The sequence below is a fragment of the Schistocerca serialis genome, chromosome 1 (genome assembly GCF_023864345.2).
Source record: "Schistocerca serialis cubense isolate TAMUIC-IGC-003099 chromosome 1, iqSchSeri2.2, whole genome shotgun sequence".
Lineage (NCBI taxonomy): Eukaryota > Metazoa > Arthropoda > Insecta > Orthoptera > Acrididae > Schistocerca > Schistocerca serialis.
The window spans coordinates 500,009,848-500,154,026 of NC_064638.1; the positions used below are offsets into that span (position 1 = coordinate 500,009,848).

The 144,179-nt window shown below is 41.1% G+C and overlaps 2 protein-coding genes across 3 annotated transcripts; one reads left to right on the top strand and one right to left on the bottom strand.

The window, feature by feature from the left end:
• Positions 1 to 5,705: 5,705 nt before the first annotated feature.
• LOC126474101 (pleckstrin homology domain-containing family A member 3-like) lies at positions 5,706 to 32,535 on the bottom strand. Of its 2 annotated transcripts, none has more exons than XM_050101524.1 (7): positions 32,280 to 32,535; positions 32,092 to 32,208; positions 31,865 to 32,038; positions 28,828 to 28,952; positions 7,404 to 7,568; positions 6,204 to 6,250; positions 5,706 to 6,124 (listed from the first exon to the last, which is right to left on the bottom strand). In XM_050101524.1, exons 1-7 carry the CDS (start codon positions 32,317 to 32,319, stop codon positions 6,115 to 6,117), a joined length of 678 nt encoding a protein of 225 aa, XP_049957481.1. In that variant the 5' UTR covers positions 32,320 to 32,535; the 3' UTR covers positions 5,706 to 6,114. The 2 variants fall into 2 exon arrangements, with proteins under 2 accessions (XP_049957481.1, XP_049957489.1); XM_050101532.1 differs by having other exon boundaries at positions 31,865 to 32,017; positions 32,280 to 32,532.
• Positions 32,536 to 32,762: 227 nt separating this feature from the next.
• On the top strand, positions 32,763 to 62,857 carry LOC126474114 (uncharacterized). Its single transcript, XM_050101543.1, has 4 exons — positions 32,763 to 32,906; positions 41,975 to 42,094; positions 61,094 to 61,272; positions 61,361 to 62,857. The coding sequence occupies exons 1-4, from the start codon at positions 32,846 to 32,848 to the stop codon at positions 61,445 to 61,447; spliced, it is 447 nt and encodes a 148-aa protein (XP_049957500.1). The 5' UTR covers positions 32,763 to 32,845; the 3' UTR covers positions 61,448 to 62,857.
• The last annotated feature ends 81,322 nt before the right edge of the window (positions 62,858 to 144,179 follow it).

Sequence of the window (144,179 nt, forward strand, 5' to 3'; positions counted from 1 at the left end):
AGGACTATTGTGCTCAGGAAGAGAGTTTTATATTCTAGTGCAAATATCTTTGATTGTCAGTAGACATAAGGCAGACAGTTGGAAATTCTCATAAATTAAAAAGAAAAAGAATGACTTTATAGTCATTCCTTCAGTAATTTATCTGAATATCTGGACTGAAGGAGGTAAATTCACTTAACGATAACAGATTTGCCACAAGTTTCCCCAAGTGAAATTCACTGATTTACAGATAAGTTTTAGCATTTTTCCCTGACAAATTTTGAGATCTGAAGGGTGAGTAAAGAAGAGTATAAGGCGAGGAACAGTTGTGTAAACCAACAGTATAGGTGGTCGCCAATAAAATGTTGGTCCTACTATGTTCATTATCTTCATTTATTACATATTGTGTTATGTCTATTATTTTTGTGGTCTTGTGTATCCACCTACTTATCTGAGTGGTAACTTGTTTGCCTACCATGCAGCGGGCCTGATTCAGTTCCCGTCGGGTTGGAGATTTTCTCCTCTCATGGACTGGGTGTTGTTTTGTCCTCATCATTATTTCACGATCACCGACATGCAAGTTGCCAATGTGGTGTCACGTGAATGAAGACTTGCAAGCCGGTGGCCAAACTTCCCTGGATAGGGCATCCCGTCTATAAATGCCACACAATCATTTCACTTTACAGGCACTGTGAGATTTTTATTTCGAGAAATTTTTACAATGTACGTGCGGTAAGACAGTCGCAGTTCTTGAAATCTGTCACCCATGGCCTCTGGCCTGCCGAGGAACACCAGAGTACTGGGTATATGACAAAAATCTGCCATACACAAACAGACCCAGCCTCCAGGCAGATTGGTGCTACTAGATCTGATGGGCAGGGCCTGCAAATTAGTGGGAAATGAAAGACTTCAGATCGGTAGGCCCAATCCATCAGAGATACCCACAGAAATGGCCTGCGGTTTTGGCCCATTGTGGAAGTCCACTTATGTGGCCAGCTATTCACACATCACAGATACCATGTTGATGAAATGAGACTGCAATGATCAATCCAAGCAACAGATAACTTGCACAAATACTCTGAGAATCAATGCTAATGAGGATAGGTAGCAACTCACCATGAAGATGATCGATGAACCACAGAGAGGCACGTAGAAAAGAATATCACACCCTCACAACTAAATTTTCTGCTGTAGTCTTTGCCAGAAAACTAGACCGCACACACTTTCACATAATCACTCAGACACAACTCATGCACACATGATTGCCATTGCTGCCCACTTCGTCAATAGTCTCTGAGAATCAGATCCAAACAAACCACTCAAGAAGCAGTGACGGTGCTGACTACAAGCTGAGGGGAATGGTAGCAAGGGGAGAAGCAATAAGATTGAGGGAGCAGGGAAGCAGTACTCTGCTGTGCACAGTCAGTGACAATGCATGACATCTCAGTAAACAAACCATTTCATCTACTGACACAAAAGTGAGATTTTTCTAGCTTTCTTTTTTCCTTCAAATTTCACTGATGTTTCCCTGATTTACCTGACATGTTTCAAATATCCTGATTTTCAGCACTTGTGACAACCCTGGATAATGTTCATGTAAAAAAGATTTTTATTTTGCACTTTTAGAGGTAAAATCTGTTCCATGCTGCAGCAAAACATGCTAATACTGTACACTTTTAATGTGATATACAACAAAAAATGTACAGATTTTGGCTTCAGCGGCTGCAGTCCTGTGTGTGTGCAGAACATTTGTGTGTGTGTATGTCTGTGTATCTGTAATCTATTTTCGACAAAGGCCTTGTTGGCTGAAAGCTTATATTGTGACAGTTTTTTGTTATGCCTATCTGCGACTCAGCATCTCAGATATACAGAGTGCTCATAAAGTAAGTATCCATTTTCATTTTCCAGATGTGCTACAGCAAAATAAATATTATATTTAGAGAGAGGTGCTAATACTGTTCAACAAGTCCACCTTCATTGGCTACACACTGTTCCCATCACCCTGTGGTTGCGTGGAACACGCGCTGTAAACGTATGAGGTGTTATTAACAAGCATGCCTCTCATATTTGCCGTTTCAGTTCATTCAAATGTGGCACAGGATACCACCCTGTTGCAACTGTGGCTCCAAGAACAACTGCAGCAAGTCCAGGTAGGTTGCTCCAGCAATTGTCTTTTCAGTAAACATCGTTCATGAGACCAGGCCACACACTGACTTTGGGAGCCAAACACTGACTTTGGGAGAGTCCCTTTGCCACCCAGTGCATTCATGGGGTTCCTCCTCTGCCCCGATCCGGCAATTGTGTTTGTTGACAATGCAGCAGACACAAAATGTCACCTCATTGCTAAATATAACATGATTCATCAGGTCCTCCTTGGCTACAGCCTCCAACAGGCCACGACACATGGCTGCTCGTGCCGCATGGTCTTCATCCTCTAGCTGGTGAAGCACCTGGATATGATATGCCTCCTTCTTAAGGGTATAGTGAAGCACTTTCCACACTCGATTTTGGCATAGATAGTTCATGACTCAGCCGGTGGGTAGATGCCTTTGGACTTCTTTTGATAGCTTCCCTCACAAATTGTACAGATTGTGGGCTGACCGGTGGTCGCCCAGTGTGTGTATTCAGTTACAGATCCTGTACACCGGAATTTGTTGACAAGCTTCCGAATGGAAAGTCTTCTAGGGGCATCCTTCCGATACTTTCTCAGCATAAGTTTCGCCATGTAAACAATGTTGCAGAATTGTGATTCTTTCGGCAATTGTTAACACTGTGATGTCTCTTCACGGTACCTGTAACAGAAATAATCCATGTGTACATTTTCCACAAAATGGATACTTACTTCATGGGCACCCTGTATAGTGGGTAGCAACTTTCCTTTTCATAATATTGTTACACTCCATCCTGGATTTTCCATTGTTTGAAACAATGTACATGTGGTATTAATGTAAACAAATGCAGTTTACCAAAACATGCTCCAACAACTATTCCAAGGGATATAGTGATTAGTATGATTTTGACTCATTTCTCCTTACAAAAACTTATAGAGTTCTCTCCTGGATTCCACAACCTACATCAGGAAAACAGAAACACACACCATTCATACACACAAGCAAGCACATCTCATGCACACGACAGTCAACTCCAGCACCTCGGGTCGAGATGCTGAAGTTGGCGGCCGTGTGTGCACAAGATGTGCTTGCTTGTGTGTCATTTCCTACATTGTTGACATAATAAACTTTCTCTTGTGTGAAATGTCAGTAGTTACTGAGGAACAACTTGGCAGAGAGAGAACTTTTGCAATGTGTTCAAAACTGATTTTCAAAAATCATAAAGTATGCCTAAGAAAGTCAGTTATATCCCACAAATCAATCTTTCTGCCTTGTTCTTGTAGCATGTAAACCGAAAACAAAATATAATTAGAAACCATGTCATTACCATTTCTCAAATTTCTGAGTAGAAAACCTCTAAGTTTATCAAATGCCATCTATGCATTGTATGCAGGCAGTCATAAACTCTCCCCTTAAATAATACTAATAAAGAATTACAATTGACAATTTAAGCAACTAACACTTTAAAATTTTGTTTTTCAGTACCTCATAATTTTCATTCGAGGATAATTTTGTTAGTACACTTGGTGCAAGAACACAATGAACACCCTTATGCGATGTTACAACATTGACTAAATTGAATATGTTGAACAGTATGTTAGCTAGTGTGAACTGTGTGTACACAAGAATTGTCCTACTGAAGGAGCACATCTCCCTGACATAGTAGGCTCAATAGCAGAGTGGACTGAATGCATACAGTACTGTTCAACATACAACAGAATTAGGTTGTCATTATACTGGGTACAATGTTTGATCTAATTTGTGCTGTGGTTGCCAGCTAACCAACACCGACTACTTCTGCGATACTGCAGTACAGGCATGAATCTATATGCCACTGCTGCTCGCAACCAAAATACTGAACATATACATAATTCCTGAACTGCTGGTAATAACACATACCGGTAGTTGACACCCCACATCCAATGCAGCAATTCATAACACAACCTCATTATAATTCTGTTAGATGTATGAATCATAAACATTATTATGTCTAAAACTTTGTTTCCACCATTTTGCAATATATGGCAAGTGGTGATGCGGGTGGATGGTTGTTAGCATCTTACTAGAAACTTAAGCATCTGTAAACATAATACCATCAAAGTATTAGTCAATTTGTGATTGCATCATAAAGTTATTCTTGAATGAATATGTCAACTTACAAGCCCATTTCTCGTCATTTGTGGGAGTTTTAATTTTCCATTTTAATATGAAGAAATCTGCACCTGAGGCTCATAAAATTCTGTGTAAGACCAACAGTGAGGACAGAATGTGGAGAGAATAACTTCAGTGCTCCAAGAATGGTGATTTTGATGTCGAAGAACATTATGGTGGAGGAAGAGAAGATTTTTGAAGCTACTAAAACTGACGGAAACAGTCACAGGAGAAGCAGCCACAGTACAGCGATAGACAAGAAAAGATTATTTTGCAGCATGACAGTCATCAATCCATATCACAATACCCGTCAAAAGATAATTGGAAATGTTGAATTGGGAAGTTCTACCCCACCTGCCATCTTCGAGACATTGCTCTGTCTGACTACCACCTTTTTTGATCAATGGCACATGTCCTGGCTGACCAGCGCCTCCAGTCATATGAACAAGCGCTATAAGTGAAGTGATTCAGGGGTCTCTTCAAAATATGCTCAGTTCTTCAGCTGGAGGATTCATATGCTGCCCAAAAGACAATAGAAATTATTGGCCAGTGATGTAGAGTTTTTATATGTTTTTCACAATTAAGCTTTAAACTTAGAGAAAAACCGCGGAAGCAATGGTGTTATCTAATACTATAATTGTTCCTAGAACTGTTGGTGTACTTCTAACAATCATTTAGAGGCATTTATTTTTCATTTCACATTAGCACAAAACAATGGTATTTCTTTATGAATTGTGTAGGAATAAAGGAGACGACTCACTGAAAGGCAGAAGCATTGCATTGTCGATAGGCACAGAAACAAAAGGTATGGAGCTTGGCTAGCTTTCGGCTAGCTGTAGCAAAAATATGCACGCACCCTCACTCACATCCACAAGCCTGTCTCCCTACATTGTGCTCAGTCAAATGCCTGCTCTTTACTCTTTGAATAAAGACCTGGCAGTCGAATGAGCACAATGTAAGGAGACAAGCATGTGTGTGCATATTTTTCCTTTTTTTAAAAAAGAGTGCATTCCAAAACCTAGGCAAGCTCCATATCTCATGTTTGTGTGTCTATTGCCGAAGCAACGCTTCTGCATTTCAGTGAGTCGTCTCCTTTATCCTTAAATAAATTGTAATTTTCAACCAGAACTTTCCGTACATTTCTTTACAGTTCACTTTAATGTCCCACTGACACAGAAGTTAATGGAATTTCAAAGCATATTATGAAAACTGTATAAAAGGATTCTGCTAATACACAATTGCCAGAACTGTTAAACACTCCCCTTTACTTACCAAATACGTGAATAGTGATGCTTCCAATATAAGTGCCAGTTTAAAAGAAGAAAAGTACTGAATTATTACCAATTAATGATAAGTCTGTAGAAATTTATGGTTGTCAAATTTACTTTTTCTGGTTATGAATATACAAAGACACCAAAACTAAGGAGTATAAATAGGGTACATGAATCTAAACACACACACTAATCAAATTTAATGCCTTTATTGTAAAATTTCTTATTAAAAACATAAGTGCGATCCATTCAGTAAATAGATTCCAAAATGTAGACTACTTTGGCATCTCAGTTTGGAAAACACTTTCTTACAATGTGAAAATAAATTATTTTTTTATATATATTAAAATATGTAAACTGCATGAACTGAAGAAAACACAGGCTGCAGTAAACTATTTGTCAACATGAAAATATATTAATTGTTCCTTAACTAACTTATACATAACAACATAACTTTATTTACATCACTGAAAGACATTTCAGTTGCACATTTTCATATAAATTGATATTTAAATTTTTTCAAGTCCTGAGTAAATACATTCAAAAGATTAGGACGTCTTTTTCAAAGCCACAGTATTCTCTAAATATTGGTAGACAAACAGCTACACTTTTCTGCAACAAAAAAATATGTTAGTTTCTGCGTGAATGTAAATGGTTGAAACAATATATGATCAAAGCAATGGTGACTTACTTGTCACTGGAGTTTGATCGAATGACAGGCATGGCTGGTTTTATGATCTGGAACAGGTTAATGCTTCTGTATATTCCAAGAAAGACATTATACCATGAAAATAAGCTACTTTGCATGTACTTTTAAGTAAGTAACTCTTTCCTCAGCTTGCAGTTTCAAAACCCTACAGTAAAAAGCTGTCCAACAGAGCAAGGACATAATGGTGAATGGTCTACTGTGACATCCTCACCCTGCCAGAGAAACTGCATGTTGCAGCACTAGTTTTAGATCTGAAGATGATGTGTGCACAATATCAAAAACGAGTGTGTAACCTAGACATTCTTCGTTTCATTATACTAACAGTGGCCGTGGTTTCCCAAAGATGCAATGTCCTCAATTATACATTTCAAAACAGATTAACAATACTAATATTATGTATCTGGATTCATTCATTACTACCACGCCTAATTTCTTTGTGTTAAATTGATAGGATACCAAATGACACTGTCACTAACAGGTCACAATAAAGTTACATGGAACTTACTACATGAAAGGCAGTACCTTTCCAGAACTATTCCAATTATGCATTTAGTTTATTCTGAGTCCACTGGCCAGGTCTGCGATTAATGTTTTAATAAAAGCCAAACAATTTACTTTATTCAATAAATATAAGGTGATCCTCCATCTTCCGGGGGATTTGTAGATTACTGTGATTCAGATTTTTTCCTATGTGGTCAGTAACAGCCTTATATTTTCAAAAACAATTTCCATTGTTCGATTTCAACACTTTTGTTCTCCTACTTATGCACATACCTAAGGAACTGCATCATGGAGGAGGTTGGGAGATAGCTGACATAACATTTTTTTCTAATGACGACTCACCATCCAAGATAAGTTATTAGTGTCAATCTGTTGAGAATTCTTCAATGTAAATTCAGAGAGGGAGCGATTTGAGTTGATCTGATCACTTGCACCTATGACGTAAACTATGATATATTGATGGTGCTGTGGTTAACATGAAGGAAGCATCCTGAGTCTATGGAAGTTTCTGGAGAGAAGCTTTTCTTTTCTGATGCAGAACATACTTTATCTATAGACTACCAAAATCCTTGTCCACACACTGATAATATGCTGATCAATTTTGAATATAGTGGAGTTACCCAGTTTCAGAAATGGAAGAAAAAAACTATGCTCTAAAACACAGTAGTACAGCATACACACCTTGCTTTTTGTCTGGTTGGAGACAGGAGGAAGAGCAGTGTCAGTCAAATGCTGATGTGGAAGCTCATATGTAAAATTTGCATTCGAGAGTTTCATGCAGTCTTCTAGCGTTCTGATGAACGTATCACAAGTTGCTCCCAGTAAACTCGTTGCTTCATCTAATTTCTATAAGCAGTAAAGAAAAACAATAAATACGTAGAATACCACCCTGTACACAGAAATAAAGCAATACTATATGCACATAACCAGATAATTATTGTACACACAATAATGGTTTGCACTGGCATGTAGGATGAATTTTATTAGTTCTCAGTTCTTAAAAGTTAAGTATCTTTCACCTTGTTGAATATTGATTAACACACAAGCCAACATTACCAGAGTAATGTTTAGTCAGTCAATAATCACTTCAACTGATGAAGTTTCTGCAAAATCCATTTCTAAAAATGAACAACATGTGTTACATTACACCGGAAAATCACTATGAGGTGTGTGTCAGTAGGTATGTCCCATCACACTGCACTTACAGTTTCTTCCCGTTTCTTTTATGTGCAGGGAGTGGAAAGAATGACTGCTTAAATGCCTCTGTGCACAATAAGTCTGAGGCGGTGGCTTCCACTGAAGCTGAGTCAGTGAGTCTCACTTCATCTGCTGGGAAACATACATGTCCTGTGTCAATGGGAGGGAAACGGAAAAGGGTAGGGGTCTATTAATCATTGGCAGGTCAAACGAACAGTGAATAAATTTACCCCATGGTGAAATGGCAGCAAAGGATGGGGAGGAACTTCAGGTGCATACAGTGTGTATGGATAAATGTAAACTTTCATGGTCTGGAAATGTAACAATTAATAAAATACCCCGCACTATTATGTCATGGTTGAATGGGTTTCACATTAAAAACCCAAATTTCGTCGCCACCTGTGAAGAACATTTTCAGGGGATATCACAAGTTTGAGTGTCTGATTCACACCCTGGCGTGCTACTGACTGCAGCAAAATTCCGTACATGCATGTTCCCGTGCAGTGATATGAAATCACATGCTTTGAATACCCGAGTGCAAGTGGCTGTTGTTGGCTGCTATCATCTGCTGTTTCATTTTTTCAAGATTTTTTCGTATGCAGTCAGTAACATCCTTAGTGAAAGTCAGATTTTTTATCAAACATGTAACAGTTCTAAGAATTTTGTCAGCTGGGTCTCTACTCTGTTTCCTACATGTCTGCAGATCTAATAAGTTGTTAATATTACTATTATAATTGGTAAGATTCAAACCACTACTGCATTTCCCTAGTTAGTGGGGAGTACGACAATACCATCACCACCATACAGATGTTATATGACATTCCTCTTACTCATAGTTAAATTAATTTCTGGACGCTTTGCATGCAACAATACTCTTATAGCTTCTACATGGATTTCTTTAGCTGTAACTGTGTCCATACTACAAATGCCTGCTTCTTAAATTTGATAAGTTGCAACCCAATCTGATGAACTACCACTTAGCCACTTCCTGCATGGTTATCAAATTATTCAAACTTCACCATCTGATGGCAAGAGATTTGTGCTTGCCAGGGGTGGAAAAGTAACCAGTGTAGAAGCAGACATCTAGTGCGGACAGGGTTACAGCCGAAGAATCCTGTGTAGAAGCTGTAAGAGTATCAGCTTGAACAAAGCTGTAAGAGTATCAGCTTGAACAAAGCCTCCAAAAAGTTGTTTAACTGTTCATGAAAAGTTATTTAACTGTCGATGAGAGGAATGCCATAAAACACTTGAATGATGACAATATTACTATCATTCTTCCCGCTGACAAGGGAAATGCAATGGTAGTTCTGAATGCAACCGATTATCGTAGTAGATTAATGACTTACTAGATCTGCAGACACATAGGAAATGGAGTAAAGATCCCACCGACAAAGTTCTTAGAATTTTTATGCGAATGAATAAGTTCTTTCCTGAACAGAGCACTTAGTAAAATCTGTTCAGTTCAGCTGCACTTCTGTTCACAAATCAGCGCAGATTTAGAAAGCATCACTCATGTGAAATTCACCTTCCCCTTTTCTCACACAAAATCATGTGAGCCATGAATGAAGTGCAACAGACAGATTACATATTTATAGACTTGGGGGAACACAGTGCCCTGCTGCAGACTGTTAACAAAGGTGTGAGTGTACAGATTAGATTCCCAGGTATGAGTTGCTCGAAGACTTCTTATATAATGGAACCCAATGCTTTGCACTTGATAACAAGTGTTTATCTGAGACAAAGGAAGTGTGATAGGATCTTTCTTGTTCTCTACCTATTTAAATGATTTGACAAACACTGGGCAGCAATCTGCAGGGTTTTTCTCTTCTTTGTGGTGCATGGCAAGGTGTCATTGTTTAGTGAATGTAGGAGGATGCAGGATGACTTGGACAAAATTTCTATTTGGTGTGATGAATGACAGCTTAATCTAAATGTAGAAAACTGTTAATGAATGCAGATGAAAAGAAAAGCAATTCTATAATATACAAATACAGCGTTATTAGTTTGCTACTTGACACAGTCGCTTGGATCAAATATGTTGACATAACATTGCGAAGTGATATGAAAAGGAATGAGCACCTAAGGACAAAAGTAAGGAAGTCAAAAGCTTGACTTCAGTTTATTGTGAGTATTTTATGAAAGTTAATATCATTTACAAATGATACCACATACAGATCACTAGTGCAACCCATTCATGAGTACTGCTCAAATGTTTGGCATCCCCACCACGTTGGGTTAAAGAAAGACATCAAAGCATTCAGAGACATGCTGCTTAACTTGTTACCATTAAGTTTTATCAACTTGCAAATATTCTTCGTGAAATCACACGGGAATCCCTGGAGGGAAGGCAATATTTTTTCCTTGAAACACTACTGAGAAAATTTAGAGGACCAGCATTTGAAGCTGACTGCACAAAGATTCTGCTGGTGCAAACAGCTTTCATATAAGTACCGTGAAGATAAGACTGCAGAAAAAGTCTATTGCTGACAACATACTTTTTGCACAAGTCCCCGATAGGTGAGTGGTCAGCGTGGTAGTCTGTCACGCCAAGGGTCCCGGGTTCGATTCCCAGCTGGGTCGGAGATTTCTCCACCCACGGACTGGATGTTGTGTTGTTCTCATTATCATTTCATCATCAACGGAAGGCAACGGGAAACCACCACTGGAATCACTTCCCAAGACGCTCATGCAGTGGACCACTCTGATGAGGCTTCACCCATGACAAGACCTGCCGTACGGCAGAACACAAAATTTTTTAAGGTACTACGAAGATAAGAGAAGATAGTGCTTGTTCAGAGGCACTTAGGCAATCATTTTTCCCTCACTCCATTTGCGAGTGGAACAGGAAAGGAAATGACTATTAGTAGTACAAGATACTCTTTGCCATATACCATACCATGGCTTGTGGAGTACATATGTAGATGTAGATTAACACTGCCCCATTATGAGAATCCAAAGTGCATGGATTGTCTTCAAGGGCAAACACTTGTTCCAAGACCACAGTGATAGTGGCAGTAGTGACCTGGACATGCGAACCATAAGGAGGGAGTAAGGAAAGTAATAAATCATGACCAACCACATGGAGATCAAAACTGAGCCAGTGAAATCTAAGTGGATATGCTTGAATGGTTCTGCATCATCTCGCCAGGGAGAGTACTACTGGAGAGATGCAGTGTTGATGTACCTAACAGGCGGAACATTGGCGGCCCAGGTCATGATGTCAGAGCCAGTATTTGGCCAGAACACATTATGTCGTATCAAACTTATCATGCAGAACATGCTCTAATGGGGAACGTGCAGGAGGTGCAGCACTCGCTGCTGAAGCAATTGATTTAGGTATGGTTAATGCTGTTGTAGCCGATAGGGACAAAATTTGCACCCGGGAGGCGAGTCAGACCACCTGCTTTGTATAAAGTGAATAAGGGTCGTAACTTTTGAGTTATGAGTGGCAGCCACTACATGGTGTGATGTTAAGGGAAAGGTAGAAGTGTCCAAATACAGATCTAATTCTAGCTGGAAGCACACTGATTCATGTTGGTCGAAGGCCAGGTCAGAGTCCATGGGGAATCGGGACAGCAAGTCTGTGTTTGCATGTTATGTTGCTGCTCTACAATGGATGTAATAATAATAATAATGGTAATGGTAATAACAATAATAATAATAATAATAAACCCCGTGGAGGCCCGGGAAAAGAATAGGCCTCCGGTATGTTCTGCCAGTCGTAAAAGGCGACGAAAAGAACAAACCACTAATAGGGCTAACCCCCCTTTTAGTGTGATTACTTGGTTCAGGACAGAACTAAAGAAGCCTCGGACAAGCGCCGTCATGGTCGGGGACGATGCTTGAACCCTATGCCCACCCACAATGGTAACGACACTACTAGCCACACGGAAAATGATTTAAATCCAAATAGAGGTGTTTTGCAGGATATGCTTCCTGCAACCACCCTAGAAGGAAAACAAAGACAGAGGATGAGATGGTCAGATGAAGTCAATCGACACCTCATGTTCTGTTATTACCAAGCAACAAACCTAGGAACCAACACAACTGGATACAGATCACAAGTATACACAACATTTATTACCAGATACTCAGAATTAAAATTTTTAACAGAACAACGTCTAGCTGATCAGATTCGTGTAATAATAAAAAATAACAGGATACCCCAGTCAGAATTAGAAAACATCAAACAACAAGTACAACAAATACTGGAACAAAATAATGTGCAATTAGAAGAAGAAGAAAATACAGTAATGGACTCAAACATCCCAGAGCAAACAAACAAAGAACAACACGCATCAATTAAACAATCAGAGGAAAAAGAAATCTTAAGCCAGTCACCAACACAAGCACAAATAGAACATGAAGTGACACACATGTTAGATATAGAAGAAAAATTTCAGTTGACATATATAGAATACAAAGACACAAATACAGACATTAGACCATTCTTGCATAGACCACCAAATAGCCCACAAGTCGAAACAACAATAAAAACTATCAACACAATCATACACAACAAAATAAATGAATACACAACTATGGAAGAGTTACAATTACTGGTTTATGTAGGAGCACTCACTACACTAAATATACACACTAGACAGAGATCAGAACGAACCAACACACAGAAGAAACCCACAACACCAGCATGGCAACACAGGCTACAGATCAGAATAGAAAAACTGAGAAAAGACATCGGACAGCTAACACAATTTATAAGAAATGAAATATCAGACAAAAAAGGAAAAAGGTTAGGTAAAATCTCACAACAAGAAGCAATAGAGCAGTTGGACGAAAAGAAGCAGAAATTACAAGCTTGGGCCAAACGACTTAGAAGATACAAAAAAAGTGAAAATAGAAGGAAACAAAACCAAACATTCAACACCAACCAAAAGAAATTTTACCAAACAATAGATAACACACACATAAAAATAGACAATCCACCAAACATAACAGACATGGAACACTTCTGGAGCAGCATATGGTCAAACCCGGTACAACATAACAGGCATGCACGGTGGATACAAGCAGAAACAGACACATACAAGATGATACCACAAATGCCTGAAGTGATAATTTTGCAACATGAAGTCACCCAAGCAATTAATTCTACTCACAATTGGAAAGCCCCTGGAAAAGATAAAATAGCAAATTTCTGGCTAAAGAAGTTCACCTCAACACATTCACATCTAACTAAATTATTTAACAGTTACATTGCAGACCCATACACATTCCCTGATGCATTTACACATGGAATAACGTATCTGAAACCTAAAGATCAAGCAGACACAGCAAACCCAGCAAAATATCGCCCCATAACATGCCTACCAACAATATACAAAATATTAACTTCAGTCATTACACAGAAATTAATGACACATACAACACAGAACAAAATTATCAATGAAGAACAAAAAGGCTGTTGCAAAGGAGCACGAGGATGTAAAGAGCAACTGATAATAGATACAGAGGTGACATATCAAGCTAAAACTAAACAAAGGTCACTACACTACGCATACATTGATTACCAAAAAGCTTTTGATAGTGTACCCCACTCATGGTTACTACAAATATTGGAAATATACAAAGTAGATCCTAAATTGATACAGTTCCTAAACATAGTAATGAAAAATTGGAAAACCGCACTTAATATCCAAACAAATTCAAATAATATCACATCACAGCCAATACAGATTCAGCGTGGAATATACCAAGGAGACTCATTAAGTCCTATGTGGTTCTGCCTTGCCCTGAACCCACTATCCAACATGCTAAATAATACAAATTATGGATACAATATTCCTGGAACATACCCACACAAAATCACACATTTGCTATACATGGGTGATCTAAAACTACTGGCAGCAACAAATCAACAACTCAACCAATTACTAAAGATAACAGAAGGATTCAGCAATGATATAAATATGGCTTTTGGAACAGACAAATGTAAGAAAAATAGCATAGTCAAGGGAAAACACACTAAACAAGAAGATTACATATTGGATAACCACAGCGACTGAATAGAAGCGATGGAAAAAACAGATGCCTATAAATATCTAGGATACAGACAAAAAATAGGAATAGATGATAGAAATATTAAGGAAGAGCTAAAAGAAAAATATAGACAAAGACTAACAAAAATACTGAAAACAGAAGTGACAGCAAGAAACAAGACAAAAGCTATAAATACCTATGCTATACCAATATTGACCTACTCATTTGGAGTAGTGAAATGGAGTAACACAGACCTAGAAGCACTCAATACACTTACATGATCACAATGCCACAAATATAGAGTACATCACATACATTCAGCAACAGAAAGATTCACATTAAGCAGAAAGGAAGGAGGAAGGGGATTTATCGACATAAAAAACCTACATTATGGACAGGTAGACAATTTAAGAAAATTCTTTCTAGAACGAGCAGAAACTAGCAAAATACACAAAGCAATCACCCACATAAATACATCGGTTACACCACTACAATTTCATAACCACCTCTACAACCCTTTAGATCACATAACATCAACAGATACAAAGAAAGTAAATTGGAAAAAGAAAACACTACATGGCAAGCACCCGTATCATCTAACACAGCCACACATCGATCAAGACGCATCCAACACATGGCTAAGAAGAGGCAATATATACAGTGAGACGGAAGGATTCATGATTGCAATACATGATCAAACAATAAACACCAGATATTACAGCAAGCATATTATTAAAGATCCCAATACCACAACAGATAAATGCAGACTTTGCAAACAACAAATAGAAACAGTAGATCACATCACAAGCGGATGTACAATACTAGCAAATACAGAATACCCCAGAAGACATGACAACGTCGCAAAAATAATACATCAACAGCTTGCCTTACAACATAAACTTTTAAAACAACACGTTCCTACATACAAGTATACACCACAAAATGTACTGGAGAATGATGAATACAAATTATACTGGAACAGAACCATTATAACAGATAAAACAACGCCACATAACAAACCTGACATCATACTCACCAATAAAAAGAAGAAATTAACACAACTAATTGAAATATCCATACCCAATACAGCAAATATACAGAAGAAAACAGGAGAAAAAATTGAAAAATACATCCAACTGGCTGAGGAAGTCAAGGACATGTGGCATCAGGATAAAGTTGACATTATACCAATTATACTTTCAACTACAGGAGTCATACCACGCAATATCCACCAGTACATCAATGCAATACAGCTACACCCAAACTTATATATACAACTTCAGAAATCCGTAATTATTGATACATGTTCAATTACCCGAAAGTTCCTAAACGCAATGTAAAATATACCGTACAGTTAAAAGGAAGTGACGCTTGATCAAGCTCCGCGTCACTTTCATTCCGAACCAGACCTAAGGTCTGAGAAAGGAAAGAATAATAATAATAATAATAATAATAATAATCTCACCCCATAACATGCCTACCAACAATATACAAAATATTAACTTCAGTCATTACACAGAAATTAATGACACATACAATACAGAACAAAATTATAAATGAAGAACAAAAAGGCTGTCGCAAAGGAGCACGAGGATGTAAAGAGCAACTGATAATAGATGCAGAGGTGACATATCAAGCTAAAACCAAACAAAGGTTGCTACACTACGCATACAATGATTACCAAAAAACTTTTGATAGTGTACCCCACTCATGGTTACTACAAATATTGGAAATATACAAAGTAGATCCTAAATTGATACAGTTCCTAAACATAGTAATGGAAAATTGGAAATAATATCCAAACAAATTCAAATAATATCACATCACAGCCAGTACAGATTAAGCATGGAATATACCAAGGAGACTCATTAAGTCCTTTCTGGTTCTGCCTTGCTCTGAACCCCCTATCCAACATGCTAAATAATACAAATTATGGATACAATATTACTGGAACATACCAACACAAAATCACACATTTGCTATATATGGATGATCTAAAACTACTGGCAGCAACAAATCAACAACTCAACCAATTACTAAAGATAACAGAAGTATTCAGCAATGATATAAATATGGCTTTTGGAACAGACAAATGTAAGAAAAATAGCATAATCAAGGGAAAACACACTAAACAAGAAGATTACATATTGGATAACTACAGCAACTACATAGAAGCGATGTGAAAAACAGATGCCTATAAATATCTAGGATACAGACAAAAAATAGGAATAGATAATACAAATATTAAAGAAGAACTAAAAGAAAAATATGGAGAAAGACTAACAAAAATACTGAAAACAGAAGTGACAGCAAGAAACAAGACAAAAGCTATAAATACTTATGCTATACCAATATTGACCTACTCATTTGGAGTAGTGAAATGGAGTAACACAGACCTAGAAGCACTCAATACACTTACACGATCACAATGCCACAAATATAGAATACATCACATACATTCAGCAACAGAAAGATTCACATTAAGCAGAAAGTAAGGAGGAAGGGGATTTATCGACATAAAAAAACCTACATTATGGACAGGTAGACAATTTAAGAAAATTCTTTATAGAACGAGCAAAAACTAGCAAAATACACAAAGCAATCACTCATATAAATACACTGGCTACACCATTGCAATTTCATAACCACTTCTGCAACCCTTTAGATCACATAACATCAACAGATATGAAGAAAGTAAATTGGAGAAAGAAAACATTACATGGCAAGTACCCGTATCATCTAACACGGCCACACATCGATCAAGACGCATCCAACACATGGCTAAGAAAGGGCAATATATACAGTGAGACGGAAGGATTCATGACTGCAATACAGGATCAAACAATAGACACCAGATATTACAGGAAGCATATTATTAAAGATCCCAATACCACAACAGATAAATGTAGACTTTGCAAACAACAAATAGAAACAGTAGACCACATCAAAAGCGGATGTACAATACTAGCAAATACAGAATACACCAGAAGACATGACGATGTAGCAAAAATAATACATCAACAACTTGCCATACAACATAAACTAATAAAACAACATGTTCCCACATACAAGTATGCAGCACAAAATGTACTGGAGAATGATGAATACAAATTATATTGGAACAGAACCATTATAACAGATAAAACACCACTACATAACAAACCTGACATCATACTCACCAACAAAAAGAAGAAATTAACACAACTAATCGAAATATCCATACCCAATACAACAAATATACAGAAGAAAACAGGAGAAAAAGTTGAAAAATACATCCAACTGGCTGAGGAAGTCAAGGACATGTGGCATCAGGATAAAGCTGGCATTATACCAATTATACTATCAACTACAGGAGACATACCACACAATATCCACTAGTACATCAACGCAATACAGCTACATCCAAACTTATATATACAACTACAGAAATCTGTAATTATTGATACATGTTCAATTACCCGAAAGTTCCTAAATGCAATGTAACATATACTGTACAGTTAAAATGAAGTCACGCTTGATCAAGGTCCGTGTCACTTTCCATTTTTAACCAGACATAACGTCTGAGAAAGGAAAGAAATAATAATAATAATAATAATAATAATAATAATGGGATAGTACTGCACTAGCATCAGGGGTGGATACTTCGGTTGCTACTACCAGAGGCAAACCAGGAGTATACGTAATTAAACATGGTGCCCACTTAAGGCAGTCTTTTAAACCAGGTGTATACATAATTAAACATGGTGCCCACTTAAGGCAATCTTTTAAAGCCTTGAAAGCATGTTGACATCCAAGTGACCATTCAAAATGTGCACCTAGGTGCTGCAACTGGTTCAGAGAGTAAGAAAGTTCTGTTAGGTTTGACCTTACCCAGAAACATTTGTATGTCATTCGCATTCGTGGTGTGGGGGATGGGCTATATTTTATTGAGCACCTCATCATAATCCTTGAATAAAAAAAACGGAAAATCTGGGATGGAATGTAACAATATTATGAAAAGGAAAGTTGCTACTCACCATATAGCGGAGATGCTGAGTCGCAGATAGGCACAGCAAAAGACTGTCACAAATAAAGCTTTTGGCCAGTAAGGCCTTTGTCAAAAAAAATAGATGGCGCACACACACACACCACTGTGTGTGTGTGTGTGTGTGTGTGTGTGTGTGTGTGTGTGTGTGTGTGTGTGTGCGTGCGAACGCGCGTGTGTGTGTGTTGGGGCTTATGGGCGCTCAACGTCGAGGTCATCAGTGCCCTGACACACATTAAAAGGAACGAATGTGGACAGACCTAATAAAACTGAAGCACACACGCAAAGAAAGCAGGAAAAGAAGGTAAATGCTACATAAGAAAGTAAAATGTAAGGAAAGGGAAAACATAGCAACAAGAATGCCACAGGAAATTGTCATTGGCTGGCCACTTACATAAAATATGGGCGGGCTTGTCACACAGCAAATTAAGATCCTCTCCCTAAAATCTTTGTAAAAACATTTGACGTGGCACAGAACTTGAAAACTTTAACCACATTCGTCTGAGTGTTGCCTAAAAGAGATGGCAGGTCCTCTGGCAAGTCAGCCGCGGCCCGCTGGTCAGAAAATAAAACACAATCCAATAAAACGTGGCACACAGTGACCTGAACGCCACAAGCACCACACATTGGAGGGTCCTCCCGCCGGAGCAGGAAGCCATGTGTCATAGGGCTGTGGTCTATCCGAAGCCGAGTGAGGAGAACCTCCCGTCGATGGAGCTGATAGGAAGTACACCACACACATGTTGTGGGCTTGACTATACGGAGCTTATTGTCAGTCACTTCCAGCCACTCATCCTCCCACTCACGCATGACTCGTGAGCTCAACAGCGAGGTAAGTGCGTGCAGGGGTATACTTGTGGATCGAGACACATCTCCATGGCTGCGAGATCTGCCCTTTCATTCCCAGCAATGCCGACATACCCCGGAACTCAGCATAAAGCTACCACCTTCCCCAATCACTGTAGTTGGAGGAGGGCATCCTGGATGGTCTGGACTATTTTATCTGCTGGATACAAACGTTGCAATGAGTGAAGGGCACTTAGTGAATCAGAACAGACAAGAAATTTAAGACAGGAAGAATGTCTCATCTGCTCCAGTGCCCGCAAGATCGCAGACAATTCTGCATCAAAGACAGTAAAAGTCTTAGGCAGTCGGACCTTGAGGACACGATCTGGAAAAACAACAGAGCAACCAACGGAATCCCCTTGTTTCGACCCATCCGTAAAAGTGGCTACATAGTCGTGGTGCTCAGATAAAATGGCAAAAAATGCTGCATTAAAAACGATGGCAGGAGTGCAATCTCTCTCGTACTGCAATAAATTTAAAATCACTCCGGGCCTCTTCAGTAACCAGGGTGGCAGGCGGTTAAAACCAAGGATTTGGGGTTGAACAGACTCCACACCAAAGGACTTTAGCACACGTCGCACTCGGATCCCAAACAGCAACGTAGCCTGGGAACGGTGGGAAAAAAGGCGGTCCAGAGGTGGATGAGCAACAAGATGGTGAGCAGGCGAGGTGGGAGCTGCAAGAAACTTACAAGCCTGGGGCACCAACAGGAGCTGCCGCCGGATGGTAAGTGGCGGTTCCCCAGCCTCAGCACAGAGGCTGGGTATGGGACTGGTCCGATAAGCACCCGTGGCCAGTCGAATCCCAGCATGATGGACAGTGTCAAGGATCTGCAAATAAGACGGCCTCGCTGACCCATACACTGTGCACCCATAGTCCAGTCGTGAACGCACAAAAGCTCGATAAAACTGAAGGAGACGCGCCCTGTCCACTCCCCAAGACCTGTGGCTGAGGCACTTGAGGATGTTCAGTGCCTTCAGGGTTCTGGCTTTCAAGTCGCGTAGGTGTGGCAGCCATGACAACCTGGAGTCAAAAATTAGGCCCAGAAACCGCACTGTGTCTCTAAAATGTAGGACAGTATCCCCCATATGCAAAGCAGGCAAAGTAAAAAGACGACGAGAACGATTAAAATGAACACAAACACACTTATCGGCAGAAAACCGAAAACCCGTCTTTGCAGCCCACTCCTACAACCGCCGCACTGTTAGCTGCAACTGACAGCTCACGGTTGCAACACTGGAGGAGGAACAGAAAACAGCAAAGTCGTCCACAAATAAGGAGCACTGTACTGGACTCCTCATTGTAGACGTTATGGTGTTGACGGCTATGGCAAAGAGGGTAACGCTTAAAACACTGCCCTGGGGGACACCGTTCTCTTGCTCAAAGCGATCAGACAGTGTGTTATCAACTCGGGTCCGAAAAAAACGCTGAGACAGTAAAGACCGAATGAAAATGGGGAGGCGGCCACGTAAGCCCCACTGATGCAGTTGTGCAAGAATACAGTGTCTCCAAGCTGTATCATATGCCTTACTGATATCAAAGAAGATACCGATACAGTGATGTTGACAGAGGAAAGCCTGCTGAATAGCCGCCTCTAGGAGGGTCAGGTTGTCGACCGTGGACCGAAATTTTCGGAATCCACACTGAGAGTGGCTAAGGAGTTGCCTGGTTTCTAACAGCCAGACCAGACGTTGGTTAACCATCCGTTCCAGGGTCTTTCTGACACAGCTCGTCAAGGCGATACCACGATAACTACTGGGACATGTGCGGTCCTTTCCTGGTTTGAGGAGAGGGATGAGGATTGCCTCCCTCCACGAGGTGGGGAACACTCCTGTCTGCCATATGAGATTAAAACATTCAAGGAGGATTTCCTTTGACGCCGCTGGCAGATGACAAAGCATGGAGTACCGGATGTGGTCGTGACCTGGTGCAGTATCAGAAGTCTCAGTAACAGCTGATTCAAGTTCCCACTGGGAGAAGGGGAATTGTAGGCCTCAGAACTGTTCGACCGAAAGTCCAAGTTTGCTCTCTCGACAGTCGCACGATAGCGACGAAACGCTGGATCCTGATTTGCAGTGGCAGTACTTTGTGCAAAATGCTCTGCCAGCATCTGAGCAATGGCTCTGGGTGTCGTTTGGAGGCATCCCTGGTTTAGGACTGCAGCTATTGGTAAACGACTGTGTTGACCGGAAATCCTCCGGATGGCTTCCCATACTTTTGTGGAACAAGTGGAATGGTTGATGGAGTCCAGGAACTCCTGCCATGACCTTTTCTTGCTCTCCTTAATGACCGTGCCCTGGCTCTCGCGATTCGAAACGCGGTAAGATTGACTGCTGTTGGGCGGCATTTAAATCGTCGAAGAGCCGCACGCCTGTCCCGGATGGCTGAATGGCACTCTTCTGTCCACCAAGGCACAAGGCGCCGCTTAAGAGGGCCAGAAGACTGTGGTATGGACAGGACAGCAGCATGATGGATCACAAGTGTGATGTGATCCACCCATTCCTGTATGCTGTTGAGGCGTTCAAAGACAGCCAACCGAGTGAACAGTGGCCAGTTAGCTCTGCCAATCATCCACGATAGCGGCCTCCGAACCAGCAATACACCATCCAGGAGATGAATGCGGATGGGGAAGTGATCGCTGGAATGAAGGTCGTCAATGGCCTCCCAGTGATCAGAGTCAGTGAGGGTTGGAGAGCAGAAAGATAGGTCAATGGCTGAGAATGACCCAGTAGCAGTAGAGAAATGAGTCGGAGTACCTGTGTTGAGGATGCACAACACTTGAGATGTTAGGAGGCTCTTCAAAATTCGACCTCGAGTGCAAAGAGAAGTGAAGCCCCACACGACATGATGGGCATTGAAGTCTCCCAGGAGGAGAAATGGGCAGGGGAGTTGGTCGATATGATCTGTGAGAGCGTCTAAGGACATGGCATCCAGAGTGGCTAAATAAAGGGAGCAAACGGTAAGCCTCCGACGTGAATGAATTTCAACTGCAACTGCTTGCAGGTCAGTATCCAGGGGGAGAGCAGAGGGGTGGTGGTCGTCATTATTGACAAACACGGCAACTCCGCCTTTGGCCCTTTCTCCAGTCAGGTCATCTTTGCGATATAACGTATAGCCCCTTAGTACAGGAGCATCAGATGGTTTGAAATGCATTTCCCGTAAACACAAGCATAGGGGGCGTTGCTGTGCTAGGAGGTTCAGTTCCTCCACATGTGCCCGGAATCCATTCATGTTCCACTGTATAATGGGAGCCATCTATCAGGGTGCGAGTACCTTCATTCTCACTTTCTGTTGGGGAGGAGAGCCCACAACAGGTGGAGGCTCAGTTTTGGGGCGAGAAGATTGCCTCAGTCTGACATCAACCTCCATCGCCTCTGAAGAGGAGTCGAGAGAGACGTCAGAGAGAATAAGATCGACATCAGCAGACTGTATAACTTCAGTCTCCTTCAGCGGGCGAGTCTTTACCTTTGGCTTTGGCTTAGGTTTTTTGGTCTGAGGTGGCACTGGAGCCAAAACCTCAGAAGCAGTAGAAGGTGTAGCAGCGCTGGGCAGTACACAAGACTGGACCCGGGAAGGAGCAGGAAGGTCCAAGATGTCAGCTACCATGGCCTGGTCAGAAGGCCGGGGAGGAGCAGCAAGCTTCACAGGAACTGCAGCAGCACACGTGCATTGACAAATGCAGGTGCTAGTGCTGACAGTAGCAACCTCCGTTTGTGTAGCGGCATCAGTTTTCAAGACTGGCTGTTTCAAAACGGATGAAAAGGAGGCAGCGAACGTGGGCGGCTGCATGGACTTTTAGATTTTCTTTGCCTCACCATATGGGATGCGTTTTGTGGTTTTAAGTTCCTGGATCTTCCGTTCCTCAAGGAAAACTCTGCATTCCCTACTCCACACAGGGTGATCCCCAGAGCAGTTGACACACTTGGGAGGAGAGGAGCAACCAACTCACTCATGGGCGGCTTTACCACAATTCCCACAAGTGGCTTCCCCTCTACAGCCGAGAGTAGTGTGTCCAAAGTGTTGGCATTTAAAACACCGCATGGGGTTGGGGTAATAAGGCCGCACACTGAGATGTAGGAAACCTGCCTTCACATGCTCTGGCAATTTGGTGCTGCTAAATGTAAGGATAAATGAGTCAGTCTTTATGAGAGTACCATCCACCCGTTTCATAACGTGTTGCATGTTGACAATTCCTTCCCGGGACCATTCAGCCTTCAATTCGTCTTGGGGAATGTCAACGAGATCTCTGCAAGTCACAACACCCTTGCTGTAGTTCAAGGTGTTGTGAAATTCAGTCTCTATCGCAAACTCCCCAAGAAATTGTGCTTTCTGAAGGTTCTGGACTTGCTGGAAACTAGAGGTTTCAACCAACAAGGTTCCATTTCGCAAGCGCTTGACAGATTTTAAGGTGCCAGCAATGCCTTCTAAGCCTTTCTGTATATAAAATGGTGAAACTTTATCAAAACTCCCCCCCCCCCCCCTTTGTTTTAATTATGAGAAACACATTCTGCGAAGCAGTTTGCATTCTGTTACTAGTAACTGAATCAGGAGGACTGGCTACATGAGCCCTCTTGTTGAATTGGGTGTTAGAACCCACCAGCGGTCCACCCTTTCCGCTGGCAGGAGAAGAATAAAAGTTCGAGGGTTCCATCTCGGTCCCACGAGCACCTAGGGAACTAGAAGTCCACCTACACAGAGCCCCGCGTGCCTAGGTAAGCCTTATACAACTGAGGTGCGGCAGGTTCCCCAGAGGTTGCCCGCTAACAACTGTTCCACCTCAACAGCCATGCATCTCATCAGCGCGCAGCACACCTTGAGATTGAGGGGTTGTTTATAGAGGTTTATTCCATCCTCGTAATCCAGGCGGTCAAGCCAAGATCCCCATTCCCTGAGACACACAACGTTCCACTGCCACGCCACACGGTGGTCGCTGAAGTATGCTCAGACCTTACGGTGACAAGGGACTGGCGGCGCTTACCAGTCCCCAGCTCAGGAACCCCGGGGTCGCCAAGCCCGTACCCAGCAAATGAATGCTGAGCCCCTGGGGGCACCACACTGAGTGACAGCACCAATGCATGATGGGAGTGGCAACTGGGTGGGGATAAGGAGGAGGCTGGGGCAGGGAGGGGAAGGAGTAGTAGCGTAGAGGTAGCGGACATTGACGTGCTGCAGGTTAGAGAAGGGAAGGGCAGGGGAGAGGTAGGGAGGGGGCATTGCGGAAAAGGAGAGAAGTAAAAAGAGTTGATACGATTGTGTAATGAGGGCTGTGTAGTGCCGAAATGGGAACAGGGAAGGGGCTGGATGGATGAGAACAGTGACTAACGAAGGTTGAGGCCAGGAGGGTTATGGGAACGTAGGATGTATTGCAGGGAAAGTTCCCACGTGCACAATTCAGAAAAGTTGGTGTTGGTGGGAAGGATCCTTATGGCACAGGTTGTGAAGCAATCATTGAAATGAAGGAGGTCATGTTTGGCAGCATGCTCAGCAACAAGGTGGTCCACTTGTTTCTTGGTCACAGTTTGCCGGTTGCCATTCATGCGGACATACAACTTGTGGGTTCGCACATCCACATAGAATGCAGCGCAGTGGTTGCAGGTTAGCTTTTAGATCACGTGACTGGTTTCACAGGTAGTCCTGCCGCTGATGGGATAGGTGATGTTTGTGACCAGACTGGAGTAGGTGGTGGTGGTGGTGGTGGTGGTGGTGGTGGTGGCGGGAGGATGCATGGGACAGGTCTTGTATCTAGGTCTATTACAGGGATATGAGCCAAGAGGTAAAGGGTTGGGAGCAGGGGATGTGTAGGTTCGGTGGATGGTAGAATGCCACTGTGGGAGGGGTGGGAAGGATAGTGGGCAGGACATTTCTCATTTCAGAGCATGACGAGAGGTTGTCGAAACCCTGACAGAAAATGTAATTCAGCTGTTCCTGTCCTGGGTGGTACTGAGTTATGAGGGGAACGCTCCACTGTGGCCGGACGGTGGGACTTTGGGAGATGGTGGGAGACTAGAAAGATAAGGTACTTCACTGTCCACCACCCTTACCCTACTATCTGTCCCCCTCCCTGCCCCTGCCTCCTCCTCACCCCCACCCAGTCATCATGCACTGGTGCTGCTGCTCACAGTGTGGTTTCAGCTGTCTGAGACTGCAGTCGTGTGTGTGAGTTTTGGGAACGTAAGGGATTGGTTCAAATAGTGGAATATCAAAAACCAGCCTATGCATACAAGATGAGAGTAGTGGAGTGCGTGCTACCAAGTGCTATCTTATTGGCTACAGTGCTGTTCTGGTGCACACACTTTCTGATATACAGGACTCTGACATGACTTGGACTGGACTGGACTTTGCTTGAAAATACAAACTTTTTTAAGTTAGCTTGTACCGTTTCTGACAAGGGAACCTCCCCGTCGCACCCCCCTCAGATTTAGTTATAAGTTGGCACAGGGACAGGCCTTGAAAAACTGAACACAGATCAATCGAGAAAACAGGAAGAAGTTGTGTAGAACTATGAAAAAAATAAGCAAAATATACAAACTGAGTAGTCTATGCGCAAGGTAAGCAACATCAAGGAAAGTGTGAGCTTACGAGCGCTGTGGTCCCGTGGTTAGCGTGAGAAGCTGCGGAACGAGAGGTCCTTGGTTCAAGTCTTCTCTCTAGTGAAAAGTTTAATTTTTTATCTTCAGACAATTATCAAAGTTCAGGCATTCACACATAATCAAATTCGCTCTCCAAAATTCCAGGCCATGTTCAGATTTGCTTGGACATATGCAGGATTTGACGGTCTACACACAGGACAAATTGTGAAACTGTTGCATTCATTTGTTGCAGTTTATCTGACAAACTCTTATGTTTTCATCACATTTTTGGGAGTCATTATCACATCCACAAGAAAACCTAAATTGGGCAAGGTAGAAGAATCTTTTTACCCATTCACCAAGTGTGCAAGTTAGGTGGGTCGACAACATATCCCCGTCATGTGACGCACATGCCGTCATCAGTGTCGTATAGAATATATCAGACGCGTTTTCCTGTGGAGGAATCGGTTGACCTATGACCTTGCGATCACATGTTTTCGGTTCCTATCGGAGAGGCACGTCCTTTCGTCTACTAATCGCACGGTTTTGCAGTGCGGTCGCAAAACACAGACACTAAACTTATTACAGTGAACAGAGACGTCAATGAATGAACTGACAGATCGTAACTTTGCGAAAATAAAGAAAGTAAAATTTTCAGTCGAGGGAAGACTCGAACCAAGGACTTCTCGTTCTGCAGCTGCTCACTCTAACCACGAGACCACGGTGCTCCTCAGCTCACATTGTCCTTGATATTGCCTATCTTGCACATGGACTACTCAGTTTGTATATTTTGCTTATTTTTTCATAGTTCCACACAACTTCTTCCTGTTTTCTCGATTGATCTGTGTTCAGTTTTTCAAGGCCTATCCACTGTGTCAATTTATAGCTAAATCTGAGGGGGGTACGATGGGGAGGTTCCCTTGTGAGGAGCGCTGCATGTGATGATAGAGAATGGCATTTCAGTAAGTAATACAACCCATTTTTTTTCTCGGCTAATTTAGGTTGAAAAATGCAGAATTTTTTCACACATATTGTGGAATATTCCCGCTTCAGGACCCTTTAGTTTCATGAAGTTCCTATATGTACCCTTCAAAATGGTGTTTGTAATGCAGATGCATTCTAAATAGAGAGCTGTCACTTAGTTTCTTCTGAAGGACAACCCAAGCATTGAGATTTTGGTAGGCACTTGCAGAACATCTAAGGAGACCTGCAGTAAATGAAACCATGATGTGTCGTTGGGTGAGGCATCCGTCATCATAGCAACAAGATCACGCAAACCTCTGATATCCTGTGTGCAATCTCAACAGATCACAGTCAAACACCTCATTGCACAACTGAACATCTCTGTTGGTAGTGCTGACACTAGTCCACCAGCTGGGGTACACAGAAGTGTGTGCCTGCTGGGTTCCTAGCTGATTCATAAAAGACTGAAAAATACGAGTCTGACAATTTTTTTGTCTAACATCATTACAGGTGATGACAAATGAGTTCATCACTTCGAACTGGAAACAAAACAGCATCTATAGAGTGGCGCCACACTACCTCTCCTCCGAAGTAGTAGTTCAATGCTACATCCTCAGCTGGTAAACTCGTGGTGGTGATCTTCTGGGACTCTTAAGGTATTATTCTGTTTGACGTTCTCCTTCATGGTGCAATGATCAACTCTGAAGTGTATTGTGCTACCTCAGAAATTTGAAGAAATGACCTCAGCACATTTGCCACAACAAAATGCAAATGAACACCTCCTTCCCCATGACAAGAGTCTGGACACCTGAGAGCAGTTTACAAAACTTCACTGGACTGTTTTCTCCCATCCAACCAACAGCTCAGATCTCTCACATTCCGACTTCCAAATGTTTGGTCCAATGAAGGATACACTTTGCAAGAAGCAGTATGTGGACGATGATGATGATGAGGAGGAGGTTATTGATGCAGCAAGACATGGTACCAATGGGCATACAGACCCTCTCAGTAAGGTGGTGTAATGCTGTCGCACTGAATGGAGACTATGTTGAAAAATTGGGCTTTGTAGCCAAAAGAGTGGAGAATAATATGGTGTACTGGAATCTTGAATAAAAACCAACCTGCTTTCATAAAAAAGTGTTACATTACATATTGAACACCCCTCGTATATATTGTTGCAAATTACCTCCACTGTTAGTGTGTATAGATCTCTTTCTTCAAAAGACACACATTTCATTTAGTATTTCCTCAGCTATGTTGGGTTTATTTCTATCCACAATTCTGTTAAAGTGTACTTTTTTATTCTGCGATTCAGACTGTTCCCACGAACGAAGTAGTTTAAAATGCTTTTAAAACTGCCTCCCTTCCTCAGCACTCAAGGGATGAGACCTGACAGTTCATAAAATTTCAGATTCCACATCCCGCTGGTGCCAGTATCAGGAAGGATGGTGGGCAGGTCTCCAGCCAAACCGAGGTCTGCCTCAATATCAGTACATAAGATGGACATATGCCAAGATATGCTGAACGAAAAGTGGTACATTACAAACTTGACAGGGTGGTGAATCCTCCCGCTGGAGGACGAAGCTATGTGTTAAAGATTATGTTCTATGTGCTGTCTCATTAGCAGGAAGTTCTTTCCATTGGTGAGGTTGGCAAGAAGTCCACCATGACTGTGTGGTCAATTTGAGTGACTGGAGTTTGTTTTCTCCCACCTCCAACCACTCAGTTTACCACTGACATGATGATTCATTTGTCAGATAATAAATGACGGTGTGCAAGAGGCTGCCAGATCAATGTAAAAACACCAATCCGACATGCTTCTTTGGCTGCTTTGTTGGCTATGTCCTTCTCCTGAATCCAACATGTTCAGGTACCAGCAAAAGTTCACCTCTGTACCCCAGTGGTGGAGCCTCTAAAGAGTCATGGATGAGCTGGATCAACGGATCTACCAAATACATTTGGTGGACCACTTATAGTGCACTGAGCAAGTCAGAACAGATGAGAAACCTTGTATTGTGATGCCTGTGAATCTATTCCAGTGCTGTAACAATGTCATAACTCCACATCATAATTTATAAATTGTTCTGGAAGGCGCACTTTGAAAGCCCCACATGAACAATAAAGAAATTTTGATAGCCAATGCATTTAAAATTGAAGAAAATAATGTACTTAAAATTGAAGAAAACAGGGTGGTAAGTACATAATCTGGGGTATACGTTTTCATGCACAGACAAGAACACGGCAAGTGCTATAACCCGGTTTCTCAGAAATTTTGTTCAGTGGACATGGAGTCAAACCAACAGAAACTGTAGCTACTATTCAGTTATCATTCATGAAGTTTGCAGGTAGTGTGCTGTACTGATGGGTGTTTAAATTATTGTCCAAGTAATGGCTGAGGCACATGTTAAAACTGACTACTTATTACCATATGGCTGCAAATTTTACCCTCATTAGAAGAGATGTTTCTTTTGAACAAACTACTGCAGTCAAAATATCTAGTACTTACTTCCACCTCTGGTCCACCCTCTTTCATGGCTGCTGTTTTAACCATATGGACTTGCTGCATCAACAGGTCACAGTACAATCTTAACTCAGACTTCTTTGTCTTAAGGGTATCAGGGTTAGAATCAGCTGAAATTTTAAAACTGTATAAAGCCAGTGGAATGAACAAAAAGGCCTTAACTGTTAATGAACAAGCTATGGAACAAGAAAGTATACATAATTTAATCAACCCACAGTGCTAATGAAATGAAAATATATAGTTCTACAGAAAAAATTTTCTTATAACATGCCATATGGTCTTCAGGCATTGATTGTTTATATGCTTTCCTGATTTTTTGCAAATTTAAGTAGTCAGAAATATCGACCAGAGTTGACCAAAAAAGATTCCTTGAATGGTGACAAGTTACCACACTCCACTGTTTATAGTGAAGCTACACAGTAAACGTATGAGTACTAAGAGAGTTTCATATAAAAACAGGAATGTCTCAAAACTGGGCCACTACAGAGCACAATAAGTGAAAGATAAATTTGGAAAGCAAACAAACAAGTCAGAGGCTATACGGCAATACTTCTAATTAAAATTCAGTAACAAGTGCACAAAATAACATCTGTGATAATTAAATAACATCAGAAACAACAATGACAAATCAAACAATTACAAAAAAGTTATGCTTCACCCACACACTGAGCTGCCGAAATACTAATTATTGAAAAGGCAGTCAAATTACTTTTGTCATTAAATACTTTAATATTACTTGCTAATTGCAAATTTTAATGTCTTGGATATTTAGCGGTAAAGTTTGAAGTACTAATGTTCATATGCTATTTTATAATTCAATGGTAACGAGTTGAACAGTGAAACATCCAAGTTCGGGGTGTCTGAGCATACTGATGCAAATGTGGAATAAGTGCAACAGGCTTGTATGTGGCAGTAGAAAGTTGTTACAAACTTTAATATGACTTGAACATATATGCTGGAAACTACAACTGTGCTAATGAAATTGTCAAATGAATGATAACTGCAGTGTGTTCCAAATGATCTTCACTTTTTGTTTATCAGCTTAGTTACTGACAAAAATGGCCACTACTCAAGAGAAGGCATGGGTTGTAGAATGGTTGACAGAGACCAAATTTGACATCCAGTTCTAGCAGCACTTCTGGATACATTAAAGAAGCACCCCACCTTCAAGTCTGCCCATCTGACAGTGGCACATGAGATTCAATGAATCAGGAAGTATCATGAACAGCACAAGTTCTGGGTGTCAGCATGACATGCAAATGCAGAATGGGTGCAACAGGCTTTTTTCCCGAGCCCAACCAATTCAATCCATCAAGAGTATTTACTGTTGTAGCTACTTCCAACCAGAGTGCGGTGGGTGCTACACAAGAGACTGAAGCTTTATACTACGAGCAGCAGCTACTGAATGTGCTTCAACCTGATGACAGGCCAAAGTGCAGATCATTTGCAAAGGAGTTTCTGAGTTACATCAACAATGACCCAGACTATACGAAATGATGATTTCACAGATGAAGCTTAGTTTCTTCTTTCTGGGAAAGTGAACCAAAACAATGTGAGGAGCAGATGCCCTGTGAACCCCAGTTTTAGCATGGAAACTGTGAGTGACAGTCCAAAGGTAAATGTGTCGAATGGTCTGCTACACGACTGAGGTTAGATGGTTTTTCTCTACAGAGGTGTCGACAACTTTTGAGTGTTTATCTGGACCTGTTGGAATAATCTGCATTTTCACAGTTTGAAGAACTGCAACTTGACATGCTACAACAGGATGGTACCCCTTCTCATTGGACATCTAACTGTATCAAGGCTTTGGACATCATTTTCAGGTCGCTGGATTGGCAGAGGAGGAACCATTTCCTGGCTTTGAAGGACTCCAGACATAACCCCACTAGATTTTTTGTTTGTTTGAGTGTTTGTGAAGAACACTTTCTACCATATCTCAGTGCAGGAACTGCAAGCTCACATCAGAGGAGCAATTGCTTGAGAACTTGCTTGGCCAGACATGGGAGGAACTCTAATACCCTGGATATCTTGTCTCCTACACGTTGTGCACACTCTGAGATCTGTTAAACAGCTACTAAAACTTTAGGTGTATGTGTGTGTTCATGTGTGAACATTATGCTGCAAACTATACCTTTCTCTAATCCCATTTCTGAGACATCCCTTGTCAACGTTGTAGGGATCATTTATGAACACCTGATACAATAAGGCTATAAATGTCAGACTGTAAATTAGAATATGGTTGACAGAAGGAAATGGCCCACAACACAAACATCTTCAAACATGACTGTCTAACACAAGTGTGTTTCAGCAAATACTATACACACCATCTACAAACAAGACCCAACTCAAAAATATTGGTTCACACAACTCAACACACCTATAACACATGTCAAACCAAATGGATGGAATAAGATGCTTCCCTTGACCCCAAATGATATAGCATCTAACAGCTTAATACATAGAAAATTAAATTCATTTAGGTGAAGGTAGGACAAGTGGTTGGCTGTAGTCTTGTTGAAGACACTAGTCTGGCATTTGCCTGGTGATCTTGCAGCAATAAGTGTTCAGCGTTTGTCTATCCTTGAAACAATATCCTTAAATAGCGATTATTTCATTTACCTGGTAACCTAATACAGAACAAGGAATACAGTTATAGTGGCAGAGGACACTCAAATAGCCATCTAATGTTTTTGAGAGCATCACTAGGTCAGAAAAGTGTAATTTACTGTATTGTTACATTTTTACAATACACTAAAAAATAAGTAAATAAATAAAAAATGCTTGACACACAGCATTTAAGAGCAAACATTACTACAAAGAACTGTTTTTATCGTGCACCAGAATTTTTAAACACGTAAAATTGTAACTTTTTCTTCAAATGCTCTAGATCAATCAATCAAATTCATAGTGTAAGAATGGTAGATGTATCTCCTTTTCTCTTGTGTTCAATTTAAATAAATAATGCAACGTAACAATTAAGCTGTCCTCTGGCAACAACGAGAGAGGGAGCTGTAACCAGTACCTGAATCCTTCCGGCTTCTAGTTGTGACACATGCCTTAGCGCTGCCTAATGCTACAAGCCACTGTTGACGTTCTTGAGATGATGGTGCTCTCAAGTAGATATGCTGTTCTCCTGGTATGACGAGATCCATGCGAGTGTTATCCACGGGGTTCACTACAACAATACCAGTAATCTCTAAACTTACATACATAATAATTCTGTCGTGTATGTTTACAGACTAAACTTACCTATTATTTCGCACGCTGACACCTTCATTGACCCCTTACATCCTTGATTAACTTCGTCTTGAGATTTATAGTATGCAAGCACGCCATCATCCAAGATAAACCACCGTGTCTGCCATCCTGTAACAATTAATATATCAAAGTTTCCTAATATTTCTGCTGTACAAAGCAATCTTTGAAAGCTAACATACCGCTCCAATAGTTTGTCCACTTCCAAAGAACTCCTTCCATATTAAATCCAGCAGGATGTCATAACTGACAATTTTCAGGTTTCAGTGTACGTCCTTTCATCAGACCATCAAACTGACTGTCTTGTTCTCCTACTGTCAAAATACCTTCCACACATCGATTATGTACTATCACGCACTACCACCGCTCGCGTCTTCCACAACGTCAACGTCAACAAACGAAGTATTTCTTTGACATTCACACGGCGGCATCACCAACAGCTCGGATCAAAGTATGTATGTTGTGACAACAGCAGCTGCAACTTGCTTTGTAGACCTCCTACATTATCTAGTGTCAACAATGAGTAAACATCTTGAGAAAGACTATTGTTGAAACTATTTTCAACCACTGACACGAATTACTTAAAACGTTTACGTTGTTCTCAACGAAACTCTCGACTTCTCATCAAAATTATCGGCATGCGGTATGGTGTGTCTGCGACGACGCGCAACATCTTTGACAAAGAATTAAAGTTTACAAATATTGTAGGGTGTGGTATGAGTTGTTGAAGTGAAAGTAAGGTATCAATATGTGGATTTTGGAAAGACTTCCCATAGGTCTTGGCATCATATTGTTATTTGTCGTTTACGGTGAGCATCATTCATTTCTGACAGTCGTAAGATGTTAATAGATATCGAAGTAACCATTTAATTAATATATGTTATTGAGACAGGTAGAAGAAATAAAAAGTGTAAGGTTTACCGATACCATTGTAAATCTGTTAGAGGCAGTAAAGGAGTTGGACGAGCAGTCGATTGGAATAGACAGGGCCTTGAAAAGAAATCAGAAAATAAGCCCCAACAAAATTAAAGGAAGGGTAGGGCCTAATGGAATGTTGAGAAATTCAATCAGGTGATGCGTGGAGAATTGGTTTAGGAAATGAGATAGTAAAAGTACTAGATGAGTTTTGCTATTTTGGCAGCAAAGTAACGGATCATGGCCGAAGTAGACAGAGTGTAAAACGCAGAGTGTTAATATCTAATATCAATTTAATTTTTATGAATTCATTTTTGAAGGTATTTGTGTGGAGTGCATCCTTGTCTGGAAGTGAAACGTCAGCAATAAGCAGTCCAGACAAGAAGAAAATAGGAGCTTTTGAAATGAGGAACTATAAAAGAATACCGAAAATTAGATGGGTATATTGAATAACACATAATGAGAAAAAATAAATTTGTTACACAACTTGACTAAAATAGGGGATTGGTTGGTAGTATACATCCAGAGGCACTAAGGAATTGTCAATTTAATAATGGAAGGAAGTATGGTGGGGACTTTAGAGGGAGGTATAAGGGAAAATGAGTTGAAATGGATGTGGGTTGCACCTAACCAATCTTTGGACTGAAGATCACAACAATGTTGCAGCACAGTGTATATAAACAAAACCAAAAGCATGTGTGTCTGAACTTGTAATAATACAGTTATGACTATATACTACTATATACTTTGTGTTCAGTACTTTTCGATACCATAAGTTACATTAATATGTATTGATGCTTTTAATGTCTGATATGACTCTTAAGGTCTTTGTAATATTACCTATTAATTCATTATGATGTGTAGAAAGTTCTTCTCTGTAATATTTTTGGAATCAATATAAAACCAAAGCACAGATGAGTATATATATTTTGAAAATGAATACATATATATTTTTGGAATAAACGAGTAAAATACATTCAAAAACAAAATGAAAGCATAACTCCTCGGGGATGTTATATTTTAATCAGTGAAAATCCCAGATGAATGATATACATGTACAATTTGTCTGAATTCAAGGATTGAGGAATCCAGTTAGTGATATATGATTTTAATTTCTTATTTATATGTACTTATCCACAAATAATCTCACATTGATAAAGGATTTGTAACTGTAATACAATGCAGATTAATGGCTCAAGATATGCAAGACACGGCATACATAACATGCTTTGAGAGTGTAGGACAGGTGGTCGGCCAATAATAATTGGCTGTGGCCATGTAGAATACTAAGCTAGCAACTGTATGCAAACAGCAGCTATTTAATATAACTGATGGAAGAGTAGCTTTTTCAGAGTTTTGCTATGTTCACAAATAATCTCACATTGATAAAGGATTTGTAACTGTAATACAATGCAAATTAATGGCTCAAGATATGCAAGACACGGCATACATAACATGCTTTGAGAGTGTAGGACAGGTGGTCGGCCAATAATAATTGGCTGTGGCCATGTAGAATACTAAGCTAGCAACTGTATGCAAACAGCAGCTGTTTAATATAACTGATGGAAGAGTAGCTTTTTCAGAGTTTTGCTATGTTAAATGTAACTTGAAGAAACCAAGCATGTAGCACACAAAGTGGCTGACTTCAAGCCTAGATTCCATTAATTTCTAGTGAATTTTTTCTCCACACTTATCATTTAAACTGTCATGGTGCAAGATTTCTCATATGGATCTGTTGTTTCTATTTTACACAGTTTTGTTCTTTGCTGGTGTGAAGATCACTGTGCACTGTGTGTAAAACTTTTCCTTATTGTTGAATCTTTGAGTCTGGAATGACTCAAGTTGGAATACATTAGGCTACTAGTGTTTTTTGTGTGACCACTGCCAACTTAAGCAGTCTGACGATGCTTTATTACTTATAGAGTAGCTTGTTTTTTAATTTTGTAATTTGTTTTGAAATGAGTAATTTGGTAATTCATTGTCATCGTGGGCACTACCTATGACTCCTCAGAGAAGGAAGGTTGAAATACATTGGGAAGCATGTCTGACTTTTATTTCTGTAGTTGGTTGATTTAAAATTCAAAGTACTTTTGTCATGGCAGCACAATGTGAGGGTGATGGAGTACTTAAATTGCTCCTCAACGTGCATCATCCAGTGTGCTACACAGACCTTTCGTCTTCTTGTTTATTCAAATCTTAATGTTTTTCCTGGTGTAGGACCCTCTGCACATTATCAGATGCTGGGAGTTTGTCATACCAATATATTTAATAATGTGCAGATGGTCCTTAAAGATTAGAATAAAGATTATCCCTTGATGATGGCAGAAAAGTGCTGAAACATCCTTGGCTTGAGATGAAAGAAATGGTCATTTGGATAATCGGTGGACCTTATTTTCAGTAATTTTATATGCAAACAGGGTCACTGCAAGAGCATTGAAACAAAAACGATGTATGTACCTCTTTTCATGGACACCTTTATGTAGCCTGGCTTCACCACTGTATTGTCATCTATACTAAGAACATGCTCAAGCCATTAAAGGTGGTTTTCTCACTCTTTTCCCCAAAATGGAGCAATACCAGGATGTTTCTTAACATCAAAATTTGAAACAAATCCAGCAGTCCATTAAAGCATCTTTCATTCTGTACTTCTCTGTACTACACCAGTGCTTGGTGTGGTAATACAGTGAACAAACAACCAATTACTTTGACAGTGATAAACTCTATTCTGATGCAGCCGACATTGCAGTCAGTCTCTCTCTCTCTCTCTCTCTCTCTCTCTCTCTCTCTCTTTCCACACACACACACACACACACACACACACACACACATTCACATTCAAAATAGTTACCACACTCATCTGATTATTATCTAAGATGGATGGAAAAATATTTAAACTAACAGATACGTCTTATCAGAATATAAAATATGCACTGTAAAAATATATGTCTGCTGAACTATTTATTTAATTTGGTATATCCTTTTATGCTTGTGTAATGCTGGGATGTGAAGTAAGTTAAAGAATATGTAAAATGTAAATTACACAGAACGTGTAACAGACAGAATCAAAGTGGAGAAAAAAGATAGGGCTGTCACACAAGGATTAACACATATTGCACAACAGTACGGTTCATAACGAGCACTAGAAATGTACACGTAAAATGTGAAAAACACTGTATGAAAAAATTCATCTAATAAATGAAAGGTTTTTCAGGCGTATACAGCTTTATTTTATTTTTAAATAATGTGCTGTTACTATATAGACATTTGATGCCTTTACGGTCGCTCTATTCGGCTGCCATGTCCAATGTCAAATTGATTTGTGTGAACAGTTAATATGTTAATACTGAAGTGCTGTGCACCTTTGTATACCTGAGTTAGATGTTTGAAATCACAATGGAGGTCAGTCCTTCTTCATGTGTTGTGATCCTTATGCATTCCATTGACTTCATAGTGCACATGATTGTCAGCAGTGAAGCTTGTTATGGAATAAATGCACTGTCTGCCAAAGAAAGAAAATATAGTGAAACACTCAGAAGGGGAGAGAGAAATGAAATGAAATTTCCCAGATTGAGAGGGAATGTGATATTGTTTCAGTGATTACAAATTTTAGTGAAATTTAGAAATAACTTGACAGTTTGAGCTAAGATGTTGCACCTTCTCTGACCTGGAAGCCCAAAATGATTCACTTAGGAAAGGTGTTGTAAAGCCATTGTATCCTCTTCTTTGGCAAGTTGGCCCACAACTGTTCTAACTCGTCCTTGGTATCCTAAAATCTGGCACTGGGGCACAGTTGACATCCAACCTGGTTTCACAAGCGTACTGTCAGGGACAGATCTGGGGATATTTTTGGCTATGGAGGCACCTCAACAACATGTCAATAGTTCATGGAGAGACATGCCGTTTTTGGACAACCATTATCCTGTTGAAAAATTGCATCACAATACTGTCACAAGAGAGAGAATACATGAGGATTCAGGAGGTTGAGGATGTGTTGTTGCGCCATCAGGATTCCCTCAGTCACTACGGGCAATGATGTAAAGTTCTACCTGATGGCTTTCCGGACTGTGACACCATGACTAACAACGCTGTGCCTTTCCAAAATAATGGAACCCTTCCCAAAGTCACCACTATACTTGTCCACAATGGTCATCCAGAATAATGCAGAATCAAATGTGATTCCATTCATCAGCAGCCCAAGCTTCACAGACACGGCACAACTCCAAATGTATGGTTGACAGTCTAGCAGTGTTATGGAAGCATATGCATAGGCTGGTAATTCCCTTGTCTGTATTCTGCTGGTCTCCAACCCATGGTGTGGGACAGCCCAGAATGTTGCAGGAAGTCTATTACTTATTCTCGAATGGTAGGTGCAGATGTGATGGGGTTACAATGTGCTTGGTGTGCAATACAATCGTCGTCCCTTGTGGCAGTCATATGTAGTTGGCCAGAACTTTCATGATGCATATACCTGCCCTCGCACACTCATGCAGTCCACCATCAGGCTACTGTTACATTTGAATGCTCATCAAATCTGGATATTGCAGGATTCAACCAGCCAGACTGTTCGAGACACACAATGAGGCCCCTTTTTAAGTACTTGTCAGGTGCTGATAATACTGTCTCACATGAGTAGGCATAACTGGAAATTAAAAGCTCTGTGGCAGCTATTAAACAACAGGAGGAATGGTAAGTCTAACTTTCAGATGTCAAGTGTCTACTGAAAGTACTGTGAAATGCCCCATGCTTGCTGTGTAGAATGGGATTTTAGATTGGAATTGATATGCACTTCAACTGACTCTCGTGACTGATGTTCCATCAGGTGATATACACACCTGCTGACACCTCCGGGCACTTGGTACTGTTGGGGTTCCGGGGCCTGTTTGGATGGAATTTAGTTTTTTTAGTACTTCTTTCTTACTTTTTCACCTTCCACAGAAATTTGTCTACAATAACTTGATGTGTATTGATTGACGTATGGGTATATAGGGTTGCAAAGATATTAAATGAGTGGTAAAATTTTCATTGTAAAGAATGTAGTGTTGATTGAAATTTGTTAGTTCTGTCTGTTGTATGGCACAGGCGTATTGAGCAGCTACGTAGTGAGCTGTAGTGCAGGCAATTTTCTACAAATCAAAATGTTGGCAAGAACACTGGATTGCTCATTTTATGTCAAGTACCAAGCATAGCTCATTCTGTTGGCACCCCAGTAAGGATCTCTGTGTAAGAAATGAGTTCTAGGAAGTGGTGTCAGCATGGAAAGGGTGTTAATGGTGTTTCAAAAACATGAAGGGCATTTTGCTGATAGACTTCCTGCTTGGAAGTGAAACATTAAACACTGGACTGTTTTTGTGAAATACTAAAATTTTGTCCAGTCAGAAAAAAAGGAGTGGGATGCTAAGTTAAATTTGTAGCATTGATACACGGCAGTACTTGTCCACATACAGCTCAGTACAAAACATGTTTTCTGCAAGAGTTTGGCTGAATGACGTTTGACCCGCTATTCTACAGTCCTGATTTTTTTCACAGCAGTTTCCTTCTCATCTTATACCTAAAGACTTTCTTGTTTGATTAACAGTTTAGTTGCGACTGAGATGTACAGACAAAAGTGACCTGTGGGTTATAATCACAAATGTCAGACTTTTATGACACTGATTCTTTATTGTTGCACATCTCTGAAAAAAAAAAGAGTTAATAATTGGTGAGCTAATAAATGATTTCCACATGAATTTTCTTTCTCTTTAACTCCTTAGAGAAGCTTACTATCTGGATAAATATTGTCTTAGGAGAGCATTCATCATCCTAAAATTCATTTATATGTAAGTAACCATGTTGTTTCAAAAGCCAAGAATGTGGCCGACGTTAACTTGTAAAGGTCATACTAATTTAGGAACTATGGGTAAGCAGCATGTATGTTAAGTGTGGCAGATGCAACCCCAGACATTTGCCTAAAATATTTGGACAAATATCCACTGTGGAAGAGAGACTTTTTGATTTGTTGAAAGTAGAAAAAGGTCCAGGGAATAAAGGTGATTAAATGTGTACTGTTTACTGAGACAAAAACAATGTTCAAATCCTTGTAGTTTCTGTTAATTACATTTTTCACTTTACCACTGAAAATGCTTACAACAAAAATGTCACAGTCAACAAAACTGAGTCTGCTGTTTCCTCTGTTTATAAATATGTACCCTTTGTGATGGGACTGTGCTTATCAGGGAGTGTGTTCTGGTAATTTAAAGAATGTTGTGGTCTCTTCTCCCATCCATCTTGCAGATTAAATACCACCAACATACATGCCACCAAGCTTTGTTGCCATCTTCTCACCAAAAGAACTTAGTACAGGGTGACAATGATTGAACTATTTGAATAAAATGTAAATTAGTTACAAACTACGGTATGTACACACTGTATTCAACATGTAAATGTCACTACAGATACTCAGATTTAGGTTATGACATGTTCGATATGCCTGCCATCTTTGGCAATGATGAGGCGCAGAGAAATAGTGAAATTCTGAAGTGTTGGAACATCAGTGCTGTTGATGACCTCCTGAATGGCTGTTTTCAGCTCAGCAATGGTTTTGGGGTTATCACTGTACACTTTGTCTTTAATGTAGCCCCACAAAAAGGAGTGACACGTGTTCAGATCTGGAGAGTATGGCAGCCAGTTGATGCCGATGCCAATGGCGGTCCTCAAAGTGCTCCTCCAGGACGTCACACATTCTCCTGCTTCGATGGGGTTGAGCTCTGTCTTGTATGAACCACATCTTGTCAAAATCAGGGTCACTTTGGATGATGAGGATGAAATCAATCTTTCAAAACCTTCACGTACCATTCGGTAGTCTCTGTGCCATCTAGAAATATCGCACCAGTTATTCCGTAACTGGACATTGCACTCCACACAGACACCTGTTGAGGGTGAAGAGACTTCTTGATCGCGAATCGCAGATTCTCAGTCCCCCAAATGTGACAATTTTTGTTATTGACAAACCCATCCAAATGAAAGTGGGCTTCGTCGTTAAACCAAACTTCAATGCGCATACTAATTCTTATCATGCCCCATGGTCAACCACGCTGTGTGAACGTCCTAACAAAAACTGTTCGGAAGTTATAACAATTTTATTTCACGTAGTTCAATAAGTGTCACCCTGTAAATGGGAGGGAAGGCTAATTGATTGAAAAATACGATAAAAAAAGGGAAACATTACTGTTGATTTCGGACCACAAGGATCAGAAATTAAGTTATTGTAACCTTAAAAAGACCTGCCTGTCCTCCCCCAGCTGTCGTGGAGTCCTTGCCAAGGTGGGAAGAAAGGGGAACACAAGAAGCTTACTGGTAATGACTGTATCACTGTAGTGTACAATAAATTAATTCAGATCTCACATTGAAAAACTAAAGCTTTTGGCACTACCTTGTCCTAAACCTTGTGGTTCACTGAAGGAAAGTAAGAAACCATGATAGTATGGGTCTTATGAGGAACATTTTGGAAAAATAAAATATGCTTGCTAGTTGCTGTATGAAACTGTGTGTCAGAGCTTCACAAAAATATTCTCGTACGTGGTGCACTATTCTACTAATATTGCATCTGTTAAATGTAGTTCCAGGTTTTTTCATGCTTGCAATAGTATATCGAAAGCAGAGGAATTAACATTAGTCTCATCAGCTTCTCCTCATGAGAACAGTATTTGTAGTAGCTCATCATGCTGGTCGGTGTCGAGATCTCATTCACAATATAATGCCATGGCATCTTAGCCCAGAACCTGAAGAAATTCTCCCTCCATTTGTAACAAAAATTCAGAATGTAAGACACCAGGATTTGATTGCTGTTGCTGCAAGAAGAGCTCAGCAAAGCATCGTAGTGTTGCTCTTCTATTGCATTCAGTGGATCTATACATGAGGTGTATATTGATCAACTCTTCCTAGTAAACCTATTCATACTGCAGTGAATAACTTTTAATGTGCAACTAACACTGCTGGGAAAATTAAACCAAGACAAGCAGGACTGAGCACTACTGAATGCAAAATTGCCGCGCGGGATTAGCCGAAGAGTCTCATGCGCTGCAGTCGTGGACTGTGCGGCTGGTCCCGATGGAGGTTCGAGTCCTCCCTCGGGCATGGGTGTGTGTGTCTGTCTTTAGCATAATTTAGGTTAAGTAGTGTGTAAGCTTAGGGACTCATGACCTTAGCAGTTAAGGCTCATAAGATTTCACACACATTTGAACATTTTTGAATGCAAAATTAAAGATGAAGAATAAAGCAGGAAGTACTATAGTCAGCAGCAATTACCATGAATGAAACAAAAATTTTTTTTCTTCCAAAACAAGACACACAGCTTATACTGTCAACATTTGCAGTGTTGTGCAGATATTTTTATGCAGCAGAGATGTAATGGTAAGTGGAAGTACAAAATCAAACTAAATGTGTTTACTCTGTAACGAGCCACAGAGACCATGGGTCCCTTACATTAAAGTACTCAGGAGATATCCTTGAACAACCTCCAAAATTGTTTTGGTGAGTTCAGGTTCAGCCTGTGTAATGATTGACTGAATGGGTTGATTGTTCATAAGATTTGTGTTTAGGTATGAGGAATGTGTTCATAACATTGGTGTAAATTATCTGTTCATTTTCAAGTGGGCTATGAAGTAAACATCATTTGATAAGTGATAATAAAGTTCTCTTATAAGTATTTACAGTTTATGCAATTTTATTTTCTGCAATGTATAGTTGTGAATACAAAGAAATTATTTAGAATAATGATCTTATAAATTTAATTCTTCATTCGTAACTTGTTATTTCTCTATTGGTGATGGTCTGCAACACTTATTAGAATAGGTTTTTCAGCTGATAATTATGATTTTTCTGTTTTAAATCAATCTTATCTTTAGTCGCATCATACTGATTGGATTAGGAAACTTTGTGACATATTTTAGTTATTTATTTTATTTGTTTGTTTATTCGCTCACAGGTGAAAGTCTTGAATGTTATGTGTGCACATCACAGGAGACAAATGGAGAGAAGTGCCTCAACACCATAAAGACTTGTGAACAAGGAGAGGATGTGTGTCTGACAGAGATAAAGTGGGGAAGTAAGTAACGGAAGCTTACATATTTTTGGATCTGTCCTGTTCAGATTGACATAAACCAATTTTAAAAAACTGTTTTCTCCATACTTTGTTTTTATGTAACTGATAATTTTGTTCTCAAATAAAATGTATTCACTTCTTGTGACCATACTTTTGCTTTTTGCGATTGCTCTTTCTGTGCACACAACTTGAGACAGGGCTTCCATGAACTGGCTGGTAGGTTCTTAATTACATTTTAGAAGGATTAAGTAGACTAATGTTGGGATATCCAAGTGTCCAAACCAGACATTCATGTTTTGCAACACTTGGTGTCCATAAGGCAACTTTCTTGATAGGGCAGTTTGTGGGGACACATAGTGTTGGGCTACTCTACATCCTACACTGTAGACAGCGTGGGGATTCAGTGTCTGCAGCACTCTAGGCATGACTTGGATATATTACGAATCAAGCAAAGACAGACTGACTGCTAAAGGACAGTATTTACTTGAGGACTGCTGCCATGCAAACTAGTAGTGGTAGCGATGGTGGTGATTCTAGGCTCAGAAATTGGACCTGGGACTGCCATGGCCCTATCTCTGCCGAGCTTTAGCACTGCTGATGTGTTATCAAAATCTTTGGACCCTTGCAGCCTTGAGTACTGTGGCTAACGAATTGGAAGCCATACTGACATTTACAAGTTTCAGGGATGATTGTGTACTGGTGCTGCTGAAAGAATGTTGGGAGTAGTGGACTGAGTAAACTTCAGCTTGACCAAATAATAAGGGTTATAGAAACTCAACTACTTTGGGGCAATATTTTCAGAGCCTTAGGATCTGACAGTAGAGTCATTCCACGTCAATTCAACCAATTTGAGAAAATGTTCCAGCTGACAGTCTCAGATTTGGCTGAAATTTAGCACACCCTTGTACAAAATTTTAAGTTCCCCTGCCAATTAGTTCCAGAATTATGGCTTGTGAAAGAAGGTGGCGTGACCCAGAAATTGCAACCCACATCTGGCAATCTATCTTCAGACCCAACTTCAGGTCTTAATAGCTTTGAAACTATTCCACACAGTCCAGTGAAATTTTTACAACCCAGTAACATCCACTTAGAGAACACACTCTATGAATCAAACACCAACAACATATTTCTGAGGGAAAATAAAAAATTCCAAAATGTGATTAAAAAATGTAATACGTTAAAAGGTACATATTGTAGGTGCGCTCTATGCCAAATATAATTCACTCAAAAAGGGTGTAAATTTTTTTGTGGTAAGCTTAATGTGGTCTAAACACACACATAACTCATCTTACCCATATCAGTCACACAAACAGAGTTACATGCACACTAAAATACAAAAATTTGAAAAATTACCTGAAAAACATGGATTTTCTAGGTGTGGTAGCACAAAAGGGACAAGTGATATCCTAGCCAAATTTCAAACATTGCATAATTAGACCATAATATAATATGTGGCAAAATTTCAACTTGTTATTGCAAGGCATTTGTGTACAATAAAAGTTGACAGAGATGTATTTGGTTACGTTTATTTTAACATGATTTAGGAAGTAATAGTGATGATGCAGACAGCTTGTTTCAGATAAAGCTGCAGCAATTGTTGGAAACCGTTAGGCAACAGAAAGTTAAACAATGGTAGTTTTCAGGCACAGAATGAGTCATTGTTAGGCAGGAACAACAAAGGAAACAAGCAACAATTACAGGTTACTCATGTTTTTAAGTTTCTAGTTCAAACTGGCCAATACTGTTGTGGAAAGTCAGTATGGAGGCAGAAGAGTGTACTAGTGGTGCTCTTGTTCAAACAAGTTGCAGTATTGGCTCTGAGCACTATGGGACTTAACTTCTGAGGACATCAGTCCCCTAGAACTTAGAACTACTTAAACCTAACTAACCTAAGGACATCACACACATCCATGCCCGAGGCAGGATTCGAACCTGCAACCGCAGTGGTCGCGCGGTTCCAGGCTGTAGCGACTAGAACCGCTCGGCCACGCTGGCGCAGTATTGGTAGAGCACAAATATCTGAATGTCATAAAACAACATATGGAACAAAATGTGGCATTCGCTTTGTACTGTATGATCTGGATGAATCGGACCAAGATTTGTTGCTATGGAGATCTGGGATACACAATGTGGGCACAAGAAGTACAGTTCCAGGAAACTTTAGTGTTTGTTATCATCATATGAAAGTGTTTCTGGATAAGTATTCTTTCCTACAAAGAAGTTGTTTTGATCCATTTCGGATTCATAAGAAGACAGTGAAGTGTACCCTCAGAGAAATTGATATAAAATCAGTATTGAAAGTGAATCAGTGCATGGGACTTAACATGAAACCAGGACAAAAGTTATGTTCCAGGTGTGTTACACTGCTAAAAAATGAAGAATATTCTGATAATTTACATGACAGTGACAAAGAGTATCAGCTACCTACAACCACAGCGGATGAGCAATTAAATACTTCAGTGACTGCTCTTGGTTTGTCTCCAATGAAGACACACAAAGTTGAGAAAAGAGACGGCCCAGCTATGGTAGAAGAAAACTACAAGAAGCTCAAATGGAATTAAAACACAAAATAGCTGACAAACTAATTGTGGAAGAGGAAGAACTATCTGCTCCAAAGGAACAGAAATCATGCCAGAAATGCTCTGATTTGGACAAAATTGTGCATGATTTGAAAGAAAAATGTGCCATATCCACATGCCAGAAAAAAGTAGCTATTCTTACCCTTGCAACTTCCAGCTGGTCTATTGACTAAACGGCAAAGGAATTCAATGTTTCTACATATATGGTAAAGCAGGCTAGGAAAATAAAAGCAACCCAAGGAGTGCTTCCACAACTTCAGCAGGCTCAGGGTAAGCAATTGAGTTCAGAAATAAAGGTGCTAGTGTCGGAGTTTTGTGAGAATAATGACTACAGCCGAATAATGCCTGAAAAAAAAAAAAAAAAAAAAAAGGCTACGTAACGGTGAAAATGCGAAAAAGACTGTTGCTATGCAACATATCAGAACTATATGTAGAATTCAAGGAAAAGTATCCCAATACCAAAGTAAGTTTATCATCTTTTTTCAATCTTCAGCCAAAATGGGTTGTGCCTGTAAGTGCAAGGAGCACACACAATGTTTGTGTATGTGAGACCCATTAAAATGCTAAGCTGATGTTTGCTGCTATAAAGGATTCTGGTCTGGATTACAAAGGTGCAATGAAGCTGCTTGAACTCTAATGGCATCATGAATTAAACAGTCACTAAAAACGCACAGGTTCATGACAGACACATCACATGATTCATCTCTATAGTAAATCGCAAATGCCTGGAGCGTTGCTTGACTGTTCCTACCAGTGCATGATACACAGGTGTGAAAAGTGTCCTGGCAAGGCAAATCTTGCAGAACACATGTATAACAGACTGTATGGTGAACTCCTTATGGATGATGAACTTGTTTTTTTATAAACAATGGACACACATGGATTGCACAAGTCTTGAAACAAAGCAAAGTACAGTGGAAGATTTTGTTGAAATGTGTTGTCAAAAAACGGACAAACTGACCACACACAGCTTCACAGCAACAGCACAATCGGCTTATCTCCAGTTTTTTTAAGGATAATTTGAAACAAGATGAAATTATAGTAATACTAAACTTTTCTGAGAATTATGTATTTATAGTTCAAGATGCCATCCAAGGATGTCATTGGGACAACAAATGGCTCTGAGCACTATGGGACTCAACTGCTGAGGTCATTAGTCCCCTGGAACTTAGAACTAGTTAAACCTAACTAACCTAAGGACATCACAAACATTCATGCCCGAAGCAGGATTCGAACCTGCGACCGTAGCGGTCTTGCGGTTCCAGACTGCAGCGCCTTTAACCGCACGGCCACTTCGGCTGGCATTGGGACAACAGTCAAGCAACTCTCCAGGCATTTGCGATTTACTATAGAGGTGAATCATGTGATGTGTCTGTCATGAACTTGTGCGTTTTTAGTGACTGTTTAATTCATGATGCCATTACAGTTCATGCCCACATTCTCACTGTCATGGCATATGTGAAAAACAAGCTGCCTCACATACGTTTTGCGAAACACTTCAGTGATGGGGCAGCTAGTCAGTACAAAAACTGTAAAAATCTCAAAAATTTATGCATGCATTACCATGATTTTCAGATTCATTCAGAATGGAATTTTTTCGCAACAAGTCATGGTAAAAATGTATGTGATGGTACTGTTGCTACCATTAAGCTCATGGCATCACAAGCTAGTCTGCAGCAACCTACAGAAGGTCACATTCTAACACCTCTTCAATTATTTACCTGGATACAGAAAAATATCTCTGGCGTACAGTCATTCTATGTTTCGAAAGATGAGGTGAAATCTGTCAAAGAGTTGCTAAAAAGCAGACTAGAACACGTTAAAACTGTTGCGGGCACAAGGAGCAATCATCACTTCTCTCCAGCGGACTCTGACAATGTGCAGATGAGCAGACTGTCTGGTTATAACTAATGGTTCATGCACAACACGTGTCTTCACAGTGTGTGTGACTCAGGATTCAGAAGCAAAAGCAGCAACATACAACCAGGTTGCTATGTTATTGCTGTTTATGATGACAAATGGTACTTAGGATGTCTTGCAGAGTGCTGTGAAGCAGAAGGTGATGTATTTGTGAACTTCATGGCACTGGCAGGACCAGCAAAATCATTTCATTGGCCACATTTGGCAGACAGGTGTTGGATTCCTTTTGAACATATTCTTATGACAGTTCCAGTGCCTACCACAGGGTCAGGAAGACAGTACAATTTGCCACTCAATGTAGAGAGTACAGTAGCTAAAGTGTGGGAGAACTTCTGTTCAAAGCACAATCAACTGGTTTTTAGCAGTTGTGAACTTCATGGCACTGGCAGGACCAGCAAGATCATTTCATTGGCCACATTTGGCAGACAGGTGTTGGATTCCTTATGAAGATATTCTTATGACAGTTCCAGTGCAGATTAAACATTAATGATAGGTTGTGTTAATCCATCTATATATTGTTGCTTAGTGATTAAACAGTTGTGGGAGAGGATAAGAAGAGGCAGAACAGTTTACGATATGTTTTTACAAAATTGTGTTGTGGAACAATGGCCACATCACCAAATACATCTGTCAACTTCCATTGTACACAAATGTCCTGCAACAACATGCTGAAATTTTGAAATATATATCATTATGGTCTACTTATGCAGTGTGTGAAATTTGGCTTGGATACCACTTGTCCCTTTTGTGCTACCACGCTTCAAAAATCCATGTTTTTCAGGTAATTTTTCAAATTTTTGTATTTTTGTGTGCATGTAACTCAGTTTTTGTGAGTGATATGGGCATGATGAGTTCTGTGTGTGTTTAGGCCACATTAAGCTTACCACAAAAAAATTTATACCCTTTTTGAGTGAATTATATTTGGCATAGAGGGCACCTACAATATATACCTTTTAACATATTACATTTTTTTAATCACATTTTGGAATTTTTTATTTTCCCTCAGAAATATGTTGTTGGTGTTTTGATTTACAGAGTGTGTTCTCTAAATTGATGTTACTGGGTTGTAAAAATTTCACTGGACTGTGTGGAATAGTTCCAAAGTTATTAAGACCTGAAGTTGGGTCTGAAGATAGATTGCCAGATGCGGGTTGCAATTTCCGGGTCACGCCACCTTCTTTCACAAGTCATAATTCTGGAACTAATTGGCAGGGGAAACTAATACTTTGTACATGAGTGTTCCACACACGATAGAATTTGTGTACTGAATTTCAGTCAAATCTGAGACTATGAGCTGGAGCCCCTGGTTGAACTGACATGGAATGACCCAGTAAGGTGGTGTAGATGAAAGAGGAGTTAATATTGTCCCATTGAAACAACAATCAAGTCTATATCTGAAGGCAGGGTCGTCAGTGAAATACAACACTTAACGATGAAAACACATTTATTACTGACACCAGTGTCCAGCCAGAACAGAACCGATCAGATCTCTGGAAGGAGAGTGCACTTATATATGTGTGCCTAATTTCTACAACTACTGAACCTTCCAAATATACAAACATAACAAGCATAAAAGTTTCAGACACCTTCCAGAAATGATAAATATGAAATAATAAATAATTACGTGCAGTCGACTTCGAACCAGACCCACAGTACACCATCCAGTGACACTGACCAGTACTCTGTACTAATGGCACCAGAGCTTGCAGCATAGCTTCCTGTCCAGGACCAGTGACCTGCTGTTTCAGATGCCCTCATTGGAACCAATAGTAGCACCTTAGATCTGGATCTTGTTGAGGGTCCTCTCTATGGCAGCCCTGGTGGATCCTCGTGTTGTGGTCATGTTGGTACATCCTCTCCAGTAGAATGATCATCAGTGGTAGCCCCTCCTGTTGAAGCTTCTGTCAGTACTGTGAGCCTTGAGTTTCCTTGAACTTACCATTGTCAGTCTGCATTTGGACTGTAGTAGGTCGTCATATGGAGGACATGGACAATGTCTCAGCACTTTGTCATCTTGATGAAGGCTTGTAATCTTAGACTTCGTAAGTGACTTCTGATGAGTGACAAAGGATGCGATGTAGTTCAGAGTAGCACTTTAATAATGTTTCTGATAGTCCTACTTTCCATACAGGCTAAAAAATCCATACCAAGACTCCAACAGTATCTCACTGGCAAGTGATAGACTTCATAGTGTTCTCAGTCTTTGTCCTGGGCATCCAAGGTCTGTACACAAGCCAGTTGCCTTGCTTCTTTGGTCCTGGTGATGAGGCTTTAATGTTGTCATTCTGAGTATCATCTGGATGAAACAGGAACAGTGTATCCATTGTTGCCTCAGCTTCATGATTGTGGAGCAGGAAGGACAGAGTGAAGTCTGTAGGGTCTTACTTCATCGCGTTTATAAGTGAATGTCAGGACTGACAGTATTGCATCCCAGTCTTTATGTTTAACGTACATTGAGAGTATGTCTGCCAATATCTTATTAAAGCATTCTGTGAGGCCATTCATCTGTGGCTGGGAGGCAGTTGTCATCTTGTGGGTGATGTTGCAATCTGAAATTATCTCCGATATTTGTCATGAATGGAAAACATTTTCACTATCAGAGATCATCGCATGGAATGCTCCACGTTTCAAAAATGATGTCTTGTACAAGGAACTTAGGACTTCCTGTAGCTTCAGGAGTCAATGCAGCTTTGGTGACAGCATAACAACTGAGGTAGACAGTGTAGGCTGCTATCCATCGATTCCCATTTGTCGGCTTCAGGAAAGTCCCCATGAAGTCAATTCTAATTCAGTAGAATGGTGCTGCCAAGGGCAGGATTGGTGCTAGGTGCCTCAGAGCATGTGCCCTGTCATTGACGTTCCTTGCAGTGGCTCACATAGTGTTTTAATGGATCACTGGAGACCAGGCCAGTGATACCTGTGTCTGATTCGATCTGGAATCTTCAAGAATCCCAGGTGACTAGATATTGGAATGTCATGGATATACTTCAGGATAGCTGGCTGCAGATGAGCTGTAACAAGCATACATTTCCACACCAGCAGATCATAGTTTCTCTTGTATAATGTTCCATTTATTAACTGGAATCCTCCTTTTGGTCAGTTCCTCATCCTTAAAGATTTATATGGTTTTCAGTAATGCTGGATCTCCCCTCAGTTCAGCAGCAATGTCATTTAATGTAGCTTGACAGAAATATCATCCACACTACTGTGATTTGCCAAAGGATTGCCTGAAGGGCACCCAGTTTCCTTGTGTTTGCAACCGTTTTTGTATTCCATTGCGATGTCATTTACCTGGAGCTTCAGTGCTCATCTTGCTAGTCGACCTGACGGGTCCTTCAGGGTAGTCAGCCAGTGTAGAGAATGGTGATGTGTCACAATGATGAATGGTTTGCCAATTAAATATGGTTGCAACTTGGTGATGATAGACAACCACAAGGCAGTGTTTCTTAATTGTACTTGGAGAATATTCTGGAAGTTTGAGCTATTGCCTTTTCAGGACTTCCTAAATTTGTTTTAGAACTGCCCCTATCCCAAAGCTGCTAGCTTTGGTGTGATGTTTTGTCTTGGCATTCTCATCGCAGAATGTTAGAACTATTCATAAGGACAAGGAAAGATCTTTCTTGCACCTCATTCCAGGAAAATTTGGCATCTCCCTGCAACAGTTCTTACAAGAAACATATCTTGCTACAGAAGTTGTTTATGAACCACTGGTAGTATGAGTACATCCAAGAAAACTTCTCACATCATGAATGTGCTGAGGCATTGGAAAATTGTAATTGCTCTTATTTTCTCTGGATATGGATGGATTCCATCACCCCTCACTAGGTGCCTCAAGATTTTTATTTCTTGGCTGACGAAGAGGTACTTTTTGGATTCAGGCAGAGACTCACAGTATGAACACACTTCACAACTGTTGTCAGGAGGCTTAGATGTTCTTAGGATGTCTGTAAGAAAACAACGTCATGCAATAGAAAAGACATATTGTCCATTTATAGTGTCAAAGCACGTTGTCCGTCATACATTCAAATGTGCCTGGAGCCTTACATAGTCCAAACAGCATAACACTGAACTTGTAATTGTCAATAGTTATGATTATAGTTGTTTTCTCTATCATCCTCATCAGCTTCAATTTGCTGGCAGCCTGATTGCATGCCCATAGTTGGGAAATACTTTGCTACTTTTAACAGTCCATTGTGTCATCAATGCACAGCACTGGATTGATATCTTTCTGATTTTGTTCAGTCAGTGGTAGTTGACACAGTAATGCCACGCGCTGTTTTTCTTTTTCACAAGGATCTCCGTAGAGGACCAAGAACTTTCTGAAGGTTCACTGATGTCACATACAGCATCATCTCCACTTCCTCCTGGATTATCTGTTGTTCAGCTGGTGACACACACTACGAATGCTGGCTAATTGGTGGATGGTCCCAGTGTTTTATCATGGATCACTTGGTCTGTCTTTTCTCTACTCCAAATTTGAAAGCATTTGAAAATTGACACATAATCACTTCACTGGCATTGTTCCTCAGTCAATCCATATCCTATTAGCAATTTGATAATACCTTTCTCCCTGGCGTTGTCTGTATTGGTAGCAGAGCATGATTTTTCGTCAATGACACTAACAAGGGAATGGTCCAATAAGACATATCGAAACCTACCCTGAAATTTTTACACAGGAAGAATACAATGAAAGAAATGCACTGTCAAAATTTGATCTGCTAAGAGGCACTGCAAGTATAAAAAAAAAGTGAAAATTGCCACATTCATAGTGCACCAGGTGGCAGTAGAAATGTACAGCCCTGATGGCGCTGTGGCAATTGTGCATGTGCAACTAGGCACACACTCAGCCGAGGTCGATGGTACATTTGTAAACAGGAAACACAACACAACCCGATCGTAATTTGTAAAGGATGTCTCAGGTTACGATTCGTTGACAGTTTCTCTGACACTGCAGTACATTGTTACTATTCTCTCGAATTAGCCTCTTAAGTAACATCTGTTATAAATTATCAGTTGCTTTTTGCAGTATTGGTAAGCATTGTCACTACAGATAAACCTGAATTAATATTTATTGTGCTTTCACAAGGCATGCCTGCTAATAGTACCTTTTTTTATCTTCCAGTTTTACAGTAATGTGGAATCCAATTAACATTCTCAATTTAACAATGATAAAATATGAAGAACATTGTTTCCAGCCAAAATCACCTACTTCTCCTGAAGACATACATATGTGTCATTTGTTACTTGATTTCCTTCCTATTCATTCAAATCATATTAACATTTCATTTGAAATTGTGGATATGTTAGAAGAAATAGGAAATAAGTCTGATGATTCCATGAATTGTGGTTCGGACGATGTCAGTTGTGCCAGTAACACTTCTGAAGAAGAATACCTTCCAAGCCTAAAAAAGCACGTACTGCAACAGCTTTCAGCGACAAAGAAAAGGCAGTGAAATATTAGTTAAACAAAGGAGGAAAAAAACACTTGAAGTTACGCAGTGTGCAAAGGTGTTTTTGTTTCATAAAATCAGAGTGTGATCTGTACAAATGGAAGAATGAATTACATGAAGTAAGAAATATGTGCCAAATGGAAACCCGAAACCATCTGAATGAAAAACTGTTCAGAAGATTTAGAACTGCTCGTAAGAGGCTATGCACCATTATCGATGGGGATATATGAGACTGGGCCCTCCAAACTGCATCTGACATGAGCATTGCTAATTTCCAGAATCATCGACCTGGCTATGCGGGTTCAAGAAATTGTACAGAGTAGGAAGTCACAAAATTACCAAGTTAACGTCACGCAAACATGTACAGCAGCTGCCATGATAGACAGTGCTATAGAGAAATTCACAGCTGACGTAAAGGTGAAACTTGCTGTTATCACTGGGTGCTGTTTATAATGCTGATCAGTCAGTTTCCATGAAAGAGCTGCTTGCACACCACACTTTGTCATTTCAGGTTGAAAAAAACACGGAGTTGGTTGTCCAATCAATGAATGCAGTGACACATTCATATATGTTAATGCCAGTGATAAGTATGAGTGATTTACTGTTTACACAGCTGAATATTTGTCTTCAAGAACCGCAAGGCAAATTAGACCCAAAAATTAAAAATGGACTGTTTAGTTGCAAAAATCTTGTAATCAACGTATCGAGATCTGGAAAAATGGGAAAGAATAATTTTCAACATTTCATTCAAAACATATTCCTACCAGCTGTGGAAACTAATTAGTTGCTTTTGTTGGATTCATGGTCTGGACATAACGACGCCTCTCTTATTGTCGACGACGACGAAAAATCTATAGATGTAATGTGGATTCCGTCTGGAACTACTAGTGCAGTTCAATCTCTTGACAAAGAATTTTTTTGACAGTGGAGAGCATTTTTCAGGAAATTATCAGACAACAACATTTCCGATACCTCTCTCTCATTTCAGATTTATCAGCGCAACAGTATTCTTAAGCTCCAGTCATTAGTGCATTACCAGTTTTCTTCGCCATGTTTTACAAATTTGATCCAAGTATGCCTGGTAAGCAGTGGAATATGCAGAACAATGGCCGGGACCATTTCTGACTCCCTTTCAGGTCTGTCTAAATGAAACTAGTGGTTACTGTGAAGTGCGTGACTGCATTAATTTTTCCTTTGTCCAGTGTGCCTGGTGCAAGAAAAATGTTTTGTTTCTGTCATTCAGTAGACACTTTGTATTTTTAGGATGACTACAGGGAATAAACAAAGATCTGTTTCACTGATAGTCAAATGTACAACATTATTATAAGGAATGGCCTACAGGAATTGTTATAAAATGTTGTACTGCAAGACATTTCATTTCAACAATTTATAAGTCCTTATTGACGGAAGCCATCTGGGACATCAAACACAGTTATGATTTTATTTCCTCTGCTAGCCACTTTTATGAGAATTACATGTGCAAGAATTGAACTGTCAATATGAAGTTATTCAAAAATATGTTTGTATAGTTTAAACCAGATTTTCACTGGAGCAAACAAGCTAACAAGCACGAGCAAAAGATAATTCTGTCTGGTGTACACGGTAGGCCTCTTGCAGGTCTTTCAACTGGATGCCACTGCAGCTACTTACGTGTCCCTAACCTTCCCCAGTTACCTAATTGGAAAATGGAGACCTGTAGTTTAACATGGAATCTGAACCACATGTATTTCGTGACCACTCCAACATCTGTGAGAAGTGAATGCTCGGTTAAAAATCATAATGAAAAAGTTGTGGTCTGATCGGGATTTGATCACGTGCTCTCTGGATCATGAAGCGCGCACTTTGCCACCGGACCATTTTTGTTTTAGGAGAGAGAGAGAGAGGGGGGGGGGGGGGAGAGTGAGAGGAGAATAATAATAATATGACCATTAGACCTTACATGTGTAGTGGAAACAGTGGCTGTGTCACAACAGCTTGAGATGATTCTCAACATTGGTAATTAGTGTTTTGCTTAAAAATTTCCCTGAATGGTAATGAGAAGCCATGGAAAAATGGCAGCCGACATACAAGGAAAAGTTTGGACCGATGCTAAGGAGAGATGGAGGTGCAATTCTGTGTAAAGTGCATGATCTCCACGAGTATCATGCTTCCATACAAACTGAGACATTTAAATTCTTCCTTCCCTGTGCCATTTTGCATACTTCATCAAGAACAGTGCGCTCGCGATGCAAAATAACCCTCCCTGAATAGCAAAGTTTCACGTTATGGCTCTGACAGTAGAGTTTTATCCTACCGAATATTAGCTCCAGAAACTAACAACACAGCATTAATAGGCATGTTTGCTACCTCTTGTGCTTTTCTGTTCCCTCTATTATAAACAGTTCTACCCATATACAAGTGAATGGTAGTGAATTCTGTGAAAATGCTCATTTGCTTGTGTTTGCTTCCATTCGCTCCATTGGAAACCTGGCTTTAGGTGCTTAAAACTGGTGTCTGTGAGCTCTGGATAATTCCGCTATGTGGCGCAGCGTGAGTGATTCACCGAGTTGCATGCTAGGTGGGCAGGCTGTACAAATCACTGTTATAAGCTGTTCTTCGTGCGGCAAAAGTGTGTAACTTCAACATTTTTCACAAAATACTTGCAGTGCCTTTTACCATCTAAAGTTTTGACAGTATGTTTCTTTCGTTGTCTTCTTCCTATGTAAAAAATTTCGGGGTAGGTTTCGACCTGTCTTATTGGACCATTCCCTTGTGTGATGTCCTTCCTGGACTGGCTTGGATGTCTTTACACGTACAACTTTAGGGATGAGTTGTGGCTGCTCATGACGATTAGTGGTCCAAAGTTCTCCTTCGTCATGCGCAACACTTACAATCATTGCTGGCATATAGGTTTCTTTTGTGAGCTGAGTAGTTTTTTGCAGGCATCAGAAGCTTCACAGTTGAAATGTACATCTCAGTGGATGACTGGAACTTGTTTGATTGATGATGATGGGATAACTGATTCTTCAAAGGCAAACAACTGCTTGGAACAAGCTTTGTTGTATGTGTTTGTTGGAATAGTTTTGTCATTTTGGGGCTCTGACCTTCCCCAGTTTGTGATTGCTTGTGATACCTGCAAGAAGTCACATCCAAGAATAACATCATGACTACATTTTGTTAATATGACAAGTTTGAAGGACTGTGTTCAGTCACTGATAGTTATTCTTGCAATACATGTCTCTATTGGCTGGCTGTATCTCCCATTTGCGACCTTCAGCACAGTTGCTTTCATATAATGGAAAAATCTTCTTCTTCTGGTGACATTAAGCTTTCAGCATTACAGAAAAAGAAGACCTTGAATCAACTAGTGCCCGGACTGATTGGCCACCGATGATGGTGTCAATGAGATTTGCTGTCGTTTTGGTAACTGTCGCCCATGGAGGGTTTTCATCTGTGGTGGCCTCACCTCCATGTATGGTCTCTTCGCTTAGGTTTCCTGAATTTGGTGGCAAGGCAAGCTGCTTGCACCACTGTGTGGCAGAGGGCGATGGCTATGGCACGTTGTGGAGCAACTTAATCCAGGATATGATGATGAGCTTCACATCACAGATCAACTATAATTGTCCACAGTTGACTGACATGAATAGGACTGTTGTGTTGGATGAGGTTTGTGGCATCTTTCTCTAGAATAGCGCACAATGTATCCAGGCCCTTCACACTGAAAACAGACAGTTGTGTTGTCCTCCGCCCTCCAAATATCTGTTTCTCTGTGGGCGTTTTACTTGGTGGAGGAGTTGGTTGTACCTAAATTGGTCAGAAGCTGGATTGTCATTTGTTGGCAGTGGTGTAAGTCCACGTCATTCCTCATGGTGTGCTTAACTGGTGGTGGAGATAGATGCCAAAGATTGATACACATCTTCTGCAACATTGTGTATTACCTCTTGGCGTAATGGGTTGACATACATGGCTGCTATCTCTTGTGCAATCAGTGTGACATTTCTGGCTAGCATACACTGCTGTATCTCTCTTCTTACGATCTGGGATATGAGAGAAACGAGGTTTGGTTATCTTCCACAACTGACATAGGGACTACATTCGGGAGCCAGTCATACCTGTTTTGTCTGACATTTTCTGTTGCATATTCTCAATGTGCTGGCACCACTTGATGAATTCTTCTGTTGCCTTGACATCATTTACCAGGAGAGTTTGCTACATGTCTTCCGTGACTTCTTTCATCAGTGTGAAATTTTGTCAGCTTCTGTCACATTCGTGTCCATAGTGTTGCTAAGGGGCAAAACATAATGTACATTTATAACTGTCATTTCTCCATGATGTTGGGTCCCATTCTTCAATTATTATTCTGCTACGTGGACTTATCTGAGGTACAGGAAGCTGGTCGAAACCTGAAATAGATACCAGTGAGATTTTTCGGGAAATTTAAGTATTCTCAAAAGGACAGATTATGGGAAATGTAGATGGTCTATTTGTCACAGTAGACAAGAAAGTCAAATCCTCTGAGATAGAAACTGAAGCCACATGCAAGATTGTTTGGGCAAGATTTGGTATCGGGGTTGGGCATAAAATGGTAATTGGATCTTGTTATTGCCCACTAGACTCATCTCCTGGTGTAACCAAAAACTTTAGAGAGAGTCTCAGCTTTCTTGTATGTAAGTTCGCCAGTCATAACGTAATCATTGGTGGAGAATGTAATCATCTGATAATCGATTGGAAAACTTGCAATTTTGTTAGTGGTGGGCATGACAAGACATATTGTGAGACGTTACTAAAAGTCTTCTCTGAAAATTACCTAGAGCAGATAGTTTGGAAACCAGCTTATGATAGAAATATGTTGGCTGGAATGGCAACAAATTGACCTGACCTCATTGAGGATATGCATATTGAAACTAGTGTCAGTGACCACGATGTGATGTGGAGAGAGTGTCATATCTCAATGAGGACCTTGAAACTTTCAGTACAGGGTAGGAGCATGTAGAGGAATTGTTACTCAAGTCCAAAAGAATAATTGGCCTTGCATTGGTTTGATAAGTACCAAGTAGAAAAGCTCATAACTGGAGGGACCCTCCATGGTATATTGTCACTATAAACAAATTTCCAAAGAAACTGAGATCATAGATAATAGATGTAAAGAGAGAGAGAGAGAGAGAGAGATATATATATATATATATATATATATATATATATATATATATATATATATATATATATATATATATATATATATATATATATATATGTTGAATGAAAGGCATTTTACTGTCAAGAAAGCAATGCATGAAGCCTCCAGTGACTACTGTAGCAGAATATTCTCAAATTAGCTTTCACAAAACCCAAAGGAATTCTGATCATATGTAAAGGCTGTAAGTTGCACCAAATTTAGTGTGCAGTCCCTAGCAAATGAGACAGGAACTGAAACTGAAGGTAGCAAATGTTTCTTTCCAAAAGAAAACTCAGGCGAATGGCCACATATTAATCCCTATACCACTGAAAAGATGAGTGCAATAAGTGCTAGTGTCAGTGGTGTTAAAAAGCAATCAAAATTGTTAAAACTGAATTAAGCTCCAGGATCCAGTGGATCCCTATTAGATTCTACATCGAATTTGCATCTGAGTTAGCTACTCTTTTGACTGTAGTCTGTCATAAATCCCATAAACAAAAAACCGAGCCCAGTAGTTGGAAGGAAGCACAGGTCACACCCATCTACAAGAAGGGTGATAGAAGTGATCCACAAAACTGCTGTCCCACATCCTGGACATCAGTTTGGTGTAGAATCTTATAACATATTCTGAGCTCAAACACAATGAGGTATCTCGAACACAATGACCTTCTTTATGCCAGCCAGCATGGATTCCAAAAACATTGATCATGTGAAAACCCACTCTTCACACTTATCTCATGATGTTCTGAAAGATTTTAATCGAGGCAGTTACGTAGATGCAGTATTTCTTCGTCTCTGAAAAACATTTGACTCAGTATCACACTTGAGCTTATTGTCTAGTTTGATCGTATGGGGTATTACGTGAAATTTATGAATGGATTGATGATTTTTTGGTAGGAAAGCATGTTATCTTGGATGGATAGTCATTGTCAGTTTTAGAAGTGGTGCCCAAGGGAAGTTTGTTGGGACCTATGCTGTTCATGTTTTATATTAATGACCATGTAGACAATATTAATAGTAACCTCAGACTTTTTGTAAATGATGCATTTATCTGTAATGAAGTTCAGTCTGAGCAAAGTTGCGTAAATGTTCAGTCGGATCTTGACAGTATTTCAGAGTGGTGTAGAGATTGACAGCGTGCTTTAAATGTTCAGAATGTAAAACTGTGCACTTCCCAAAACAAAAAATTGTAATATCATAGGACTATAACATGAATGAGTCATAGTTGGAATTGGCTAAGTCTTACAAATATATGAGTATAACATTTTGTAGGTATATGAAATGGAATGATCACATAGGCCCAGTCATTGGCAAAGCAGGTGGTGGACTTTGGTTTTATTGGTAGAATACTGCGGAATTGCAACTGGACTACGAAGTAGATTGCTTACAAATCTGTCTTGCAACCCATTCTAGAATATTGCTCATGTGTGTTGGATTTGTACCAAATAGGACTAACAGGGAATATGGGATGTATACAGAGAAGGGCAGCACAGATGGTCACAGGTTTGTTTGACCCACGGATGAGTGTCACAGAGATACTGAAGAAAATGAACTGGGAGTCTCTTGAAATTCTTTCAATCAGTTCAACAGGCCCTGACCAGCATTTCCAGAAAACACTGATGAATGCTTGATGTGCAGTTGAGTTACTGCTGCATTGGAATTCATCTGTTTCATGTTAATATATAAATCTTGGGAACAATTTACTGCTTGTGTACTGGTTACTGTCGACACAGGTGATGGTTTTTTTGTTGCCTAATTGGAGCCCGGAGATGTAAACATTGTGGAGTATCTGGTATCTCCAGCAAACAGCATCGCATTGAAACCACAATCAAGTCTCAAGCCAAAGCCAGGGTTGTCAGTGTAGTACATAGCTTAGAACTGAAAGCACTTTTATTACTGACCCCAACATACAGCCAGAAAAAGACTGATCTCCTGGACGGAGAGTGCACCTATTTATATGTGCATTGAATATTCAAGAATGCTAGTAAAAACAAACAAAGGAAAGTCCAGGATGGAATAACAACAATACTATGAAAAGGTTAGATTGATACTCACCATATAGACGAGTCACTGAGTTGTAGACAGCTCAGTGGAAAGACTGCTATACATTTAAGTTTTCGGCTGAAGGGCCTTCTTCTGAGTAGAAAACAGACACACATTCACACAATCACAACTCGCACACACTTGACCACTGTCTCTGGCCGCTGTAGCTGGACTGCCAGTTTCGGCAACAAGACAAGATTTTCCCTGAAAAACAACTTCACAGCCAAAGGAGGGAGCTCATTTTTACCTCTGGATGCAGCTGCAGCAGTCACAATTTTATTCTTGGAAAAATACAAATTGTCATTGTTATTTGATATATTCCTTTTTGTAGAACGTTCTTAACAGAAAATATGTACAAGATCCATCTAGAGAAAACTAAACGTCTTTGAAATAGTGAGTCTCCATTTCTGTCCATTCAACACCTGCACATGTATTTGACCTTTATCAAATACTTCAATTTGTATTCCATTTTTGGTACTATCTATCTTTCTTAGATTTTCAAATAACTGATATGTACTGTTCCATCCACATCAATTTGTTATATGCTGTGTTGCACAAAGGCAGTGCACCAGTTGTCACTGTCTAGTTTGTCCTTATCTACAGAAGAATTGTTTCATATCATCATTAAATCTTTCTTCTCAGTTTTTGAATTATTTGTGTGTCTTCCACAACTGATTGCTTCTACATATCGTGTTTATGTAGCAGTTTTTGCTGCTCAAACTAAAATTTATGTACGTACATTGTTTCCAGACACCCGCCATTGTCATTTTCGCAAAAACATTCAACACATGAGAATGTGCATAAAAACTAAATGAGACCACCTTATGCAAAGCTGCTTGAGCCACTAACTCTCAAAGGCTGTATGAGGTACCACCTGGCAGCTTTTTTTCATACTACCTAGGCTTCAACAGCTGCACATACATTCCAGGAACTTCAGGTAGCACTGGTATTTTCAGAACTGAAATTCAGAAGACTGTTATAATTATAAACTGAGATATCAACATCTATATCTATATCTGCATCTACACAGCTACTCTGCAAGCCACCACATGATATGTAGCGGGGGGGTATCCTGTACCACTACTTGTTATTTCCTTGCCTGTTCCACTTGCAAACAGAGCAAGGGAAAAACAACTGCCTGTATGCCTCCGTATGGGCCTTAATTTCTTGTATCTTATCTTCATGGTACTTACGCACAATATATGTTGGTGGCAGTAGAACTGTTTTGCAGTCAGCTTCACATTTTTTAAATAGTGTTTCTTGAAAATAACGTTGTCTTCGCTCCAGGGATTGCTATTTGAGTTTCCAAAGTATCTCAGTAAACTTATGTGTTGTTCGAACCTTCTGGTAACAAATGTAGAAGCCTGCCTCTGAATTACTTCAGTGTCTTCCTTCATTCCGACCACTTCTAAGTATAAAACTTGAAAATAAAACTGTACTTTTTATTAATTTGTTGACTTGTAGTATTAAAATGCATGAAGCCTAAGTTCCACCACCCTCCAAATGATAATTTATGACTTCAGAACGATACTTTTTTCAATCACTGGACTCATACAGAAGCAAAAGATTGATTTTCATTAATTCTAATGAGTGTGTCTATAGTCTAGTGGTCAGCATTACTATTGATGTAGAGTTCTCAGCTTCAGTTCCCATGTTCATATCAGATTTTCCTGTGATAAAATGTCTATGACATATTCTGCTCATCCTCATGATGCCATATGACAAGCTAGTTGGATAGATATGCATAGTAGCTGTCAAGGAGGTATCAAATTGCTAAACTAATTTCAGAGTGTTTTTTTCTTCTTTGTGCATGATAAAGGTGAATTAGTGATATTTGTATGTGCTTTTTCTCTAGGTACTCCTTACTGGTCTCAGGGAGCACAGAAGCAGTATTATGTTTCAAAGAGATGCTCAACGAAGTCAGCATGTGAAAAGATTAGAAGCAAGAATATGCCATACTGCACTCACATCTGGTATCAGGATTGGAGGTGTGCTGAATGTTGTCAGGGTGACCGTTGCAATTTCTATGTGTTTGTAAGTCGATTGAAGCCTCGTTCAAATGCATTTATCATGATGTAATATATTTCAACACATTTTAATTTTTCTTTGTAACCTGTTCCAGCTGAGTGGAAGCACAGCTCGTTCAAGTTTGTTTGTGGTGCTTGCTTCAGTTTCTGTCATTTTGGCTGTTGGCAGATTTCTTCAGTAGAAATGATTTGGAAATGAAATTTCCTTCATTATACCGTCCAGCAGTAATTTGCCTCTCATTTTTAGCTCCGGAGTTGTGCTAATTTTAAAGTAGTATTCGAGGTTCAGCAAACATTGTATCTAAGAAAACCTTTGAATGCATATTTTACATTTTAGGAAACATTTTTGGAGGAGTAATATTCTATTTTGATTATAAATGTTATTGTTGCCTTTGACATGTAATCTGTCGAATATTATAGTTATTTGGTACTGTAAGATAAATATTTTTACCAATGACAGACTTTTCATTGTTAATAACTTTACAGATCTGCTAAGTAAATAACTGTATTTTTACTAATATGGAAGTTTTTCGAAAGAATGTGGAACAGTAAAATGTATTGCTTGAAACTGAAAGAAGGAGGGAGGGCGGGGGTAGGGGTAGGAAAGAATGAAAGAAAGAAAGAAAGAGATTGTCACATGTGAGGAAAAATTGTGAAGTAAATTGTGAATTTGTATGTTGCTGTTTGAATTTTGCTTGTTGTAATTTATAGGCACAAAATATCATTTTGTACAACTCCTTTTACATAAGATAAAATGCAGTATTATATTTATGAAGATAAAAACTGTAATTTTAGACACAATTACATTCAACAGTGACACATAACTTAAAAGAAAATACAGGTAAACAAACTCACCTTTGTTTATCTGCACTTGTTAGATTTTAATGGAGTCGCCCAATACATTATGCGTAACCTGACCAAACACAGTGTACCAATAATGAGGGTAGCACTGTATTTTGGGAGGAAGGAAACAGCTGAAGCTGATCATGTTCTCAGGGAAAGTGGAAAACAAATCTGTAAATGTAGCTTTTACAAGTGATAAAAAGCTCACTGTTGGGGAAAGAATTTGGAAAAGTAAGGGGTAGATACTCTCAGGGTACCAGATCTCAGATATGTTCATAATAGCAAAATTTCAGTCCAGTTCATAGTTTGCCCAGGCTATACTTTTATTATGGTATATGACTAGTATCATTTGCAAATTGGTACAGTTTAAACTTGCTAGTGTTGTAGCTATAAGTTAAGATTTTTGATTGAGTATTTAATTTCTTCTACTCTGATATTGTGTAGATTAATTAAATAATCTACTTAAAAGTGCTGAAAATGACTATGACTGACTGTGGTTCATTCCTGGACACTCATGTTATTAATTGTACAACGTGCACATTTTGTATAAGATTTCATTGAAGAAGGTTATAATATTAAAAGCAGCATACTTGCCTTTGGTAGTAGCTGTTGTATGATAAATAGTAAAACTATAGAGTGAGTGCTGGATTTCAAAATTCACTTTCTTGGGAACCACAATGAAAAGAGGAGGTGGAAAAACTTTTTGAAGAATGAATAAGATCAAATAATGTTGAACAAAATACTCTATAGGGGAATTCTGGAGATGGACAACAGTTGTAATTTAATCACAGTCTAAGGTAGCTTTTCAGTTTGCATTTCAGATCCATGTTATAACTGCTTTATCTTGAACATTATTTGTATTTCTGATATTGTTCTCGACTCTTCTTTTGGTGACAACCTTCAGTGAAGCTAATACCTTGATTTACATTTATTCCAGGGCTGGTTCATATTGATTGAGTGATCTAATGAGAATAATGTTTGCATTTCGATTGCTGTACTCTTTTTTAATGACCCACATGTTAGGTGTCTTATTTACTACTACCACCACCACTACTACTACTACAACAACTACGACTACCACACCGAGCGAGATGGTGCATTGGTTAGCACACTGGACTTGCATTCAGGAGGACAGCAGTTCAATCCCGCATGCGGTCATCCTGATTTAGGTTTTCTGTGATTTCCTTAAATTGCTTCAAGCAAGTGCTGGGATGGTTTCTTTGAAAGGGCATGGCCGGCTTCCATCCCCATCCTTCCCTAATCTGATGATACCGATGACCTCACTGTTTGGCCTGCTCCCTCAAATCAATCCAACCCCACTGTTACCACCACCACCACCACCACCACCACCACCACCACCACTTCTATGTCTGCTTCTATTTAAACTACTAAAGTGTCATATTGCGATATCAGTTTAATTCTGCTTCTATGTTCACTACTTAAGTGTGACATATTGAGATATCAGTATGTACTTCAGTGAAGCGCTGTAGGGTAATCCCAAATTTGAAGTGTGAAAGTTAATGTATTGTCTCTTTACAGTTACACAAGTGTATATGTACCCTCTTCTGCAAAGTTCTTTGCATCATTGATGCCTCACATCACTGTATGAGAAAGTGACTAATGTTGTGTGGCAGCTTCAAATGAAAATAACCTGTCAGATAGTGTTATCTGTAGGAGATGCTCTAATGCTGTAGGCCACGTTATAATAGTTCAATGACCGGTGATGTTGAAATCACGATACCGGTACTGAAATCACTTAAAGGGAATATGCATTTATGGTAGTGAGAGAATTGATAAAACAGCAGTGAGCATGGCATTGTGTGCCAGAGAAGTTGTGTGAAGTGAAATGATTAATGAGAATATTATAAACAAAGCTCTTATAGCATTCTGTTATTCACACAGCTTGTGAGTGCAGTTGTGGTCTACTTTCATTTCAGATGGATGAAAGGATAATCTCAATTTATAAAATCGTATTTTAACAGACACAGCAGGAATGGATGCTGTTGTATTGCATAGGCACAAAGCTGAGATCTCATAATGTATCTGCTCAAGAATTTTTTGTGTATAACATGGACGTAACAACAACAAATTAAATTATGAGGCTGTGGTCAGAAACAACATTAGCTAACATACTGCCTGATTTTAAATAAAAAAATGAAAAATGTAGTACATGCATGCTACTCATAACAATCATTTTTAAACGTCAAACCTTGTTGTTTTCAGTCTTTATTCCTGTGCTTGGTCTCATGAGATTCAGGTAGTTTTTAATTATTTGTTAATACTTTATAAATGTGAAATTTTGTTTGAAAGTCCCTTTTGTTAATTATAGTATCTTTTTTTTTATTTAAGTGTAATACCAGACTACTCTTACGTGGAGGGCATATCATAGTTTTAAGCCATAACATCTAACAGTCAACTGGACATGTAATACTTACAAGAATTTTGTTATATAGTGCATAAGTATTTGTGATTAATGGAAGTATTAGTTGTTAAGTTCGATGAGTCCTTGTAAAATATGTTTATACTAGTTCAGAGCAAAACTATACAGACTAACACCACATCTTAAATAAATAAATAAAAAATAATTCATGCATGTCATAGCTGTTATAATTAAAACATCCGTTGGGACTCTTGATATCTTCCACTGTAATGATGATCATTCACAGTTGAATTTCCAAATTGTTTGCACAAATAAGGAGCTTATACCAGTGTAAAAGATTGTATTACATATACAGTACTGACAGTTATAGTACACTGAAGAACATCATTTCAACCACATTTTCATTTTGTATTACTATCTAATTATTATAAAATATGCCGTCCTTGTAATTCCGTCCTGACACGGTTGTGTTAACACTGAAAATATAAGCAGATTTTGTGATACTTTTTGTAAATAAAACCCTTTGAAAGAAAAAAAGTCTCCTAATTTTGTTAACTAAGGAATATTGTGTTGAAATTAGTATTTTATTCTATGAGATATTTTTAATTATTAATCAAGCATATCTGCTGCAGTAACGTGTCATCGTAGGAACACTCGTTTTCTCACCCTAATTAATTAGTTATATATCAGAAAACAAAGATGATGTAACTTACCAAACGAAAGTGTTGGCATGTTGATAGACACACAAAACTGGTATTGAGGGTTATGTTGTTATGAACAGTGATGTTGAATGTTGCTGTATACTATGTGTAGCAGTGACAGATAATAAATGACAGTAGAAGCCATTGATTGGTCTGTTGTGGAACATTGTGGGTATCGAGAACTATGAGTGGATGTTTATTGCCACATTATTAATCTGGCAATGGCATGTCAATTGCCTGTGAATTTGGGTGAATAAAGATGATGTAATCATTGGACGGTGTGCACGACTAAGAGTGCGGCAATTGCAAATGCATGTTACCTGCAACTGACAGTGAGCCTGCCAAAAAATCAAATTGGCTGTGCTACATTAACGTGGTGGAATCAGCGGTAATTACCAAACGGTGTGTGAGAATTCAAGTGCGGCAGGCAGTACCTGCAGATTTCTGGCAATTGATGGTGACCTGCCTGTGTTATTGGCTTGATACACACTGCTTCAGCTATGTGACAAATGGAGGTGGCACCTAACTTGTCAGTAATTAATGTATGTTGCTTTTACAAAATCATTAAAGAGGGGAAGTTTTTCAGTTCTATGAGATTTAATCTTGCAACTTTAGGTCTTACAAATTTTGTGTTTTGTAAATAATTGCTGTTGCAATTCAGGCAAGATGATTTCAGTTAATGAAAAGGTAATGAGATTCTCCCCCAAGGAAGTGTTAATAATAACGATAATAGTAATGAGTTTTTAAATCCTATTTTAAAGCAGGCAAGATGAATGTTAGTGAAGATATGGGAAGGAGTTTACGATCCAAGGAAGTAATGTTAATAATGAGAACAATATTCGTAAGTTAACTAGCAGTGAGACTGGTATTTATTTCATTAAGTTACTATCAGGTTGTAGAATATGACAACTTTGTTTACGAAGGTAAGTGGCATTTTATTCAAGATAAGGACTTTGAATGAGATTTTTGTGGTAATTTACTGTGCTGTTTTAGGACTTACGATTTGTGGGCTGTTGCTATAGAATAACTAAGGCAAAATGAGCACTGTTAGGGAGAATATGGGTAATGAGACACCCATGAAGGGAAATGTTAACATGTTAACTAATAATAAATGTACTGAGATTTCTGAAGCTAATACAGTCTCAGGGGTTGAAGGTTGATATCACAGTGAAGATGGCCAGGAAACAAAATGAAAATAATGGCTTAAGTAAAACAGGTATAGTCGATGATAAAAAGAATATGGATTGATGCAGGCTGTATACAGTTTATTATTACGAGAATTGAAGAGTTTGGACAGGCTGGTGAAACAGGGTTATGAGGATTCGAGTGAAGAGACTGAATGAAATAAATTGCAACTACTGAACAACTTGTTCATTTAAATAAAGTTTTTGAAGACTCAAAGTAGTGAAGATGAATTAACAGATATGAAAACTGTTAATTGCTAAGAATGCAGATACTGAAAATGACAAAATAAGTACCAGAAAGGAGATGTTAGGAGAGGTTATTGGTAATGAAACTCAAGTACATCAATATTATGAAATGGGGAAAGATGAGATTCAGAAGAATTAATGTCAGACACAGATGTCATAATGGGTGAATCCCCAAGAGGGTTAGAGTTTTCTTTATATTTTTAAATTTTCCTTTTGTTAAATAAAAATAGAAAATCTTAAACATTTTAGTTGGTGGTGGGAGGGGGAGGGGATATGACATATATGTCCCATGCCAACACATATCTCATTAGATTTCATGATACAGAGTAGAAAAGCTTATGCTGCTATCTGCCAACAAGCAGTTACGACAGGAAGGAATCCTCATCCTATAGACCAATAGATGGTCACTGAGCATGAGAATGGAGATGCGTGTATGAACTGTGTTGTACTGGAGTAAACAGAGAATACACTGATCCGTCTTGCGTGTCTTGGCAACAACATAACCTTGTTTATTAATATTAACTGTTTAAATGTTTATATATGATTAACTAGAACGTCATGATTGCAGTAACTCCCAAGTCAACCTCACATTTTAATTAGAATTTATTTAATATTGTCAGTCATTGAATGAGTAAACTAACAAATCAGTAACATGCCCTGTGCTGGCAGATGTGAAACACTGAAGGAGCTCATGCAAATTTGTAAGTTTGCACTGACATTAAAGTCATGTGGAAGTAATTTATGAACTTGAAATGGTGCTTGGTGAGTGAAGGTTAGAATCCACAAACTTAAGTTCAAATATTAGTGTTAGATTGATTATAAAAACTGGTTTTTCCTTACTTCTTATTAAAAACATGGTGGCATCCTTTTATTTATAGATTTATATCGAAGTAGTTCTGTTAATTTTCCACTTGCCTTTCCATCATTCATAGTTGATTGGATACATGTTTGGACACATGACTGGCAGACAGTTTTACAAGACACGAGGTTACCAGACATCTTAACAGTGGAGTAGGGAACTTGCAGGTATGCTGGACCATTTACGAGTTGGTCAATTCGTGAGGAACAACTTGTGTTGTTAGCATGTCCAACACAGTAATTTATCATGGTAGGAACACTTTTTATCTCACTCTGATGAATTAATTAGTTAGGCAATTGTGTAAAGTATTGAAGGGGATTTGCTATACCTTGAAACACCATAACATGATGAAGAATATATTATTTTTAGATAATTATTTTGGCAAGTTTTATTACATCTACAACATCAGAAAGCCATAACAAAAATTCTGATTGTGTAAGGGTTTGAGACCTTTGAGGCTATACATAGGAGGATGAATGACAGAAATTACAATTATCATCAAGTATTGATTGTTACATTTACCAAAAAGGAAGCTTGACCTATGAAGGTACCCCATCTGGCATGAATAATGTTGTACAAAGGGAGTTTGGTTCTCTTGGAAAGAGGGAACAATGCTATAACTGCTTTGACTTAAAAGTGTTATATAACAGTCAGGAAGCATATGGAATTTGCAGCGGTGAATTTTCTGATAGAAAAAGAGCCCGCCAATAGAAAACAGTGGGTTTATACCACACTACCATTACTTACTGCTACAACAGAGGATTGTTCACTTGTCACTGTGGTGTGTTGTTTGTGTCCATTTACATTTTGATTAAATAAATTTTGTATCATGTCTGGCTGTAGGACAATGAGCAGGTGTTAGGGATTCCATTTAGTGAGTAGAAAATCTATGATCACAAATTTTTGACACCTCAAGAGACTGACTGGATTCAGTTCTTATTTATATTCATGTAAAATATGTAAATATGTCCCATGGAAAGGACTATAATAGACTGCCATGCATGCAGAGATTTCCAGTTCATCTTAAATTTTCAGGTTTACTCTATGAAAAGTAGAGAATCTAAGAAAACAGAAATAATACACTGATTGATGAAAGGATGCTACAGGAGCATGCTGAAGATCAAATTGGTAGATTGGATAGCTAATGGTAAAGTACTGATTCTAATTGAGGCAAAATAAATTTATGGCATAACTTCACTGAAAGAAGGATCGGTAACTAATGGTAAGTTACTGGTTTGAACTGGGAATAAAAGAAATTTCTGGCACAACTTCACTAAAAGACAGATCGATTTGAAGGGGGGACATGCTCAGGCCTCAAGAAACTGTCAGTTTGGAAATGGAGGGAAGTGTAAGGGGAGACCAAGGCTATAATCAGATTCAAATGAATTTGGGGTGCAGTACATATAGAGAGTAGAAGAGTCTTGCACAGGATAGGCTAGCAGGGACTGAACACTTCAACAGCAACAACAGATGAAAGGATCAATATTTAACAAAGGTACTCAGCCAAATGGCAAAATAAGTATATGGTAAGAGAGAGAGAGGGGGGGGGGAGGTTGCAAAATGGTGGCAGTTATCAAAGAGAAGGGCCATGTTTCAAGCAAAGAGGAGTATACACATGGTAGAATGTCCTTCATTAAAGAAAATTATTGTAACGTGCAACAAATGAATCTGAATTACAGATACATTAACAATGAACATCATGACAAGTGTGTGTAAAACTAATCAAGATACAATGAGAGGAATGTCTTCTTGAGATACTGATGCATCAATAGGAAAAATACCTCAAACAAAAGATAACAGAAAGGGAACTTCAATAATTTTTTTCAGAAAATTCAGCTAAAGTAGCCACTCACTCCAAATTGGAATAGTACTGTAACTGCTATTCTTCACAAGAACGGAGACAAACATGACACAAAAAGCTTCATAATATAAGGATATTCACAAAAATTGTTTTTAGTGGTATAGGAAAATGACTGGATCAAGTAGTGAATCATTCATAAGTCATAAACATGTGAGACACATCAGCCATGTGCAAGTGTTTACCTGCCCAGTGTGGCTGACGCATAGACGTGAGATGTTTGCGTAACGTGGCTGGAATTTTCAGTGTCCTACAGCTACTGGTCTGGAGATGTCCTAATGCCACAATGTTGGATAAGGGACAGCATCACGCCAGAGGTGGATGGTCTGCTTCAACTTGTGTTTGGACACTTGAACAAAGAATACATCACCTTACTCTCTGAACTTTCCATGGATACCTTGCCCCCATCTTGTTCGAACCAGTCTGAAGAGGCTCCTATGTTACAGCACAAATGATTTCTTGTGAATGAATGGAGCATTCTGATTGGCTCTTACTGAATTTACCCGCGAAACTGCTGTTGCTGCTAGTGTGGGAGCGCTGTCCATCATTTTTTTCTGCAGATGAGACTTCCAGCAGCAAAACTATTTTGTACAGATCGCCATACTGCACTGACAGTTGAACCCTGCCAAAGTGGTCTACAGATCGTCAAATACGGTAAGATACTTCCTCAATTACACTGCTCTGTCACTGACTCTGTCAGTGTGAAACTGGTCTCCACATACCATATCGATGTAATAAACACACAATTCATATCCTGCGCCATACAAAATCGCCACTTCTGCATCCGGCATATAACTATCGAGCACCAGACACTCGAACATATACCGCAAAGACAGACAGCATAAGCACCTGCACCATCTATATTCCTCGCAGTACTAGATATTTTCCGCGAGGTCGGGCGGTCATCCATAGGAGCCGATGATCACAAGTCATTCGCTCCACACACAAACTGGCCCGAAGCGTGACCAGAATGCCCTCAGCAGACCGAGGTCGCTCTCCAAACTGTTGTACAAAGACACAAAGGCGTTACTGTTTCTGGCCCCACCTGCATGCTTGCTTGCTTTCTACACCCATCTCCAGACTCTGGGATTACAAGAACATATGTACGAGGTGCGGCTAGAAAAAAACCGGACTGATGCTGGAAAAAACATTTATTTACAATTAGTTACAATTTCATGTTATCTCCTTCAATGTACTCTCCTCCTCGGTCTCTACACCGCTCCATACGAATTTTCCACTGTTCATAGCAATGCTGCAGATCATTTTCGGTAAGTCCATACATTACTTCCGTCGCTTTTTCTTTTACTGCTTCAACAGTCTCAAATCTAGTTCCTTTCAAAGCTGACTTGACTTTAGGAAAAGAAAAAAGTCACAGGGGGCCAAGTCAGGTGAGTAGGGTGGATGATCTAAGATGGCAATGTTGTGTTTTGCCAAAAACGTCTTCACTGACAACGCACTGTGAGCTGGGGCATTGTCTTGGTGAAGGATCCATGACTTTTTTCTCCACAAATCGTTCCGTTTTCTGCGTACTCGCTCACGTAGGGTAGCCAGGACGCTAATGTAGTAATGCTGATTCACTGTTTGTCCCTCTGGTACCCAATCAATGTGCACAATCCCTTTGATGTCAAAAAAAAAAAAAAAAAAAAAAAAACAATCATCATTGCCTTGAATTTCGATTTTGACATTCGTGCTTTTTTTTTTGTCGTGGAGAACCAGGAGTTTTCCAATGCATCGATTTTGTAAGAAGATGGGATCACTTTCAATGTTTTCCAGGATGTCAGAACAAATCATTCTTCGGCGTTCCTTCTCTTCAATTGTGAGACACTTTGGAACCATTTTTGAACACACTTTGTTCATGTTGAAACTTTCATGAAGAATCTGCCTAACACTTTCCTTGTCAACTCCTGTTAACTCAGACACTGCTCTGATTGTTAAACGGCGATCTTGTCGAACAAGTTTACCGATTTTTTCAATGTTTGCATCAGTTTTTGCTGACAATGGTCTGCCAGTGCGAGTGTCATCACTGGTGTCTTCGCGGCCATCTTTAAATCGTTTAAACCACTCAAACACTTGTGTTCGCGATAAACAATCATCGCCGTACACTTGTTGTAACATTACAAACGTTTCACCTGCAGATTTTCCTAGTTTGAAACAAAATTTGATGTTAACACGCTGTTCTTTCTGTAAACTCAACATTTTCCGACGCACAGACAAAACGTCAACTACTTAAAACAGACGCCACGGGCAGACTGAGTGCAGGAGGCAGATGAAACTCGAGTAGTAGGCGGAGCGAGAGTCACGTGACAGGCCACGCGACTTTCAGCCTTATTGCATTCGTTTTATTGTTTCACCAGTACTAGTCCGGTTTTTTTCTAGCCACACCTCGTATTTTCACATGGTTTACCGGAATATCATACCATTTTCGCAATACTTCTCGATATCAAGCACTTAGCAGTATGCTTGCACACTATAATTCCGAAGATATAGACTGGAAATTATTTCTCTAGAAACCCGAAACTTTAAGCAGTATGGAGTGTCCTGTAAACCACTGAGTAACTACATGGTTCAAGTGGCTCTGAGCACTATGCATCTTAACATCTGAGGTCATCAGTCCCCTAGAACTTAGAACTACTTAAACCTAACTAACCTAAGGACATCACACACATCCATGCCTGAGGCAAGATTCGAACCTGCGACCATAGCGGTCGTTCGGTTCCAGACCAAAGTGCCTGCAACCGCTCGGTCACAGCGGCCGTCACTGAGTAACTAGAAACTTATCTTGTCTGCAAAGACCTTTACGTGAAAACTCTAAAAACAAAAAAAAAAAAAAAAAAAAAATTTAGAGGAAATTGATATTTTCACTCACGGATACCAGTGCTGGTGATATAACAGATTCCAAATAATCCTTATAGTTTACAAACTCAACTAAGGTGTTTCTCATGTCTAGGGAGCCAGCAAATGTTTCTTTCACCCGTCTTTCACCTACTAGATGCACACAACACACACCAAAATCGATGTTCTCTCAACCAAATAAAGACGGGAAATATGCAGAAGCAGTCAACCGGACAATTTACATGGGAGGGAATAATGGTCCAGCACAAACACACGTCCATATTGAATTTTCTCAAATTTTCACAGAGAACACATGTAATCATGAAGGCTGCCCAAAACATACTATTAGTTCGCTATTCAGCTGTCTAGAGGACGACACGGTTAGGTCAGGTAGATTCCTATACCCCAACAGGCCTTTCCATTCAGACAGCTCCTGCCATTAGCCGGTAACGTGTATCACTCCTGCCACAGGCCACTACTGCTGCGTGCCACATGCCCCCAGACACAATCGTCCTAGGAAACTGGCGACATAAATATCTGATCGATATGCTTACAATTAAATATTACGATTGTGGTCTCAATTGGACAACATTCGACAGTGAGCAAAGTATGGGAAATAACCCCTGCTGACAGCTGTGGCTCAGGAAATGGAAATATCTGTACCATTCTTATGACTTGACGTACTCATCTAAGTAAAAAAAAAATCCTTCATTCCCTTTGCAGCTATGGCAGTATTCCACTTCAAATCCATAGCCTGCCTTCCCTCATTGACAGGAGGACATAATCATTTTCTTTGCACATGACAGAACACACGTACATACTTTATGAGCCTAATGCTCAAGGCGAACCTATCATGCATCCCCTACTACTAAGTATAATACTTTAACAATAACTGATTGCTGGCGATACGAAAAAATACTGAGCAAAAATCAGCGATGGGTGGACATGTCCCATAAGTTTTTCTTGCGAGTGGTACCACAGTGTCTTAGAAAGAGAGACGTAGTCGTCTTACAATCCGTCAGATGTTAAAAACACGATCACAACGACTATGTTACTGTCACAAGCGGTCTTGTTTCTATAGGTGCTCACAAGCATTACTAACGATAACCATGTTAAGAACTATACAGTCTTAAAAATCGTGGTATGGCATTACGTCCAAATGAAGTGGTTTTTCTACACGAATACCATGATACTGAATAAAGATGGTGATCGCCGGAGTGTTTATTAACAGAATGAAAGTGCGGTAACACGTCGCTGATGGTGCAAGCTCGTAATAAAATCACTGAATTCAGAAAGTGATTCAGCTAAAGGACACAGTTTGAAGCCAGTATTTGCAGTTCCCTCATACCGCCACCAGATACTCCTCCAGTATTTGTAATGCATTCTGTCTCTATGCCATGTCAGAGGTTCTGCGATATATCCTCTGGGTTATAGGCAATGGTTGATTGAGAATGATCACAAACAGCTGATGGCGTGCTGATTGAGGTTGTAAGGAATAGGAATGTACACAGGCTTTTCGGATCACTAGTGCTACACTTTCCGGTAGAAATGCTATCTGCGATTTGGAATCAAGTCTTTCCTTTCAGCCACATATCTGCGTTGGATCCTATAGAGAAGTCACTAGTGAATCATATTTCTGTCATTCTCATATCTCGAAACGGGTCACCGTTTTCGAACCTATCTGATATAGTAAAATTCCAACGTGGTTTTAGGTAGTCCTTATGCATCTTGCAACTGCTCCTCAGATGCTGCTCTACCATCTCTGCAGCTTTACGCATGTGATCATTCCACTGAGTAGAAGTAGGAGAAAGCTACAACTACCACATTCTGCAGTCTGTATAGAAACAGGCTAAGCTGAGTTAGTGTGACAGGACTGTGGTTTGACCATTTGGTGGAAATGGGAAAATGTTGTTGCTCTGCGAACCACGCACAATGTGTAAGGTTGGCGGCAAACGAAGCCCGCTCCTGCAGCACAAAGTAGTAATGACAGTACGAACAATTATGATGGTGTTTCTTATCAGGAAAATCAGGAAGACTCAACATCACACAGGTACTGCAGTTCGAAGCAGATCTGCATCCCTCAGGGTTCATTCACGCCTATCACTCCAACATTCTATCATCGTTACTCTGTACCATCCAACAGAAAAAAAATTATGAGCTATAAAAGCTCCGCTAATTTCATCTGATATAGAACGCGATAAGAGTTTTATCGCATCTCCCTCTTCCCATATATCGAAAACAAATACCGTCTGCATGCCATCATCGTGCACATGTGGCAATCCTATTAAATTTATAGATATTGCTCCAGTCCACAGACCAGTGTAAAGTTTCATCGCCTGTACTGTAGGAGGATGACTGTACCCCACAGACGATACTATCGGTCGCAAGACAGTCTGTACATTTTGTTTTTTCTGCCATGACTTTGAGGTCTGTGTCAGGTTCTACAATGACATTAACACATTCTGATCCATTGCCTCTCACAGAAAACTAGAAGTCGCACAGTGTAAATCATGTTCTTGCTGCTGCTACCATAACACACACACAAAGACACATACGCACACACACACACACACACACACACACACACACACACACACACACACACACTGGATGATTTTAAATAAAAGAGAGTCACAACATAAGCAAACTGGAAGAGTTTTGCGGTATTGTGAAGCGTTTCCAAACTGCTGTCCGAAGGTGATTGAAAGCCTCTTCACTTAAACTCATCTGTCACAGTGACGCTGTAGCTGATGGCTCAGTGTTTTGTTTCGATTCCTCATATTGCAGTCATGTAAATGATCACTATTTCAGTGCTAGCCATCCCCAAAAGGTGTTACCCCTCCACCAAAACTCTTTCTCCATCTCAAAACAAGCGATGTCACTCAATCATTATGTGATGATCAACAGTGTACCAGTGAATGGATTTTATGGAAAAGACACCATCGATGTGCTGTAATAATAAGCATCACAGTTGATAGTGCGAACAATTTTAGGAATTTTACAGTAATTTCAACACCGACCAGCTACAGTTGTTCCGGTCTTCAGTCCCGAGACTGGTTTGATGCAGCTCTCCATGCTACTCTATCCTGTGCAAGCTTCTTCATCTCCCAGTACCTACGGCAACCTACATCCTTCTGAATCTGCTTAGTGTATTCATCTCTTGGCCTCCTTCTACGATTTTTACCCTCCACACTGCCCTCCTATACTAAATTGGTGATCCCTTGATGCCTCAGAACATGTCCTACTAACCGGTCCCTTCTTTTTGTCAAGTTGTGCCACAAACTCCTCTTCTCCCCAATTCTATTCAGTACTTCATCATTAGTTGTGTGATCTACCCATCTAATCTTCAGCATTCTTCTGTAGCACCACATTTCGAAAGCTTCTATTCTCTTCTTGTCTGAACTATTTATTGTCCATGTTTCACTTCCATACATGGCTACATCCATTTTAGAAACGACTTCCTGACACTTAAATCTATACTCGAGGTTAAAAAATTTCTCTTCTTCAGAAACGCTTTCCTTGCCATTGCCAGTCTACATTTTATATCCTCTCTACTTCGACCATCATCCGTTACTTTGCTCCCCAAATAGCAAAACTCCTTTACTACTTTAAGTGTCTCATTTCCTAATCTAATTCCCTCAGCATCATCCGAGTTAACTTGACTACATTCCATTATCCTCGTTTTGTTTTTGTTGATGTTCATCTTATATCCTCCTTTCAAGACATTGTACATTCCGTTCAACTGCTCTTCCAAGTCCTTTTCTGTCTCTGACAGAATTACAATGTCATCGGCGAACCTCAAAGTTTTTATTTATTCTCCATGGATTTTAATACCTACTCCGAATTTTTCTTTTGTTTCCTTTACTGCTTGCTCAATACACAGATTGAATAACATCGGGGAGAGGCTACAACCCTATCTCACTCCCTTCCCAACCACTGCTTCCCTTTCATACCCCTCAACTCTTGTAACTGCCATCTGGTTTCTGTACAAATTGTAAATAGCCTTTCGCTCCCTGTATTTTACCCCTGCCACCTTTAGAATTTGAAAGAGAGTATTCCAGTCAACATTGTCAAAAGCTTTCTCTAAGTCTACAAATGCTAGGAACGTTTGCCTTTCCTTAATCTTTCTTCTAAGGTGAGTCGTAAGGTCAGTATTGCCTCACTTGTTCCAATATTTCTACGGAATCCAAACTGATCCTCCCCGAGGTCCGCTTCTACCAGTTTTTCCATTTGTCTGTAAAGAATTCACGTTAGTATTTTGCAGCTGTGACTCATTAAATTGATAGTTCGGTAATTTTCGCATCTGTCAACACCTGATTTCTTTGGGATTGGAATTATTATATTCTTCTTGAAGTCTGAGGGTATTTCGCCTGTCTCATACATCTTGCTCACCAGATGGTAGAGTTTTGTCAGGACTGGCTCTCCCAAGGCTGTCAGTAGTTCTAATGGAATGTTGTCTGCTCCTGGGGCCTTGTTTCGACTCAGGTCTTTCAGTACTCTGTTAAACTATTCACGCAGTATCATATCTCCCATTTCATCTTCATCTACATCCTCTTCCATTTCCATAATACTGTCCTCAAGTACATCACCCTTGTATGGACCCTCTATATACTACTTCCACCTTTCTGCTTTCCCGTCTTTGCTTAGAACTGGATTTCCATCTGAGCTCCTGATATTCATACAGGTGGTTCTCTTTTCTCCAAAGGGCTCTTTAATTTTCCTGTAGGCAGTATCTATCTTACCCCTAGTGAGATAAGCCTCTACATCCTTACATTTGTCCTCTAGCCAACCCTGCTTAGCCATTTTGCACTTCCTGTCGCTCTCATTTTTGAGGCGTCTGTATTTACTTTCGCCTGCTTCATTTACTGCATTTTTATATTTCCTCCTTTCATCAATTAAATTCAATATTTCTTGTGTTACCCCAGGTTTTATACTAGTCCTTGTCTTTTTACCTACTTGATCCTCTGCTGCCTTCACTACTTCATCCCTCAAAGCTACCTATTCTTCTTCTACTGTATTTTTTTCTCCCATTCCTGTCAATTTTTCCATTATACTCTCCCTGAATCTCTGTACAACCTCTGGTTTAGTCAGTTCATCCAAGTCCCATCTCATTAAATTCCCACATTTTTGCAGTTTCTTCAGTTTTAATCTGCAGGTCATAAGCAATAGATTGTGGTCAGAGTCCACATCTGCCCCTGGACATGTTTTACAATTTAAAACCTGCTTCCTAAATCTCTGTCTTATCATTATATAATCTATCTGAAACCTGTCAGTATTTCCAGGCTTCTTCCATGTATACAACCTTCTTTTGTGATTTTTGAACCAGGTGTTAGCTATGATTAAGTTATGCTTTGTGCAAAGATCTACCAAACGGCTTGCTCTTTCATTTCTTCCCCCCAATCCATAATCACCTACTACGTTTCCTTCTCTTCCTTTTCCTACTACCGAATTTCAGTCACCCATGACTATTAAATTTTCGTCTCCCTTCACTATTTGAATAATTTCTTTTATCTCATCATACATTTCTTCAATTTCTTCATCATCTGCAGAGCTAGTTGGCATATAAACTTGTACTAAAAGTCCACTTGTACCAAAAGTCTTGTTCCTCCTGCCACCGAACTTCACTAATTCCCACTATATATAACTTTAACCCATCCATTTCCCTTTTTAAATTTTCTAACCTACCTGCCTGATTAAGGGATCGGACTTTCCACACCCCAATCCGTAGAACGCCAGTTTTCTTTCTCCTGGTAACGACGTCGTCTTGAGTAGTCCCCGCCCGGAGATCCGAATGAGGGACTATTTTACCTCCGGAATATTTTACCCAAGAGGATGCCACCATCATTTAATAATACAGTAAAGCTGTATGCCCTCGAGAAAAATGACGGCTGTAGTTTCCCCTTGCTTTCAGCCGTTCGCAGTACCAGCACAGCAAGGCCGTTTTGCTTAGTGTTGCAAGGCCAGATCAGTCAATCATCCATACTGTTGCCCTGCAACTACTGAAAAGGCTGCTGCCCCTCTTCAGGAACTACACGTTTGTCTGGCCTCTCAACAGATACCCCTCCGTTGTGGTTGCACCTACGGTACGGCCATCTGTATCGCTGAGGCACGCAAGCCTCCCCATCAACGGCAAGGTCCTTGGTTCATGGGGGAAGGGATGCTACAGTATGCTTTCCAATTTCAGTATCATCACTAAACCGCCCATCCTCTACTTTGCGAGTACCATCGCGAATGTGGATAGATGACTATGCAGTAAGTTTATTCATTGTTAATTCTCGAACATATACATCAACAAAGTATACCAGACAGCAATCTACATATTTCTGGCACCTCGAGCAAAGTGCGTAATTTACGATCTTTCTCTATGTGGATGGGAGTCACAGGGCATTCTCGCATTCTTACACTACTGGCCATTAAAATTGCTACACCAAGAAGAAATGAAGACGATAAACCGGTATTCATTGGACAAATATATTATATTAGAATTGACATGTGATTACATTTTCACGCAATTTGGGTGCATAGATCCTGAGAAATCAGTACCCAGAACAACCACCTCTGGCCGTAATAACGGCCTTGATACGCCTGGGCATTGAGTCAAACAGAGCTTGGATAGCGTGTACAGGTACAGCTGCCCATGCCGCTTCAACACGATACCACAGTTCAACAAGAGTAGTGACTGGTGTATTGTGACGAGCCAGTTGCTCGGCCACCATTGACCAGACGTTTTCAATTGGTGAGAGATCTGGAGCATGTGCTGGCCGGGGCAGCAGTCGAACATTTTCTGTATCCAGAAAGGCCCGTACAGGACCTGCAGCATGCGGTCGTGCATTATCTATTTATTTTTATTTATTTATTGTTCCGTGGGACCACATTTAGGAGAAGTCTCCATGGTCATGGAACGAGTCAATACATGAAATTATAACACGATTGTAGAAACAGATAAAATGAAATATAAGAAACATATTCAGGCGACAAGTCGTTAGTTTAAATAAAGAAAATCAAGAATGTAACACTGGAATTTGCTTAATTTTTTAGCTCTTCCAGGAGCTCCTCGACAGAATAGAAGGAGTGAGCCATGAGGAAACTCTTAAGTTTAGACTTAAAAGTGTTTGGGCTACTGCTAAGATTTTTGAGTTCTTGTGGTAGCTTATTGAAAATGGATGCAGCAGAATACTGGACTCCTTTCTGCACAAGAGTCAAGGAAGTGCATTCCACATGCAGATTTGATTTCTGCCTAGTATTAACTGAGTGAAAGCTGCTAACTCTTGGGAATAAGGTAATATTGCTAACAACAAACGACATTAAAGAAAATACATACTGTGAGGGCAATGTCAAAATTCCCAGACTATTGAATAGGGGTCGACAAGAGGTTTTCGAACTTACACCATACATAGCTCGAACAGCCCGTTTTTGAGCCAAAAATACCCTTTTTGAATCAGAAGAATTACCCCAAAAAATAATACCATATGACATAAGCGTATGAAAATATGCGAAGTATACTACTTTTCTTGTTGAAATGTCATTTATTTCAGATACTGTTCTAATGGTAAATAAAGCAGCATTTAGTTTCTGAACAAGATCCTGAACATGGGCTTTCCACAACAGCTTACTATCTATCCGTACGCCTAGGAACTTGAACTGTTCCGTCTCGCTTATAACATGCCCATTCTGTCTGATTAAAATGTCAGTTCTTGTTGAATTGTGGGTTAGAAACTGTAAAAACTGAGTCTTACTGTGATTTTGCATCAAATTATTTTCCACAAGCTACGAACTAATATCATGAACTACATTATTTGATAATGTTTCAATATTACACACAAGATCCATCACTACCAATGTGGTGTCATCAGCAAACAGAAATATTTTTGAATCACCTGTAATACTAGAAGGCATATCATTTACATAAATAAGAAACAGCAGTGGCCCCAGCACCGACCCTTGGGGAACACCCCATTTAACAGTGCCCCATTGGGACTGAATATCATTACCACTCTCAATATTGCGGAGGATTACCTTCTGCTTTCTGTTCTTAAAGTAGGAGGCGAACCAATTGTAAGCTACTCCCCTTACTCCATAATGTTCCAACTTCTGCAGTAATATTTTGTGGTCAACACAGTCAAAAGCCTTCGTTAAATCAAAGAAAACACCTAACGTTCGCAACCTTTTATTTAATCCGTCCAAAACCTCACAGAGAAAAGAGACCATAGCATTTTCAGTTGTTAAGCCATTTCTAAAACCAAACTGTACATTTGACAGCAAATTATGTGAATTTAAATGCTGCAGTAACCTTGTATATACAACCCTCTCGATAACTTTAGCAAACACCGATGGCATAGAAACAGGTCTATAATTGTCAACATTATCCCTGTCTCCCTTTTTATAAAGTGGCTTCACTACCGAGTACTTTAATCGGTCAGGAAACCGACCACTCCTAAAGGAAAAGTTACAGATATGGCTAAGTACTGAGCTAACATACGTGGAACAATACTTCAGTATTCTGCTAGATACCCCGTCATATCCATGAGAGTTCTTGGTCTTTAGTGATTTAATTATTAACTCAATCTCCCTCTTGTCAGTATCATGGAGGAGCATTTCAGGTAACAGTCTCGGAACACTTTTTTCTAAGAGCGCTATATGATTCCCTGTGGGGACTAGGTTTCTATTTAGTTCACCTGCTATATTCAGAAGGTGATTATTAAGTACTGTACATATATGCGACTTATCAGTAACACGGACATCCCCACTACGCACTGATTCTATATTCTCGACCTGTCTCTGCAGACCAGCCACTTCCTTTACGACTGACCATATGGTTTTAATTTTATCCTGAGACTTAGCTATTCTATCTGCATACCACATACTTTTTGCCTTCCTAATAACTTTTTTAAGCACCTTACAATACTGTTTGTAATGGGCTGCTGCATTTAGATTTTGACTGTTTCTAACGTTTTGATATAATTGCCACTTTGTTCTACAAGATATTCTTATCCCTTTAGTCAGCCACCCAGGCTGCCTGTTTGTGCTAGAACCCTGTTTTGAACATTCTAACGGAAAGCAACTTTCAAAGAGCACGAGAAAAGTCTTGAGGAAAGCGTTATATTTATCGTCTACTGTATCAGCACTATAAACATCTTGCCACTCTTGTTCCTTGATAAGGTTTACAAAAGTCTGTACAGCAACTGGATCAGCTTTCCTAAAAAGTTGGTAACTATATTTAACATGTGTTGCAGCACAAAAATCTTTTAGACTTAAAATTTGTGCATCATGATCTGAAAGGCCATTCACCTTTTTGCTAACAGAATGCCCTTCTAATAATGACGAATGAACAAAAATATTGTCTATGGTTGTTCTACTATTCCCTTGCACTCTCGTTGGAAAGAATACGGTTTGCATAAGATTATATGAATTAAGGAGGTCTACCAGCATCCTTTTCCTTGCACAATCACTTATACAATTAATATTGAAGTCACCACATATAACTAACTTTTTGTATTTCCTATAAAGTGAACCAAGAACCTCCTCTAGCTTTAGCAAAAATGTTGTGAAATCGGAGTCTGGGGATCTATAAATAACAACAGTAAGAAGTTTAGCTCCACTAAATTTAACCACACCTGCACAACATTCAAACACCTTTTCAGTGCAGTACTTTGAAACATCAATTGACTCAAATGGGATACCGTTTTTCACATACATGGCTACTCCCCCACACCGCAAAGAGCTCCTAGAAAAGCTGCCAGCCAACCTGTATCCTGGTAAAGGAAGCCTCTGAATTATCTCCTTATTTAAGAAGTGTTCAGATATACCAATAATTTCAGAGTCAACATCTATAAGCAGTTCACTAACTTTATCTCTAATACCTTGTATATTTTGATGAAATATACTAATTCCCTCATTAATCGGATACCCAAGCTTTGTAGAAAGTGGTTTCTTTGTTAGAGAGACTTCCCTTAAGCAGGAATACCTATCAGCTGACTTCAATCTAAAAAAGGTACAGCTCTAACACCCACAACTACCGGAATTTTCCCATGAGTGATCCCACCACCCCCACCTATGCTGTCACTTATAAGTTTTGCCAACCTCCCCTTCCCATACCTGTTGAGGTGCAGGCCATGTCTAGTGAAACCCGTCCTACTGATACGCCTGGGCATTGAGTCAAACAGAGCTTGGATAGCGTGTACAGGTACAGCTGCCCATGCCGCTTCAACACGATACCACAGTTCAACAAGAGTAGTGACTGGTGTATTGTGACGAGCCAGTTGCTCGGCCACCAATGACCAGACGTTATCCTGCTGAAATGTAGGGTTTCGCAGGGATCGAATGAAGGGTAGAGCCACGGGTTGTAACACATCTGAAATGGAACGTCCACTGTTCAAAGTGCCGTCAATGCGAACAAGAGATGACCGAGACGTGTAACCAATGGCACCCGATACCATCTCGCCGGGTGATACGCCAGTATGGCGATGACGAATACATGCTTCCAATGTGCGCTCACCGCGATGTCACCAATCACGGATGCGATCATCATGATGCTGTAAACAGAACCTGGATTCATCCGAAAAAATGACTTTTTGCCATTCGTGCACCCAGATTCGTCGTTGAGTACACTATCGCAGGCGCTCCTGTCCGTGATGCAGCATCAAGGGTAACCGCAGCCATGGTCTCCGAGCTGATAGTCCATGCTGCTGCAAACGTCGTCGAACTGTTCGTGCAGATGGTTGTTGTATTGCAAACATCCCCATCTGTTGACTCAGGGATCGAGACGTGGCTGCTCGATCCGTTACAGCCATGCAGATAAGATGCCTGTCATCTCGAGTGCTAGTGATACGCGGCCGTTGGGATCCAGCACGGCGTTCCGTATTACCGACCTGAACCCGCCGATTCCATATTCTGCTAACAGTCATTGGATCTCGACCAACGCGAGCAGCAATGTCGCGATACGATAAACCGCAATCGCGATAGGCTACAATCCGACCTTTATCAAAGTCGGAAACGTGATGGTACGCATTTCTCCTCCTTACACGAGGCATCACAACAACAGTTCACCAGGCAACGCCGGTCAACTGTTTGTGTATGAGAAATCGGTTGGAAACGTTCTTCATGTCAGAACGTTGTAGGTGTCGCCACCAGAACCAACATTGTGTGAATGCTCTGAAAAGCTAATCATTTGCTTATCCCAGCATCTTCTTCCTGTTGGCTAAATTTCGCGTCTGTAGCACGTCATCTTCATGGTGTAGCAATTTTAATGGCCAGTAGTGTAGTACATAGTTAGAGACTGAAAGATCCTCTTGCACTGTCTTTGACCAACCCGCATGTCCAGGAGGTTAGCACCCCTTATCGGTGTATAGTAGTAGATTTGAAATTGTTGTGATGTAATAGGAGACAGTTAAGAAGAAAAAGAAACGGGTGGGTTTTATGCATGATGGAGCTCCAGACGGATGGGGTTCGAAGCATTTTACGTAAATCAACTACGCTAGCAATTCTAAAGTATTGTTCTAGTGCCGGAGATCAGTACCAGGAAGGTATCTGTAAGAGAGATCATAAACACACGCATTCCTAAGGCTACATGGTTCTGCATTTAAAATGGGCTATAATGTTAGGTCGCTGCAGTTCCTGACCTATTAGTCGTGTGTAATGCAACGCTGTTACTATTCCAGTGTAAGAAATATATCTCCAGCGCATGACATACATCCTTCTTGCAGGTTTCTTTGCTTTAATCTATGGTAATAAACTGTAAACTGTGATAAACTATTTCCTTAAAACATCGATTCCTTGTGATACATGCACAATATAGCCTTCCAGAGATGTATAGCGTCCACTTTTCACTTCCGATCACTGTTCAGATATTATACTATACCTGCATCAGTCCTTTATAAAATGATCATTTGTAATGGAGAATACGTCTTACAAACGCATGGCAGTGGCGTTTGATATGTGAAATTACACGTCATATCGCCACCAACTCAAGCAGATATACACGGGGATTGCAGTGCCTTACAAACACCTGTTACTAACTTAGAATTACCTTAGTTATGAAACTGAAGTCTCGATTGTATATCCAAGATGCGGCACTGGAATGGATTACGTCACATAAATCTTCATTTGTGTAGATGAATGTGTCGAAACAGGATGGTCATGTTTCATCACACATGAGATGGAAGTCCTCTGATTACCGAGAGGTTTGCTGCTAAAGATCGCAAGTAGACAGTTCTCTAAGTCACACACAGAACACGTGGTTGTATATGAGTCTCGCAGCTGATGCATCCTGACAGAACAACGGAAAAAAATGGTCAAATGACCTGCAGCGTCCGCAGCTCGTGGTCGTGCGGTAGCGTTCGCGCTTCCCGCGGCCGGGTTCCCGGGTTCGATTCCCGGCGGGGTCAGGGATTTTCTCTGCCTCGTGATGACTGGGTGTTGTGTGATGTCCTTAGGTTAGTTAGGTTTAAGTAGTTCTAAGTTATAGGGGACTGATGACCATAGATGTTAAGTCCCATAGTGCTCAGAGCCATTTGAACCATTTGACCTGCAGCGACATCTCCCTCCCTCTCTATAATGCATCATCAGACTGCCATTAAATCATACCTCGTTACAGCTCCATCTCAACTGATCACTCCAACCACTCTCTGTCATCCTTTAACGCAGATGCATGTAAGTTTAGAGGCAGATGGTTTTCTGTTTCCGTGGCAAGCGTCAAATACAGTAGTCAACTCGCATGTATCATTGTTACCTCAATAGATAGTAGAATGCTGCCTCGACGGTTAAAATAAGTGACTGTTTCCCTGGTTCCCGGCACTTCCATACCAATGTTTTCCGGATTCCTCTTGCTGTCGCATACTCATTCCCATGTACAAGGATTGTTTGCACCAAACAGAAGACACACAAGCACTTCCTCAATTTCCCCGCATTTTGGCGTATTTTCCCTCAATTTATACGTATTTTCCGTCATTTTTCGTAATTCTGTCGATTTTATGTCACGTCTACCCATGCGATCATGACATCAATAGCCGTTCCGTGTTCTAAAATTGCTTGTAAATGTAGTACAGCAGCCAACACCTAGCATAAATGCACTATTTTTTCTGATCGGGCGGCATATAGCACTGTAGTCGATTGCATGCAGTCCCCTCCACCCACATATCCTACAATGCAGTGCGTTTGCTCTGTTTTCTGTATGTATGCATGTGTCGCAGATGGCTCCCAGGACCTGGTCCTCTCGCTGGTGGACCAAACTCCCATCATAGAACACATCTTCGGACGTAACGCGTGGTTGGTCCACCTTCGAGAACTATCCCAGATGTGATTCGTGGTGGATCCTTCTCTGAACATCGCTCTGGGAGCCGGCCTCGGTGGCCGAGCGGTTCTAGGCGCTTCAGTCCGGAACCGCGCGACTGCTACGGTCGCAGGTTCGAATCCTGCCTCGGGCATGGATGTGTGTGATGTCCTTAGGTTAGTTAGGTTTAAGTAGTTCTAAGTTCTAGGGGACTGATGACCTCAGATGTTACGTCCCATAGTGCTCAGAGCCATCGCTCTGGATATAATGTGAGGCATATCCACATACGAACGCACTTTTAATGGGTGCCATCTGCGTAAACAGCAAGCAGAAAAGATGAACTCATGGGCAGGTTGGCAAATCCGGAGTGTACTTCAGGTGACGAAGCATCTAGTCTCGTGGCTAGGGTTCAATTTTCTGTGGACAGCCTATCTTGCACATGCACTGGATCAACTTTTCTTTTTAACTGGTCTACTTGTAATGTAATGAAGTTGTGGGAAACACTACATAATTCCTCTCATGTTCACATGAAAATGTTTCTACAGTGAGCTTCTAATCACCAGGCTATAGACTAAGCATTGGGTGAGATTAACTGTTTACATTTTGGGGGAAGATCCAATTATATTTCAAAATAACTCTCTTTAAATACCTACACAACACTTCTGTTATAGATCAGCCTACATAGCTGAGTGGTCAGAGCTGCTGGTTGCTGTGTGGAGGTCTCAGGTTCAATTCTTTGAGCTGTCAAGAACTTTTCATTGGTGGGAGGACTGGAATAGAGTGAACCTAAGCTCATGATCCCAATGGAGAAACTACTTGACCAGTTAGTAGCGGCTCCAGGTAAACAAAAACCGACACCGTCTGTTGGCCACGCCCCTCCATACCGTATCCAATAATGTCATTGGTGGAGAATGGTACGGCCGTCGGTCGGCACCAATGGGCCCGTCAGGGTCTGTGGATAGAGTTCACATTTATTTTGTTGCAGACTTAACCCCAACGACTACGCTACAAAGAATAAAGTAGTTTTCTGGAAACAGATTAATGAAGATCGCAACAGGAATTGAAGATTTCGCATAGTATAGAAGAAATGAATTTAAGAAGAGATAATTTTATAAGTGATGATAAATCTCTAGTAGGAGAGCAGGCCAGCGGATATCACTTGAGAGATCCGAAGGACTCGACACCTTATGTGCCAGCACACGGGGCTGGGCTGAGCTGAAGGTTACAGAGTTGTTAAGATACTGTATCTGTAGTCAGGAGGAAGTGATTTGAAATCTCCTTCCTGCCATCATGAGTTAGGTGTTATACAGCACCTCTAAATCAAATGAGTGTCGAGAAGTACCTATCAGAGCAAGTTGTGGGTGATTATGCACTGCCTGACAAAAAAGGGAAGCACCCAGAAGCCATGGTTATGTGTCAATGTAACTTTGTACACATACACACCATCGGCAGATATCCAAATGATTAGGATTGAACTGTCTGTGATAGGTAGAATGACCACCAGACTGTATTAGCGTCATTCGTGTTTAGTGATGTTACCAGACCTGGTAGGGTATAGTGGGGCGTGAACAGCACCAGATGTTGAGTTATCACTGTGAAGGACGCAGAGATGGCGTGTACTTGTATAAGATGGTGTTATCTGCACCTGGTATAATCTAAAAGGGGCATCATTGCGGGTCTCCAGTAGGCCAACTGGTCTTATTATACAAGATCCAGATTTGTGGACCATTTGGATGTGGCAATGGCCTGATGGTGGACTCCATTGGAATGTGAGGGCAGGTTCCGACCGACCAGTTTGGCCACCACAAGGGTGGATCACCATAGTGTGCACCACTCACATCGTAATCCCTTCATATCCATGCCTGCCATCTGAGAACAAGTAATGGACTCCCAATGTCGTTCTGAATCATTAAACACCATTGGCTGGATACAAACAGTAGCTGGGCTAGGAAATTACCGTCCACTGTGTAGGTTTCCATTAACACCACAACACAGTTGGTCTTGTTTGGAGTGGTCCTACGACTGGAAAATGCGGATCGTTGTCGAACAGTGTCACATTGCGTTCAGCGTCGAATCGTGTTTCTGTACTACCTGAAATGATCATCGTCGATGAATATGGCAATGACTCCTGGCGTCATCGTGTGGGGAGCCGCTGGGTATGACTTAAGGTCATAGTTGGTAGTGAATGAGGAAACTCTGACGATATAACGTATATTATGGATGTCCTGTGTCCTCGTGTGTTACTTCTCATGCGACATTATCATGGTACCAAATTTCAGGAAGCTGGTGATCGTGCACACGTGACACATGTCTCTACGAACTTCTGTGCGACGTTGAAGTACTCCTGTGGCCGGCAAGATTCCTAGATCTGCTCTGTCACAATGCCAATATCTATAATATCAAGAACGAATTACAACAGTTATAGACCAGTTTACCTCAGGAGTGGACACCCATCCTAAATGAATCAATGCATGTACCCAAGCCAGAGTGGATGCAACTCCATACTGATAAGTGGGCTCAAACTGCCAAGTTCTTTATGAATCTAACTAGATTTTTAATAACTGCAATAGTTTCACATACCCTCTCAATCAGTGAAGTTTTGTTTTGTTCCCCCTTCCCCTTCTAAGCACTATACTTTTTTGTCAGGCAGTATATTTGACATCACTGTACAAATGACTAATTGTTCTGATATTGCTTTTGTTCTGACTTCTTTTAGTATTGCATGATATGATAATATTTCTGTTTTCATTCATTAGTAAACTGTAATAAACCATGATGTCTCATATGTCATAAAAGTTATTTAAGTAACTATTGCTGTGGAGCTCCGTGTTTAGGTATTTTCTCTTTTTCAGGTAGATGTAACAATCTACTGTTAACATACAAACTTTGTCCAGTAATACATTACTGCTGCTTTCTCATACTTGACGAGTTTAAAATGTGAATAGACCTTAATTCTTTTTTTACACACCTACATAATTTGTAATGCTCCTGTTATATGATAATTCACGGAAACTACAAAATACTTTGTGGCTAATCATTTAAGATTTCGATATATTACTCACGACCAGTTTTAGGGGTCTACGTTCCATCTTCAGATGACAGTCTTTCATAACTCTTCAAAATGAACGTCATCACCAGTTACAAAATAATGGTGCTTCCACTTATTTTGAAGCAGTGTTTCATAAATACCTGAAGTTTGGCTCATTTGTGCTATTTATTGATCCTGATACCCTTTGCGTTCGAATTTCCTATTTTTTCAATTACAATCATTAATACCAAAGATAAAGCATTTTGTGTAACTTTTACGTTTCGAAGGTTAGGACTGGGTAGGGTAGGCACACAATTTTCATTTAGTAAAGAACAGTACATTATTTTCCATTGATCGGTTATAACCGTGCCTCACATTCAGTTGAAGTAAGTTACAAGCGTTGTATATAATTAATTTTTACAGAAGATTTTTGCTAATATAGTGATACGTGAGGGTTGTTTGGTAAGTCCGGTAAATTTCCATGAAAGAATGGAACATTTTTGTTGCGTCTCCATGATTGGTAAGCTTGATTATTCCAAGGATCTTATAAAGAATTTCAACAATATAAAGCGTGCAATTCATTGTAGATAGCCCTCTGAATTGGTCAGTGTGTCCACTGCGATTGGAAATGGAGAAAACTGAGTTTCGTGCTGTTATTAAACATTTTCGTTTGAAGACTCGGACTGCCACACAAATCAAAAGAGAACTGGATGAAAGTCATGCAGATTGCGCCCGATCACTGAACACCATTTTCTTTAGGTTAATAAACTGAAATGTAGGTGGACAACCACCAAGGGCGAAGCGCACTCCGACCATCCAATTCAGGTCACACAAATGAAACTACTGACAATGATATAGTAATGCAAGACCGTCGAATAAAAATTTACGACATTGCTGCCACTTTATGTATCTTAACTGAGCAAGTGCGTGACGCCTTGATTAACGGATTTGTATTCTGTGTGATCCGCTGCGTCGGATCAGCGCGTAGTTTTCGGTGCGTTGTTGAATCTTGTAGGTTCCGGATTTTCTGCTCATCAATTTCGGTATGATTTCGAAGGTCGCATTTCCCTTATCGGCAGGCAGTACCAATTTACCCTTATCGGTGCTGAGACTCTTGATAATTTGTAACTCATCTTACTTCAGCTTGCAAATTGGTGGTTTTGCTCGACACAGTATTCTATCTATTTCAGTGCGTATTTCCTCAGTTCTTTCACAAGGAAGGGCTCAAATGGCCGCTTCGGTACTAGCAACCACTATGCGTGACATACCAGGAATCGTCTTATCAATCTGCTTCCCGCAACTTGCAAACTTTATCTTCTGTCGTTCAGTGCAGCAGTCGAGTTCGTTCTGCTTGCACATGTGAGCTATGCTGCCAACCTTGTCCCTGTCGATGCATGCTGCTATTTAGTCCAAAAGTTCCTCATCCGATCTTTCCGAGTATCTCCGTGTTGCATGTATTTGCATATGAAGGAAAGCACATTCCATTCTATTGTAGATACTGTGTATTTGTGCAGTGGTGGCCAGTAGCGTACAGTTCAAGAACTTTGGTGTGGCTTCTTCATTCCGGCACGACGACAGAAAGGAGAGAGAGGACACCAATCGCCCTTGCTTCTTCTGTCGTTGGTCAAGGCATCGGTACTATCTGCAGGTCTTCACCCTGCTGGGTAATTCCCTACCCTCGTACATAGCAAACATTTGCCTTGCATCTCTGCCTTACCCGCCGATAACTGCACTACCTGATTGATTAATGACTGAATCTCCTCCTCTCTGGAAACACCATGGACCCCGGACTCAGTCACTGTGGAACCTTTATCCCCAATGCACAATCAAGTACACTAAAACAACAATATTGGGACAATAAACAGAATCATAGAATACTACTTCCTTCTTACATATAATCATGATCTACTTTGACTCAGTACATTGGTTAGTAGTATGAATATTACAGTGGCATGTAGAACACTCCACTGATACTGACTCAGCACGCAGCGCATTGTGCCCTAATAGGTTGCACTGCGAGCACCTTACTGGTTGCAAATAACGTTCCGTGGCACTGGCACAGAATTGCTACAAAGCAGCTGGTTCCTCTGGCTTTGCAAATGTTACTCACAAGTTGTCATCGCCTTGAACTCAAAAACATTTCGTTCAGTCACCCCACTGTAACTCTCGAAGCTAACCGCTGTGGCTACGACTTGATGCTGGGTCCACTTGCGGATGTCTGTAGAGACCCGGGGCGTGTGGCCTCTACAGTGGTGCAGTGATGAGCTGAGGGTGTGTGTCGTCCTCAGGCTAATGACCGATGATGGCTCAAGAAAACATCATTAACATTAATTAGAAAACGAGCTACAGCACTCATAGCACCATATTACAGTGGCAGTGCCCCCTTGGCGTGTGCTGACAGCAGTACGCCTGACGATACTGATGAAACAGGTAGCCAGCAGCGGAATACTGACACATGACTTCCATTGCGGCACATGAGCCACCTTGGTGTGAATCTGTAAATCAGGCCACAGCATGCCGGCAGAAGTGGGTGCCTGCTGTGATTCTTCTAGAGGAAGCCAGCCCCCAGTGGTGGCGTCCACCTTTGCAAGCAGATGTGTACAGTGTGAGTTTGCCTGCACAAGTGCAGGCTGCACCGCCTTAGTCATGAACGACTGCTCTTCAGGAGAGAAGGCTGGCTGTGGCCGAAGTGAACTGGGAGGTTGCCCACCAGCTGGAACCCATCAAGTCCACGGGAGAGGACTGAGAACCAACAGTAGGCTCATCGGTGGTGGAACCCAAATGACATAATGGCTGTTTGCAGAACCATGTCACCTGTCACCTGACATGATCCTCTACTCGTAAACAGTGCTGGCAGAATGAGATGCCTTTTGCTAAAAATGATGGGTGTTTATATAGGTTTGGTGCTTGCCTGCTGTGCCAAGGAACAACTTACAATCATGAACACCAAAATTAGGTGTAACAACTGGCCTATTGCTGCTGTGGTCACACTGCCTTTCTGCTGTGTTGACACTATTCTGAGCACTCTCACTCAGCCCAAAATGTGGAATCAGTCTGGTGGTATTGTTGCATTTGACGTAATAGTGTTTCAGTCAGCTCTGCATTCGCCGGCTTCCACGGACCTTTTGCAAGAGCCATGATAGCGCTGCTATACGTGTTACTCTGTAGCATCAAAAAATTGATGGAGGGCTACAAAATGTTGCACAAAACGCAACCTCATGTGTCACAACCACAAAAACAGTAACAAATGCTTGAAACTCCTTATGGCGGCCTCTATTGAACATTTCTTCATATGATTCTAAACTCAGCTACTACATTGAAACACTGACCAGGAAACATCATGTCTTGTTGTGTAGGCTACCCTCAGATGAGATACGTAGGAGATTCTATGGAGATTTTTCCACGTACCTTACTCCCCTTCTAGCAGCAATGGAGTAACGCAAGATACTAAGCGATTGCAAAGAAGCACAGATCACTTCCGTTTTCGAAAAGATTCGTTGAATAGACGCATTTAATTATAGGCCTGTGGTGCTGAGCCCAATTTGCTGTAGAATTATGGAACGTGTTTCATGCTTGGTATACATTAAGATGGTTAGGAGAACGAGAATCGCTTCTGTAGTAATCGACATGGATTCCGTAATTCGCGATTTTAGCAAACAAGCTCGCTCTAGTAGTAGTAGTAGTAGCTTTATTCATCCGTAGATCTCTTTTTACAAGGATATAGGACATGTCAAAGTATTTACAAGTTTAGATCAATTTAAAATGAGCTAATTCATATACAGATATATTTACAGACTTCTAGTTAGAAACAATCATTAGATTTACTCCTGGTATACAATACTTTTATCACAAATAACTTATTAAATAATGTAATGCCACACTGTTCACTCATGTCTCACTATCAGTCACTGCACGCACTATACACACGTTGTTTCATAACACTTCACTCACTACACACACACACACACACAGACACACACACACTGGTGATCTCTGGACTATTTTCTGTACTGCAACTTCCCATTTGCTACCCTGAAAAACTGAGTCAGCATCCCTCCATAATGAGTGAGATGTTGAGCTCAGAAAGAGGAAGAGGTGTTAGTATTGTGCTATCTAAGTATTTCTAGAAAGGCAAAAAGGAGGGAAAAACAGAAAGTGAAAGTGTCATGTGGAATGTTGGATGTTTATAATCATTATTATTGTTATTTATTTGTATAACATTTTTTATCAAGCCCCTACTCTGTTTTATCTAAGTAATCCTCCAATGTATAAAATGTATTGCATAACAGGTACTTTTTAGCTGCTTCTTTAATCTCTTTTGGTAATTTATTGTACAGTTTTATTCCTTGGTACAAGATATTGTTTTGAGTCTTATGTTTATTTTTTCTTGGTAAATGTGAGTCTATCTCTTGTTGCATGGTCATGGACAGAGCTGTTTGTGCAGTAATTACCAATGTTATTTTTGATTTGTACAACTGACTGGTAAATATATTCACATGGCGCAGTTAAAATCCCCAATGTTTGGAACACATCTTTACAATGAGATAAACTAGTATTTTTGGTTATTATTCTTATGGCTCTTTTCTGGAGTTTGAAAATTGTGTTCATATTTTGTGTGCTTGTTCCCCAAGAAAGAATGCCCTAGCTAAGAATTGAGTGTACATATGAATAATATGTAAGTAAAAGACACTGCATGTTACACACTGATGACAGGATTCTAAGGGCATAACACGCTGATGATATTCTGTCTGCAAGAACCTTTGTGTGTTCACACCACTTCAACTGAGAATCAATATTCATACCTAAAAATTTCGCGTTTGTTACACAGTCTATAGATGTGTCATCTATATTTAATTTAACATTGTTATATTTCCTTTTCAAATTGAAATTCATGGCACTAGTTTTTTATGTTCAATGTCTCTTTATTGCTTATTGACCAATCATAAACTTCCTTGAGAGTTTCATTTGCTTTCTTCGCAAGGAGTTCTCTTGTTTTCTTAGTGACTATAATATTGCTGTCAACAGCGAAGAGAATTTTTTCACCATGAGCAACACTACTGGGAAAGTCATTGACATATATTACAAACAGTATTGGTCCTAATATACTACCTTGCAGAACCCCTATGTTAACGTAATATGACTCTGATAAGTGTTTTACTAAATGTTTAGGTCTATTTGAAGTATATGTTATCTCTACTCTTTGTACCCTACCTGTTAGGTATGATCGAAACCAGTCATTAGCTACCCCTCTTATTCCTAATGCTTCTAATTTATTTAATAGCATCTTCTGGTCAACTGTATCAGACTCCTTAGAAAGATCCAAAAAGATGCCTGTGACGCACTCATCTTTTCAAGAGCATCAAGTACAACTTTTGTGAATTCTACTATGGCTGACTCTGTATTTTTGCCACTTCAGAAATCAAACTGTGATTCGCTTCAAAGATTGTATTTATTCAGCTAATTTATTAATCTGTCTTTCATACTTGCTTCTATTATTTGTGAGAATGCTGACGGCAGGCAAATGGGCTGGTAATTTTCTATGTCTTCTGCATTAGCTTTCTTAAGCAAAGATACAACTCTTGCCTGTTGTAACTGCTCTGCAAATTTCCCCAATGTGAAGGATTCATTTATTATATTTGTTAAAGGGCCCTGTATAATCCCTATGCATTGTTGAAGTGCACACATTGGTACTTCATCTAAGCCTACTGACTTTTTATTTTTTTTTGAACAGTTTTATTGACTTCTTTCTCTGTGGTTGGAAGGAACATAATTGTATTTAGTGCAACATTATTTACAAGTGTTATATTTGTTTTGGGGAATTTTTGCTGTAACTTCTCTGCAATACTTGAAAAATGCTCATTTACATAGTTTTCTAATGTTGTGGATCATTTATTACCTTAGCCCCCTCCCTTAGCAGTATGTTATTCTGCGTTTGTTTGCCTCTCCCCATTTCCTTTTTTATAACATCTCAGACTGCTTTGCCGGCTGGGGTAACCAAGTGGTTCTAGGTGCTACAGTGTTCAAGTGTTTGGGAGTACTTCTTAATACTTGTTTTTGTGAGATGTTGATACAGGCATGCATATTTCAGGAAATGCCTTTTCAAAGTTCAATTTAAACAATGTAGAGAATTTAGAGAATTTCATATTTACATTGGTTTCCTCATATACTTTATCCCAGCTTTGTTTTTCTAGTTCTTTTGAAAAATCTTGTATTTTGATTTCTGATAGATGTCGTTTGTAGGCTTGTAGTTTAGAGAATGATTCGATGCCTGATTTTATTGTTGTTATTTGACAGAGATGGTCTGATAGTACGAGATTTTTTACAGCTCCATCACATTTTTCCCTGTCCATATTTGTGGCCACATGGTCAATTACTGCTGCAGTCATTATAGTAACCCTTGTTTCACTGTTGACCAATAGGGATATGCCAAAACTTTGAAGGACGTTTATGAAGGTGTTGCTGGATTCATTTATGATATTAGTGTTGATGTTAATGTCCCCACACAGAAGTATGTTGACCTTTGTACTTGAGATGTTATCTAGAACTTCTGTTAATTTATTGAAAAAAGTGTCCACACTACCACTGAGGTCATGTCTTGATTTGAACTGTGTTCCTTTTCTGATATAAATGCATGATCCTCCACCCCTTGAAGTAGTTCTGCACTAAGAGTTTGCCTTTTCATACAATGATAGTACTACATGTTGGATTTCTGTGTCGCTACACCAGTCCTCAGTAATACAAACTACTGTGCAGTTCAAAGATTGGAGCTCAACTTCTAATAGTTGTATTTTAGGCCTTTTTTTTTTTTGATTGCATCTTTTGATGGAGGATTGTTAAGTCTGTGAAATGCCCCATGTTACTATTTCCAATGGTTTGTTTCTCTTTGTGACATCTGGTATATGTGATATTTGTAGCGTTAAAATCTGTTTTGTGAGTGATTGTTTCAGTATTTTTTAAACTGCTGGAGATACTCTTCCGGCAGGGGAACCTGTTGTCCTAAAAAAGACCTACTTTTCCTATCTATGACGACAGGTATCTGACCATGGGTGGTCCGAGATCCACCCCTGCACTCTCATGAAACAGATGTACCAATCTTCCCTTCCCAGTCCTGTTTAGGTGTAGGCCATGCCTAGTGAAACCCCATCTGTTGATAATCCCGACGGGCACCAGAGAAACATAAGCTAAGTTGGCTGTCCTCAGAGCCATCCCTAACCCCACACTGAATCGTCTCACAGCTCCATCAAGGTGTGGTCGATCATGACGCTGGAACAGTTCAACAAAGTGTACGTTGGTGCCATGAGTCAGGGAAGCCATCTTGTCCAGGTCACCACCTATGTCATGTGCCCCATCCCTGTCCAAACTGTTTCCTGCCCCACCCACTACATGGTCCTCTTTTGTAAACTCGTTACATAAGTACCCTAGATCCTCTATCACATGACTTAGCCCTGCATTTAGCTTGAAGATACTGGTGGCCTGGTACGCTGCCCCTAAACTTTCCTTTAACTGAGGACCTACACCGCACCCATGGCTACTACCTAGCAGCAGCACTTTATTCTTCCTAAGACTTTGTACATTCGTAGGCTTCTTGGCCTCGGTTGAAGTGTGCTGCACATTTCCTGCTCCTCGTTCTACCTGGGTCTTTTCTCCACTTAACTCTGGCAGTGGTAGATACCTGTTTTTGGTGTTGATGATAAAACTGTCGGATCGCGTTCTCTTTCTTCCTATCCTCCTACCAGCTGCCAGTTTCCAACCACCCTCCTCCCACCTATCTCCATGAAACACAGAGCGCCACAGACAAAGACGCCAAGGTTGAAACCGTGTTCCTTGACTTTCAGAGGATGCACAATACATTTCTACACGATCATTTAGTGGACAAAATACGATCTGAGTGAGTATGAGACCAGATTTATGACTGGACTTAAGAGTTTCTGGTAAGCAGAACTCAACAAGTTGTTATTAATGACACAAAATCGATAGATGTAAAGCTGATTTCGAGACTGCTCCAGTAGAGTGTTGTAGGGAAGTTACTGTTTACAATACGTATATAAATGATGTAGTATGTAACGTTGGAAACTTGATGAAATCGTTTGTAGATGATGGTGTATAGAAATGCTACAAGGGTAGGAGACTGTTCCAAAATGCAGGAAGACCTGCTGAGGATTGGTGGTTGGTGCAGAGACTGGCATTTGACTCTGAACGTAAATATACACTGAAGAGCGAAAGAAATTGGTACACCTGCCTAATATCGTGTAGGGCCCTCGCGAGCACACAGAAGAGCTGCAACACGACGCGGTATGGACTCGACTACTGTCTGAAGTAGTGCTGGAGGGAACTGACACCATGAATCTTGCAGGGCTGTCCATAAATCCGTAAGACTATGAGGAGGTGGATATGTCTTCTGGACAGTACGTTACAAGGCATCTCAGATATGCACAATAATGTTCGTGTCTGTGGAGTTGGGTGGCCAGCGGAAGTGTTTAAACTCAGAAGAGTCTTCCTGGAGCCACCCTGTAGCAATTCTGGACGTGTGGGGTGTCCCATTGTCCTGCTGGAATTGCCCTAGTCAGCTGGAATGTACAATGGACATGAACGGATGCAGGTGAGCAGACAGGATGCTTTCGTATGAGACACCTGTCAGAGTCGTATCTAGACGTGTCAGGGGTCCTATACCCCTCCAACTGCACTCGCCCCACACCATTACAGAGTCTCCACCATCTTGAACAGTCCTCTGCTGACATGAAGGGTCCATGGATCCATGAGGTTGTCTCCATACCCGTACAGGTCCATTCACTCGATACAACTTGAAACGAGACTCGTCCGACCAGGCAACATGTTTGCAGTCGTGAAACTTCCTGGCAGATTAAATCTGTGTGGCGGACCGAGACTCGAACTCGGGACCTTTGCCTTTCGTGGGCAAGTGCTCTACCAACTGAGCTACTCAAGCACGACTCACGCCCCGTCCTCACAGCTTGACTTCCGTCAGTACCTCGTCTTCTACCTTCCAGACTTTACAGAAGCTCTCCTGCGAACCTTGCAGAACTAACACTCCTCAAAGAAAGGATATTGCGGAGACATGGCTTAGCCACAGCCTAGGGGATGTTTCCAGAATGAGATTTTCACTCTGCAGATACAAGAGAGGCGTTGCGCTTCACGAAGAGTTTTACTGCCGAAATTCGAGACTGAGCATTTGAAATAGTCGGGCAACATATTACTTCCTGCCAAGTATACTGAGATGATAATGGTCATGGGATGCCTCCTAATATCGTGTCGGACCTGCTTTCGTCCGGCATAATACAGAAATTCGACGTTGCGTGGACTCAACAAGACGTTGGAATTCCCCTGCAGAAATTTTGAACCAAGCTCCCTCTATAGTCGTCAATAACTGCGAAAGAGTTGCCGGTGCGGAATTTTGTGCACTACGTCCGATAAATGTTTTATGGGATTTATGTCGAACCATCTGGGTGGCAAAATCATTCACTCGAATTATCTAGACTTGCCAACAATTGTGGTCCAGTGACATGACGCATTGTCATCCATAAATACACTACAAGCCATTAAAATTGCTACACCACGAAGATGACGTGCTACCGACGCGACATTTAACCGACAGGAAGAAGATGCTGTCATATGCAAATGATTAGCTTTTCAGAGCATTCACACAAGGTTGGCGCCGGTAGCGACACCTACAACGTGCTGACATGAGGAAATTTTACAACCGATTTCTCATACACAAACAGCAGTTGACCGGCGTTGCTTAGTGACACGTTGTCGTGATGCCTCGTGTAAGGAGGAGAAATACGTACCATCTCGTTTCCGACTTTGATAAAGGTCGGATTGTAGCCTATCGCGATTGCGGTTTATCTTATCCCGACATTGCTGCTCGTGTTGGTCGAGATCCAATGACTGTTAGCAGAATATAGAATCGGTGGGTTCAGGAGGGTAATACGAAACGCCGTGCTGGATCCCAACGGCCTCGTATCACTAGCAGTCGAGATGACAGGCATCTTATCCGCATGGCTTTAACGGATAGTGAAGCCACGTCTCGATCCCTGAGTCAACAGATGGGGACGTTTGCAAGCCTACAACCATCTGCACGAACAGTTCGACGACGTTTGCAGCATCATGGACTATCAGCTCGGAGACCAAGGCTGCAGTTACCCTTGACGCTGCATCACAGACAGGAGCGCCTGCGATGGTGTACTCAACGACGAACCTGGGTGCACGAATGGCAAAAGGTCATTTTTTCGGATGAATCCAGGTTCTGTTTACAGCATCATGATGATCACATCCGTGTTTGGCGACATCGTCGTGATCGCACATTGGAAGCCTGTATTCGTCATAACCATAATAGCGTATCACCCGGCGTGATGGTATGGGGTGCCATTGGTTACACGTCTCGGTCACCCATTGTTCGCATTGACGGCACTTTGAACAGTGGACGTTACATTTCAGATGTATTACGACCCGTGGCTCTACCCTTCATTCGATCCCTGCGAAACCCTACATATCAGCGGGATAATGCACGAGCGCATGTTGCAGGTCCTGTATGAGCCTTTCTGGATACAGAAAATGTTCGACTGCTGCCCTGGCCAGCACATTCTCCAGATCTCTCACCAATTGAAAACGTCTGGTCAATGGCGGCCGAGCAACTGGCTCGTCACAATACGCCAGTCATCACTCTTGATGAACTATAGTATCGTGTTGAAGCTGCATGGGCCCGTACACGCTATCCAAGCTCTGTTTGACTCAATGCCGAGGCGTATCAAGGCCGTTATTACGGCCAGAGGTGGTTGTTCTGGGTACTGATTTCTCAGGATCTATGCACCCAAATTGCGTGAAAATGTAATCACATGTCAATTCTAGTATAATATATTTGTCCAATGGATACCCGTTTATCATCTGCATTTCTTCGTGGTGTAGCAATTTTAATGACCAGTAGTGTATTCTGTCGTTGTTTGGGAACGTAAAGTCCATGAATGGCTGCAAATGGTCTCCAGGTAGCCTTACATAACCATCTGCAGTCAATGCTCGGCTCAGTTGGACCAGAGGACCTAGTCTATTCCAAGCAAAGACAACCCACACCATTATGGAGCCACCACCAGATTGCATAGTGCCTTGTTGACGACTTGGGTACACTGAGTCGTGCGGTCTGCGCCACACTCGAGCCCTACCGTCAGCTCTTACTAATTCAAATCATTTTAATCGGGTTTCATCTGACCAGTCCACAGTTTTCCTGTCGGCTGGGGTCGAACAGATATGGCCACGAGTCTGGGAGAGGCGCTGCAGGCGATGTCGTGCTGTTAGCAAAGGCACTCGCGTCGGACATGTGCTGCTGTATTCCATTAACGGCAGATTTCGGCGCACTGTATTAACGGATACGTTCGTCGTGCGTCCCACATTGATTTCTGTGGTTGTTTTACGCAGGGTTGCTTGTGTGTTAGCCCCGAAAACTCTACATAAATGCCAGTGCTCATTGTCGTTAAGAGAAGGCCGTCGGCCACTGCGTTGTCAGAGGTGAGAGGTAATGGCTGAAATTTGGTATTCTCGATACACTCTTGACACTGTGGATCTCAGAATATAGAATTCTATAGCGATTTCCCAAATGAAATGTACCATGCGGCACCATTCCGCATTTAGAGTCTGTTAATTCCCGTCGTGCGTCCATAATCACATCGGCAACATTTTCACATGGATCACCTCAGTCCAAATGGCAACCCCACCAATACACTGTTCTTTCATATCTTGTGTATGCGATACTGTCGCCAGCTGGATACGAGCATATCGCTATCCCATGACTTTTGGCACCTCAGTGTATGTCTACTGGGATGATCACGACAAGAAAGTCAAAGCTCATATGGACGTTTATCGATAGACGTTCCTCCCACGCACAATTCGCGAATGGAACAGAGGGGGAAAAAATTACAGTGGTAACAGAAATACTCTCCGCCGCATATCATAAGCTACCTTTCGGAATGTAGATATGCTGGATGGGCAACATACAGCTGGTCTAAAAAATGTTTGTAAGACTGACACTAAACTGACCCTTGTTAATGAACAGGGGAAATGACCATCGCACATAACGCTGTAAACCGTTGATTTTGATCCACCAGTTGGCTGCTGTCACATATCTGTACATGTGCACCTCCCGCTTGCTCTGTACTGAGTATTACTCTGTGCCATTACGTTTGAGTGAGTGAGAGAGCAGACGCTGTTACTGACCAGATGATGGCAACAGTAAATGATGTTCACGGTATAACAGAACGTGTTCACTGCCGAGTGTTATGCGAAGCACAGTTCTTGGGCAACATGTGCGTAACGGTTGGGCAATAGTTAAAAACTGGAAGTGATTTGCAGAACGTCCAGCAATGTCCGCTATGCGAAACGTAGCAGCAAAATGGCGTGAAACGAGCAGTGAAAAAAAAAAAAAAAAGAACTGTAACCATCCGAAAAGAGTTCAAACACCAGAAAGGAAATCTGAAACTAAGTCCGACGAAATCTGAGCGGTGTTTACCTGTGCTAGCGGTATTTAGAGGATTGTCGTGTCGAAAGATGGTCGTAAAGGATCTGCATCTTTATCCTTACGATTCTCCTGTGGTACATGAGTTAAACTGTCTTAATGAACTTCCGCATGTGGAGTTCTGTCGATCATTCCTGAGTGAAATGGAAACAGAATTTTTTCATCCTATTTCAGCCTATCAGGTTATGTGAACTCGCGGAACGTGCACCATTATGCATCAGAAAATCGCCATCAGTACTTTGAGCAACCGTTCCATAATTTCGAGAGTGCTGTTTGGTGCCCAATGTATGGTGTCCGCATACAAAAACGATGCTTTAAATGCTAACTGGTAAGTCCAGAAACTGTTTAATTCCTATGTGCGTCAACTCAGAGAATGTTTGTTAGATTGTGACCCGTCGATATTCTGTAGTGAGAATGCACGGAAATTCCAGCATCGTAGGAGTCACAGCTGTGAACAACTTGCCGGCACTTTTTGTTTTTCGTTTAGCTTTTAGTTATAGTTTTACAAGCAATTCTGACTTTAAAAAGAAGTACGCGATAGCTTGCTGTTTAGATGTACCTATTCAAGAACGTTAAGCACGTTTAATGCACCGTTATTAAAATATTAATGAAAGAAAGCTAGCATACTGGCGTGCAGCGTCTGAACGTCTCAGCCAGTCACACTGATGGAGTAAAATTCTGGTAGTCTTCCCCACGAGAAAGATACGATTGCTACTGGTATGTCAAACCATAGATTACGCCTTACGGCTAATGCTGCAAGCTCTACTGCTCTGAAGAAAGGATCTTGGAACTATACTACTGGCCATTAAAATTGCTACACCAAGAAGAAATGCAGATGATAAACGGGTATTCATTGGACAAATATATTATACTAGAACTGACATGTGATTACATTTGCATGCAATTTGGGTGCATAGATCCTGAGAACTCAGTACCCTGAGCAACCACCTCTGGCCGTAATAACGGCCTTGATACGCCTGGGCATTGAGTCAAACAGAGCTTGGATGGGGTGTACAGAGCACGATACCACATTTCATCAAGAACAGCGACTGGCGTATTGTGACGAGTCAGTTGCTCGGCCACCACTGACCAGACGCTTTCAATTGGTGAGAGATCTGGAGAATGTGCTGGCCAGGGCACCGGTCGAACATTTTCTGTATCCAGAAAGGCCCGTACAACACCTGCAACATGCGGTCATGCATTGTCCTGCTCAAATGTAGGGTTTCGCAGGGATCGAATGAAGGGTAGGCCCACGGGTCATAACACATCTGAAATGTAACGTCCACTGTTCAAAGTGCCGTCAATGCGAACAATGGGTGACCGAGACGTGTAACCAATGGCACCCCATACCATCTATCCGGGTGATACGACAGTATGGCGATGACGAGTACACGCTTCCAATGTGCGTTCACCGCGATGTCACCAAACACGGATGCGACCATCATGATGCTGTAAACAGAACCTGGATTCATCCGAAAAAATGACGTTTTGCCATTCGTGCACCCAGGTTCGTCGTTGAGTACACCATCGCAGGCGCTCCTGTCTTTGATGCAGCGTCAAGGGTAACCGCAGCCATGGTCTCCGAGCTGATAGTCCATGCTGCTGCAAACGTTGTCTAACTGTTCGTGCAGATGGTTGTTGTCTTGCAAACGTCCCCATCTATTGTCTCAGGAATCGAGACGTGGCTGCACGATCCGTTACAGCCATGCGGATAAGATGCCTGTCATCACGACTGCTAGTGACACGAGGCCATTGGGATTCAGCAGGGCGTTCCACCCTCCTGAACCCACCGATTCCATATTCTGCTAACAGTCGTTGGATCTCGACCAACGCGAGCAGCAATGTCGCGATACGATAAACCGCAATCGCGATAGGCTACAATCCAACCTTTATCAAAGTCGGACACGAGATGGTACGCATTTATCCTCCTTACACGAGGCATCACGACAACGTTTCACCAGGCAACGCCGGTCAGCTGCTGTTTGTGTATGAGAAATCGGTTGGAAACTTTCCTCGTGTCAGCACGTTGTAGGTGTCGCCACCGGCGCCAAAACGACGCGACGCACGCACACGCACTTGCGCTGTGGCTGCCGAAGTGTGCGGACGCTGTGTGCTGAAGCTGCCGAGGCTAACCTCTCGCTCGTGATTTTGTAGCGATCGGTTGCGCCGTTTCACATATTTGGCTATTCATCTTGCGTGTTCTCGCTAACCAGCGTTTTCTGTCCTTCTTTCAGAGTCGACATCAGCCTGCAAGGGCCTTTTGGGACTCGTGCGGCAAAATCCACGTGGCGTGACCCCACTCTCTGAGAAAGGAAAAACTGTCGTGTCTTTCTAAAGAGGCAAAGTTGTTGTGTTGGGGGTACGACATGGAGGAGGAGCCGGAACGAGACGATCGTTCCGGCGAGACTGAGGGTGAGGCAGATAGCGGTCTAAGGGAAGTTTCCCGGACGACGGCAGCGTCTGGCCCCCCATCACCGACGAGGACGACGAGTGAGAGTGTTGCTCGCGGCCGTCGGACGGACGTGGAAATTTCCGGGAACGGACGGTGCCGCGCCCGCACATTCTCTCTGCCGAAACGACGCATCGAGCCGCCGATCCCCCTGACAAAGGAGGAATTTGCCGCCACCATCGCCCTGCTGACTCCCGAGGAGAGTTGCATCTGCATGCAACGCCTGGCCATGGGAACCGATGCGGACAGGGTGGAGGTACTGACGAGACGCCGGTCCATGGTACCTGTGGGTCGCGACAGACAATTACCTGTCGCAGTTGCCACGACAGTTGCCGCGCCAGCAGTCGCACCAGCCGTGGTGGCTACAGAAGCCGCCACGCTCTCACCAACGTCCAGGCTGGCAACACCCGACGAGCCTGCTGAGGTTGAGCGAACCTCACGGAAGCGCCCAGCCGCGGCCGTAGAGGACACTCCCTCCCCCCAGGCAAGTTCCGGTAGCGCCAGGCGGAAGAAGAGGAGGGTACGTCGCAGGACGACCGCATCGCCGAGGAAGCCCGTGAAGAAGGCGTCATCGCGCGCTCCCGGGCCACACGGCGAGAGCTAGGTCATTCGAACTGGTGACGCCGGAACAGGTCGAGGCTGCAAACCGGTTTGCAGACCTACCGGAAGTAGCCGAGACCGACGGGGACGGGACCATACCGACTACGGCGACGAAACCGCCCCGCAGCCCGCCGCTGATTACCATCCAGTGGAGTGAGGGCTATAGCGACCTCAGAGAGAAGCTCTACTCCGTCGCAAAACAGCGGAAGATGATCGCGGGGAACGACATTTACAAGGTCAGAGCAGAGTGCATAGAGGACCATGCGAAACTCATGCAACTCTGTGAGACCGAGAAGTGTGACTGCTTCACGCAGAGCACGGAGCAGCTGAAGCAGCTGAAGGTCGTTTTTCGTCACCTGCCGCTGAAGATGGAACCGGCATTCCTACAGCAGCAGCCGGAGTAAATCGGCTTCCAGACCCGCCACGTCGGCCTGATGTCGCTCAGGACCCACAGGGACATGCCCTTGTTCCTTGCGGTTTTAGTCGACAATGTCGACAACCGGAAAATTTTTCAGGTTGAAAACATTGACGACTTCGACGAGAAAGCCGAGCCACTCCGCGCGAAAGGCAGACGAGCCCAGTGCATCAACTGCCAACGCGTGGACCACGTGGCAAAGTTTTGCAGGATGCCTGTGCGCTGCTGCAAGTGCGCCGAGGAGCACCCGAAGCGGGACTGCCCCAAGAAGGAAGACCGACCGACGAGCTGCAATTGTAACGGGGACCACGTCGCCTGTTACCGGGGATGCGCCGCATTCAAGAGCGACAAGCGCGCCAGCCGCGGAAACCCGAGCCGCAGCTTCGCGGACGTTGCTAAGGGGAAGCCGGCCGCCCCCTCCGAGAGACCACGGCCGCTCGCAGGGGAGGCCGCACCGGCACCGCAGCCGTCGCAGCTGCCCTCGCCCGCGGCACCGCTTGCAGTCGGGGAGACCGGCTTGCCGGCGCCCGCGGCTGTAGGGAGGGTTGCCGCCCGCGCAGGGCGTTCCCAGCACGCCGCTCCGCTGCCGACTACGGGAAACGTCGCGAAGGAGTCAAACCTTCCCGAAACGGCGAAGGAAGACACCACCGAGCTGGCCGCGCTTCTGCGGTCGCTCAACCAGCTGATGACGCAGCTACCGGTCCTCGTGGGAGCAGTGACGGCTGCCCTCCAGGCCACCACCGGGAGAAGCCAGCCTTAAAATGGATAACGACCATATTTATGGGTTAACCATTTGCACGTTCAACGCTCGGGGTCTCCACCCCCAGCAGGGCGAGTTTCACCAATTCCTACGGGACGAGGCGGTCGACATCTGCCTTGTGCAGGAGACCTTCCTCAAACCCGGGGTCGACATGCGAGTAGCAAATTTCTGCTGCTACCGAGATGACAGAGCCATCCATGGGGGCGGCACTGCCATCTACGTGAAGAAGTCACTGCGCCGCCACCGGGTTCAACTGTCGGCGCTCAACGCGCTGGAAGCCACAGGAGTGGCCGTCAACACCACCGCCGGAAAGATTCTTTTCGTGTCGGTGTATCGGCAGCCTAGCAGACTGCTAGACGAAGCCGACTTCGACGTCCTGCTGTCGCTGGAGGGGCGAGCTTTCATTGCCGGGGATTTCAATGCGAAACACACCGGTCATTTTTGGCCTCGACGTGGCCGGAGCTTCTCTTCCAGACAGCCGTCCGAGCTATCGCAGGCTCGACGCCGAGCGCTTTCAGACGAAAGCCCTCGAACTGCTCGAGGACGCGCCAAACCCCGCCGTGGTAGGGGCAGACGCCACCCTAGCATTCTTCACCCGAAGAACACTCTGAGCAGCGGAGGAAGCCACTCCGAGACGTCGCCAAGGACCACGAGACTTCTCGCGACAGCTACCGCTCCCTATCCTGGACGCGATCACCGAGAAGAACCGCTGTTTTCGACGAGATTCTCCGATCAGGTGCCTACCCCTCTGCGTGGAAACACGCGGAGGTCGTGGCCATTCTGAAATCCGGCAAGGACCCATGCCAGGCATCGAGCTACCGACCCATTAGCCTGCTCCCGTTCCTCTCGAAAGTTTTCGAGAGGCTGTACGCGAGCAGACAGACGCGACACGTCACCCAGGAGGGCATCATCCTGGACGAGCAGTTCGGGTTCCGAGAAGAACATGCCACTTCCCACCAGCTCTTGCGGGTGGTAGAACCGGCGATGAGGGCACTGGAAACAAGGGAATTCTTTGGGGCAGTGTTCCTCACGTCTCCCGAGCGTTTGACTCGGTGTGGCACGACGGTCTCGAGTTCAAACATTTTGAACGAGGGATACCGACATCCCACATGACGATGCTGCGGTCGTACCTGTCCGAACGAACCTTCCACGTGAGGGCTGACGACGGTACGTCCACAGACCGGCAGATTTCGCGCAGGGGTGCCGCAGGGGTCCGTTCTCGGCCCCTCGCTGTACTCCCTGTACACTGCCGACGCGCCGAAAGTGGCAGGAGTCGAACTGGCGCTGTACGCTGATGATACAGCCCTGTTCTCCCGCAGCATGAACGCCCAAGTGCTGAGAAACCGCCTCCAATGCGGGTGCGACGCCTTGGGCTCATGGGCAACGAAATGGCGGCTGAAATTCAACTCCACAAAGAGCCAGGCAGTCGTCTTCACCCGAAGACTTCTGCCGCCAGGGCTTACGCCGGTCGAAATCCTGGGACAACCTATCCCATGGAATGGGACGGCGAAATACCTAGGGGTTACCCTAGACCGCAGGTTCACCTGGAAGCATCACATCCGTGATGTGAAAGGGAGAGCAATAGGACGCCTTCGCGCCCTGTATCCGCTGCTAAACCCGCAGTCGTCATTGCCATCGCAACACGGCATCACCCTTTACCTAACATTGGTTCGCCCACTGTTAGAGTATTCGGCCATGGTCTGGGGGAAAGCCGCAGATGCTCACATTGTGACTCTGCAGCGGATACAGAACCGCGCCCTGAAGACTGCTATGCATCTTCCGAGGCGCTTCTCGACGCGCCAACTCCACGAGGACAGCGGGATCCTGCCTCTCCGAGACAGGTTTCGCATCATCGCCAGGAAGTTCTACGCGAAGACGGGACGCTCCCGCAACCGGCTCATCCGTGGACTGGGCCAACAACCTCATCACAGGCCAACCACGCGTTGGCCTGACTTGCTGAGGGATCAAGTTTTACTGATCCCTCAACAGATTGTGTCTTTCTCTTTTTCAGGTTACACCAGATAGGATGAATCAACAAGAGTGGTAATATATCTTTCTCTCTTTTACAAGAACCGAAGGAATGACAAATTTTGTCTAAACTGCTTCACCTCGAGCCAAGGATAGGCTCGTCTTTTCAGCGTCAGCGTCACCGGCGCCAACCTTGTGTGAATGCTCTGAAAAGCTAATCATTTGCATATCACAGCATCTTCTTCCTGCCAGTTAAATTTCGCGTCTGTAGCACATCATCTTCGTGGTGTAGCAATTTTAATGGACAGTAGTGTAGGTACGATGGCTGGTAAAGCCAGAAACACGAGGGGTGTTCATTGAGTAATGCAACATAGTTTCGGTTGAAAAGATGTGGAACACTGTCGGACATCGTGAAATATCCCTGCTTCCACTCCTATAGTTTCATGAAGTTCGAATAAATGACGGAGCTATTCGTAGTCTTCAAAACGGCGTCTGTAACAGAGGTGCGTTCCGAACAAAAAGCTGTCGTAGACACTTGCAGAATGTCTACGGAGACCTGGCAGTACGGAAAACCACGGTGAGTGTTGGAGGAGGCGGCTGTTATCATAACAAGGTCGAGCAAGCCTCTCGGATCTTTTTCGTGCTGGTCGACCGCACACAGCTGCGACTCCTGCAAAGTTGGAACGTGCGGACCCTCTCATTCGAAGTGATCCACGGATCACAAACACTTCGCTGCACAGCTAGGCGTCTTTGTTGGTAGTGCTGACACATTCGGCTACCAGTTCGTGTACTCGGAGGTGTGTGCCCACCGGGTTAGTCGCCGCCTAACAGAAGACTGTAGAAAACAACGAAAGACCATCTGTGCTGAATTTTTTGCACGTTACGAGGTTGATCATGACAATTTTTTCTCGAACGTTGTCACAGGCGATCTAACATGGTTTCATCACTTCGAACGGAAACAAGATGGCAATCCATGCAGCGGCGTCACACTTCCCCTCCTTCGAAGAAAAAGTTCATAGCCGCACCCTCAGCCGGTGAAGTCATGGCGACGGTCTTCTGCTACTCTGAAGCGGCTTTCTGTTTGATTGTATTGTACTAACCTCAAGGAAATGAAGGAACGACTTCAGCGTACTTGTCGCCACAAAAATACAAACCAATTTCTCCTTCTCCATGATAACAGAAGGGCTCGTACATATGCGAAAGGAGCTCACAAAACTTCATTGGACTTCCTCATCCACCATACAGATCAGTTCGATTTGGCGGCAAGCCATGTTGGAGCCACTGTTGATGCCAAGAGCGGCAGCTCGGCGTGCCCAGTTTCACATACTTTAGAGCCCCCAAATCGCACGCTAATTCAGACGTATTCGTATTACTATACTGAGGCCCATATGCACAACAAATGAATTTCCCGAAATTCCGTTATTAGCTATCCTTCCCTGTGTTGCCATTTTAATGGCCATCATTGTGCTACTAAAGTAATCAGAGTATCATTCTGAAAGCAATTTATTTATTAATTAAATCATTAAATCGTTAAAAATATAAAGCAGAAGCTACACAGAAGCCTAATCTCAGCATACAGACTTTGGCTGTGATATTCGTGTTTACGAATATAAGAAAAAGCAAAACAAGGATAATGGAATGTGGTCGAAGCAAATCACATGATGGTGAAGGAATTAGATTAGGAAACGAGACTTTTATGGTGACGTATGAATTTTGTTATTTTGGCAGTAAAGTAGAAAGGATAAAAAATGTGAATTGGCAACTGCAAGAAATGTCTTTCTGGAGAAGATAAATTTTTTGAAATCGGATATAGATTTAAGTGTTAGGTCATCTTCTCAGAAGGTATTTGTCTAGAGAATATGGAAGTGAAACATGGACGGTAAACAGTTCAGACAAGAAGAGAATAAAAGCTTTTAAAATGTGGTGCTACAGAAGAATGCTGGAAATTAAATGGGTAATTCACCTAACTAATGAATGGGCACTGAACAGAGTAAGTGAGAAAAGAAATTTGTGGTACAACCTGACTATAAGAAGGGATCGGTTGATAAGACACATTCTGAGACGTCAATGGATCACCAATTTATTATTGGAGGGAAGATTGGTGGGTGGCGGGAGGGGGGGGGGGGGACGACTGTAGAAGGAGACTAACAGATGAATACAGTAAGCATATTCAGAAGTTTATTTGGCACTACAATAGTGAAACCATTGTAACTATGGCTTCACTACTGCAGTGTCAAATAAACGTTTAAATTTTATTTTAGTCACACTCCTTACGACAATCACGTCAGAATAAAGAATCTTATTCAGAAGGATGTAAGAGGTAGTAGTTGTTCGGCGATACAGACGCTTGCATAGCATAGAGTAGCTTGGGGATCTGCATCAAACAATTCTTCGACGTGACGACCACAACAACAATATGTGCGTTTTATTGTAAGTATTTACAGGCCTCTATATGTAAGTAGTGTCTATTTCCATGTCTGCTAAGCCTATGCAAAATGGCGTCATACCTGCGATGCTTTGTTTAACAGCAAATAGGTAATAAGCGAAATTTTCCTGTGCGTGTTTTTTGTACGTATCTTACAGTAATCTTATTTATGTTACGTCATGTACGTAAATTTTTCATTTTGTGGTCAAATGTTTGAGCTGCGCGAAAACAAGACTCCATAGAAACTACGCAACAGACTTTTGTCCGTATTTTCATAGTCAAACGAAGACTGGGAAATTGGCCTGCATGAGCTCTAGTCTTGAAAAAAATAATTGTTTGAAAGTAATCTGGGTAATTAAGACTACTTTAATCAGTGATTTGAGGCAAAATAACTAAAATAAATTTTGTCAGTATCTTCATAGCCAGATGAAGAGTGGAAAATGGACAAATGAGATATCAAACCGACCAGTGTGAGGTCTAGTTTTACAAAATATTAATTGGGTGAAAGTAATCAAGGTAGAAACGATTGTCAATCTTGGTGGCTGAACGGGAATTTTTTAGTGAAGGGTAACAAAACTGAATTATCTGTGTGGAAGATGTGTGAAGATACTGTAGGTCACATTGTCAAAAACTTCGTAATAATATTTTAAATTAATCAAAGTGTGTCTATTGACTTACGAGACGTGTGAGTTGTGTATCAAGCAGATTCATTGAAACTCACGTGGACTTCTTCTTGTATAAATAGTGTTTCACGGGAGAGAATAACACGCCGTGGCATTTGGAAAGGCATAGGTCATTCCATTCATTCACTGGCTATTTGATAAACGGTCTCGTCTCAGTGAAAACAAATCATGTGTTCGATCATTCCTATTTGAAATACATTTTTGAAATGAAAATTTTATGTCGAACACATTTCATTCCTAGATTGCTGAGAGTTTTGGTTTACTCCAAAACAGTGAAATTCTGGCATCTCAGGGCATCAAAGTAAGACGCACAATTCTAATGACAGATTCCCATTAACTCAAAACAAGAAGTCACCGAACTGGACGCAGTGGCGCTGAAGCAAAGATAGTGAGACCATAGACTGGAGCATTCCTTGTCATTACATACGTCGTCAGGTACGATCAGCTTCCTTGTACACGTCTTTGATCACCGAAAAATATTGTTAATAAACAAACATCTGAATCAAATAAAATGCGACGTGCATCAGTTTGAAGTGCAACAAGCATTCGTATTTCGAACTGACGTACAGTTTAGAGACTTATTTCTTTTATCTGGTGAAGCAGGATGTTTGTTTAGAATCGTTTCCACAGGTGAGACTGAGTCGTTCTGGAGTGCTTGAGTTGAAATGATGTCATTCAAAATTCCAAAAAATTACAGCACCTCGTAGCTGGCAGTACTTTAATGCTAAAATTAAAATAACCAGCAATACTGTCGTTAGAGGGACAGGAGTGGTAAAGAAGAAAAGTGCAATTATTGTTGCAATAATACTGGAGCATGCAAATTTTTATTAGGCACTGGACAAGTAACAGAGAATCATTCGTGTGTGTACATGAATATGAGAAAACACCATATAAGTCGCGGTAGTAGAGAATGTGATGGTTAATTTCTATTTATTTGAAAACAACAGATTCAAAATTTCCGGGGTTGGCAATAAGTTTTAGTTATTTTGAAATATGTTGCCATAGTGAGAAATTTTAGTATTTGGAGTCTAATTAATTGTGCATTTGACCACAATCTTTTTGCCAGACCAAGTTTCTCGGTAGCCGTCACAACATAACCACCCGCCACATATTCCACTCATTTGACATCAGTCAGGACGTTTTTCCTGCTCTTTATAAACAGCAGTTGACTCATTCTGTGCATTCACAGTGGGGCTGCATTACGGCTGGTGCAATGTTTTACAGAAAAGTAAGCAAATAACTTAAAATTAACCTTGCTTATTGTCTTTTTATTTCTGGGGCTTTTATGTTACAAGGATTATGAGCTCTCTTCAAGACCTGGAGCGATTAACACTCAACAAAGTGATTTCTCTTATGACAAGAGAAAAACCAGGTATAAAATTTACTAATTCATTGAAGCTGCTTGGCACATTTAGTCTCCAGATTCTTTTCCCGAGGCTCCGATCACCACAAAACTCGAAAATTTCAATAATTTATGATACAAGCAGTATACATTACCGCTGAACCGGAGTACAAAGCGTAACACGAAACAATAATTATATGCCACAAAAAGCACCTTCAAAACAAGGTTAATATTTCAACGCGCTTCCTTAGAATAAGCTGGTGAAGGAGCAGAAGACTGTGGAAATACTGCATTAATTATGTAAGTAGCTACATAGCTGAAACGATTTTGCAGACCAGTTATAGTTGTTGAAATTTGTGGAATGCGCAACTGTAAGTCGCAAAAGCCGATTTACAATATAAGTTACGCACAGCACTCGTTCCTTCTCAAAAGTATACGTTTATTCACTTAGATATACACCGAAATTATGGCAGACGCTTTTCTGAACGAGGATATTATTGCCAGAATTATATGTTGCACAAATGTAGATTCGTGCTGTTGCTATAGTACGAAATACATTTTGGGGCATTCAGCATTTGATAATACACAGTATGTCACAACATATTTTTATACAACCAATACAAAAAGCACGTTTAAATTTTAGGATCTTCAGTTTCGGAGTGAGTTTATCTGACAGTTATGATTTTACAGGTCTAGAAAGGAAATAGCGGATGTCGACTTATGAATGTAAATAAACATGCGAAACGCAGAGAGTTTGTTTCTTCCTAGTTGGTTCGTGTCATCATCTACACTAGCGTGCCACTGTAGCGTCTGTTTATTATACTAAAGTAGCGAAAATCGTTAAGCGCAACAAAGCACGCCTTCCACACGAGGAAGCTAACAATGCAACCATGTGTACCGTGTGTTAACTGTATGACGGCAGAGTTGTGAGGGGAGTGTGGGAAGAGGAGGAAGCAAGCATTCGCTGGCGGGGGGTGAGGAGCCATTGGGGGGGGGGAGGGGGGGACAGGGCACCGCCTACCAGCTGCAGTACTGGCACTACAAAATGCGCGTCATGCTTACGAAAGCAGACGAAAGGCTTGGAAGTAAAACTCGCTTTAAATGTTGATCGTAGACGAAACTGAAATCGTCATGTACATGCTACGCATGCTTTGTTCTGTGTATGTAGCAGCTCTCACTGAAGATTTGTAAATGGGGTGAAGCAATTTTTTTTACTCCCTTTCCCTTTCGCAGCATTCAATCACACGCAATATAATTTTGCGAGCATCGCTACGTAATACTGGTTTCCTTCTAACCGTAGGCCTACCGGTAGGGGTTGTTGGCGACTCCCGAGATGGGCCAGCAACTGCCTCTTCACTCATTTTGATAATGTTTAGCACAACTGCACAATAAAAACACGCAGAACAGTACAGCGCAAAACAATAACGAAGCAGACGACAATGGCTACCTTGTACAACACAGTCAGCTACGTAATGTTGGCAGCAGTCGAAACTGCGTGCCTACCGAAGCCTCCCGACGTTTACCGACTTCTACCGATTCAGGACTAGGGAGAGGTCTGCCATCTAAAAGTTTACACACAGTAGGCACACTGGTTCATTTACGATTGGCGTACAGTACATTTTACTCAACTACACTGAGAGTGTAATGTATATTTTTACCTCTTCTACAGGGGCGGCTGAAAATAACGTTTCTTGTGGTCAAAGAGTGTTGAGGAAGAAGTTCGTATATTTTTCTATAGATAAGAAAAGCCATTTCTTTGTGTTACAGACTGTAACATTAACGACTCTGTCCTATTGTACATATAATATTTTTTCTTCTGATTTTTCGATAAACTTATGTAATTGATGTTCTGATTTCATTTCTTTTTTGTTTCATGTCATTGTGTTAAGAAAACTGCAAACGAGTTTGAATGTGAATATTAATGTTTATGTCAAATGTCAAGCAATATTGTAATAGAATTGAAATGTAACAAATGTTGAGACTGTTGTAAGATGTTTAAAATTGTAACTGTGCGTCTGGTCCATACGTAGGCAATGTGTTAGGATATGTAGAATGCAAAACCTCGGGTGAATACCCGGCCTGTCAGGGAGCGGTAAAAGGTGGGTGACAGGCGAGCGCGGGAAAATGCGCACGGGCACTACACGGCACAACGGGCTCAGCAGTAGTAGTTGGAGTTTTGCACTGGTTTGAGCAACACCTTCTGGAGCGAGGAGGTTCTCCTGGAAGACGTAGCTTCACTGAGCCTCGGGTATGCCGTTCCAACGCCCACACAGCATGGCAAAAGTCCATAGGCACTAAATGGAAAAGTATTGCGACGCAAAGAAGAATTAAAGTGCCGATACGTCAAGAGCCATAGCTGTGGTTGTATGTGTGCTCTGTGCCTCGCCCTCTCGCCGCCCACCAACCGCCGCATCGATACAAGCAGGTTGAAACTTTTAGTACTGTATTCGTATGGAACATAGAGTGAACTGTTCAATAATAACCTAAATTTTACCAGAACTTTCCCATCATTTAATTATCCTCACAACTAACCTAGACAGGGTCCTTTCCAAATGTTGTGCAATCCAAGTGTCCAGAAATGAAAAATTATTTTTTGTGTTAATAATAATTACTTGCAGACCTAGTTATGTTAGAATGGTGTTTAAATAACTGTTTTGTTAATGAACCAGTAAATGAATAACGAAGGTCTAACGAACTTGAAAGATAACTTTAATATTGATATAGTAATGAAGATTAATTATTTCGAGACAGATATAAAGATATTTAAATGAACAGTAAATAAGAAAAAAAGAGTAGTAACTCATATACTGGAAATCTTAAACGCATAATAATTTCAGTAATCAATTTTTTTTATACAGTTTCAGATTCCCCCCCCCCCCCCCCCACTTATTCATTTGAATTCTGAAGTGTTCTAAATTGGTTTGACCAGCAAAAGTTAAAGTCAATATAAAAGCCAAAATTTATCAGTGTTTTATCTTTATTAAAATTGACATTTTGTGTGTGGCTCGAAAGTGCTATTTCTAGGGTAACCTATGCCTGATTTTAATCAGATCAATAGACATTACAAAGTTTTGTAGCATACATTATAGTGTAGTGTTATGTATTCATGGTTTTTCCATATCAGTACAGAACGTGAAACTATCAGTTCAATAGATTTTCTGGTTCTAAAATTTTACTATATTATGCAGTGTTACTACATGTTGTTTTGCAAGAATATACACCAACTTGTACAGGGAAGAAACTCAGTTAACGCCTAATTAGGCTGGCGACCGTATTATTATCAAATTGGTAGCATCTTCAGCGTTGCTTTTGGTCCATCTTGACGTGTAACTACATTTTGAACTTACTTGACGGATCATTGTTATTACAGAGTGGGTGTAAGTCTGATTTGCCACCATTCAGGTACACGCGGTCGATATCTATACAAAATTCCTTTCTCATAAGGTGAAACCCGCTCAGTTACCATAGCACAGGCTTTAATGAGTATTGTGTGCCCCACGCGCGCGTTACAAGTCATTGCTACAAGAAATAAAATGTTATAGAAACAAATGAGTACTGACGAGGGAGGCACATTTTGACTTGGGGTGCGTTACGACAAAGCACTGTTGCCGAAGTTGTGGTGAACTGTGTGCAGTGATGACTTCGCTTCGGTGTCAGACACGAGCTCAAAAGGCTCGGACTGACAACTGGCCAGTGTGATGGTGAGGCTGCAGAGGAAGAAGAGAGGGGTGGGGAACACGAGGGCCAGCGCCTCCCTTATCTCCCTCCATTGTACCTCGGCGGCCATTGTCCGCACGTGGCTCTCGCTGATGAGCAAAGGCTCAAACTCGTCGCAACTTTGTACTGCAGTAACCGAGCGCTCCATTGGCGTTGGTAGTGCGTGCTACACTGGACACTGAAAACCTTCAATACTTAGAAAAAAAAATATCATTCGCACTACTTTCACGTATGCGATGGTAGTACTAGCCACAATTTTATTGGAAACATAGGCTAAACATAAAAGGAATACCAATGGACGTTTTGAGTGCATTGAACAGGCTTCTTCGGTCTGTCGAAGCGGCTGTTCTTTTGGAGGCAGAGTTCCTTAAGACCGATGTTTGGAAACTATACAAGGAAAGTATAAGAAGACGTTCTCATGGGTACCAAAAAGCAGTTGGCATTTTCGGTTTCCCGAGCGAAAGGTCACCACTTTCATTCTTGTTTTCTCGTACGACACTTTCCGTGATAAGAAAGGCTAAAAATGCCATTTAACAACTTATAAGTCTTTCTTGATTTGGGCTTTGTCATATGTTTGTCTTAGCGTTAGTGTCTGCTCCATTTGTACATTTATTCATTTTATGTCACTGACAATATATTTTACTATATCTAATGTGAATTGTAGTGCCAGCCTGCAGTTGAATTTGACTTTTAGCTTCCTCATTTTGTTTCTTGAATGTACAGCCGAGAAACAATATAATGAAACTATGTAATGCCTGGCGCGAATGAGGATATTTAAAGGATCATCTACCACAATTTGAAATCCTACCGAATTTCGTTCTATAGTCTCTTGCCCGTCGTGTGTATTATGTGAAAAATTACGTTCATTTTATATGCATGGTGTAAAAGAACATTATGTTTTAAACATTTCTTTACAGGTAACCATTACTGTAAAGATTTTGCTGGCCGGAGTGGGAGAGCGGTTCTAGGCGCTACAGTCTGAAACTGCGCGACCGCTTCGGTCGCAGGTTCGAATCCTGCCTCGGGCATGGATGTATGTGATGTCCTTAGGTTAGTTAGGTTTAAGTAGTTGTAAGTACTAGGGGACTGATGACCTCAGATGTTAAGTCCCATAGTGATCAGAGCCATTTTGTAATGATTTTTTATCATCATAATAAGGTACTTACTGTTGTTGTTGTGGTCTTCAGTCCAGAGACTGGTTTGATGCAGCTCTACGTGCTACTGTATCCTGTGCAAGCTTCTTCCTCACCGAATAACTACTGCAACCTTGATCCTTCTGAATCTGCTTAGTGTATTCATCTCTTGGTTTTCCTCTACGATTTTTACATTCCACGCTTCCCTCCAATACTGAATTGGTGATACCTTGATGCCTCAGAATGTGTCCTACCAAACGAGCCCCTTCTTCTAGTCAAGTTGTGCCTCAAATTCCTCTTCTCTCCAGATCTATTCAGTACCTCCTCATTAATTACGTGATACATTTTATATCCTACTTCGACCATCATCAGTTATTTTGCTTCCCAAATAGCAAAACTCATTTACTACTTTAAGTGTCTCGTTTCATAATCGAATTCCCTCAACATCACCCGATTTAATTCGACTACATTCCATTATCCTCGTTTTGCTTTTGTTGATGTTCTTCTTACATCCTTCTTTCAAGACACTGTCCATTCCGTTCAGTAGCTCTTCCGGGTCCTTTGCTGTCACCGACGGAATTACAATGTCATCGACAAACCGCAAAGTTTTTGTTTCTTCTCCACGTATTTTAATTCATATTAAAAAAATTTCTTTCGTTTCTTTTATTGCTGGCTCAATATACAGATTGAATAACAGCGGAGATAGGCTACAACCCTGTCTCATTCCCTCCTCAACCACTGCTTCTCTTTCGTGCCCCTCGACTCTTATAGTTGCCATCTAGTATCTGTACAAATTGTAAATAGCCTTTCGCTCCCTGTATTTTACACCTGACACCTTCAGAATTTGAAAGAGAGTAAACCAGTCAATATCGTCAAAAGCTTTTTCTAAGTCGACAAATGCTAGAACTATAGGATTGCCTTTCCTTAACCTATCTCCTAAGATAAGTCGTAGTGTCAGTACTGTCTCGCGAGTTCCAGCATTTCTATGGAATCCAAATTGATCTTCCCCGATGTCAGCTTCTAACAGTTTTTCCATTCGTTTGTAAAGATTCGGGTTAGTATCTTGCAACCATGACTTACTAAACTGGTAGCTCGGTAATTTTCACACCTGCCAACACCTGCTTTCTTTGGGATTGGAATTATTATATTCTTGAAGTCTGAAGTTATGTCGCCTATACCGAGCGAGGTGGCGCAGTGGTTAGACACTGGACTCGCATTCGGGAGGACGACGGTTCAATCCCGCGTCCGGCCATCCTGATTTAGGTTTTCCGTGATTTCCCTAAATCGCTCCAGGCAAATGCCGGGATGGTTCCTTTCAAAGGGCACGGCCGACTTCCTTCCCGGTCCTTCCCTAATCCGATGAGACCGATGACCTCGCTGTCTGGTCTCCTTCCCCAAAACCAACCAACCTTATGTCGCCTATCTCATACATCTTGCTCACCGGATGGAAGAGTTTTGTCATGGCTATCTCTCCCGTGGCTATCAGTAGTTCTAATGGAATGTTGTCTACTCCCGGGTCCTTGTTTCGACTTAGATCTGTAAAATTCTTCACGCAGTATCATATCTCCCTTTTAATCTTTATCTGCGTCGTTTTCCATTTCCATAATATTACCATCAAGTACATCGTCCTTGTATAGACCCATTATACCTTTCAGCTTTCTCTTCCTTACTTAGGACTGGTTTTCCATCGGAACCCTTGATATTCATACAGGAGGTTCTCTTTTCTCCAAAAGTCTTATTAATTTTCCTGTAGATAGTATCTATCTTACCCCTAGTGATATATGCTTCTACCTCCTTACATTAGACCTCTGCCATCCCTGCTTAGCTATTTTGGACTTCCTGTCGCTCTCATTTTTGAGTCGTTTGTATGCTCTTTCGCCTGCTTTATTTACTACATATTTATATTTTATCCTTTCATCAATTAAATTCAATATCTTTTCTGTTACACAAGGATTTCTACTAGTCCTCGTCTTTTTACCTACTTGGTCGTCTGCTGCCTTCACTATTTCGTCTCTCAAGGCTACCCATCCTTCTTCTACTGTATTTCTTTCCCCTGTTCTTGTCAACCGTTCCTTAATGCTCTCTCTGAAACTGTCTACAACCTCTGGTTCTTTCAGTTTATCCAGATCCCATCTCCTTAAATTCCCAACTTTTTGCAGTTTCTTCAGTTTTAATCTACAGTTCATAACAAATAAATTTTGTGGGAATGTCCTACAATTTAAAACCTGGTTCCTAAATCTCTGTCATACCATTATATAATCTATCTGAAACCTTCCAGTGTATGTAGGCCTCTTCCACGTATACAAGCTTCTGTCACGGTTTTCGCCTACTATTTTTTCTTCTCTTCCTTTTCAGTCTCCCATGACTATGAAATTTTCGTCTTCCTTATCTGAATAATTTCTTTTATCACATCATACATTTCTTTAATCTCTTCAGCATCTGTGGAGGTAGTTGGCATATAAACTTGTGCTGCTGTGGTAGGCATGGGCTTTGAGTCTATCTTGGCTCCAATAATGCATTCACTATGCTGTTCGTAGTAGCTTGCCCGTGCTCCAATTTGTTATTCATTATTAAACCTATTCTGACATTACCATTATTTGATTTTGTATTTATAATCCTGTATTCACCTGACCAGAAGTCTTGTTTCTTCTGCCGCTGCCGGCCGAAGTGGCCGTGCGGTTAAAGGCGCTGCAGTCTGGAACCGCAAGACTGCTACGGTCGCAGGTTCGAATCCTGCCTCGGGCATGGATGTTTGTGATGTCCTTAGGTTAGTTAGGTTTAACTAGTTATAAGTTCTAGGGGACTAATGACCTCAGCAGTTGAGTCCCATAGTGCTCAGAGCCATTTGAACCATTCTTCTGCCGCTGAACTTCACAAAGTCCGACTATATCTACCTTTAACCTATTCATTTCCGTTTTTAAAGTTTCTAACCTACCTGTTACTATCCGTAGAACGTCAGTTTTGTTACTCCTGATAAAGACGTCATCATGAGTAGTCCCCACGCGGAGATCCGAATGGGGGACTATTTTACTTCCGGAATATTTTAACCAAGAGGACGCCATCATCATTTAACCATACAGTAGATCTTCATGCCCTTGGGAAAAATTATGGCTGTAGTTTCCTCTTTCGCAGAACCAGCACAGCAAGGCCGTTTTGGTTGATGTTACAAGACCAGATCAGTCAGTCATCCTGACTGTTGCCCGTGCAACTACTGAAAAAACTGCTGCCCTTCTTCAGTAACCACATGTTTGTCTGGCCTCTCAATAGATACACCTACGTTGCTGTTGCACCTACGGTATGGCTATCTGTTTCACCGAGGCACGCAAACAACCCCACCAACGGCAAGGTCCTTGGTTCATGGGTGGGAGTTACTTATTATTTTCATCTAATAAAACACATATAGATGAAACAGTAAACTAAATCACAAAAACATGAGTGTAAAAAGTAAAATAAGAATTTAAAAGACACAAAAAATAATTAAAATAAATAGTTGAAATAGTGAGGTACTTTTAGATATTTTAATTAGATTCACTGCAAATAGTCCAACAACACACTTTATGCTGCTTTTTTACCAAACATGGTGTTTCAGATATCAGATTTATTACACATGGATGGGTGTGGCGAAAGCTTCTTTAATTTACACGGCAGAAAAAATTTTCATTTTTCATAATTAATTAATGGTGGTGGAGTATTTTGCAAAATTTCTAAGTAATACTTACACAAAAGTTGATCACACAATTCCCAAGAAAGTTAATCACATTTCAATTTTTATATAAATCAAATTTCTTAAATATCATTGTTTCAAAGATATTCCATTCAAAAGTAATACGGTAAATTACCATTTGAAGTGCGTTTTACCCCTTAAGAGTGAAATTGGGCAAAAACAAAAAAATGTGTTCCATCTTTGCAACCGATAGAGGCAGCTTGTTTTTCATCATGCGCATTTCGCTTCTTTTACTTATGAAGCATGTAATGCACGTTTTTCCCGAGGGCATCCAGCTTTGCTGTATGATTAAATGATGATGGCGTCATCTTGGGTAAAATATTCCGGAGGTAAAATAGTCCCCCATTCGGATCTCCGGGCGGGGACTACTCAGGAGGACGTCGTTATCAGGAGAAAGAAAACTGGCGTTCTACGGATCGGAGCGTGGAATGTCAGATCCCTTAATCGGGCAGGTAGGTTAGAAAATTTAAAAATGGAAATGGCTAGGTTAAAGTTAGATATATTGGGAATTAGTGAAGTTCGGTGGCAGGAGGAACAAGACGTTTCGTCAGGTGAATAAAGGGTTATAAATTCAAAATCAAATAGGGATAATGCAGGAGTAGGTTTAATAATGAATAAAAAAATAGAAGTACGGGTAAGCTCTGCAGATGATAAATAAATTGATGAAATGTATGGTGAGATAAAAGAAATTATTCAGGTAGTGAAGGGAGACGAAAATTTAACAGTCATGGGTGACTGGAATTCGAGAGTAGGAAAAGGGAGAGAAGGAAACATAGTAGGTGAATATGGAGTGGGGCTAAGAAATGAAAGAGGAAGCCGCCTGGTAGAGTTTTCCACAGAGCATAACTTAATCATAGCTAACACTTGGTTCAAGAATCATGAAAGAAGGTTGTATCCATGAAAGAATCCTGTGAGATACTAGAAGATATCAGAGAGATTATATAATGGTAAGACAGAGATTTAGGAACCAGGTTTTAAATTGTAGGACATTTCCAGGGGCAGATGTGGACTCTGACCACAATCTATTGGTTATGAAATGTAGATTAAAACCGAAGAAACTGCAAAAAGTTGGGAATTTAAGGAGATGGGACGTGGATAAACTGACTAAAGCAGAGGTTGTACAGCGTTTCAGGGAGAGCATAAGGGAACAATTGACAGGAATGGGGGAAAGAAAGACAGTAGAAGAAGACTGGGTAACTTTGAGGGATGAAAGTAGTGAAGGCAGCAGAGGATCAAGTAGGTAAAAAGACGAGGGCTAGTAGAAATCCCTGGGTGACAGAAGAAATACTGAATTTAATCGATGAAAGGAGAAAATATAAAAATGCAGTAAATGAAGCAGGCAAAACGGAATACAAACGTCTCAAAAATAAGATCGACAGGAAGTCGAAAATGGCTAAGCAGGCATGGCTAGAGGACAAATGCAAGGATGTAGAGGCTTATCTCATGACGGGGAAGATAGATACTGCGTACAGGAAAATTAAAGAGACCTTTGGAGAAAGGAGAACCACTTGCATGAATATCAAGAGCTTTGATGGAAATCCAGTTCTAAGCAAAGAAGGGAAAGCAGAAAGGTGGAAGGAGTATATAGAGGGTCTATACAAGGGCGATGTACGTGAAGACAATATTGTGGAAATGGAAGAGGATGTAGATCAAGATAAAATGGAAGATATGATACTGCATGAAGAGTTTGACAGAGCACTGAAAGACCTGAGTCGAAACAAGGCCCCCGGAGTAGACAACATTCCATTAGAACTGATGACAGCCTTGGGAGAACCAGTCCTGACAAAACTCTACCATCTGGTGAGCAAGATGTATAAGACAGGTGAAATACCCTCAGGCTTCAAGAAAAATATAATAATTCCAATCCCATAGAAAGCAGGTGTTGACAGAAGTGAAAATTACCGAACTATCAGTTTAGTAAGTCACAGCTGCAAAATACTAACTCGAATTCTTTACAGACGAATGGAAAAATTGATAGACGCCGACCTCGGGGAAGATCAGTTTGGATTCCGTAGAAATGTTGGAACACGTGAGGCAATACTGACCCTACGATCTATCTTAGAAGAAAGATTAAGGAAAGACAAACCTACGTTTCTAGCATTTGTAGACTTAGAGAAAGCTTTCGACAGTGTTGATTGGAATACTCTCTTTCAAATTCTGAAGGTGGCAGGGGTAAAATACAGGGAGCGAAAGGCTATTTACAATTTGTACAGAAAGCAGATGGCAATTATAAGAGTCGAGGGGTATGAAAAGGTAGCAGTGGTTGGGAAGGGAGTGAGACAGGGTTGTAGCCTCTCCCCGATGTTATTCAATCTGTATATTGAGCAAGCAGTAAAGGAAACAAAAGAAAAGTTCGGAGTAGGTATTAAAATCCATGGAGAAGAAATAAAAACTTTGAGGTTCGCCGATGACATTGTAATTCTGTCAGAGACAGCAAAGGACTTGGAAGAGCAGTTGAACGGAATGAACAGTGTCTTGAAAGGAGGGTATAAGATGAACATCAACAAAAGCAAAACGAGGATAATGGAATGTAGTCGAATTAAGTCGGGTGATGCTGAGGGAATTAGATTAGGAAGTAAGACACTTAAACTAGTAAAGGAGTTTTGGTATTTGATGTAGACTGGCAATGGCAAGGAAAGCGTTTCTGAAGAAGAAAAATTTGTTAACATCGAGTATATATTTAAATGTCAGAAAGTCGTTTCTGAAAGTATTTGTATGAAGTGTAGCCGTGTATGGATGTGAAACATGGACGATAAATAGTTTAGACAAGAAGAGAATAGAAGCTTTCGAAACGTGGTGCTACAGAAGAATGCTGAAGATTAGATGGGTAGATCACATAACTATGGAGGAGGTACTGAATAGAATAGGGGAGAAGAGAAGCTTGTGGCACAACTTGACTAGAAGAAGGGACCGGTTGGTAGGACATGTTCTGAGGCATCAAGGGATCACAAATTTAGCATTGGGGGGCAGCGTGGAGGGTAAAAATCGTATAGGGAGACCAAGAGATGAATACACTAAGCAGATTCAGAAGGATGTAGGTTGCAGTAAGTACTGGGGGATGAAGAAACTTGCACAGGATAGGGTAGCATGGAGAGCTGCATCAAACCAGTCTCAGTATTTAGTATAGATATAAATGTCAGGAAGTCGTTTCTGAAAGTATTTGTATGGAGTGTAGCCATGTATGGATGTGAAACATGGACGATAAATAGTTTAGACAAGAAGAGAATAGAAGCTTTCGAAATGTGGTGCTAGAGAAGAATGCTGAAGATTAGATGGGTAGATCACATAACTATGGAGGAGGTATTGAAGAGAATTGGGAAGAAGAGAAGCTTGTGGCAAAACGTGACTAGAAGAAGGGATCACCAATTTAGTATTGGAGAGCAGCGTGGAGGCTAAAAGTCGAAGAGGGAGACCAAGAGACGAATACACTAAGTAGATTCAGAAGGATGTTGGCTGCAGTAGGTACTGGGAGATGAAGAAGCTTGCACAGTATAGAGTAGCATGGAGAGCTGCATCAAACCAGTCTCAGGACTGAAGGCCACAACAGCAACAACAACAACAACAACAACAACAACAATGCACGTTTCTCTTTATATATATATAAAGACTCACACAGACACACACACACACACATACAAAACACACACACACCATCACACACACACACACACACACACACACACACACACACACACACACACACACACATATATATATATATATATATATATATATATATATATATACAATAAATGCAATATATAGTTTTTGCAGGTGTGTGATTATATTACGTTTTATCATGTTTTCTCCTTTTTCAGGCTAGAACAACAAAATTATTGTTAGGAAGAACTATTAAATATTCTGCAAATGGGAAAATATTAATGGAAATAAAAAGGATAACACATCCAACAGCGTTTAACAATATGAAGATAATTCTAGACATCAGCAGTATGGAGATGGCGGTGTTGGTGCAATTTTGTTATAAAATTGATATGCAAATTAATTAAATTCGTTAATTAATTACCACAACCACGAACACTCCCACTCCCTGATGACGTCATGTGTTTTTCTCAGCACACACGTGGGTCCCTACACCCGTCCTCCTCCTCAGCCCTCCCCCTCCGTCCCCCAACGTACGTTATTGGCAGGAATTTCGAATTTTGGCAGGAAATTAGAATTTGAGAAGGAATTTCGAATTTTGACGGGAATTTCGAATTTTCGTGGGAAATTCTTTGTTCTAGGGCTGTGCTGATGTCCCACCCCACGCCCTACCCGGGAATTGTCGGGAAATTAAAAATGGTGGTGTCCTTCCAGGGTTTCGAACCCTGGTCTTCTGGATGGAAAACCCAAGTTCGTCCCCAAACACATGAAAACTGTCCAGATGCAGGAGAGGAAGGTTAGGTAAGTGTAATTTATTTGTTTTGGTTGGGAAATTGATGTAAAAATCCGTCCTAATTACGTAATTAATCTTACAGACCTAATTACACAACTATATTCATAGCTCTATTCAAGGACTGCCAAAATCGCAATACAGCTAAAAAATTGACAGTTGCATACAACTGGAGTTAACCTGCTGGGAAAAAATCTCAAAATTAGTGGCAGATGCACTCAAACGGTTTTGATTCACCTACAAGCTCGAGAGAAAAGGACTGGGGTGTAAGGTACCATCTTTATTATTTTGGTCAGAATATTGAACTGACGAGATGCTGGTGTTGGACAGAGAGGAGTTTAATAAGTTTATTACTTGTAAGCAAAAAGCTGAGGACTGTATCTATTGCTGTTAGAAATCAGAGTTTGCTAAATATACCTGCTCGACAATCGACCTGCAGGCTAGGTGATCGAGGCCAATACACACTACCACAACTGATGGAAAATGCGTCAGTGTCCTAATTACATATCGAAATTGTCATAAAGAAAACCAGAACTCGAAATGAATGGATCATAATGTAACACATGTACTGGGGAAAATAGTCATCCTAAAAGATTGCAGAGGGGGAGGTAGTGGAACGTGCATTCTCCTCGATGTAGCCGGCCAGTGTGGCCGAGCGGTTCTCGGCGCTTCGCTCTGGAAGCGGGCGACCGCTACGGTCACAGGTTCGAATCCTGCTTCGGGCATGCATATGTGTGATGTCCTTACGTTAGTTTGGTTTAAGAAGTTCTAAGTTATAGGGGACCGATTACCTCAGATGTTAAGTCCAATGGTGCTCAGAGCCATTTGAACCATTTTTTTTCCTCGATATACAATCACAAACTGCCGAAAATTAGAGGGCCCTCTTACGTCCCTCATTCCTCCTCCTCCCTCCTTCCCTCGATCCCTCCACCTATCGGAGGGACACAGACTCTCTCAAGCAGTCAGCTGCTACCGCCGAGCGCCTCGCAGTTTTTTTGCTGTCTATCATCCTTCTACTGGCTGACGAGCTCGCCGCAGCCGCTGATCATCTTGAGGCGATGGTCTTCCGCCAACACAAAAGCATGTATAGTCAACTAAACAATAGGAGAAAATGGAGGACCACCGCAAGCCCAACTTGTTTATCTAAAGTTTTGAGACTCAGCCTCCACATGCCACCCTCCTGGTCGTGCACAGCTGTGTTGGCAATCTCACACACACTGGACCATCCTTCACACTGCCCCCCTGCAAACGATAGCAGTTTTGCGTTGGATAACCTTTGTATTCAATGTGGACACATCTCTTATAATCAAGCATCTTTTAAAAAGAAAATACAAACGTGACGATAATAAATGTCCTCTTTCAACCAATAGGTGCAATACATTTTCTTTTACTTTGCAAAGTGACAGTATTACTGGTTAATGTAAGTGTTGCCAACGAGTATACACTATAGGTTCTAAACACTGAATCATCATTCAGTACCTTGAACTCACCCATTAACCTGCTGCCAAGAGAGAATGATGACTGCAGGAAGCTGATGTTTTCAAGAAATCTGTTAAGCCTAGATATTAAATATTTTGGAACAAATTATTACCAGAAACATTACAAAGCTGCCAATGTAAGATTATGTACTCGATGAGGAGAGTGTTAATTCCTATTACATGTTCAAATGGATTAAATCTAATCTCTAGTGCATAATCTGCCTCCTGCAATTTATATAAAATTTACAGAGAAGTATTGCAAATTGAACAAAATTGACCGTTATTTGTTTCTACAACAGCTGATGCCATTTTTATGTGATATTTCACACAGATTTCACTGCTTACCGCAAATGTTTCGAAGTGATAATCGTATTCCTAAGTATGAATTCCTAAATATGAGTACTGTTATGTTGTTGTTGTGGTTTTCAGTTCTGAGACTGGTTTGATGCAGCTCTCCATCCTACTCTATCCTGTGCAAGCTCCTTCATCTCCCAGTACCTACTGCAACCTACATCCTTCTGAATCTGCTTAGTGTATTCATCTCTTGGTCTCCATCTACGATTTTTACCCTCCACGCTACCCTCCAATACTAAATTGGTGATTCCTTGATGTCTCAGAACATGTCCTACCAACCGATCCCTTCTTCTAGTCAAGTTGTGCCACAAACTCCTCTTCTCCCCAATCCTATTCAATACCTCCTCATTAGTTACGTGATCTATCCATCTAATCTTCAGTATTCTTCTGTAGCACCACATTTCGAAAGCTTCTATTCTCTTCTTTTCCAAACTATTTATCGTCCATGTTTCACTTCCATACGTGGCTACACTCTATACAAATACTTTCAGAAACGACTTCCTGACAAATAAATCTATATTCGATGTTAACAAATTTCTCTTCTTCAGAAACGCTTTCCTTGCCATTGCCAGTCTACATTTTATATCCTCTCTACTTCGACCATCATCAGTTATTTTGCTCCCCAAATAGCAAAACTCCTTTACTACTTTAAGTGTCTCATTTCCTAATCTAATTCCCTCAGCATCACCCAACTTAATTCGACTACATTCCATTATCCTCGTTTTGCTTTTGTTGATGTTCATTTTATATCCTCCTTTCAAGACACTGTCCATTCCGTTCAACTGCTCTTCCAAGTCCTTTGCTGTCTCTGACAGAATTACAATGTCATCGGCGAACCTCAAAGTTTTTATTTCTTCTCCATGGATTTTAATACCTACTCCAAATTTACTTTTGTTTCCTTTACTGCTTGCCCAATATACAGATTGAATAACAGCGGGGAGAGGCTACAACCCTGTCTCACTTCCTTCCCAACCACTGCTTCCCTTTCATGCCACTCGACTCTTGTAACTGCCATCTGGTTTCTGTACAAATTGTAAATAGCCTTTCGCTCCCTGTATTTTACCCCTGCCACCTTTAAAATTTGAAAGAGAGTATTCCAGTCAACATTGTCAACAGCTTTCTCTAAGTCTACAAATGCTAGAAACGTAGGTTTGTCTTTCCTTAATCTTTCTTCTAAGATAAGTCGTAGGGTCATTATTGCCTCACGTGTTCCAACATTTCTACGGAATCCAAACTGATCTTCCCCGAGGTCGGCTTCTACAAGTTTTTCCATTCGTCTGTAAAGAAGTCGAGTTAGTATTTTGCAGCTGTGACTTACTAAACTGATAGTTCGGTAATTTTCACATCTGTCAACACCTGCTTTCTTTGGGATTGGAATTATTTTATTCTTCTTGAAGTCTGAGTGTATTTCACCTGTCTCATACATCTTGCTCACCAGATGGTAGAGTTTTGTGAGGACCGTCTCTCCCAAGGCCGTCAATAGTTCTAATGGAATGTTGTCTACTCCGGGGGCCTTGTTGCGACTCAGGTCTTTCAGTGCTCTGTTAAACTCTTCACGCAGTATCATATCTCCCATTTCATCTTCATCTACATCCTCTTCCATTTCCATAATATTGTCCTCACGTACATCACCCTTGTATAGACCCTCTATATACTCCTTCCACCTTTCTACTTTCCCTTCTTTGCTTAGGACTGGGTTTCCATCTGAGCTCTTGATATTCATACAGGTGGCTCTCTTTTCTCCAAAGGTCTTTTTAATTTTCCTGTAGGCAATACCTATCTTACCCCTTATGAGATAAGCCTCTACATCCTTACATTTGTCCTCTAGCCATGCCTGCTTAGCCATTTTGCACTTCCTGTCGATCTCATTTTAGAGACGTTTGTATTCCTTTTTGCCTTCTTCATTTACTGCATTTTTATATTTTCTCCTTTCATCGATTAAATTCAATATTTCTTCTGTTACCCAAGGATTTCTACTAGCCCTCGTCTTTTTACCTACTTGATCCTCTGCTGCCTTCACTACTTCATCCCTCAGAGCTACCCATTCTTCTTCTACTGTATTTCTTTTCCCCATTCCTGTCAATTGTTCCCTTATGCTCTCCCTGAAACTCTGTACAACCTCTGGTTTAGTCAGTTTATCCAGGTCCCATCTCCTTAAATTCCCACCTTTTTGCAGTTTCTTCAGTTTTAATCTACAGTTCATAACCAATAGATTGTGGTCAGAGTCCACATCTGCCACTGGAAATGTCTTACAATTTAAAACCTGGTTCCTAAATATCTGTCTTACCATTATATAATCTATCTGATACCTTTTAGTATCTCCAGGATTCTTCCATGTATACAACCTTCTTTTATGATTCTTGAACCAAGTGTTAGCTATGATTAAGTTATGCTCTGTGCAAAATTCTACCAGACGGCTTCCTCTTTCATTTCTCTCCCCCTATCCATATTCACCCACTATGTTTCCTCTCCCTTTTCCTACTCTCGAATTCCAGTCACCCATGACCATTAAATTTTCGTCTCCATTCACTACCTGAATAATTTCTTCTATCTCATCATACATTTCTTCAATTTCTTCGTCATCTGCAGAGCTAGTTGCCATATAAACTTGTACTACTGTAGTAGGCATGGGCTTCGTGTCTATCTTGGCCACAATAATACGTTCACTATGCTGTTTGTAGTAGCTTACCTTTACTCCTATTTTTTTTATTCATTATTAAACCTACTCCTGCATTATCCCTATTTGATTTTGAAGTTATAACCCTGTATTCACCTGACCAGAAGTCTTGTTCCTCCTGCCACCGAATTTCACTAATTCCCACTATATCAAGCTTTAACCTATCCATTTCCCTTTTTAAATTTTCTAACCTACCTGCCCGATTAAGGGATCTGACATTCCACGCTCCGATCCGTAGAACGCCAGTTTTATTTCTATTTGAATGCGCGATGTCAAATGAGCTGTGTAGCTCATTTTCTGGTAAACTGCATTGTGAGGGCTGTAAAATGGAGCTAATAAAATTTTTTTCTCAATGTATTATTTTCTTTCTTTCTTCAAAAATCCTTACAAAAATGTGCAGTAATCGTATCTTAGCCAGTGGGTTGTTCAGAGGATAGTAACGAATGATCACTTTCAGATAAACTCTTCAGTTACCTTAATGACTGTGATACAGTGACTGCTCATTCTTTATAAACTTTTAAAGCACATTAAATAATGGGGCGAGGTTAGGTGAAATAAAACAATTCAGTAACATATACTATTATTTTATTATGTATTTTGATAAGCTGGGTGCAATAAATCTTCATGTTTAAAAAAATTAGAAGATTCCCCTTTTCTACAGCATTCCACGACAACATTTCCCAAATAATTATTTTAAGAGGCTTTACATTTAACCTGTATTGCATTCAAAGTGATAGAAACAGTAACAGTTTAGATATTCCATCTGTAAATTCTGCTTGTATAGAATTAATATGCATGACAGTCATAGTAGCAGAGTTCACTACTGCATGAATGCAAGCATTTATACAATGTTGTAACTCATTCACATTTACATTAGGCTCATGCAGATAGGTTACAAATCACTGACTAGAGCCTGTATGTCGCAATTCATAATGCACAGCACAAACATCACAAATTCACAACACTTTAATGACACAGATAAATGCAAGATTCTCCAGATGTTACCATCGGTGTTGCATCTCCATTCATGTTGATGATGGATGCCTTTCTGCCAAAGTAATGGAAATCAGCAAGAGTATGAGAGAGGTCATACTCCATAATAATCTGAGCATTGATGTATTCAATATTGCTACACAGCTCATCCCATTCCATCTGAGTGAACTGCACGTTATCACCACGCTGAGTAATTTCTATTATTACACTGCAGTTACATTCTGTTGCTATGGATATATTTACACATTTAGATCCTCTGGTAGTCAAATTAAAAGCAGTGGTGAACAACAGTGTTCCAGAACCATGTAGCTGTGGCTTGATGTCACAGATGTTCTTCAAGCTGCATCAGGTAGGCTGATGGTGTGCTGCTGCTGTAGTGGGAATACAGATGGCTGTGTGCCCTGATCCAGTAAATCAGATAGGCTTTCGTTGCTCTGTTCGGTGGTGATGGTGGTGACGGCGGTGGTGGTTTGGGCAAGGGAAATTCAAATTTTGTGGATAGTTTCTACTCCACTGCATCACCAGGGCTCCATTGCAGTATGTTAGAAATAATAATAAATGAAAACTCACACAATGAATAATAGTAATGAGTAAAAAGGGAGACTGGTGGATTAATAATACATTAGAATTTTACTGTCAGTTCTTTCTTCTTATTCTGTCTGGAGCAATGGTTGCTCTCTGGTGCTGCTGACGCTTCATGCTGATCGACCAATGTACGGAGCAGGTATAACGAATGTATTGGATAACTACCATACATGGATGTGTAGGGAGGGGGGGAAGGAGACTGATAATGGGGATCAAATCCCACCAATCGGGTAACTGCCCATTACTTTTTCTCAACCAGTACGAAAAAAAAGGAGTTTGGAAGAGAGAGGGGAGAGGTGATGGTATAGGCAACATCTTGAAGGGTTCAGTTTGATAAATATTCAGGACCTAAATAATTAACTGATGAGAGCAGAAGTGGATGGTTTGCTTACATTGGGTTCATAAATTATACTTGCATAAACGCCAGTTAAGAGCGCAAGTGCATGACTGGTTTACATAAGGGGCAAGGACAAGTGACAGAATTGTTTACGTAAGGAGGACAGTGGCCCTATGTTCGCGAACTTGTTTGGCTCCACTATTCGCATGAACAGTGTACTCGCAAGATAACACTCCTGTGATATTTTCCTATGGAGTTTATGAAGTCATTGGTGTATCATAGCCAGGTGGAAGCTGATAAGTGGCTGGTTGATATGGTCCTTGTTGCTTGTCTCTTTCTACCGTAAAAAAGGTTGTTTGAGAGAGTGTGATGAACTTTCATTCAGCGCTGTAATGCATGCATCGAGACATGCCGTTGTCATTTCAACAGTTACTATGAGTTTATCTTATTACTAAAAGATGTAACATGTTTATGTAAATGGAAAGAAACCTAAATATTTACCTGTAAATACTCAATTGAAGATCACCTACTAACTGCATTGCTTTGACTCTAAAGGTTTGTGACATGCCTTATGTGAATCCCAGAATCGCAATATCGTAAGAAATTGCATAATATAATGAAACGGGATTCCCCGAAATAGCAGTCTAACTAGAAATGACCGTGCTTACTTAATAAAAGTGGAGGAGCCCTGATAAGTGTCCCGTGACATGTATCCCCCGATATCTCACGCATTTGAGTTAGGAGGTAACTGAAACCAAGAACTTTTCACACATACGCCAAAGTCAAAACTTTCCTCCTATCAAAATACTTCATTAAACAGATTAGACAAGTCGTGGTGGGCTGCTATTTGCTAAACTAATATAGGAAACTGCACAAAGTGCGTATTTGCTCAACACAGGGCAATAATCCACATGAGAATTGGCACAAAAACAAGGCAACATACAAATGCAAAAATTAACTCTCGAAAGCAAACTAAATATATATACATATATAGAAAAACCGAATGAGAAATAACGAATTAGGATTCTGGTATTTCTGCTAATAATTACAGTAATGAGCATAAGGTAAGAAGATACCAGGCTTGCAAAGAAATGACTTCTGTAAAACCAGTCGATTTTCTGACGAAATGTGATTTTAAACTTTAATTTTAAAAGATACTGAAAAAATGCAGTTCAATTTTAAGTGCAATTTCATTTATTCGAAAGCCAGCGATCATGAAAAAGTAACATAATTTTGACACAATTAACAATTGAATATCATAAAGTTCTTTTCAGCAATAGTTCGGGTGGTTGTGGTTTTGTATGAGAAGTTGTAAGTAGGCTGTTTAGGTTTTTATATTGGTAACGCCACGTAGCGCTCTGTATGAAAATCACTGGCTGTGCTGTGTGCAGTCTGTGCCTGGTTAGCATTGTTGTAATATTCGCTATTGTAGTGTTGGGCAGTTGGCTGTTAACACCGCGTAGCGTTGCGCAGTTGGAGGTGAGCCGCTAGCAGTGGTGGATGTGGGGAGAGAGATGGCGGAGTTTTGAGAGCGGATGATCTGGACGTGTGTCCATCAGAGACAGTACATTTGTAAGACTGGATGTCATGAACTGATATATATATATATATATATATATATATATATATATATATATATATATATGTATTATGACTGTTGAACACTATTAAGGTAAATACATTGTTTGTTCTTTGTCATAATGTTTCATTTGCTAATTATGCCTGTCAGTAGTTAGTTCCTTCAGTAGTTAGAATCTTTTATTTAGCTGGCAGTAGTGGCGCTCGCTGTATTGCAGTAGTTCGAGTAAAGAAGATTTTTGTGAGGTAAGTGATTTGTGAAAGGTATAGGTTATTGTTAGTCAGGGCTTTTTTTTTTGAAAGTCAGATTGCGTTGTGCTAAAAATATTGTGTGTCAGTTTAGTGTTGATCAGAATAGGTAAAGAGCGAAATGTCTGAGTACGTTCAGTTCTGCTCAGCTGTTTGAAAATCAAGTAATGTAAGAGGTTTATCAGCACAGTAATTCATTAATTTTTCTAAGAGGACGTTTCAAAGTCAATCTCCACTTACCCGGTGCTGTTGGTGAGGCATCGATGTCCATGTTGTTGGTCCATAATCCTTGGCGTGCGGTCCTGAAATTATCATTGTCTTGTTGATTCTCTTGAATGAAGCCGCCATTGTGGATGCAGCAGGAGCACACGATGCTAGTAGAATCCTCTTAATCAGCATACTTACAGATATCAACGGAAGGATGCGTTCTTCATTCAACTAACACGTGACGTGTTCCTACGTCATAGTGTTTGTTAGTCTTTATCCCCTTGAGTCCCAACAATACGAAAAAAAATTAAAATTCTTCACAAGATTAACATTTATTATCGTAGTAAGCAACAAATGCATGAAGAAATTTGGAAAAAGTGAATGAAAATACACAGTACTATATAGTATTACACTAGTTTTGCGTGTGTTTTCATTCATAATGTGTAAAATATTCTACCAAGAACGGTCAGAATGTTCAATTAATGCAAATACTTATTTGTTTTATGGAGGCGGTGTCACTTTGGAAACCAATTTTAATTTTTTCACAAAATTGACATTTATTATTAATCAACAAATACACAAAGAAATTTCCAAAAAGTAAACAATCAATTTTTTAAGGAGATTGTTTCACTTGGGAACAACTAGGATATACAGTTTTGAGCCATCTATCATTTCATGTGATACAAACCGCACGCCTAAAATAAATTATAGTTCTAAATAACATGCATAAATTGGCCCAATGTTAAATAAATTTTGTATTAAAAGTACATACTGCCCCAGTAGTTTTATTTTCAAACAACTAATAAGAGTAGTGGTACAAACTCAAAATTACGTTTCTGTAACTTTAGTTATACTTGCTTTCACTATTAATCATTTCCCAATATCGCCGCCACAAAAAAAGACGCATGTCACAATCTCTTACAATCATATAGCAACATCTGCGCGTCGGCTGTTGATTTGAACACCATAAGTGACTGCTACAACGCACTACGTTCGCAGAAGTACCTCAGCGTACCGCTGGATGTGTCTGTCTTGCAACAGCATCAATGGTTTCATACTAAAGGTATTCGTACTTCCGATAAAAAATAAATTAAATGGTAGTTTGAGGCAGAAACCACTGGGACTCAAACGGTTAAACGTGGCATGCCAAATAATGTAAATCCAAAATAAATTCTCCAATGCACAAAAAAGAATAAAAACAGGAAAAAATACAAAAAAAGTAAGGAAAGTATTACATCGTGTCATAGTGTTATGTTCACAATACGCAGCGTCCAGCATCAAGCTTAAATACGAAGGTCACTTGTCTGATGATGACCTTTTATTTCTCCCAGGGTGTTGTGTGGAGCGTTGAGCACGTACTGGATGCAGTTCGGATGTTTTTGTGTCTTGCAGCGTCATCTTATGATTGCAGCAATATATCTACTGTAAAACACATATACACAATGCGGTTAGGGAAGTCCAGCCGTAGCCGAGGGCAGCCTGTCAGCGACTGCATTCACCGTACGGAGTAGCAGAGCAGCTCTGCCGGCAGTCTGGCCCGTGGCGCGAGACAATAGGAGTTCATTAGAGTACAGCTATTATGGATCAAGTTCGAACCAGCGCTGAATACCGGCCATTTGCACCGTTGTGTTCCGAACTATGGATGTCACACAAAGCCTGGAGAGATAGAATCTGATGTTTTTTTTCGCAAGCAGGTTACCAAGCTGTTGAGAGCCATCGACAGGAAGAAGGAAGGAAGAAAGACTGGGGTGTAACGTTGCGTTAATGATGAATTCATTAGAGGTGGGCCGTCGACAGGGGTGTATAATGGACGCAAAAAAGCAGGTGCAGGTGACTGTATTCGTATGGAGTCACACCGATATCTCTATCGCTTTTCGAAATAGTCGTCTAGTGCGATAAAATATATGACGCAGTCAGTGAGTGCAACAGTCTCATAATTTAGTGAAGGTTTAATACTACTGAATTTGCTAACGAAAGGAAACTGCTTGCTTTTGTTGTTCTTCTTGACAGTCTTCCTACTTCTTGAGTTACTAATTTGTCTGTCCGATAGGTGTTACAGTCACTTTGTGCTTTGACTTGTTCCAGGAGGCTAATAATGACAAAGGAGTCTTTAATTGTTTCTCCAAACGTACACTAAGCAGAGATCTGCTGGAAGATAAAGTTGGTGCACTATATGTGGCAGGGGCTTATGATCTAAACTCTGAAACTGGATTGGACTCTGCCGGGAGAGGGGACAAAGTAGAGCCCTACGCTTGTCAGAGGTGTGGCATTTTCGGCTCTGACAACATAAGAGGTCACTGTGGAAGATCTATATCTACATCTACATCATACTCCGTAAGCCACATAATGGTGTGTGACGGGGGGTACTTTCGGTACCACTATCTGATCCCTCCAACCCTGTTCCACTCGCGAATAGTGCGTGGGAAGAATGGTTGTCGGTAAGCCTCTGTATTGGCTCTAATTTCTCCAATTTTCTCGTCGTAGTCAATGAGCGACATGTGGCGGGAAGTAATATGTTGTCTGACTCCTCCCGAAAAGTGCTGTCCAGAAATTTCGGTAGTAAACCTCTCCGTGACGTACAACGTTTCTCTTGTGACGTCTGCCAGTGGAGTTCGTTTAGCATCTCCGTCACGCTCTCACGCCGGCTAAATGATCCCGTGACGAAATGTGCCGCTCTTCGTTTGATCTTCTCTATCTCCTCTATGAACAATACTCAAGAATCGGGTGAATAAGCGCCTTATAAGCCACTTCTTTCGTGGATGAGTTACATTTCCTTAAGATTCTTCCGATGAATCTGAGTCTTGTGTCTGCTTTTTCCACTACCTGTTTTATATGGCCATTCTACTTAAGGTCTCTCTGGATAGTTACGCCTAGATTTTTACGACATACGCTGTCTCCAACTGTTTGTCATCAATAGTGTAGCTCTACAGTAGTGGATTTTCTCTGCCTCGTGATGACTGGGTGTTGTGTGACGTCCTTAGGTTAGTTAGGTTTAAGTAGTTCTAAGTTCTAGGGGACTGATGACCATAGATGTTAAGTCCCATAGTGCTCAGAGCCATTACTCTACAGTAGTGGATTTGTTTTCGTATGTATGCGCAATATGTTACATTTATTTATGTTCAGGGTCAACTGCCAGAGTCTGCACCATCCATCAATTCTCTGCAGGTCGTTCTGCAAATTCTTACTATCTTCTGGCATTTCTACTTTGATATAAACAACTGCTTCATCTGCGAATAGCCTTAAAGAGCATCCGACGCTTTCTACTAGAACATTTATACAGAGTGTCACTCTCAAACCTCCCTGATTTCAAGGACCCAGGAGACAAAAACCACAGTACATACTACAATGAAAAATGTACCACATTGTAGAGTAGCTTCTCTCATTGCTTTCCTTATGCTCATTTTCGCTTCGTTCAGCTTTCGTTTCTCAGATAGATTTTTATTTCTCTTGTATCTGAGATGAAGTGGTCTTTGTTTACGTAGCGCTTTTCTAACACGGCTTTTAAACCATGGTGGATCTTTCCCATCCCTTAAAACCTTACTAGGAACATACTTGTCTAGGGCATATTGAACGAATTTTTCCAGTTGTTCTCCACCTCTTCGTCCTCATCACCGAATATTTGATGCTGACTGCTGAAATATCCTGTCACCCTTGCTGAGAAAATATATCTTTCTACCTTTCTTAATAATCCTTGTAGGACCCGTCGTCATAGATGCTGTCACGGCCTTATAATCACTGATACTTTCTTCTACGTTAACTGATTCGATAAGTTCAGGTCTGTTTGATGCCAGGAGGTCTAAGACGTTAACCTCACCAGTTGGTTCTCTAACTATCTGCTCAAGGTAATTTTCGGACAAGACAAACAGAACAATAATCATTAAAATTATTATGGCTGCCCCAAATAGTTCCAAGAAGGTTACTTGCTATACAGCCATTTAAAACCAAGAGAATCCGTGACTCTGGATAACAAAAGGCAAAAGTGGGACGAATATATTAACTACTAATTCCTATTCCTTTTTTTTTCAAGACATCCTCTGATGCTGGTGTCTTGCCCCATAAGTGCAATGGCCACACTATGGTTAATTTAAGTAATGGGAATTTCTGGCCTGAAAGTATGCAAAACAATTTCTTTCTCCTGACGCAAGAGAAACAGGTAGCGCAGTATGGCGATATGGGGATGATACCAAGTTGAGCAGACCTCATATAATTCTTAATCTATAGCCTCATGCACGTGAAAATGACCTGGAAGGCTTGAAGTAAAAGATTTAATTTAAAACTTTGGAATTTACCACAGTTTCTTGTACATGAATGAAGTTTAATTGTGTAACGAACAATGTTCTTACATGCTACTGTCCCTTACAAAGTGCAGACTTGACAAAGTGACGGAAGGGGGGGGGGGGGGGGGAAGTGCCACTACAGGACCATGGTAAAGATTTTATAAGCTCGTGCATGATCCAGAGATAAGCATTGCCGAGGTCAAAGAATAACAGAAAAAGTTGTTACTACTCCTTCACAGCAATTCGCAATGCTGATGAACTTAATACTTCGTTAATCGATTTGTACGGACAAGAGCAGGGCGAGAGAAAATTGATGCTAATTACAGTGATTGAAACAAGAGAGCGAACACGCTGCTCAGCCTAACACAGAGCGGGTAAAGAATTTAGCTTACGGCACACGTGGCAAAGTCTTCACCAGTTCGGAAAGAGTTTGACACAAAGAATTGCGGCCGGCCAGAGTGGTCGAGAGGTTCTAGGCGCTTCAGTCTGGAACCGAGCGACCACTACGGTCGCAGGTTCGAATCCTGCCTCGGGCATGGATATGTGTGATGTCCTTAGGTTAGTTAGGTTTAAGTAGTTCTAAGTTCTAGGGGACTGATGACCTTAGAAGTTAAGTCCCATAGTGCTCAGAGCCGTTTGAACCATTTTTGAACAAAGAATTGCGACTAGTAACAAGCTCTGATCGCTCCATGACTAACGGTACACCAGCAAGCAGTTCATTGCGTCACACCAACAGTGCCTCGTGATACAGCTGCACAGTGTGTCCCTATCGACCAACAGCATCTCCAACACGTCCAGTCAGTAGCGAGTCCAGTCTTTAACTGTTGGTTCGCTCCTACACACCCGTGAGAGGACCCATTTTTTAGCGCCCTTCCAGTCAACTGCAGCTCTAGCATCCGCGCACAAACCGACGGCACAATCGGCTCGTGAGCAAAGCGCGCTGTATGGATTCGTTGTCCGCCCGTTTTAACGATCAGGCTCTCCTGAAAGATCTCGAAACTTCTGCTGCGAACTTACGGCAACCAATGGGTACTCCCATCAGGAGCAGCGGCAGATATCGCTATTGAATGCTCAAGACTCCGATGACCAGGGGAGGCCACGACGTTGTGAACACGGATTGACTTCAAATTTTGTACACGTTTAGTAGGCCATTAAAACAACATAATGGGCAAGTACGCTACTGGCCATTAAAAATACTACACCAAGAAGAAATGCCGATGATAAACGGGTATTCATTGGACAAATATATTATACTAGAACTGACATATGATTACATTTTCACGCAATTTGGGTGCATAAATCCTGAGAAATCTGTACCCAGAACAACCACCCCTGGCCGTAATAATGGCCTTGATACGTCTGGGCATTGAGTCAAACAGAGCTCGGGTGGCGTGTACAGGTACAGCTGCCCATGAAACTTCAACACGATACCACAGTTCATCAAGAGTAGTGACTGGCGTATTGTGACGAGACAGTTGCTCGGCCACCATTGACCAGACGTTTTCAATTGGTGAGAGATCTGGAGAATGTGCTGGCCAGGGCAGCAGTCGAACATTTTCTGTATCCAGAAAGGCCCGTACAGGACCTGCAACATGCGGTCGTGTATTAGCCTGCTGAAATGTAGGGTTTCGCAGGGTTCGAATGAAGGGCAGAGCAATGGGTCGTAACACATCTGAAATGGAACGTCCACTGTTCAAAGTGCCGTCAATGCGAACAAGAGGTGACCGAGACGTGTAACCAATGGCACCCCATACCATCACGCCGCGTGGTACGCCAGTATGACGATGACGAATACACGCTTCCAATGTGCGTTCACCGCGATGTCGCCAAACACGGATGCGACCATCATGATGCTGTAAACAGAATCTGGATTCATCCGAAAAAATGACTTTTTGCCATTCGTGCACCCAGGTTCGTCGTTGAGTACACGATCGCAGGCGCTCCTGTCTGTGATGCAGCGTCAAGGGTAACCGCAGCCATGGTCTCCGAGTTGATAGTCCATGCTGCTGCAAAAGTCGTCGAACTGTTCGTGCAGATGGTTGTTGTCTTGCAAAGGTCCCCATCTATTGACTCAGGGATAGAGACGTGGCTGCACGATCCGTTACAACCATGCGGATAAGATGCCTGTCATCTGGACTGTCGCTGTATTCAAGCGGTTAGCGAGGGGATGGTTCGAATCCTGACAACATTCACTTTTTAATCTATATTTTTTCATCACTGGTCACATTATTTACTTTAAATGGCATTTGAGAGGTAATATAATCATAAAGTATTTACATAAAATATTTGTGGCTCAAATGGCTCTGAGCACTATGGGACTCAACTGCTGAGGTCATTAGTCCCCTAGAACTTAGAACTAGTTAAATCTAACTAACCTAAGGACATCACAAACATCCATGCCCGAGGCAGGATTCGAACCTGCGACCGTAGCGGTCTTGCGGTTCCAGACTGCAGCGCCTTTAACCGCACGGCCACTTCGGCCGGCAAAATATTTTTATCAAGTTATGTTTTCCATATCTATATGACAAATACCATCCTGCAGCTTGTGATGTCGAGAGCATATTCGACGAGTAATTGTACATTACTCTTGTGGTCTGGTCATTAGCTTCATTATTTGACTGTGGCTTTCCAAGCCTCTCCCTCACTCTTAAGAATTTAATTACAAATAGTAAACAGTCAAATAATTTATGAAACTCACTAGAATTTCATGAAAATACACTTTTTTTCATTATATTACCTCTCAAATGCCATACAAATTAAATTATGTGATCAGTAATGAAAAAAATATAGATTAAAGAAAAGTAGTTGCAGAATTCGAACCGTCGCGTCACCGACGACCATCTTAGTACTCGTGAACGCCAACCGCTTGACCACAATGATTTCTTACTGTCAGTTCCTACGCACAGATGTTTCAGTTACGTAACTTACGCGTAAAACTTTTCTTGTGATTTTCTCGGAATTGCCAGAGTAGTGCTCCTTACTACTTGCACATTATGTTGTTTTAATGGCCGTACTGAAGGTATATAAAGTTTGAAGTACATCCGTGATCCCAAAGTGTGGCTTCGCCTTATGAGACTGACGCGTGCATTGCCACATCGTGACTACGGCTTCAGCACATTTCGCTAATATCATATGGACAGGCTGACAAGATGGTATAGACAAGGTGTGGCAGGTTTCTCCTGTGAAAATTACACAGGTACAGTATTTTGAGACAAGAAAGCAACCCACAGCAAAGCATGTTTCAAGTGCCATGAGATCACGAATAAGTGGAGTATGTGAGGAAAGTGTGATCTACCAGTGTTGTTACAGCGAACAACAGCCGACGATAGAGATGTTATATTGTGGAATAATGCTCAGTAGTCTGTGATATACGCTCGACGAAATTTATCGTTGTTCAGAATTCATAACTGGTTGTCGAACCTTGAGCATTAGCGAACACACGAACGTGTAAACCTGCACTTAAAGTATGTTGTAGTAAAAGATAACTTGGAAGCCAAACTAAACTATAGAGAAAACTTTTTCCGAATTGGAAAATGGTTTTCGCAGCAGACAAGATATTTTGAGAGTCATGGTTGTTCAGAATACGGCGAACTGACCGGGGCGTTAAACAGAGAAAAAAGTAATCACACGTCACGATTTGGGTGGTATGTGAGAAACTCATCAACAAGTAAAGAAACAGAGAAGAGGAACATTAGACTTTAAAGTACTATTGACGAAGTGGTCATCAAGGATAGAGTCAAACGGGAATACGCGAACTGGCTCCGGTGACAGTTAGATCGGATAACTTGCTTGAAAGTATGACATCTGTGCGCTATTTTGGAATATAATAATTTTTGTCTTGCCCATTAACTTTTCTTTACTTTTCACGTTAATAGTCCGTAGTCTTGGCAGATCTAAAGTTATATAAGTGTAATTGTTTGTAAACAGTTTTCAGTTGTCTGTGTGATTCACTTGTCCTCGAAGTATGAAACGAGTTGTATTAGAACTGAAATGTTGTTGTTGTTGTGGTCTTCAGTCCAGAGACTGGTTTGATGCAGCTCTCCATGCTGATCTATCCTGTGCAAGCTTCTTCATCTCCAAGTTACTACTGCGCCCTACATCCCTCTGAATTTGCTTAGTGTATTCATCTCTTGGTCTCCCTCTATGATTTTTACTCTCCACACTGCCCTCCAGTACTAAATTGGTAATCAATTGACGCGTCAGAACATGTCCTACCAACCGATCCCTTCTTCTAGTCAAGTTGTGCCACCAGTTTTATTCAATACCTCCTCATCAGTTACATGACCTATCCATTTACTCTTCAGCATTCTTCTGTAGCACCACATTTCGAAAGCTTCTACTCTCTTCTTATTTAAACTATTCATCGTCCATGTTTCACATCCACACATGACTACATTCCACAAAAATACTTTTAGATAATTCTAAATGGTGGGCTCCATATGGTTCCCAAGTTGTGGAGCGACTATAAACCATAAAATTACCAAATACCTGCAACCAGTCGCAAAATCATGTTTTCTTTATTTACTTTTGCAAATCGATTTCAACTGATTGACAGCCACCATCGGTGCTTTCAACGTATATGTTCCCTGAATAGTAACACTGTCTTAAGCAGAGGTCCAACCTCTGGTTGCTGCTTATTTGGTAATTTTAACTTTTAGAAAAGACTTCCTGACACTTAAATCTATAGTCGATGTTAATAAATTTCTCTTCTTCAGAGCAGGAATAAAAACTGATAATTAGTTTCTTTTTCCACCCCTTCAGGAGACTGTTGACGTAAGTCCAATTGAGGGTCTGCAACCAACCTGTCTGTGTGCTAGACACACTGGACCCACACCTGGAGTTATGGTCTGAGGCGCGATTTCGTATGATAGCAGGGGCACTCTCGTTGTTATCCACGTACTCTGACTGCAAAACTGTACGTTAGCCTGGTGATTCGACCCGTTGTGCTGCCGTTCATGAGCACCATTCCAGGGAGTCTTTTCAAACTGAATAGCGCTAGCCCAAATACAACTGTCGTAACCCAACAAGCTCTACAGAGTGTCGACATGTTGCCTTGGCCTGTTCGATCACCACTTCTGTCTCTAATCCAGAACACATGGGGCATAACAGGACGACAACTCCAGCGTCATCCACAACCAGCATTAACCGTCCCTGTATTGACCAACCAAGTGCAACAGGCATGGAACTACGCCCCACAAACTGATATCCGGCACCTTGCAACACAATGCATTAACGTTTGGCGATTCCATTGGTTGTTAATGTACCAGCATGTCACATTTGCAATGGCTTATCTCACGCTTACATTAATCTGTGATCTTGCTATATTAATCACTTAAATATGTTACCTAGACAACTGTATTCCTGAAATATCATTGCTTTGCATTAATTATTTTTTGGTGCTGAGATTTTTTCCGTCAGTGTATTAAAAACTGTTTCGAATGCACTCAAACTTTAACACTCAACTTTGTCAGTATTAATTTTTTAGTGGAGCAGATATGTTACGACAGAGACTTTGAAAAGCTGCACTCACCTGTCTGCTATATTGTCTCTTTACCTTTAGCGCCGCGTGAGATTAGCTGAGCAGTCTAAGGTGCTGCAGTCATGGACAGTGCGGCTCGTCCCGGCGGAGGTTCGAGTCCTACCTTGGGCATGGATGTGTGTGTTTTTCCGTAGGATAATTTAGGTTAAGTAGTGTGTGAGCTTAGGGACTGATGACCTTAGCAGTTAAGCCCCATAAGATTTCACAAACATTTTTTTACCTTTAGCGACAATAGGAGGTATTGAATAGAATTGGGTAGAAGAGAAGTTTGTGGCACAACTTAACCAGAAGAAGGGATCGGTTGGTAGGACATATTCTGAGACATAAAGGGATCACCAATTCAGTATTGGAGGGCAGGGCGGAGGGTAAAAATCGTAGAGGGAGACCAAGAGATGAGTACACTAAGCAGATTCAGAAGGATGTAGGTTGCAGTAGGTACTGGCAGATGAAGAAGCTTGCACAGGATAGAGTAGCATTGAGAGCTGCATCAAACCAGTCTCTGGACTGAAGACCACAACAACAACAGCTTAGCTCTTGGAATGACATAAAAAGCTTTTTCTCTAAAAGGCTATGCGGGATTTAATGCAATATATACAATTTACTATGTTAGTTTTAGAAAACAAAAATTACATTTATTAATAATTTTTTGTTGCTATGCAGTAACTTTTAAAAATTTGGTTATAAATTTTTGGTTCCCTTTGTTTTGTTCCGTAAAACATCGCCTCACGAAAACGCCCTCAAAAGGGGATGAAAAACCGAAATGAAACACCAAGGGTTGAGAGGGTATGCGATGTTGTTCCAGTCATAAAAAATCGTGTCAAATCTAAAAAAAAACTTCAGTATGAGCACATGTACCTGTATGATGCTGCACCCCTTAGGGACCGGATGCATGAACTGATTCAGTTGGGAAGGCTGTAATACTGACGTTGTATCCTCTCCGGAGGCAAGCTTGTCTATAACTGTTGTAACTGATTCTTGATGTCCTGGATATTGGCACAGGGACGGAGCTGGTCCCACACATGTTCTATCGGCGGGTTGATCCGGGGATCTTGATGGCTACGGGACTAACTCAACATCAAGCAGACGGCTTTTAGAGACACGTACCATGCGTGAACGAGACTGCCCTGTTGAAAAATGGCACGACGATACTGCCGCGAAAGAGGTAACATGGGAATGTATCGGTGTGCTGTCAGAAATTCCTCAGCTACATCAATCGTGACCTGAAGACACACCCGAGTCCCTCCGCACCATGATGCCAGAAGTAACACCGCTGCGCCTCTCCAAAACATTGAGGGAATGTGACCTGCCTCTCTCAAGTC

Excerpts from the sequence above, each read along its gene's own strand:
- LOC126474101 (XM_050101524.1), bottom strand. The coding sequence starts at position 32,319 with ATGGAAGGAGTTCTTTGGAAGTGGACAAACTATTGGAGCG. Across the intron at positions 32,039-32,091 it reads GTCAGCGTGCGAAATAATAG|AGATTACTGGTATTGTTGTA; the intron begins GTAAGTTTAGTC and ends ATGTAAGTTTAG. Across the intron at positions 6,251-7,403 it reads CCAACCAGACAAAAAGCAAG|ATCATAAAACCAGCCATGCC; the intron begins GTGTGTATGCTG and ends AACCTGTTCCAG.
- LOC126474114 (XM_050101543.1), top strand. The coding sequence starts at position 32,846 with ATGTGGATTTTGGAAAGACTTCCCATAGGTCTTGGCATCATATTGTTA. Across the intron at positions 32,907-41,974 it reads ATTGTTATTTGTCGTTTACG|GTGAAAGTCTTGAATGTTAT; the intron begins GTGAGCATCATT and ends ATTCGCTCACAG. Across the intron at positions 42,095-61,093 it reads GACAGAGATAAAGTGGGGAA|GTACTCCTTACTGGTCTCAG; the intron begins GTAAGTAACGGA and ends CTTTTTCTCTAG.